This window comes from Triticum aestivum, chromosome 2A (genome assembly GCF_018294505.1).
Source record: "Triticum aestivum cultivar Chinese Spring chromosome 2A, IWGSC CS RefSeq v2.1, whole genome shotgun sequence".
Taxonomy (NCBI): Eukaryota; Viridiplantae; Streptophyta; class Magnoliopsida; order Poales; family Poaceae; genus Triticum; species Triticum aestivum.
The window spans coordinates 698,683,468-698,825,886 of NC_057797.1; the positions used below are offsets into that span (position 1 = coordinate 698,683,468).

The window sequence follows — 142,419 nt, forward strand, 5'->3', positions numbered from 1 at the left end:
CTGCGATTTGAGGTAGCGGCTCGGAGCCCTGAGGTGACAATTTCTTCCTGGATGCAATGCAACAAGCGTTATTTGCCGGACACACGGCCACGTCTCCGGTCAAATTTGGGTGGATGGATAATGCATGCAGGAAAGTGAAGTTCAAATGCAACCCGGCCTCCAGCTCCAGCCTCCAGTAAACATCCCATTCCTGGGCCTGGTAGAAACCTAAATCAGCCAACAGTAAACATCACGTGTGCTTAATTACGTGGATCAGCTCAAGCAGCACTCCCCAAATCGCAGCAATTTTACAAGTAGTTCTATATATGCATGCTTTGAGAACACATAACAAATTTACCATTTGAACGGCTACTAGTTACCACCACATATATATTATCCCATATCCGTACTTAACTGTGGACATTGAAAACTTCGGCGCTGAGGCCGTTTAATCAAATCATACCATACCCGTACTCGATCGGGGACGACGTTTTTCCCTTTGAAACGAATTATTAAAAAGGAGCAGCAAAAACATGCGGTCCAATTATGATTATTCATTCGCTTTTGATCGCGAGCTCGACTGTTTGTTGCGGGGTTGCGATCCGCCACCGTCCTGCAGCTGCAGTTCCCCCGCGGGTTATAATTGGGGAAGAAAAATAAAAACGGGACGAATTAGGCAGCGAGTCTAATGAATCGTAGGGTGCATGCTAACGCTGCGCTGATTCGCCTATCGGAGCCTCCCAACAGTGCTGCGCGTACTGTTCCCCAATCCCGGCGATAAATTTGGTTCCAAGCAAAGCCGCTTTATTTGCTAACTGTTCCCCGCCATTAAGAAACTGATCTGGACGAATCATGCAAAGGAGGAGAGATCCGTTCCGTTCCGCGGCCCGTCCCTGTCCCGGTTAACCTACTTTTTCTTGTGGGTGTGTGTGTTTTCGCCATTGCCAGATCATGAGCCATGGACTGTCTGGGTGCCGCCGTGTCGCCGTGACGCGGATCGCCGGGGCGGGGGCACACGTCCGGTCGTGGGGGCGACCACGCGATCCCGCCGGTCCCAGCCGGACATCGTACGAGGCACGAAAGGAGAGAAGAGAACCCCACCAAGACCGCGGCGGCGCAACGTCGGCAGGCCCGCCCGCGGCCGAGGAAATCAGGCGACCGGGAAATAAACTAGCCCGACAGAATCACAGACACACGCAAGGCGATCCGCCACCTTCTCGTCGGGGACGGATGGATCGATCGGGACGGACGGGCTCAGGTGTATAGTGTAGCGCAGCCCAGGTGTAGTGGTGACAGGCGGGGCCGGGTTTGGTGAGCGGTGGGGACGGGGGCAGCGGCAGACACATGAGCACACGGACCAGGCCGTGGCTGGCTGGGTGTCAGCTGTCGCAGGGTCAGGGGACGGGACGCGCAGCAGCCAAAGTTTCACCCCGCGCGCGTGTATATATACCGGCGGCCCGGCCAGTGTCCCGGTTGCATCTCGCACACCTCCGGCACAAGAGAGCGCAACAGCAACAGCTAGCGCGGAGACAGGCCATCGGCCGGCCGGCGACCATTCGGGCTAGCTAGCTGTTTGAAGCGGTGGGAGGGAAGGAGGGGCCGATGGGGAAAGGCCGGGCACCGTGCTGCGCCAAGGTGGGGCTCAACAGGGGCTCCTGGACGCCGGAGGAGGACATGCGCCTCATCGCCTACATTCAGAAGTTCGGCCACGCCAACTGGCGCGCCCTGCCCAAGCAAGCAGGTAATGCCTCGCCGTCGATCGAACAGTAGCATGAGTTCATGCCAATTTTTGCTTAAGGGAGAACTCGACTGATGCATGTGATGTGTTTTGGTTCGACAGGTTTGCTCCGGTGCGGCAAGAGCTGCCGCCTCCGGTGGATCAACTACCTCCGGCCCGACCTCAAGCGCGGCAACTTCACCGTCGAGGAGGAGGAGACCCTCATCAAGCTGCACAACATGCTCGGCAACAAGTGCGTTCATCGCTTTCCTTTTGCAGCACCCTGAAGAAAGCTCCATACATGTGTAATCAACTGCAGTGGGCTAACAATTGCTGTCCAGGTGGTCCAAGATCGCGGCGTGCCTGCCGGGGAGGACCGACAACGAGATCAAGAACGTCTGGAACACGCACCTCAAGAAGCGGGTGGCGGCCAGCGCCGGGGAGCAGAAGAAGGGCGGGGCCAAGGGCAAGAAGAAAACCACCTGCGCCGACGTGCCGGCGCCGTCTCCGTCTCCATCCTCTTCCACAACCACCACGACCACCACCACGACCAACTGCTCCAGCGGCGAGTCCGGCGAGCAGAGCAACACCAGCAAGGAACTAGAACTAGAATTGGAGCTGGAGAAGATCGAGATCCCCATGCTGGACCTCGGCTTCGACCTCGACATGCTGCTGGACACCGTCACCAACACGCACTGCCCGGCCATCTCTTCGGCGCCGACCTCGCGCTGCTCGTCCGCGTCCCCGACGTGCGTGGTGGACGACGGCGCGCTGCTCGACCTGCCGGAGATCGACATCGTGCCGGAGCTGTGGAGCATCATGGACGGCGAAGGCGGCGCCGGCGCCTGCGCCGAAACGGCGCAGGTCCCGTGGAGCAATGCGGCGCCGTGCGACGGCAAGGGACCAGAGGCGAGCGCCGCAACGGCCGACGACGAGGACGGAAAGGAGTGGTGGTTGGAAGATTTGGAAAAGGAGCTGGGCCTGTGGGGGCCCATCGACGACTACCAGTACCAACAACCGGACCCGCAAGGCCTGTCGGGTCGCGCGGACCCGCTCTCCGCCAGCGTGGACGACCCCGTGTCGTCCTACTTCCAAGCCGGCCCCGCCAGCGCCACGTCAACCATCCATGGGCCCGAAGCCTCTGCAGTTCTCACAGACATCCCCATGGGTCTATGAGATCACTCGGTATATATAAACCGTCCGATCTCTTAGTATAGAAACAAGCACCGCGATCGGACGGCCACGACTGATGCTAGTACACAACATATACATGTACAAACTGTACAACTGTACGCCTGCAGCAGGAGTACGTACGTACCCAGCACGAAGACTATACGAAAAAAAGGGATATAGTTAGGCTAGGAAGCACACACAAGCTCGAGGAGATGCTTAAAATAACTTTTCCACACATGCGACCACGTTGCGCCGAAGCAGCAAAGTGGTGCGACGCAAACAAGTCAGAAACGGGTCAAGGTTTCCGGTGCTAATGAACCCGGGATGTAACTCAACTTCAACTGTCAAATGCCGCACACAACAGCGACCAAGTACGGATGCGCGTGCCGTCACGGTGACGCCAGCGCTTTATCATCCAAGAAATTCCTGCTACGGTTTTGGCCGGGCCAATCGGCTCCGACACCTTTGTGCTTTTTTGACAAAAAATGATCTTGGTGAAGCCTGTCTCCTTCCACCTTTCCCATTCGCTGCTCATGTTTTCTACTTCCTGTAACCACTTTGGCTCTAGTTTACATTTGCTGTCGTGTCCTTGAGTGAGCAGGCTGCATGATTGATTCATTTGTCAGTAGGGCGTTGTCGCGGATCATGACATGGAGGTAGGTTACCTAACACGGGATCCGGACAAGCTACGGCCGGGTCGTATTGGGCGAGTAAAGTTTTATTTGTAGTGTAGGATAAAAAAGGTGACTCTTGGACTCGAAGTGCTCTGGGAAGAAACTAGAGTACCACCACTGCCTACTTGTCTATCTATATGATAAAACCTATGTAAGCTGCTTCGTTGTCGATGGACCATGGCTCCAAATCTCACGTGGTGGAGATGAATGGTACGCCTCGTTGAATATTCCGCGTCCCTCACCTAAGCTCAAGTACATCATCATCAAGCATAGCGCAACAGCAACCCTTGTTTCGTCATCCACTGGTACCGGAGCAAGAAAATGGGCTTAGGCCTTTTACAATGCTAGATGCTTAGAAAGATGTTTTAAAAAATAAATCCGATTTTTCTGAAGCATCAGTGACTATTTATATAAAAAAACGCCTAACTAAGCATCTATCCTGTAAAAATAAGTACCGATGCTTAGAGAAAGTTTAGCTTATTTCTCTAAGCACCTTGCATTGTACAAGGCCTGTCTAATTTAGGTCCACGATAATATATATTTTATGTGTTCCGAAAAAAAATATTTTATGTGACGTGGTTTCTTATTTTTCCCGGAACAAGAGACTGGCAAGTACAATAAAATTCATCTACACTGGATTTATCAAGAAAATAAAGTCATCTACACTGGGCTAATCTTATTTCCTTGATGGGCTGGAAGGATTTAACTCATCTAACCACTGGGCCAACGGACAAATATGAACAACAGAATTGTATTCCGACTTTAGGTCCACCAAGGTCAATTGTTTCTTTTCCTGCAAGGCAATATATTTCGCAATTTTGTCACTAAAATAAAATAAAATTTGGCAGCTCTTCTCCCCCCTACAACAGCAACAAACCCCCGACCCCCAACCCCCGGAGGAGCAAAAGCGAAGCGAGCTCCACCCCGCTCCACGATTCCGCCACCGGCGACAACTCCGATCGAGCTCCGGCCATGGCGGTTGCGTCCGCCGTCTCCTCCTCTTCGAGGGCGCTGGGATCTCACCGCGACGTCCCCGCCCATAGCTTCTCGGCCGAGGCATTCTCCTCGTCCTGGTCGCGCCCCGTCGAAGCGAGGCCGGTGTCGTGTGGCGGCGGCGGCGGCGGCGGCGAGGATGACGTGCTCGACCTGGACTCCCCGTGGGTGGCGGAGGGCGAGGCGGAATCGAGGTTGGAGGCGGCCGCGGCGGCGGGACTTCACCTCCGCGCCGAGGAGGAGGGGGACGAGGATGAGATACGAGACAACCGGCAGCGACATGAGGACGAGGTCTGGTAACTAATCAAATTGGGGAAACTTCGCTAATCTCGTAGCATTGGTCCGTGGTGTGAGAATTGCAATGCAATTTCTCTGTTCGTACGACTATGGTGCTGACCTGCAGCGTTGGGAGTATTTGGAATTACCAGGATTTGGGCGAGGGTTTTGCCAGAGAATAACTATGAGAACTACGAAATTCTATTAAGAAATATATTGCTGGTCCTTTGCACTATTTCAATTTGGCGCTTGTAGCATTTTAATTTGAGTTACTCCTGTCCCGCAAATTGATTTTGAATTACTTCTGGATCCTGGTAAATTGCATACAAGGGAAAGAAGCTTTGTTTTACGCGTGTACTGAATTTAGGCTGTGTTGATTCTGAATTTATGAGTGTCTCCGCTTCATCCAGCATTGTTACTTTGCACTATCGTATAACAGGTCATTTGTTTGCTCACTTGATCTCATCATTTACTGCAGTTGATGGCATTGGAAGCGATATATGGGGATGACCTGGTTGAATTTGAGAGCAAAGAAGGGCTCCATTATTTCCAGGTTTCCTGTGCTGGCCATATGTGGTTTTTCAAATTGCCATCAGTGATATTTCCTCTTCTTCCCAGGAAGTGAAAATATGGGTTTAATGGTTTTTCTTCTTTTTATTTAATTACAGATTTACATACATTATGATCTGCATGATGGCGCTGAAGTGTGTGCTAAATTGTCTTCAGCTAGTGGAAATCGAAAAGATGGATGTCCTAATGATTGTACAGAGGAACATGATGATGAACCAGATGAATTCTCTTACACGTGCAACTTTGAGCACCTGCCTCCTTTGATACTGACATGCTTGCTTCCGAAGTCCTACCCAAGCAAAGACCCCCCATATTTTAATGTCACTGCTAAATGGATGGATGGGCATAATGTTTCTCAACTCTGTGAGATGCTTGACACCATTTGGGCAGAGCTACCAGGGCAAGAAGTGGTATACCAGTGGGTTGAGTGGATACGTAACTCTTCTTTGTCATATCTCCTGTTTGATGGTAAAATCACATTGGGTTCAGATTGTCCAACCCACAAAGGAGATAACCGTGCAATCTCAAGAAATCTCTCACTGGAGTCTGTGATCCCTTCAATGCTTAATTACAGCAGTAAGAAGCAGTACGAAGCTTTTCTCGAGAATCTCCATACATGCAGGATATGCCTTAACCAGAGCAAAGGTAGGCCTTTTCTCTTTTTGCTTGTTCGTGCAGCCATACCAATGATTATTCCGTTTTAATGGATTGGCCTGGGCTTTCTTTTGAAGAATACCACTTATTCTATGGCGATCAGTCCACACTGTACTTTGTAATCTTGTTTAACTGTGCCCTTGTGGTAACCAATACCTGGCTGATATGTTGATGCTTCATAGTGGTGATTAAGAACCAATGAACCTGTTATTTATTTCTAGTCGAGTTTCTTAAGAAACTGAATGAGGCTCATTAAATTCATTTCCTTAGTAAACTAACTTCCATTCTGAAACAACCAGGTTCAAACTTCGTCAGGCTTCCATGCCAGCACTTATTTTGTGTGAAATGCATGGAGACCTTATGCAGGATGCATGTGAAGGAAGGTACCGTGTTTCATTTGGTGTGCCCTGAGACGAAATGCAATGCTTCTATTCCACCATATCTGTTGAAGAGGCTTCTGAGGGAAGAAGAGTTCCAACGTTGGGATAGGCTTGCTCTTGAGAAAGCATTGGACTCGATGTCAGATGTGGTTTACTGTCCCAAGTGTGCGATCGGTTGCTTGGAAGATGAGGATAACAATGCACAATGTCCAAAATGTTCCTTTATCTTCTGCTCGTTTTGCAAGGACCCACGCCATCCAGGGAAACAGTGTCTAACTGCAGAACAAAAGCTCCAGCGCAAACAGGTAAAATATCAGCATTGGTGGAAACTTAGAAAGTTAGAATCTAGGGTATTTTGTTTCAAACTTGCATTCATATTTAACTGTGCAGTTCATATGCATCTTGGTAGAGTGTAGCTCAATAAAAGTCTTGTGGTTTAAATCCTTCAATGATACAATTAAGATCTTTGGACAGTACCATACACCTTTGGACCTCTTTGCTGCGGAGTTACTTATCAACTGTTGACATGTTACTAAACATTTTCTATCCGTTGTCTGCAATTTTATGTTTGCAGGCGTCAGGCAGGATGACTGAGTGGGAGATGGTAAAAGAAATGCTGAGTATAAAAAAGCTGTACAGAGATGCTATATTATGTCCAAAATGCAAGATGCCCATCAGCAGAACTGAAGGGTGCAACAAAATAGAGTGCGGCAACTGTGGTCAGTTCTTGTGCTTCCGCTGTGGCAAGGCCATAACTGGATATGATCATTTCAGGTAGACTGTTCAAAATTCAAAGTTACTAGGTTCTTTAAAAGCAAGGGAATCCAGTCAGGATCATGGGCTTAAGTATCTTTATCCATGTGTGATTTGATAAACTATAGCGTAAATCCATCCACTGTAGGAGTAAAGGCTGTCAGCTCTTTGCGCCTGTTGACAATGACACGACGGTGTGGCAGAGGCAAATGGAAGTGCTGAAAAATGAAAGAGGCATGCGAGCTCAGAGGCGCCAGGTAGCTGGAAGCGATACCGTGAAGTGTCCAAAATGCCGTCAAGAAGTACTCAAGGTAACTAAACCTGTCTTTCGAATCTGGAATATGACAGAAGTGGCATCCATTCTGGTCAGTTTCGCAAGGGTGGTTACTGATGACTAATTTAAACATCGTCAGTTTATCTCTCTATGCATGATCTAACCAATGACCATATGCATCCAGGATGATGATAAATACATTTACTGCTGGACGTGCCGAGCTAGCTATTCCACACAGTCCAAGCAGCACGGGCAGGGCAGCAGCAGGTCGAGGATGCGAGGCAAAGGGGCCATCAAGGATGATCAGGGGGATGCATGAAGCTGAAAAGTTTGTAGAGTTGTTCCTGTGCTACCGTTGTCACAGTTTCGCAGGATTTTGCCGTTGGCGTCAAACGCTGGATCTGACGTTATGTGTAGCTGAATACGACGTTACGCGTATGGATAAATGACCATACCTGACAAGCTAGGGTAACTGGGTTGGAGAAACCAGAATGAGAAATTGCCGATCGGTGTTTCTACTTTTCTCAACAAAAGCTCGTGTATCTCAGCGTGCCCAGGGCCTTTTGTGCACACAGTTAACGTACAGTATATATGCAATAATTCTGTAAAGTTACGGCTCGGCATGCAGAATTGCTATGTTCTGTCCTGATTCTGTCGCTCAACTCGACTTGTAAATTCAGTTTGTTGGACATAAACACAAGCAAGTAGTATAATATAGTACAACCAAGTACTCCCTCCGTAAACTAATATAAGAGCATTTAGATCATTACTTTAGTGATCTAAACGCTCTTATATTAGTTTACAGAGGGAGTACTACATTACTAATGCTTCTCTAAATAAACTTCGTCATAAGGAATCTTTCATAATACATGATTCTTTTGAAGAAAAGGCAGGCACTCTGCCATTCAGTTTGATGAAAAAAAAACATATTTTCAATAATAATGCCTCAAAGAGGCATTGTTTTCAATAGAACCGGCACTATTGGAGTCTCCTGGGTCGTGTGAGAAAGCGTACTGTGATAAATCTCACGCATTAAACGACCATTTTGCATGCTCATGAATTTTAAAAAGTGTTCACAAATTTGAAATTTGTTCTTGATTTTTTTCCATGAGATATTTTTTAAATGTTCATGAATTAATAAACAAATCATGAATTTTAAAAACTTCACAAATTTGTAAAAAATTTGTGACTTAATAAAATGTTCGCAAAAATAAAAACTACTCCCTCTGTCCCATAATGTAAGACATTTTTGGAAGCTAAGATAGCTTGCAAAACTGTCTTATATTATGGGATGGAGGGACTATTCCTGAATTTTACTAATGTTCAAGAATTAGGAAATGTTCCTGAATTTGAAAGAATGTTTGTAAATTTGGAAATGTTCAAAAATTTGAAAAAATGTTCATGAATTAGGAGAATTTTCACGAAAATGAGAAAATGTTTGCAAATATTTAAAATGATCCTGAATTTTAATAAGTTCACAAATTGAGAAAAATATTCATGAAACCGGAAAATATTCATGGGTTTTAAACATGTTCACGAATTTGAAGGAATGTCCATGAATTTAATAAAGTTCACAAATTTTAAAAAATGCTCATGAATTAAAAAAAGTGTTCACAGAATTTCAAAATGCTCATGAATTCAAGAAAATAATCAAAAAAAATTAAAATCTTACAAATTTGAAAAATAGATTCCTGAATTTTAAAAATGTTCTTGAACTGGAAAATATTCCCGTGTTTAGAAAATGTTAGCGAATTTGGAAAATGTGAACTTTATGGTCACCCGCTCTTGTCATTCCGATATGCTCTGTCGCAACTACCCGGGATGAGTGCAATAGTGCAGGCGGCGGCTATTTACGAGTTCATGGGTTGTGGCTTAGGTAACCCGGCGTGAGAAGCCGCGGACTGCCCTGACTCGAATTGAGCAACGTCGGCTCACCCAACCCACACGGCGCATCTTCGTCCGACTCCGACAAGGACTCGGTGGTCTGCATGCTCAAGTCTCGATCTTTAAGCACCAAATAATTGGTCGCCTGCCACCGCCGCAAGAACACTTGGATGCTCATTGAGGCTTCATTGGGATGTAGGATGACTCGACGGCCCTGGCAATGACCACTACACCCCCTTCAACCTCTAGTTCCATTTTGGAGGAAGAAAGGGATCTCGCCGGTGATTCTTTTAAAATTTTATATGTTAGTATTTCCTAATATTTCATTTCCTTAGTTGAAATATGTTGTCCTGTCCTAAGTTTTATTTTGTCGTATGTTGAGCTATCGAATGTCTTATGTTGATATACTGAATATTGAATGTTGATCTATCAAATGTTGTAGGACAAATGGTGCTTGACGTCCTGCTGCCGGAGACAGATGGGGGGGGGGGGGGGGGGGGGGGAGACAAATTTGCCCATTGCCCTTGAAGATGCTCTAAGTCGGTTCATAAGGTCCATGGACTTACGTTTTCAATAGGCTAACTTGATTTGACTATTTACTTTCCAAGTTCGGACCAAGTTAGTACTTCATAGGGGGAGGGGGCATGTAAGGATGATAAACTACCTAGCTCTTCAAGAGGTAGTTGATGGATAACACACTTTTGAAAGTGCTCACGAGCTCATATGCTCCCCAGAGAACAGTAAAATTTGAAAAATAGTAAAAAAATCATAAAATTCTGAATCCTTTTTGTGATAAACACTGTTGAATGTTTCAGTTGCATACAAAAATTTGGGATGAAATGACATTCATGGAGGTATGAGCAAAAAAAAAAGATGCCCCAAAATGCTCCCAACAATATTTTCTCCGGAGCATCGACATGAATGTCATTCCATCATCGAATTTTGTACATGGGTGAAGAATTCATTAATGGTTATCTAAAAAAGATTTATTTTATTTTATTTTATACTGTTCATCATGATGCATGTGAGCTCGGGATAAAAAAACTCCATGTCTGACACACTTTTCCTTTTAGCCTGCCCCATAAGCACATCTTCTTTTATCTATGATATATTTAGTACAGAATGACCCATTTTGAGATTTTCTCTTTTTTGCGTTTTGGACCCGCCCATCTTTTTTTGGGATCAAAAAATCATCTTCCTTTTTTCTTGAAAAAATAGTACTTTCCAATCTCCCGCGGGCGGCGCTCAATCGAATGACAAAAAATGATAGTATGATTTCTCTTGTAATTTTAACTTTGGTGATCGTCTGCGTCCAATTGCCAGTCTATTATACCATGCTTTTGTTTTTTCCTTGATAATTACATATGTAATATGCTCTTTGGGTGTTTTTCTTTAAAAAAAATTACGGCTACTAATTCAAGGCTATTTTTTTACGGAAAGGCCTTCATGCCTTACTTTATTAATCTCAAATAATGCTTACATCGTCTGCAAATTTTAGCAATAGTACCCATAGGTGCATCCTCCCACAAAGAAGGGGTGTTTGCACGCCCACACTCAGCTAGCTCATGAGCAACTATATTTAATTCTCTATTAGAGTGCCCAATAGTAATCTTTCCAAAGTCTCGTAATAACGCTCTGCAATCATCTAAAATTGAAGCCGCCGCCATAGAATGTCCCTCATGCAGATGTATAACATCGACCACAAAATATTATCCATCTTCACCATAACATTATTGCACCCCATACTTTGAAGTAACTTTAAACCTTCAAGTAATGTCGCCGCTTTCGCAGAGACGACATCCGCCACATGCTTAAGGAGAGAAGTAGAAGCAGCAATGAAATTACCTCTGTGGTCTCTAACTAGTGGTGGAGCTTGACGGGAATCTCGGTGGGGGGGGGGGGGGGGGGGGCAAAGCAAAAATATGAACAATTATGAGGGCAAAGAATTGATCTTTCCCAAATCTAAGCCATGCATAGTAAATTTCTTCATACTTTTGCCTAGGGCTAGGGGCCATGGCCCCCTCAGACTTCTACTAAGCTCCGCCATTGCCTCTAACTATCGCCCCACATAACCCCGAATGCAGATCCTCAATAAAAGACGCATCAACGTTTAGAATTCGTTGCGTTGTCAAAACAATGGACCATGTGTTCCGCCTAGGTGCGGTAGTTTGTTTCGCTGCCGCTCATGTGAAGTTAAGAGCCAATGCATGAATGGCTAGCGCCGATCGCAACAGCGTCTGTACTTGCTCCCCTCTGACCTGTTGTCTACACTGCTGCCATACGAACCAGCTCGCCGTAGCTATCAACTTTGGAAGCTCTATCGAGTTGTCATAATTGTGCTGCGTCGATTGATCACACGAGAGAAATTCCAGCACACCAGAATCCAAGCGATCAACAAGCGACGCATCATGTATGACTCTCTCAATCCCAAGCGTAGCCAATCCATTATTGTGAGGCTATGCCATGGCCAATCTTTTTTCATACCAAAATCCACCAATGACGTGGCATAATCGGTCGACCGTAGGGTAGGAATCTTTACCGTAATTAAACTACACAAACCCCAAACTCAACGGAGAACAAGCACGGTCCCAACTCAATTACAACTCCAAGGGTCCAAGCTCCGAGCTTCCCGCCATGGCTGCAGATTCCGTCGGCACCGCGTCATCGCCACCGCCGCTACCCCACCGCGACCCTTCCCGTGACTTCTCACACGAGGCGTCCTCCTCATCCTCCTCGCGCGCCGCGGGGGCACAGCCGGTGTCGTGTGATGGCCGCGCTGAGGAGGACGTGCTGGACATTGACTCTCCGTGGGTCGCGGCGGCCGCGGCTGATTCGAGGCTGGAGGAAGCCGCGGCTTGCCTTCAGCCTGAGAGCGAGGCGGACGAAGACGAGATACGAAACAATCAGGAGCGACAAGAGGACGAGGTCCAGTATACTAACTAACCTACTGGGGTCAAGCTGGGAAAATTTCAGTAATCTTGTGATCTTGAACTTTTCTGTGACGATCGGATAAGAGGCATAGCCTTGTTCGAGAAAGAAACATTGTTGGACTGTCGATTTCGAGTTCATTCAAACATTGATGCTTATCCGGAGCACAGTTTGTAGCATGGCTCATTCGTTTGCTCGTTTTATCTCCACTGCAGCTGATGGCATTGGAAGCAATATATGGGGATGACCTCGTCGAATTCAGAAGCAAAGCAGGGCTCCGCTATTTCCAGGTTTCTTGTGTTGTTCATTGGTGCTATTTCGTCTCTTCTTTGGATGGTGGAAATTTGTGTTTAACGCTGTTTCATTTGTACCGCTTCGATTACAGATCTGCATACGTTACGATCTTCATGATGACGCTCAAGTGTGTGCCAGGCTTTCTTCAGCTACTGAAAAAGCAAAATATGGAGGATGTCCTGATGATGATCATGACACAAAAGAACATGATGCTGGGCCTGATGAATTCTCTTACACCTGCAACTTTGAGTACTTGCCTCCTTTGATATTGACATGCCTACTTCCAAAATCGTATCCTAGCAAAGAGCCCCCGTATTTTACTGTAACCGCTAAATGGATGGATGGGCCTGATGTTTCTCAACTCTGTGAGATGCTTGATACTATCTGGGCAGAGCTGCCAGGGCAGGAAGTGATATATCAATGGGTCGAGTGGATACGAAGTTCTTCCTTGTTAAATCTCTGGTTTGATGGCAAAATATTGTTAGGTCAAGACATTCAGAGCAGGAGACACAACGGAGATCGGCGTGCAATCTCAAGAAGTATCTCACTGGAGTCTGTGATCCCTTCCATGCTCAGCTACAGTAGTAAGAAACGTTACCAAGCTTTTCTTGAGGACCTCCATATGTGCAAGATATGCCTTAACCAGTGGAAAGGTAAAACTATTTCCCTTTTTCCCACTTGTTGTTTATTCATTAATAATATGGCTGCATGCATCATTGTGATGCAGAGGCCAGGGGCAATCCTCCTTTTCAAAAAAAAAGAACTTGTTGTTTATTCAGCAATAATATCAGTAAGGAACCGATTTATTATATGGTTGTTAAGAAATTTCTATGACTTCTTTTCTTTTCAATCAAGTTTCTTTGGATGCTGAATTGTACTGGTCTAAGTTTTTTTTCCCTGTATAAACTAACTTTAGCTCTGAACCATTTAGGTTCAAACTTCATCAAGCTTCCATGCCAGCACTTGTATTGTGTGAAGTGCATGGAGACGTTATGCAAGATGCATGTGAAGGAAGGCACTTTGTTTCAGTTAGTTTGCCCTGACACCAAGTGCAATACTTCCATTCCACACCATCTGCTAAAGAGGCTTCTTAGCAAAGAAGAGTTTGAACGCTGGGATAGGCTTGCTCTGGAGAAAGCGTTGGACTCAATGGCAGACGTGGTTTACTGCCAAAAATGTGTGGTTGGTTGCGTGGAAGATGAGGATAACAATGCAGAATGTCCGAAATGTTCGTATACCTTCTGCGGTTTTCGCAAGGAATTATGGCATCCAGGGAAACAATGTCTAACTCCAGAACAAAAGCTCCAACGTCGGAGGGTAAAGATGCAACTAATAAAATCTCTTGGGTGTGTTTGAGCGTGTTAGAATTGGAGGGAGACTGTGAATGCTACTTCCTCTGTAACACGTTTTTTTAACACTATCATGGTGTCAAAAAACGTTTTATATTATAGGACAGAGGTAGTACTATTTTACTGAGCATATGATGCTTATTTAGTTTTTGTTTTACGGTTGCAGGGGTCAGGCAGAATGACTGAGAGGGAGGTAGCGCAAGAACTATCGAACATCAGAGAGTTATACAAAGATGTTCGGGTATGTCCGAAATGCCGAATTGCCATCGCCAAAAGTGAAGGCTGCAACAAAATGGTGTGTGGAAACTGTGGTCAGTTCTTTTGCTTCCGCTGCGGCAAGGCGATCCGTGGCTACAGTCATTTCACGTAGGCCCTTCATACTTCTTTTCCATATATTTCATGAAATAAGGGGAGACGAGGATCGTTTTTTTCACTTAACCCAATGCACTGTAATTTGTAGGAACTGTCGCCTCTTTGAGTCTCATGACATGACAGACTTGGATAGACAAATAGATGAACTGCAATTTGGAAACCAGATGCGGAATCAGTTGAAACCAGTAGGCGCTATGGTGAGATGTCCAAGGTGTCGTGAAATGACTTTCAAGGTAGCCATGCCTAACTTTTGATGATTTGCCTATCCAAGTATTCCCTCCGTCCCAAAATTCTTGTCTTACATTTGTTTAGATACGGATGTATCTAACACTAAAATGTAATTAGATACATCCGTATTTAGACAAATTTAAGACAAAAATTTTGGGACGGAGGGAGTAGTACATAGCACTGGTTTGTCTCTCTATGCATCTAATAAGGTTAACTAATGGCCATATAAACGTATGCATCCAGGACGATGAGAAATATATCTTCTGTATGGTGTGCGCAGCAAGCTCTTGCACAATGTGCAAACGGATAATCACGGATAGGAGGATGAAGAGCGGGCACTGGGGGTCGTCAGAATGCTACTCCTTGTAGTACCGCTGAGTCACGGGTCTCTACCTGTCAACTTTCTTGCATCTAGGACTTATTGGCTAAGTTTACAGTTATTGAATTACATTGTGTTTTGAACTCACTTTGTAAATACTGCGGAAAATTAACCAAGAAAATATAAAAAATGTTATGCACAAGCATATACTTGTTTGCAGACACCCGGTCTCACATCATGTATAGCCGATTAACGGTCGATCGCCATATATGTCACAAAGGAAGGTTACATGGCTGCCAAAGGACGAACTCTTCCATTATTATTTATTATAAAAATAGTACAAGACACAGTACGTATGGAAGGTAGGTCTGTACATGTAGGAGCAACCAGAATGAAAATTTGCAATTGCTAGCTCTTGCTATTTTTGCCCCTAAAGCTTCATAGATTTGTGTTTTTAAACCCAGAACCATAGAATAATAGTTCTATGGTATTTTTTTCTATATTAAAATGAATCTGTACATATGATACAAGAAAAAGCAGGAAAAAATAGAAAAATTATCCTATGCCAGTTTTTGAAAACATCATGAACAAAAGATGGTAATCTGAGCTAAGACAACATCATCCTAGATGAGTGTCAAACTGTCAGTCCAGCTTTGCAAGGAATCCAAATTGTAGAGTACTCACTCTATGTGTTGAAGAATAGTAAGAGCAACTCCAACGGGGCGACCCAAACGGACGGCGCTTTTGTCCGCCTCCATTTGGGTCGGCCGCCCGCCCGGCGTCCGCCTTGTTTTAGATTTGGATCGGCAGTGCGTCAAACGCGCCGGCCCATTTCATGTCCGCACACAATTTTTAAAAAAGGCCCGCGGCCATAGATCATGCCGGCGGCCATGTCGTCACCCGAAGCTCATGCCGGCATTATGCCAGCGCCGGCATACAATGCCAGCTTCAAAAAACACCACACAGTTCATGCTGGCACACTCACCAGCGGCCGACATACATGTGAAAGGATCAAGATGGACCTAGAGGGGGGGGGTGAATAGGTACAATTACAAATTTCATTTATTACTTAGCAATTTTAGGAACTAATGCGGAATATGAAGGTGAGCCTAACAATTTGGATCGGGCGGGAGCAGCAGGAGGAGATGCACTATCTTTAGCCCCAACATCTTCCTTAGGATGGCAGTCAAACATGTTCTCACGTCCCAAAACAACAACCGTTGTCTTCTTGACCCTAGCTTTGGATTTCTGTTCATACACCTTGGATGAGTGAGCACGCGAACCAGACCCTCCTGCTGACAAAGAGAGAGAGAGAGAGAGAGAGAGAGAGAGAGAGAGAGAGAGAGAGAGAGAGAGAGAGTAGCATGGGGGCAGAATAAGTACACAAGCCTAAAAAAATCAAAGAATCTCACTAGTTGAAAATTTGACAGAACTCTGCTTAGACCGGAAGTTCCGGGAGAGGGCGGAAGTTCCGGGAGCCAAAAGTTCCGGGGTGCCCGGAAGTTCCGGCCAACGGAAGTGCCGGCCCAGCCCGAACATGGAAACCCTAGCGAGGCCGGAAGGTCCGGCCTGCCCGGAAGTTCCGGGCACCAGCATAGTCGCAGGGCTCCTTCCGAATCTAAGCAGGGGACAGACATGGATCGACCAACGAGAGGTGAAAGTCATGGAGTACTGCAGATCTAAAGTGGATGCAGGACTCGAGATGTGAAGTTTGTGTTTATCCTAGAACCATAAGCATAGCCTACAATCCCTAGGAATCTAGAGAGAGCAGAGAGAAGCTTAGGTTACCTTCCTCCATGGAGATGGTAGAGAGGACAGATCCCCTCCAAGCACGATGAAAGGGAAGAAGGAGCCGGAGGTTCCGGGGGCTGGCAGCTCACCCTGAAGTCGTCGAAGGGTGAGGGGCGCCACAGGGAAAGAGATCAGTGGAACAGAGGAGAAAGGGAAAAAGGCCCCTTTGTTATCCCATGCTCGTAATAAGTGCCCATGACCCGCGACGCCCGGAAGTTCCGGGCAAGGCCGGAAGTTCCGGGAACCACCCCGGAAGTTCCGGGATATCCAGAGAGATTACAACCTCTTTGAACTCCTGAGAACTTGAGGGAGGGAGTCCGAAAGCTCCCAAGACCACCACACACCACATCAACATTTATGTGGTTATGATTTGAAGCTTGTGCACTATACAAATATCAGATGGTTTCGAGATGAGAGAGGCTTGGGTAGAACGTGAGCTGGGGGCAAAACACAAAAACAACAACGAGAACACTCAAATAGAGAGAAAAACACCGGACAAACACATAGAAAACAAAATTAAGAAAAAGTCCAGCCTCTCTAAGAGTGGGCGGTGGACAAGTCCACCATGTTTGAGTATACGTGACTTGGTACTGCGAAGATTTTAATCTTGAGCCCAACATCACAACTCCATCATTTAAAGTACTAAGTCACAAAGTGGTAACATAGTAACTTTGAGAGTGTTTTGTTTATTTATGCATCATATCGGGTGAGAAAACTCATGAGTTGAATGTCTCCCCCTAAATACATGCCTACATCTAGACAAGACATGAAGTAAATGCATGGATGAGTGCTAGATTTCACATAATGTTGTCAAGCTCCAAGATACCAAGTTCACGCCTAAGTTGACAAAACCTTGCTTCATCCAATGGCTTGGTGAAAATGTCTGCAAGTTGTATATCAGTACTAACATGAGCAATATCAATGTCACCCTTTTCCACATGATCCCTCAAGAAATGATATCTAATATCAATGTGCTTGGTGCGGGTATGATCTTTGGGATTCTCAACAATATTGATGGCACTTTCATTATCACATAGAAGAGGCACATGTCTATAGGTGATACCGTAATCCTTTAAAGTTTGCATCATCCATAGTAATTGAGTTGCACAACTGGCGGTTGCAATGTACTGCTTCGGTGGTGGAGAGGGCAATACCATTTTGTTTCTTCGAGGACCAACTTACTAATGAGCGTCCAAGAAATTGACATGCACCGGAGGTGGACTTACGATCCACTTTGTCTCCGGCCCAATCCGCATCCGTGTACCCAATGAGATCAAACTTAGCATCCTTGGGGTACCATAGACCCAACTTTGGGGTGTGAACAAGGTATCTAAGAATATGCTTAACTGTCTTATGATGACTTTCCCTAGGGGAAGCTTGAAATCTAGCACACATGCATACACTAAATATGATGTCTGGTCTAGATGCACAAAGATAAAGCAATGAACCAATCATAGAGCGGTATTTAGATGGGTCGAAAGGGATACCGTTTGTGTCTTCAGTGAGTACAATTTTGGTTGGCATGGGTGTCTTACATGGACTAGCATCGAACATACCAAACTTCTCTAGGATATCCTTGAGGTATTTTGCTTGAGACAAGAAAATTCCTTCTTGAAATTGTTGAATTTGAAATCCAAGGAAGAACTTCAAATCCGCATTGAGTGACATTTCAAAATTCTTGGTCATGGAAGCCGCAAACTTCTTGCACAAATGAATGTTAGGAGAACCAAAAATGATATCACCAACATAGATTTGGCATAAGTTCAAATCACCCTTGGCCCTCTTAGTAAAAAGGGTGGGATCGATCACCCCTCTCACAAAACCATCATCGAGTAAAAACTTCTTAAGATGATCATACCAAGCACGAGGTGCTTGTTTGAGGCCATACAAAGCCTTATGAAGTTTATACACATAGTCTTTGTGATAGGGATCAACGAACCCGGGTGATTGTGATACATATACTTCTTCTTGTAGAGGACCGTTAAGGAAAGCACTCTTCACATCCATTTGATGTAAAGTAAACCCATTGAAAGCAGCATAAGCAAGTAAGATGCGAATGGATTCAAGACGGGCAACAGGAGCAAAGGTCTCACCAAAGTCCAAACCTTCAACTTGTGAGTACCCTTGTGCCACTAACCTTGCCTTGTTACAAATGATTACACCATTCTCATCTTGCTTGTTCTTGAAAACCCATTTTGTTCCAATGATGTTGTGCTCGGTAGTAGGCCTCTTGACTAATGACCACACTTGGTTGCGTTCAAAACTGTTCAACTCTTCTTGCATAGCAACGAGCCAATCGTTGTCCATTAATGCCTCTTGTACCTTGAGAGGCTCAACACTAGACACAAACGAGAAGTGAGCACAAAAGTTTGTCAATTGTTTACGAGTGACTCTACCTTCCGATATTTCGGTGAGAATTTTGTCAACATCAACATGACCGGCCACTCGAGGCATGATGGAGGTTAAGGTTTCGCGAGGTTCAACTTCATTTCCATCATCTACATCCTCAACATAAGGATCATTGATGTGTGATGGAAGGTCTTCTTCTTCATCTTCCATTTGTTGAGGTTCATTGTCAATGATTGCACTTTCTTGTTCTTGCCCTTGGTGATGATCTTGTTCTTGATGATTATCATGAAGAGGAACTTGATCATCATCTTGTACTTGATCTACGGGTATTGGTTGAGCAATAGTAGCTTGAGGTGGTATGGGTGTTGAAGTAGTTTGATGATGCGTGAAGCTTCCATCTTCTTCTTCATCATCATGAGGTTCTTGTTCCATTGGAAGAAGTGCACCAACACCCATGGTCAAGATATCTTGAGAAGAATCTTCTTCACCTACATCACTTAGATCAACTTGCTCCCCATGGGAGCCATTAAATTCATCAAACACCACGTCACAAGTTTCTACAACACATCCATTGGCTTTGTTGTAGACTCTATAGGCGTGAGAGTTTAACCCATAGCCAACAAATATGCCCTCAATGGTTTTGGATTGAAATTTTCCTAACCGTTCTCTTTTGTTGAGAATGAAACATTTGCACCCAAATACCCGAAAGTACTTGACATTTGGCTTGTTCCCAGTTAGGAGCTCATATGGAGTCTTTTCCAATATAGTGCGGAGAAAGAGACGGTTTGATGCATGGCATGCGGTGTTGACAGCCTCGGCCCAAAAACTATGTGGAGACTTGTATTCATCCAACATGGACCTTGCCATCTCCACAAGTGTGCGGTTCTTACTCTCTGCTACACCATTTTGTTGGGGAGTGTATGGAGCTGAATATTGATGCTCAATCCCTTCATCACTAAGAAATTCTTCCAAGGTGTAGTTCTTGAACTCAGAGCCATTATCACTTCTTATTGCCAAGATTTCTTTGTCAAACTTGCGTTGTGCTTGCTTGGCAAAATCAATGAAGGTGATCTTTGCCTCGTCCTTGGACTTGAGGAAGAAGACCCATGTATATCTTGAGTAATCATCAACAATAACAAGTCCATACTTTTTCCCACCAAGACTACCCCATGAAGGATGCCCAAAAAGGTCCACATGAAGGAGCTCCAAAGGCCTTGAAGTAGACACAATATTCTTGGGTGGGTGCTTTGATTGATGTTGCTTCCTGGCTATGCATGCACTACACACACGATCTTTCTCAAAAGAGACATTGGTTAGTCCAAGGATGTGATTACCCTTTAAGAGATCTTGAAGATTTCTCATGCCGACATGGGCTAGCCGGCGATGCCATAGCCACCCCTTGTCGGCCTTGGCCATTAGACAAGTTGCATGGAAAGTGCTCTCTTTCGAGAAATCAACCGTGTAAAGGTTGACATCCAACTGTCCAACAAAGGCCACTTCGAGAGTATCTCTTTTAAAGACTTTCACATCTGTTAGTCCAAAGAGTGTACCATAACCAACAGAAGCCAATTGGCGAACAGAAAGCAAAGGTATTTAAGGGATTGGACAAGCATGACATTTGCAAGAGACATGTCATTTGTGATAGCCACCTTGCGCAATCCGAGTACCTGTCCTTTTGATCCTCCACCAAACATAATGCTCATAAATGGTTGAATAGCTTCAATGAAATCGTAGAGCAATTTTCTATCTCCGGTCATATGATTGGTACATCCACTGTCGATCACCCATTTTACTCCACCGGAGAAGCAACCTACACAATTATGACTTGGTTAGAGGCACCCATTTTGCAATGGGACCTCTCAGGCTAGTCACAAGGATCTTAGGGACCCAAATAGCATAAAACCGAAATGCATTTCGAGGACCAACAAACTTTGCATAAACCTCTCCATCCTTAGTCTTACGAAGTACATATGATGGAGGCATGAACACTTTTGGCTTGTTGAGAGTGGGCGTGCCCCTTGTGGCCTTCCCACTAACAACCTTACCTTTCTTCTTGTGCCCTTCTCGTACAAAAGTTTCTTTTAGAGGGGTGGTGCACTTTTGAGAGGAAGTCTTCTTCTTGCTTGTACTTGGGTCAAACCCGAGTCCCTCTTTGGAAAACACTTCAGTGTGTTGGCTCAACACCTCATTAAGGTTCTTTTGCCCTTGAGCACATGTCATGAGCCCTTTCTCTATTTGAGCCTTGAGAAAGCGATTCTCCTCAAGAATAGATGCTAGATCACTACTTGAGTTAGTAGTACAAGCATCAACATTGATAATAGGATAAGAATAAGCCTTGGCTAGAGTTTCAAGATAAGTAAGCTTGAGTGTCTCAAAACTCTTTGTAAGAAGGGCGGGCTCTTCTTCCTTAGTCTTGAGGGACACAGATAGGAGCTCACAATCCTTAGAGAGAGAAGCATTAGACTTCTCAAGCTTACTTTTATCATTCATCAACTCTTCGCAAGAGTCAATAGCCTTTTTCAAGGAGGCAAGATCTTTAGTATGAACATCAATGTTTGCACCAATTTTTAAGCATAGTTCATCATTTCGTGCTTCCTCATATTGGACTTTCCGCTCAAGGATTTCACATTTTCCCGTTTCCTCAGTGACGAGGGTTTCGAGTTCCTTAATGGAAATGGTGTGCGTTACTCACCATCTCCATAAGCATACGAAACATAGTGAGCTTCTTTCCTTTAAGGGAGCACATGAACTTATTTAGTTTAGCAAGCATAGGATCATTTATATCATCATTCTCATAAATATCCTCCGCATCAAGATTCTCATCACTAGGAGTAGAAGTAGTGAAAAGAGGAGGGTTTGATCATGGGGTTACCTTGACCTTGTCAGGAGAGTGCTGGTCCTCTCCATCTTCTACCACGGCCTTTGCCACGAGGCACTTGTGAGCGTTGATCTTGTAGTCCTTCATGTAGTTGTAGGTGACAACATCACCACTCTTGTTGACTAGGCTCAATGTGTTTTGAGAATCTTGAGCAACTCCGGCAACACCACTAACATCATCTGGATCGGATTCTTTTTGAGCAACCATTGCTTTCCATCTCTCTTCTTGAGCTTGGAGTTCAAAGGATTTGGCAACTTCTTCTTGGGAAAGGTCTTGGGAAACCTTGGTTTATCCTCTCTCTTCTCATAAGGGCACTCGTTGGAGAAGTGGTTGGTTTCTTCACAGTTGTAGCATTTTCTTACTTTCTTCTTTTGAAATCTTCCCTTGAATTTTCCCGCGCTAAACTTCTTGACAAAGAGAGCCATGTATTCATATGAAGGGCCCTCATCGGATTCAACCTCATCACCATCTTCATCATCATCATCTTCTTCTTCTTCACTTTGCTCATCTTCACATACATGCTTGGCCTTCAATGCAAGATTGATCTTTGATGTTGGAGTACCATGCATGGCAAGATGTTTTGTAGCATTTGCCTTCGACTCTTCAAATAGTTGGAAAGTGGATATGATGTCATATGTAGTCATTTGCTTGAAGGCATGGTGTTGTCTTATGTCCCACACCATTTGATGGCGATATGGGGCAAGAGCATGAAGCAACTTGTCCACAAGGAACCGCTTAGTCATGTTGAATCCATCTTGTGTCTTGTCACACTCACACGACTCAATGTCAGCGGTGAGAGTCATGAGACTCTCAAGGAGTTGATTGGGAGTTTCACCTTTCTCCATACAAAATTTTTGCAATTGCCCCTTGGCAATTTCATATTGAGCACTCCGGAGGGTGGAGGTACCAGTCTGGATCTTATAATACTTTCCCATAGTTCCTTTGCACTTGTGATGTGTATGAAAGGTCTCCTTTGCTTTTCAACCATACCTCTCCTTATACACATGATTGCAGTGTCATTGAGATTCTTGTCATAACTTTCTCTTGGTGTAGGATTCTTTGGATCAACCACATGGTAACCATACTCCAAGATCTCCAACATCTCATTGTTTCCATATCAAAGATGATCCTGCATAGCAACTCTCCACAAGGCAAAATCGGAAGTGGCATCAAGTAAAGGAGGTTTGCCTTGAGGGTTATATTTTGGTTTCTCAACTTGGGGTCTTTCATAAAGCCAAGGAACACTAGAGTGATCATTGTTAGGAGATTGTTGATCAAGTGACGGAGCAGGCACAGTTGGCCTCGAAGCCGCACCACCAGAAAGTGGTGCCAGCACCATGGACAACGTGGCTAGTCTCATTTGGACCAAGGCCTCAAGAGAAGCATCATGCTCCTCTTTTTGCTTAGCAAGGGCCCGTTCTAGATCCTCAGAAGTAAAGGACTTGACTTCTGAAGAAGCCTCACCTTTATCCTTTGGATCTGTAACAAGGGGAGTCCCATCAGGGTTCATCTCGCTCTAGGGCGGTTAAGCCACAAGAACAGAGCACGAGGCTCTGATACCAATTGAAAGGATCGAGATGAACTTAGAGGGGGGGGTGAATAGGTACAATTCCAAATTTTATTTATTACTTAGCGATTTTAGGCACTAATGCGGAATATGAAGGTGAGCCTAACAATTGCAAGTGTAGTACTAAGTGCTAAGCAAGATAAGCAAGTAACACAAGTATGTAAGTAAGAAAGCACAATATGATATAAGAAAGTGCTAAGAGACAAGTAACCACAAGTAGAGAGTTAGGGTTAGGAATAACCACAACTCCGGGAGACGAGGATGTATGCCGATGTTCACTTCCTTGGAGGGAAGCTACATCACCGTTAGAGAGGTGGATGTTACCACGAAGGCACACCAACGCCACGAAGGCTCACCCTATTCTCCCTTTGGGGCAACACCACGGAGGCGTTTCTCAACCACTAGTGGTAGACCTTGGGGTGGTCTCCAAACACTCACAAACTTTTCTAGGGAGTAATCACAATGGTCGATTCCTCGCCGGAGCACTCCTACCGCCTAGGAGTCTCCAACCTCCAAGAGTAACAAGATGCACCACAAAAACAAGGGGGGAATCAACTTTCGCTTTGGTGAATGTGTAGATCGAGCACTTCTCCTTCCCTTCTCAAAAGATCAAGAGCTTGGTTGGCTAAGGAGGAGGATCTCCAAGAAATCGAGGTCTGAAAATGGAGGTGAGAGAAATGGAGTCGTCAACCTCTTCGTGAGGAAGAAGAAGACTATTTATAGGTGGGGATGGAATATGGCCGTTGGAGGCAGATCTCTGCGTAGCCCAGAAGTTCCGGTGACGGACGAAAGTTCCGGGCCCCGGAAGTTCCGGCCAGGTTCCGGGTTACACAGAGAGTTTGCACCACTCAGTAGTACCCCGGAAGCTGCAGAAATAGGGGACGGAAGTTCTGGTGCCCGGAAGTTCTGGCCGCCCCGGAAGTTCCGGGGGACGGAAGTTCCGGAGACGTTCCGAGCTATACAAAGAGATTGCATGAAAAGTGCAGTTCCTCTGGGTACCCCGGAAGCTTCCCGGACCTTCCGGTTCCCGGAAGTTCCAGCCGTCCTGGAAGTTCCGGCATGAACAGAAACATGACACTAAGATTTTCAGATCAATGCGAGAAGGTAAGTTAATTCCCTGGATGTTTTTATGATGCACCCCCTCTTAATAGTGCGGCTTCCCTAAGGAATCAAGATATACGAAACTTTATGGAACTTCTTCTTTTCTTGAGCACACCTCTTTTCCTTTTTCCAATAAGAGAGGGAATAACCATCCATGATTCATTTTGACTTAATCAGGGTTGTTAACACTTAGAGCATGTGGATAGAAACAAAAATGACGTTGTTATAGATGTCAAAAATAATTTAGTGCAATATTGCACTTTTAACATGCCAACAAACAAAAAGGGGTGGGACTTGAGTTCTACCATGCCATCGCGGCCCCGTGGTCAATGTCATCACACCTGCCGGCATACAAAAAAAGGATGGCGCTCGCCACCATAGATGACTCGTCGTCGAACTTGAGCATGTCGGCCTGCATCTTCTCGAACAACGACCTCTTCCTTGGCGACACGATGTTGAGATCCACCTTCACGATCTCCACCCCGGTCATCATGCTCGCGAGAGCCACTTCTTTCACCTTGATCTTGGCGTTGGCAGCCTCGATCTCTAGCATCTTGGGTTGCTTCTCCACCTCCATCTCAAGCATCTTGGCTTGCTTCTCCGCATCCATATCAAGTCTCCTCCTTTGGATCTCCATGAAGGTGTTCATTTGTTCTTCTTTGTATCGCCGACGCTCCTCCTCCCTTGAGTCATTCTTGCTCATCATGCCCTCCACGCTTGCGATCAAGGCGTTGGACGCAGCATCCCGCTTGTCCTCCTTCTTGGAGTTGGTCTTCCCCCGCGGCCGTGCCTTCTCGCTGTCCCCAACCTCCTCCATGGCTAGCTTCCCCCCACGCGACTTGAGGGCGGCATATTGTGCCTTGAACTTCTCCTCGTCTTTGATGACCCTAAAGCAATGGGAGAGGTTGAAACACTTGCCATTGTGTTGGACCTTGAATGTCTCCAAAGCTTGAAATTCTTACAGATGTATTTCATGCAAGCATATTGGCAAATGGTATGCAAATGAACACGCAAGCATAAACGACATGACACAAAAGAGGGCGGCTTGCTAGCATACCATGTCTTGCATGCCGATGCCGCTCGCGGGGCGGGCCTTGACGCTCTAAAGAGTGGCACAAAACTTGTTGCACTCTTGTTGGGTCACTCTCCATCGCTTCAAAATGGACACCCACCCGCGCGTGCTTACTATTTGGTATGGCGGAAACTTCTTGCGCTCATGGAGCTCCAAAAGCTTGATGCCTTTTGTTCGGCGCCTATTTTGGTGTCTTGCCCAATGTCTCTCCAACACTCACAAAGAAGCTTGTCCTCGGCCGCTGTGTATGCCTTGGTCCGCTTGCTCTTGCGCTTCGGCTTCGCCTCAGCGGCTTGGTTGGCAAGCTCGTCCTCGAACAAAGGCTCCCCTTCAATGTCGCACTCGTCCTCTTCCTCTTATCCGTAGTCCTCCGGAAACTCGTGGTCGAGTGGGAAGCCGTCCAGGTCCAGGACGACCTGATCATGCATGAAGGCCGCTGATCTTGATCAAAGGTGGACGGCGTGAACGCCCCTCGGCCGTCTTGGCTTTGTGTCTCGTCGGGATCATAGCCAGCCCCAGCGGCCGGCGCACCACCCTCGAAGATGATGTTCTGCATGTAGTCATCGTCGCCGGAGGCCAGCATTCAGTCGAACAGGTTGTGTGCGCCCGACATCACATCGGCTGGCATGTGCCGCACGCGTTTCCTCATGCCTCCGGATGACGAGCCACCGGCCACCGGTGTGGCGTTGAGGTCAATGGGCGCGGGTGCGGGCGTGGAAGGCGCCACCACACTCACCTCGGGCGAGCACTCCCCGGAGAGGCGGGAGGCCTGCGGGTAGACATGGAAGCCGGGCATCAGGGTGCAAGCCGACGTGCGGGGCGAGTCAGGCAGCACCAGCCGAGGGAACGCAGATGAGCCGGTGCTGGACACGGCCACGGCGACATTGACAAGGCCATGCTGGCTAGGGTTTAACCCTAGCATATAGAGCGCCTCCCTCGTTGCCGCCGCAACGCATGCGTTGGTGACCTCCTGTTGCGTGGCGGCGGCGATGGCGGCCGCCGCGATGGCTTCGTCCCTCGCGACCGTCATGTGCCTCCGACCCTTCCTCTTGGCCGACTCCCTTACCCACTGTTCAGGCGTGAGCGTCTTCTTCGGCTTGGGCGCGGTGGCGGTCTTGCGGGGGGAGCAAGGCTTGCCTTTGCTGGAGGGGGCGGTCATCATGCCGGACGAGGCGAGGGAGACGAAGCCGGCGGCGGCGCCGAGGTCATCGTCCATGGCAGGGGGCGGGCCCGAAGGGAGGATAAGGCAAGCACGCACGTCCGTCTTGTGTCAGCGCTGACGCAAATCCGGCTCAAAAATGGGCCGGGAATGGGTCGACAGGCGGACGAAAAACGGACGCGCATCTGTTTGGGTCGACGCGGACACGGACGCACGCAGACGAAATGGATCGCCCCGTTGTAGTTGCTCTAAGATCCTCCTTTAAAAGATACTTCCTAGTAGTGAGAGCAGGAGCTTCCATCTTGAAAATCTTGTCATTTCTTTGGTCTCAAATATTCCAACATCATACGATAATGATGCCCAAGGAAACACCTTTCGGGAGTTCTTTAATAGCCAGTAGGGTTTCATCCAAAATAGAAATACCCCTTGGTTTATAGGGAAGAATGGACTGCCAGAAACTTTGTGCAAAAGTACAATCCCAGAATAGGTGCAAGGCAGTTTCTTCAGTTTTCTCACAGCAAAGAACACAATGATTTTCTCCTAAGTAAATTTCTACTGTTGATAGCTGAAGCAAAAAAAGGATATTGACAAAAAACTACCACATTTGGGGTATGTGTCCCACAGATTTACCGCATTCTTAAAAGTTCCAGGAAACAACCATTTTTTCTTAATTTTGTGGCCAAAAATTACCACTTTCAGTTGATGATTGTTTTAGATGGTTTAAACACATTTATGACAACTGGGACCTGTCTGTCAGGTCTGTCATGGCAGGAAAGTCAACTCCATTCATTTATACCATTAAGTTGACCATTATGACAAGTGGGGCTCACACTTCATTCTTCTTCCTCCTCCTCCTCCTCTCTCTCTCTCTCACTCTCACATTTTAATTAACAAACACCTCATGTGCATCATCCGACAAGAGGAGCGCTATCGTCATCGCCGCCTCCATCATGGAGCTCGAGCTCATCCAGGGGTCCAAGGGAAAGCAGGATCGCCGCGGGGTTGCCGGTGGCTGGTGGTGTCGTTAGAGCGTCGTTGCTCCTCCCCAATACTCCCCGTCGTGGTGCGTTGATATATAGCCAGCCTGCACGTGCCATTGGGGCTACTAAGCGCGGGGTTGACATCACTGGCGGTGCTGCCACGAGCACGCGTTTCAGGTGCGGCCATAGGCGCGGCCATGAGCGCCATGATGGCCATAGGAATGGTTTTGCTTTCACTGGAGGCACGGCCGTGCCTCTCGGAAACAAAAAAACGTGTTTTTTGTTTTTTCCACTTTCGTGAGAGACACGGTTTTGCTTCCGCGAGAGGCAGAGTTGTGCCTCTCGGAAACAAAAAAAACACATTCTCTCATCTTCTTTTTCTTCTGCGAGATGCATGGCCGTGCCTCTTGGAAACAAAAAAATCATGTTTTCTCTTCTTCTTCACTACAAGAAATATGTCAACTAGTGACCTTCTCTTAGTGACCCTAGCTGAATTGGTCGTAAATCCATGGCCATTTCGCTTGGAAGGGCTCAAACCCTAAATTGCCTTACACCAAATGGTCATAAAGCAGACAAGAGTGGTCCATGACCTTATTTCTACCTGATTACGACCAATATAAATGGTCATGAGGTTGTGAACATGGATGCATTAGTACTTATTGCTATGACTAGGCGCCACCTCATCAGTTTTGCCTATGTGTCATGTCCATGTGTCAATTTTTGCCCTAGGTTGTGAAGCAACCTATATTTCTGTCATTCCCAAAATTCCCAAAAAATTGGGCATTCTTTACTATCCAAATCATTGCCTCATGACAATATTCAACTCCATTTGCCTGGTAAATCTTCCTCGACAAATTTCCAAAGTTTTTGTTCAACTCGAACTATTGTGAAGGAAGTACTAGCTAGGCATATCCTAATGAGCTGAATTTTTGCCACATCTTCTATATTCCCAAATCATAGCTCTCCACAAAATTTGAGCCTCATCTAACAGTACAGTGAGTGTGGCTTCAACATTCATATTTCTGTCTAGTGTGGTACGTTGCAAAGAAAGTGACACCTAGGCTCCTCCATTTGAGCTGCAAATTTTCCAAGATAGTATCCTTAGTAGATTGTCATCCTCGGCCAAAACTCAGGCCCATTGGCCATGTGCATTTCCCGTACGACTAATCAAACACTTGGCTGCTAATTCATGTTTGAGCATTGTTCGGTCTCCTCGTGAGATTCTTCTGTTGTTATTTTCTTCCAAGCATCTACCTGGGGAGTGCCAAACCTACTAGACATGCCTAGGCTTCCCAGAATGCATGGCAACACCACGATCACACGGTGACCACGCGGCGGGCATGCGAGTCTACGCGCTTTGGAGTTGGGGCCCTGGGCCACAATAGAAACCTCAACGTATCACCACCAAACCATGTATTTATGCTTAAATAGATACTTATGTACTTAGAAATGATTTTTTTTAAAAATAAAGAGCAAACTATAAGGCAGCTGCAGTTCAAATTTGACCCGCTTCATACTAAATCGCCGAAAATTTGTCTTTTTCACCAGAGGTGGATAAAAACTTTTTACACCCAATTTTTTTGTCAATTGTGCATTAAACATGGCCTAGTATTTTATAAAATTGATTTGGTCCATTTTTGCAACAATTATTTGGTAGTTCCTTCACAAAAAAACCTCATTTCGGGCACTCGGAAAATGGAAAATGAATTTTCCATGCAAAGTAAATGAAAACTCCCTTGGGAAACATTGTTTGGAATTCCAATATGCACCCTTGTGCACAATATGAGATCATTTAAACAAACTATGCTATGAATGTGGCCATAAGATTGATCATTTGGCTTGAAAGCCATGAATCTTCACGCATGATAGCTCATTTCTAAGAACACTTTTTAAAAATAATTGTCGTATTACAAGTTTATTTTTTTCCTAGAAACTTGGTCACATATGATGACACAATGCGAAGGTTTTCCAATTTTTAAATTTTTTCTGAATTTTTTATGCCCGTTTCAAAATGCGGTCAAAACGGCGAGCTTGACCGTTCCTAGCTACTTGTTGAATCTTGGAAACCTTTTGATGTTTCTCTGATTAAATAGATATTTATGTACCTAGAAATGATTTTTTAAAAATAAAGAGCAAACTATGAGGCAGCTATAGTTCAAATTTGACCCGCTTCCTACTAAATCGCCGGAAATTTGTCTTTTTCACCAGAGGTGGATCAAGGCTTTTGACACCCAACCATTGTGTCAATTTTGCATTAAACACGACCTAGTATTTTATAAAATTGATTTGGTCCATTTTTACAAATTTTATTTGGTAGTTCCTTCACAAAAACCCTCATTTTGGGGCACTCGAAAAATGGAAAATGAATTTTCCGTGCAAAGAAAATGAAAACTCCCTTAGGCAACATTGTTTGGAATTCCAAGATGCACCCTTGTGCACAATATGAGATCATTTGAACAAACTATGCCATGAATGTGGCCATAAGATTGATCATTTGGCTTGAAAGCCATGAATCTTCACGCATGATAGGTCATTTCTGAGAACACTTTTTTGAAATAATTGTCGTATTACAAGTTTATTATTTTTTCTGGAAACTTGATCACATATAATGACACACTGCGAGGGTTTTCCAATTTTTTAGATTTTTTTGAATTTTTTATGCCAGTTTCAAAATGCGATCAAAACGACGGGCTTGACCGTTCCTAGGTAGTGGTTGAATCTTGGAATTTTTTTATGTTTCTCTGATTAAATAGATACCTATGTACCTAGAAATGATTTTTGAAAAAAATAAAGAGCAAACTATGAGGCAGCCATAGTTCAAATTTGACCCGCTTCCTACTGAATCGGCGGGAATTTGTCTTTTTCACCAGAGGTGGATCAAGGCTTTTGACACCCAACCATTTGGTAAATTGTGAATTAAATATGGCCGAGTATTTTATAAAATTGATTTGGTCCAATTTTGCAACAAATATATGGTAGGTCCTTCACAAAAAAAACTCATTTTGGGCACTCAAAAAATGGAAAATGAATTTTCTGTGCAAAGAAAATGAAAACTCCCTTAGGCAACATTGTTTGGAATTCCAAGATGCACCCTTGTGCACAATATGAGATCATTTGAACAAACTATGCCATGAATGTGGCCATAAGATTGATCATTTGGCTTGAAAGCCATGAATCTTCACGCATGATAGCTCATTTCTGAGAACACTTTTTTGAAATAATTGCCGTATTACAAGTTTATTATTTTTTTGGAAATTTGGTCACATATAATGACACAATGCGAAGGTTTCCCAATTTTTTTTGAATTTTTTATGCCCGTTCAAAATGCGGTCAAAACGACGGGCATGACCGTTCATAGCTAGTGGTTGAATCTTGAAAACCTTTTGATGTTTCTCTGATTAAATAGATACTTTTGTACCTAAAAATAATTTTTTGGAAAAAATAAATAGCAAACTATGCGGCAACCACAGTTCAAGTTTGACCCGCTTCCAGCTGAATCAACAGAAATTTGTCTTTTTCACGAGAGGTGGATAAAAGCTTTTGACACCCAACCATTTGGTCAATTGTGAATTAAATATGGCCCAGTATTTTATAAAGTTGATTTGGTCCAATTTTGCAACAATTATTTGGTAGGTTCTTCACAAAAAAACTGCATTTTGGGCATTCGAAAAATGGAAAATGATTTTTCATGCAAAGAAAATAAAAAATTCCTTAGTCAACATTGTTTGTCATTCAAGATACAAACTTGTGCACAATGTGAGACCATTTTTTTTAATTTTTCATGTGTAAAATTAGAAGAAAAACAAAAGAAATAACACAAATCACATATACTCTATTCCCATCGGTGGAGTTGGCTTGACACGGATTGATGACATGGCGCCCATCCATCCATCCATCATCCCACATCCATCCATCCATTTATCTATAGAGAATAAAAAAGAAAAAAAGAAAATGAAAAGGGGAAACCCCACAGACCCACCCACCCCGATCCCATCCCTCCCACACCCCCTCTCATCTCCCACCCACCCCGATCCCATCCCTCCCACACCATCGCCGCCTCATCCCTCCCAAACCCTAACCCGCACCCGCACTCCTCCACAGCGACGACGGCGGCCTCATCGTCCCCGGAGGCCGCAGTCGGTCGTCTTCCTATCCGCCTCTCTCCCTAACGCCAGACCAGAGAGATCTGCCTCCCTCCCGAACGACCGCGGTCGGTTCCTCGCCACTGCCGCCGACCCGCTGCCCCTCCCCGCGGCGTGACCAGCAGGCCGAGGCCCCCCCCCCCCACCGCCCGCACCGGAGCCCAGCAGCGAGATGTCCTTCTTCCACGCAGCGTCGTGGCCGCGTTCGTCGCAGCAGGACCTCATGCGCTCCATGAAGGACTCCCTCCTCGCGCTCGACACCATGATAGGCGCCAAGGTGTTGCTCCCCTCTCTCGCGTCTTTACCCTCTGACCATCAAGAGCTCAGCCACGACACCTTCCCATGGCTAGGGTTTCGAGGATGGCGTCCCCTCAAACTCCAGCGCGGTGCCGACACTTCTTCTCCGCCCTAATGTACAACGCAGTGCACAACACAGTGCTCTTCGACCAGACCACCTACGCAGATCACGCCCTCCATCCTCTCCAAGCGCCTCAGGGTAACGCACTCGCTCCCTCCCTCCGCCGGATCTATTCTTCTTGCTTGCTTGCTTCCTTCCCGTGAGAACCGAGATCTCGGGATGGTAGGTCATGTCTGTGATGCATCATGGCTCCTGGTGAAGTGTTTTACTGTGATGATGCTCTGTTTTGGGGTCAGTCAATAGTACTCTGTACAAGTGCAAGAACACACCCGTGCGCTCTAAGCCTCTCTAGATAGGGCGTATATGATTGTGTTCTGAATTGATTGGATGCTGGATTCGGCTGCTGCATCTTTGTTGATAGTTTCTGTGCAGATTTTTCTTGGTGTGCCTGATAGTTATAGCTAGGTTGCAGTTGATTTGATATGACCATGCGGTGATCATTTGTCTATTGTCAAAGATATTTCATAGTCTGATTTGGACATTTATTGTACGTGATTCAACATCACCATTGATTTGTATTGTTTCACAGAGTTAATGTGGCTTGACGATGATGCTGAACACTAAATTAACCTGTCCCTACATCTTATTGTCAACAATTTGTGCATGACTTGCCTTGGTGATGTAGTTTTACTTGCTGTGTATGTTTGCTTAGTTGTTCACCGGGCCGCTCTCTTGTATCGTTTGAGTGCGCCAATTAGTTTGGCCAGCCTCTATGATTTATTCTGATAGCTTCTGGTTGTTATAGGTTTTGGTTATACATGCACATTTGGGTCTTAATTCCTGCCTATTTTCTCTGAAAAAACCAAGACATGTTTGAGCTGACAATGACTGAGATAATATTTCACATGTAGGGTAAATATGTCACAGTAAATCTGTAAAATATCTTCTTTATAGTTTTTCCTCGCATGTTCAGTATTCTGTCTGGCATATTCATAGGGCCACTTGTGGAGTGAGATGAGAATAACAATTATACTTCTGTAATGTTTGATCGTATATACATATGCAAAAGTTGCTTGTGCATTATCACTAGTTTCGATTGCTGCTTTACTAATAGTTGTGAATGCAATAGTGTGTTTGTGGTCTTATTGTCTTGTAAGTTTACTATTTCCAGAACCATCATCTTATTTTCTTTAACATAGTAGTTTGCTATTGACGTTTACTATTGAGGAATAAGAGGAGATATGAAGTTTATATTGACGTTTCATGCAGGTTGGGTTACCTAATGTTGGCAAATCAACTTTATTTAACATAGTAACAAAGGTGGGCTCCCGCGCCGGCGACTCCAGGTCAGTGCCCCAACCCCTCACTCCCTCGTCTCCCCATCTCTTTTTCGTTTCCCGTGGTGGCTGCTGCTGTTTAGTGTTGAGTTCTAACTCGGTTTGGTTTGTTGTTGTTGTTGTTGTTGCTGCTGCTGCTGTGGTGGCGCAGGCTTGCGATGAAGAAGAGCAAGGCTGAGAAGGACCCCAACAAGCCCAAGCACCCCCAGTGCCTTCTTCATCTTCATGTGAGTCCCAGTCTTGGTTCCTGGTTCTATTCATGTTGCTTCTGTGGTGTGGAGTCGCGTCCTGACCGAGGATTTGGTGCGTGTTTCTTCTTCGCAGTAACAACTTCAGGAAGGAGTACAAGGAGAAGCACCCTGACGTCAGGCAGGTCTCCGTGGTAAGTGCCTTGGTCCCGTTCCGCCACCTATCCGCCTCTGTCTTGTGTTGTTCGTTTGAATTGTTGTTGCGATGAGTTTCCTTGTGAATTCCGTGTCTTGATCTGGTTTGGGTTTAGTTCTCTGGCTCGTTCAAACCGAGAGGACTGTGTTCTCAGATTGTTGCTAGAATTGCAACTGCTCATTTTGTATTAAGTTAGGATAAACATCTTTTTTAGAACATGGGTTGAAGCAGACTGTACTTGCTTATTGAGAATATGAAAATGAGATATTCTGTTTGCTAATATGAAGATAGCATTGTGTTTAACTCAGTACTGATGATTGTCTTCATTCCCATATAAACTTGTTAATGATGGTGATTTTGTACTAGCATATAAACTTGTTTTTGTTGTCACTTGATACATACTTAGCTTGTACTTGAAGTTGTGGGTTAATGCTGGTAATTTTATTCTACTTGTATGCATTGGTACCCCCATCATCGAGTGCACAGATGCAATAGTGGCAAGAAGATCATGGTCATGTGCATCATCAAGCACACCATGGCGAGCACCCACCTCCTCATAGTGACAAGAAGAGCAGGTGCCTAGTTTGTAATCGCTGTCGAAGGAGCTCCATGCTGAAGAACATAACACTTGTAGAGCTTGTAAAGTACCATGTTATTGAACGTGTGGAGCATGTAACTGTGACTTCCACTATTGTATGTTAGAGTTATTTGTACAGCTTGCTACACTTGCTGAAGAACATAACACTTGTAGAGCTTGCAAAGTGTATGTTAGAGTTATTTGTACAACAACAACTCTGTATTGACTCTGGCTGATAATATTTGAACAGTGTATTGACTCTGTTTTGTGTGTTTTCTGTGTGCCAATTTAAATATTGTGTATTTATTTACGTTAAATTGGAAAATGAAGAATGTGACCTTGAAAAAAAAAGAAAAAATGAAATTGTTGAGACAAAAAGGCCATGGGCCAAAAATAAAAAGGCTGCAATGTTGGGCTTGGTCCATGAAGCTGACAAAAAAATTCATAGGGAAAAAAATATAAATGGGCTGAATTAATGGGATCGGCCCATATAAACACCGAATTGGACCGGGCAGATTCTTGTGCCACATCAACTTGCCACGCTGGATGCCTACGTGGCCTGGGGAAGTTGCTAGTGACAAAAAATTTGGTCGTGGAACCAACGACCTTTTACATATCACAAAGAAGGTCACTAATTTCAGTTTACGACCGCCGGCTTTTGACCTTGTGTTTTTGGTCACAAAAAGGTCGCAAATGAAAAACTATGACCTTTCAGCGACCAATAGTGATGGTCGCAAGTTGACATATTTCTTGTAGTGCTTTTTCCTTCCATGAGAGGCACAATATTTCTTCCGTGAGCCATGCCTCTCAGAAACAGGAAATAAAATACCCTGTGAGAATCATGGTTTTTTGCTTTATGCTTCCGTGAGAGGCACGGCTATGCCTCTCGGAAAGGAAAAAAGTGCTCCCTGTTGGTTTTTGTCTGGTTTTTTAAGAAAAAAAGTTCATCAAAGCCTATCAACACGGGATCTAGTTTTGAAGACCTTGACGCGAGGAATCCAATGGTAAAAACGATTCGATATTTGTACCATGGTTTAAGAGATAAAATGTTTAGAATAAACGGATCTACGGAAGAAGGGAAACTCACATGTTGCAACAAGTAGCGCACATGCAGTGCGTCACTTGTCATAACTCCGGGAGATGGGAGTGATCTTTTGAAGAAGTACTCCTCGATTAGTTGTTTCGAAACCTGTCTCTTAGAGCATCTTCATCCAGGCATCCCAAACCCTCCTCAAACGCCTGGACGGGCTGCCTAGTCACTATCAGTCATGAAATTTTGACCCAGCCGGGCGCCTCAAACGGGTCTCAAACGCCCGGACTGACTGACACTCGTATCCAGCCCAAATATGGGGCGGATATGGGGGCGTCCAAACGTGCACGCTACTTTGGACTGGCGATTGGGTCCCACGGGGAATCGCCCGTAAACCCACAAGACCGACGAACGCCTCCCCCGTCGCCGCGGTGTGAACGCCGCGTGGCGCCACTCCAGCTTGCCGCCCGAGGCCTAATCCAGCTATTTAAGCCAGACGATGTCCCCCAACCCTAGCTCATCCACCTCCTCCCTTTCTGCACTGCCACTCAAGCCCGTCCGCCTCCTTCCCTTTCTCTCTGGCACCGCTATGGTCCGACGGAAGATAATCACGTACGATATGCTCATGCTGGAGTGCCGGAGGCAAATCACGGAGGAAATCTAGGCAAGGCGCGTTGCCCGCATCGTTAGGGGCTGCCTCCGGACACCCCAGAGCCGGAGGAGGAGGGAGAGCGGCTGTCGGAGCCGATGGAGGTGGCAGATCCGGAGGAGGACGAGGTGGAGCAGCCTGCTTCGGGGTTCAACATGACAAAGGCGGAGGTGGAGTTCGCTGTCGCCCAAGCCACGGAGATGGCAGAGCAGCAGGCCATCCTGGAGTCCATCCAGGATGAGGCCTATGTGGATGCCAACTGGTTGTTCCTTCGGAAGGAGCAGGCGGCGTCCAACATGCTCTTCACCAAACTCGACGCGGAGATAGAGGGGGAGAAGGCCGGAGCGGAGTAGCTAGAGGAGCCGGAGCTGCAGCTACCTCCCATGCTGTCGGAGCCGGGCACGGAGATAGTCGACATCTCCGATAAGTAGTTAGATCATCTACGTAGTACGTAGGTTATTTCGTTTATATGCTTTTGTATGGATTTGAGAATTTAGTATGAGAGTCTCGATACAGTTGTGCTAATTTGAGGAGTGCCCGGTCTGCCAGCGAACGCGCCTGGATGCATCCGCAGGCATTTGAAGAGTCATATTTGTCATATGTGGGTATAGATGCTCTTAGACCTTACCTAAACTATGCAAACCCAACGGTCCGAGGGTAGGACTAAGAGCATCTACATCCGGGCGCCTCAAATCAGCCTCATACACCCTGGCAGGCCCCCTAGTCGTTGTCTGGTCGCAAAATTTTGATCCGTACGGGTGCCTCAAACGGCCCTCAAATGCCCGGGCTAACCCGCACCCCTCATCCAGCCCAAATATGGGGCGGATATGGGGCGCCCGGGCATGCCCGCCACGTCGAACCCGACCCATGCTGGCCCACCTGACCCCACATATATTCCTTGCGATCCGCTAGCTGGACCAAACCCTAGCCACTTCACTCCACTTTCCTTCACTCTCCTCCGCCACCCAAGCTCGTCTCCGGCGCCTGATGGAGCTTAAGTGCGTGCTAAGCTTTCTTCAGCTAATGAAAATCCAAATTATGGAGGATGGGATGATAGCGCTTGTGGAGAACACAACAAACAAGACAAATTCTCTTACACTAGCAACTTTGAGTACTTACCTCCTTTGGTACTGACATGCTTACTTCCAAAATCCTATCCTAGCAAAGACCCACCATATTTTACAGTCGTCGCTAAATGGATGGATGAACATAATGTTTCTCTACTCTGTGAGATGCTTGACACCATCTGGGCAGAGTTGCCGGGGCAGGAAGTGGTTTATCAATGGGTTGAGTGGATACGGAATGCTTCATTGTCACATCTCTGGCTTGATGGCAAAATAATGTTAGTCCATGACATTCCAACGCACAAAGGAGATATGCGGGCAATCTCAAGAGATGTCTCATTGGATGTTGTGATCCCTTCAATGCTCAGTTACAATAGTAAGAAGCATTACCAAGCATTTCTTGAGGATCTTCATATGTGCATGATATGCATTAACCAGAGCAAAGGTAAAAACATTTGCTTTTTGCCTTCTTTGTTCAGTAGTACCATATAGCAAGAAATCGAGCTGTCATGTTTCACATGCATTTTGTAAGGGCATTCCCAGAAAGAATAGCATTCATTCAATTGTGGCCGTCCACTTTGTACTCTCGTTGACCCTTGCCATGTACTCCCTCCGTTCCTAAATATAAGTCTTTCTAGAGATTTCAATATGGACTGCATACGGATGTATATGGACTTAGAGTGTAGATTCACTCATTTTTCTCTGTATGTAGTCCATATTGGAATCTTTAGAAAGACTTATATTTAGGAACGGAGGGAGTATATGGTGGTAACAAATATCTGGAAGAAGTTTTCATGCTTCGTGGTGAAGATCAATTCAGAAACGCATGAACAAATTCTTTCTATATATTAGGCTTAATATTATCATGTTATATCTTGTTTTCTATTCCCAAAAAAGGAACAAAATGTGTGAAGTTGTTATTATTCTATAAATTCAATATGACAAGCATTTGGGTACATGTTTGAGGAAAAACATGTTACTCCTTTCCTATCATGTTTCTTCTTATTCTGACTTGCACAGGTTCGACTTTGTTCCCTTGTATAATAAACTGACTTTAATTATGAATCAAATAGGTTCAAACTTCATCAAACTCCCATGCCAACACTTGTTCTGTGTGAAATGCATGGAGACCTTATGCAAGATGCATGTGAAGGAAGGTAGTTTGTTTCAGTTGGTATGCCCGAACACCAAGTGTAATGCTTCGATCCCACACTATTTATTAAAGAGGCTTCTTAGCAAAGAAGAATTTGAACGTTGGGATAGGCTTGCTCTTGAGAAAGCGTTGGACTCAATGGCATACATGGTTTACTGTCCAAAGTGTGCCATAGGCTGCATGGAGTGTTTGACAAAAAACTACCAGTTTAGGGGTTCGCGTCCCACAGAACTACCACTTTTTTTAAAAGTGGTCGAACTACCAAAAAAACGTAAAAACATGACTAAAAACTACCAGGTTGACTGAATGGTGGTTTTGACCATTTTAACCGTGATTCTGACGTGAGTGGCCCACTTGCCAGGTGGGCGGCCCGGCTAACAGCTAACGGCGCGCACATGGGGTCGTTAGAGCCGCTCGTCGGTCGCACCTGGTCGGGACCAGGTCATAACCTGGCCGACCGGGCCGCTCGTCCCCACCAGCTCTCCCGCTCTCCCCCGAGCTCACTCCTCTCTACTCTCCTCTGCTTCTGTTTCTTCTTCTCGCGCTCCGGCGATGCCACGACCATGCCGTCGTGGCCGAACAGCAACGAGACGTCGGACGATGATGACGAGTACATGAGCGAGTTCAGCAGCATGCAGATGGAGTACTTTGTAAGTCAGCTCAGTCTATCCTCTCCCTCTCCTGTCTGTTCTGTTCTAGGGTTAGGGTTTGAAGATATTTGAGATTTTTCCATTTAAGTTGATATATGTGAGTTTTTGTTGATATAGATATGCTTTTGCTTTTGCAGCAAACTCCTGACAATGTGATAGACCCTAGTTTCTGTTTGCTTGTGACTGAATCTGACAGAAGGTGCATCCTGCACAGGCAGAGGGCGGGCAAGTTTGTGGCATTTGAAGGCACTGACACTGCTAGGAGATTCATAGGATGTGCTACTAAGGTAATGGACCAAGTTGTTGTGGATTTGATTATCTTGAATTTCTGCTATGTAGTGGAAACAGAGTGTTTAGTTGTTGTTTTTCTGAATTTTCCTTAAGTCTGAAAACATTGGTATGTCTGAATACTGTACTTGTAGTAAAGAGCACTGGAAACATATGAAACGTATTGATGTATTGTATTTGTATTATATAACTAACTAGCTACTGTAGCTATTTTTATAATTATTATTTATGATTTGTTATTCTGAATTTGCTTGTTCACTATAAATTTAAATTGATTTTCAGGATGGTGTGAATTGTGGTGTTATGGAGTGGGTAGATGCCCCCTGGCCTGTAATTCTACAAAGGTGCTTAAGCAAGCTCTGGGATATGTATCATGAGCAGAACCTTGGTAGAGCCCAGGATAATGAGGCTCATGGGATAGAGGTTGCAAAACTGCAGAAGGGGCTTGATTCTCTGGCAAATCAGTATGGCCAGCTGGTGGATGATGTGTCCAAGTTGTTTGATTATGAGGATGGAATCAAATCTCATGACATGGATTGCACAAGCCAGGCAATCAATGAATTGAAGGAGAAGAAGAAGCAACTTGAGGAGCAGGGAAAGATTGAGCTTCAAATGGAGAAGCTTAAGCTCAAGAAAGAACAAAGGTGCATCCTTCAGAGTCAAGCTGATATAATCCAAAACACAAGGAAGGCCATGAAGGAACTAGAGGTGGAGAAAGATCTCCTTAAAGATCAGAATAAGAAGATAGAGAATGTCGTTGCTGAGATCCTTAAGGTTGGTCATGGGTGCAAGGAAAAGCTGGACAAGATAAAGAAAGTTGTGATGGAGGAGTGAAGTGGTAGCTGTGGATGGTAAGTATATATGAGGCCTATATATATAATTGGCCTAGGAATGATCAGTCTGATGCAAATATGCTCTGATCTACCTATGAACTACCTTTGAACTACCTAAGAATTGTAATGGGTTCAATTATCTAAGTCTGATGCAGTTTATTTATGTGTGTTGTATCATAAGTTCTTGCTGAGATTTGTTTACTTTATAAATTGCTTCATCACAGGTTCAGACAAATTCAGAGAAGTTTGGAGACATTTAGTCTCCCAAGATAGCATTTAGTCTTACATAGATAGCACATGGACACTGAAATTGTTCAAAGACACTTAAACTGACAGAACTGAATCTCACTGAGATTGCAAACACCCTGATAAACAGACAGAACTGAATCTCACATAGATCTGGCGATAACTGTTGTAACCGAATCTGAAACTTACAGTTTCAGATTGTTAGGCCCCTGCCCTGCTATGTGACCTGACCATCGCACCTCTTGCTTGACTTGAGTGGTAGGTGGCAGCTCTGGCACCTCCTCTTCGTCTCCATCGATGACGATGATGGGAGGAGGACGTCGGCGAGCCAACAGTGCTGGTGGGGCGATGATCTGCAGGTCCTCGTCGTCGTTGCCCATAGTAGTTCGAGCTGTAGCTTGTGTTGGAGGGACATAGCGGTGGGCTGCCCACCGTTCCCTCTGCCCAGCATTGCTGGAGTCCGCCTCCTTCATTGCCCACACCAACTTGTTGATGGGCATTATACCCTTACCTGGGGTTGCATAGCGCTGTTCCATGCGCTGCTTCTCCTCAGTCGTCGCCTTCTTCCTCACCTCTTCTGATGCATCCACGAGCCCTTGTGCGTTGCTGTATCTCATGGCAATCTTCATGTAGTCGAGGAAGAGGTCTTCGTCGCTGCGAGCTGACCCAAAAAGCATGGCAACTGATGTCTACTACACAACCTTCTTCTTGTAGATGTTGTTGGGCCTCCAAATGCAGAGGTTTGTAGGACAGTAGCAAATTTCCATCAAGTGGATTTTGACCTAAGGTTTATTAATCCATAGGAGGCGTAGGATGAAGATGGTCTCTCTCAATCAACTCTGCAACCAAATAACAAAGAGTCTCTTGTGTCCCCAACACACCCAATACAATGGTAAATTGTATAGGTGCACTAGTTCGGCGAAGAGATGGTGATACAAGTGGTATATGGATAGTAGGTAAAGGTATTTGTAATCTGAAATTATAAAAACAGCAAGGTAACTAATGATAAAAGTGAGCGTAAACAGTATTGCAATGTGTTGAAACAAGGCCTAGGGTTCATACTTTTGCTAGTGTAAGTTCCCTCAACAATACTAACATAATTCGATCACATAACTATCCCTCAACATGCAACAAAGACTCACTCCAAAGTCACTAATAGCGGAGAACAAACGAAGAGATTATGGTAGGGTACGAAACCACCTCAAAGTTATTCTTTCCAATCAATCCGTTGGGCTATTCCTATAAGTGTCACAAACAACCCTAGAGTTCGTACTAGAATAACACCTTAAGACACAAATCAACCAAAACCCTAATGTCACCTAGATACTCCAATGTCACCTCAAGTATCCGTGGGTATGATTATACGATATGCATCACACAATCTCAGATTCATCTATTCAACCAACACAAAGGACCTCAAAGAGTGCCCCAAAGTTCTACCGGAGAATCACGACGAAAACGTGTGCCAACCCCTATGCATAGGTTCATGGGCGGAACCCACAAGTTGATCACCAAAACATACATCAAGTGAATCACGTGGTATCCCATTGTCACCATAGGTATGCACGGCAAGACATACATCAAGTGTTCTCAAATCTATAAAGACTCAATCTGATAAGATAACTTCAAAGGGGAAACTCAATTCATTACAAGAGAGAAGAGGGGGGGAGAAAACATCATAGGATCCAACTATAATAGCAAAGCTCGCGATACATCAAGATTGTATCACCTCAAGAACACAAGAGAGAGAGAGATCAAAGAAAATAGCTAGTGGTACATACCCTTAGCCCCGAGGGAGAACTACTCCCTCCTCGTCATGGAGAGCACCGGGATGATGAAGATGGCCACCGGAGAAGGATTGCCCCCTCCGGCAGGGTGCCGGAATGGGTCTAGATTGGCTTTCGGTGGCTATGGAGGCTTCTGGCGGTGTAACTCCCGATCTATTGTGCTCATGGATGTTTTTAGGGTATATGGAGATATATAGGCGGAAGAAGTACGTTAGGGGGGCCACGAGGGGCTCACGAGGGTGGAGGGCGCGCCCAGGGGGGTGGGCGCGCCCCCTACCTCGTGACCTCCTCGCAAATCCCCCGACGTGCGCTCCAAGTCTTCTAGGCTTTTTTCCTTCCAAAAATGAGTTCCGTGAAGTTTCAGGTCAATTGGACTCCGTTTGATTTTCCTTTTCTTCGAAACCCTAAAACAGGGTAAAAACAGAAACTGGCACTAGGCTCCGGGTTAATAGGTTAGTCCCAAAAATGATATAAAAGTGTATAATAAAGCCCATAAACATTCAAAATAGTAGATAATATAGCATGGAGCAATCAAAAATTATAGATACGTTGGAGACGTATCAGCATCCCCAAGCTTAATTCCTGCTCGTCCTCGAGTAGGTAAATGATAAAAACAGATTTTTTGATACGAGTGCTACTTGGCATAATTTCAATGTGATTCTTCTTAATTGTGGCATGAATATTCAGATCTGAAAGATTCAAGACAAAAGTTCATATTGACATAAAAATTTTAATACTTCAAGCATACTAACTAAGCAATTATGTCTTCTTGAAATAGCATGGCCAAAGAAAGTTCATCCCTACAAAATCATATAGTTTAGTCATGCTCCATTTTCGTCACACAAGAATGCTCTCATCATGCACAACCCCGATGACAAGCCAAGCAATTGTTTCATACTTTAGTAATCTCAAACCTATAAACTTTCACGCAATACATGAGCGCGAGCCATGGATATAGCACTATGGGTGGAATAGAATAATGAGGGGGTTATGTGGAGAAGACAAAAAAGGAGAAAGTCTCACATCAACGAGGCTAATCAATGGGCTATGGAGATGCCCATCGATTCATGTTAATGCGAGGAGTAGGGATTGCCATGCAACGGATGCACTTAGAGCTATAAATGTATGAAAGCTCAACAAAAGAAACTAGTGGGTGTGCATCCAACTTGCTTGCTCACGAAGACCTAGGGCACTTGAGGAGGCCCATTGTTGGAATATACAAGCTAAGTTCTATAATGAAAATTCCCACTAGTATATGAAAGTGATAAGATGAGAGACTCTCTACTATGAAGATCATGGTGCTACTTTGAAGCACAAGTGTGGTAAAAGGATAGTAACATTGTCCCTTCTCTCTTTTTCTCTCATTTTTTGGGCCTTTTCTTTTTTTATGGCCTTTCTATTTTTTTGGGCCTTCTCTCTTTTTTTATGGCCTTTCTTTTTTTATTCCTCACTTGGGACAATGCTCTAATAATGACGATCATCACACTTCTATTTATTTACAACTCAATGATTACAACTCGATACTAGAACAAAGATGACTCTATATGAATGCCTCCGGCGGTGTACCGGGATATGCAATGGACCAAGAGTGACATGTATGAAAGAATTATGAACGGTGGCTTTGCCACAAACTATGTCAACTACATGACCATGCTAAGCAATATGACAATGATGAATGTGTCATGATGAACGGAATGATGGAAAGTTGCATGGCAATATATCTCGGAATGGCTATGGAAATGCCATAATAGGTAGGTATGGTGGCTGTTTTGAGGAAGATATAAGGAGGTTTATGTGTGAAAGAGCGTATCATATCACGGGGTTTGGATGCACCGGCGAAGTTTGCGCCAACTCTCAATGTGAGAAAGGGCAATGCACGGTACCGAAGAGGCTAGCAATGATGGAAGGGTAAGAGTGCGTATAATCCATGGACTCAACATTAGTCATAAAGAACTCACATACTTATTGCAAAAATCTACAAGTCATCAAAAACCTCGGCACTACGCGCATGCTCCTAGGGAGATAGATTGGTAGGAAAAGACCATCGCTCGTCCCCGACCGCCACTCATAAGGAGGACAATCAAACAACACCTCATGTTTCAAATTTGTTACATAACGTTTACCATACGTGCATGCTACGGGACTTGCAAACTTCAACACAAGTATTCCTCAAATTCACAACTACTCAACTAGCATGACTTTGATATTATTACCTCCATATCTCAAAACAACCATCAAGCATCAAACTTCTCTTAGTATTCAATACACTCATAAGAAAGTTTTATTATTAATCTTGTATACCCAGCATATTAGGATTTTAAGCAAATTACCATGCTATTTAAGACTCTCAAAATAATATAAGTGAAGCATGAGAGTTCATCTATTTATTCAAAATAAAACTACCACCATGCTCTAAAAGGTATAAGTGAAGCACTAGAGCAAATGACAAACTACTCCGAAAGATATAAGTGAAGATCAATGAGTAGTCGAATAATTATGCAACTATGTGAAGACTATCTAACATTTAATAATTTCAGATCTTGGTATTTTATTCAAACATCAAGCAAAGCAAAATAAAATTTCATTCTAATAATGGCAAACATCATGTGAAGAAGCAAAAACTTAGGATCAACCGAAACTAACCGATAATTGTTGAAGAAGAAAGGTGGGATGCCAACCGGGGCATCCCCAAGCTTAGAAGCTTGAGACTTCTTGAAATATTATCTTGGGGTGCCTTGGGAACCCCCAAGCTTGAGCTTTTGTGTCTCCTTAATTCCTCTCATATCACGGTCTCCCTAAATCTCAAAAGCTTCATCCACACAAAACTCAACAAGGACTCGTGAGATACATTAGTATAAACCATTGCCAAAACCTTATCATACTCTACTGTAGAAAATCACTAAAATTATTATTCAACATTGCATACTAAATGTCTCTGCATATTTAATAGTCCTATCCTCAAATAGAATCATTAAAGAAGAAACATATGCAAACAATGCAAACATAACAGCAATCTGCCTAAACAGGATAGTCTGTAAAGAATGTAGCAACATCCGTACTTCCCTAGCTCCAAAAATTATGAAAGAAAATTCCCACTGTATTAAATTTATCAGAGCTTAATATGCAAAAGGTTTCAACATTTTATCACATTCTGACTTTTCTAGGGAATTATTGCAACAGCGGTAAACTTTCTGTTTTCAAACAGCAACATGAAGACTTGTAACATAGGCATAGTAAAGGCTATCAATGCCACTTCTATTGAAATAAAAGATTCAAAACAATGTTCTAAATAACAGCAAAAAAATCTTAACAAAATAAATCGACGCTCCAAGCAAAACACATATCATGTGGTGAATAAAAATATAGCTCCAAGTAAAGTTGCCGATGAATGAAGACGAAAGAGGGGATGCCTTCCGGGGCATCCCCAAGCTTAGGCTTTTGGTTGTCCTTGAATATTACCTTGGGGTGCCTTGGGCATCCCCAAGCTTAGGCTCTTGCCACTCCTTATTCCATAGTCCATCGAATCCTTACCCAAAACTTGAAAACTTCACAACACAAAACTTAACAGAAAACTCGTAAGCTCCGTTAGTATAAGAAAGCAAATCACCATCATAAGGTACTGTAATGGAATCATTATTTATTTATCTTGGTGTAATATCTACTGTATTCCAACTTCTCTATGGTTCATACCCTCCGATACTACTCATAGATTCATCAAAATAAGCAAACAACACATAGAAAACAGAATCTGTCAAAAACAGAACAGTCTGTAGTAATCTGGATCAAACATATACTTCTGGAACTCATAAAATTCTCAAATAAATTTCTGTACCTGAGGAATTTATCTATTAATCATCTTCAAAAATAATTAACTAAATATCACTCTCCAAATAAAAATGACAGCAGTTCTCGTGAGCGCTAAAGTTTCTGTTTTTTATAGCAAGATCAACAAGACTTTCCCCAAGTCTTCCCAAAGGTTCTACCTGGCACAAACATTAATTAAAAGCATAAAACCACATCTAAACATAGGCTAGATGAATTATTTATTATTAAACAGGAACAAAAATTAGGTAACAAAAATAAAGTTGGGTTGCCTCCCAACAAGCGCTATCGTTTAACGCCCCTAGCTAGGCACGATGATTTCAATGATGCTCACATAACAGATAAGCATTGTAACATAAACAGAGCATCATGAAGAATATGACTAGCACATTTAAGTCTAACCCTCTTCCTATGCATAGGGATTTTTTGAGCAAACAACTTGTGGGAACAATAATCAACTAGCATAGGAGGGCAAAATAAGCATAACTTCGAAACTTTAAGCACATAGAGAGGAAACTTGATATTATTGCAATTCCTACAAGCATATATTCCTCCCTCATAATAATTTTCAGTATCATCATGAATGATTTCAACAATATAACAAGCACTTAAACCATTCTTTTCATGATCTACAAGCATAGAAAATTTACTACTCTCCACATAAGCAAAATTCTTCTCATGAATAATAGGGAGCAAACTCAACAAAATAACTATCATGTGATTGAAAATTAAGATCAAGATGACAAGGTTCATTGTTATTATTATTGTTTAAAGCATACGTGTCATCACAATAATCATCATAGATAGGAGGCATGCTTTCATCATAATAAATTTGCTCATCAAAACTTGGGGGACAAAAAATATCGTCTTTATCAAACATAGCTTCCCCAAGCTTGTGGCTTTGCATATCATTAGCATCATAGATATTCAAAGAATTCATACTAACAACATTGCAATCATGCCCATCATTCAAATATTTAGTACCAAACATTTTATAAATTTGTTCTTCTAGCACTTGAGCACAATTATCCTTTCCATCATACTTACGAAAGATATTAAAAAGGTGAAGTGTATGAGACAAACTCAATTCCATTTTTCTATAGTTTTCTTTTATAAACTAAACTAGTGATAAAACAAGAAACTAAAAGACTCGATTGCAAGATCTAAAGATATACCTTCAAGCGCTAACCTCCCCGGCAACGGCGCCAGAAAAGAGCTTGATGTCTACTACACAACGTTCTTCTTGTAGACGTTGTTGGGCCTCCAAGTGCAGAGGTTTGTAGGACAGTAGCAAATTTCCCTCAAGTGGATGACCTAAGGTTTATCAATCCGTAGGAGGTGTAGGATGAAGATGGTCTCTCTCAAGCAACCCTGCAACCAAATAACAAAGAGTTTCTTGTGTCCCCGACACACCCAATACAATGGTAAATTGTATAGGTGCACTAGTTCGGTGAAGAGATGGTGATACAAGTGGTATATGGATAGTAGATAAAGGTATTTGTAATCTGAAATTATAAAAACAGCAAGGTAACTAATGATAAAAGTGAGCGTAAACGGTATTGCAATGTGTTGAAACAAGACCTAGGGTTCATACTTTTGCTAGTGTAAGTTCCCTCAACAATACTAACATAATTGGATCACATAACTATCCCTCAACATGCAACAAAGAGTCACTCCAAAGTCACTAATAGCGGAGAACAAACGAAGAGATTATGGTAGGGTACGAAACCACCTCAAAGTAATTCTTTCCAATCAATCCGTTGGGCTATTCTTATAAGTGTCACAAACAACCCTAGAGTTCGTACTAGCACTACAAAAAAAAAATACACTTCCGTGATGATACGTGTTTGTCACAGTAGGTTGCTTTTTTGTCATGCATGTACATCCATGAAAAATTTATGACAGAATCAAGATAGTCATACCTGTGCTGTCGTAGAAGTGTTCCATGACATTACCAAAATTATCATCATGGAAGTGTCCACTTCCATGATGATAAATCACGTGTCACAGAAGTGCTTTCGTCAAGGGTGACCGACATGTGGCATCCACCATAACAGAACGTCGTTAAGCTATCGAGTCGGGTTTTGGATCCGATAACCCGTTAACAGCCCCGGCCAATGGGGATTTTCCACGTGTAAAATCATCATTGGCTGGAGGAAACACGTGTCGGCTCATCGTTGGGACAGATGTCAACCACTCATTGGACGGAAGGCGCCTATGATACGTCGACACGTGGCATGGCCCAACAGAGGCCCATTCCTGTGAAAAGGCCAGCCCGTTTGACTTGGTTAAAAGCTGGCGGGCCGGCCCATGGAAAGCCTGTTAACGGCCTGTTCGAATATAGCCCATTTACAGCCCGCTAACCCAAGGCCCGTTACACCCTATCCGAATTAGGCCCAGTAGCGTCATCTGGGCCATCCAATATGATTCCAGACCGTTTTCACTTCTGGCCCATGTATGGCCCATGACGTCTTTCGGCCCATATGAGGCCCTATGTAACTCTTGGCCAACTAACGGCCCGTGGTAAAACTGGGCCGTAATGAACAGTGTATCACTTTACACCCATTAACGGCCCGTGGTGAAACTGGCCCATAATGAACAGTGTATCACTTTATACCCATTAACGACCCGTTATTCCATTGGGCCGTTTCCAGCCCATGTTATCTTTCGGCCTTCTCAGAGCCCATTTATTCTTGGGCTCATTTCCATCATTCGTTTACTTACGGCCCGTTACTGTCATTTTCTGCTTGTGGGCCAAATTCAGCCCGTGGTTACAGTTGGCCCGTTTGTGGTCCATTAATATGTTGGGCCGATTTCATAGTGTCATCAAATACGGCCTATTAACGATGGCCCGTTATGGTCAGCCCATGAACAGACGATTCCAACTCTAGCCCGTTTACGTCCATAATGCGGTCTGTTTGGCCCATGTTTGGCCAATCGATTATACGGCCCGTATAAGGCCCATTGATAATACGGCCCGCAGAAGGCCCATTGTTTCTACGGCCCATAGAAGGCCCATTGTTTCTACGGCCCGTAGAAGGCCCACTATTTCTACGGCCAGTAGGAGGCCCAGTGTCACTACAGTAAATATTAGCCCATGGTTATTGTGGCCTAGTTTTAAAAAATAGGTTATTGCAGCCACTGGCTAACCACAGAAAAAAACTGTAATGACTACAAGCAAACAAATAAACAAGACAACAAGGAAATAAATAAGTAAGCAACTAACGCTAGGCTATCACGGCTATTACACATATTACATCCACTGGGCATCAAAGTTCACCACCAGTGCAAATATAGGGAACAAAGCAGCATATCATATACACTGGTTGTCAAAGTTGGGGACCAGCGCAAATAAACGCCGCAACAAAACAAATCCAGAACTGAAACCACTTCAGAAGATCTCAGGAAACAATATCCTGGGAACCCATAATGCTGGCAAGATGCTTAGCAAGCTTATTAACTTTCTCTTGTTTGGCGCTTAAATCCTCCAGCGCTTGCTGTTGCACCAGAAAATATGCATCTGAATTCTACAGGGACTTCCTCAGTCCTTCAGCTTCCTGTCACAACACATCTGATCGATGTCTTTCAACTTGAAGTTGAGACTCAAGAAGATGAACTGATTCAGGCAGCGAGTTCGAAGAGCTTGTGCTAGCAGTAGTGGCCAATAACTCGAACACTACATCAAGACATGACTTTTGGGTTCCCTCACTGTCGTCAAGATAGTTTTTATCAGCTTTCTTGGAGATCAACAGGGATGTCTCACTATCTTGAACCTTATCTGCATTACTTCCTTTACCATTGGATAACGCGGTACTGTTCTCCAATATTTTGTCCGCATTCTAAAAGAGAAACAAGCAGACACATCACATGTTTACCATGTTGTATATGAAACTCATTTTGGTAAATGAGTTCAGTAGTAAAGTGGACAGGATAACAGCATGACACAAACATATATCTATGTACCATGGTCACTTTATGGTGTATACCATTCTAGTTTTTGTTGCCAAATCAAGATAGAGACACAGTTCAAATAATATTTGTTCAAGACAAAGCAGAATAGACATAATATAAGTGTGGGTAACTATAGAGCAATAACAACACTTGTAATGTGCATGACATGAGAACATAACTGTTTATTCAATTGAAACTGAAATCAACATAGAGCAGGTTACAACAGCAAACTAGTTAAAGAAACAGGTTTAAAACATACCTATTGCGCCATTGGAGTTTCAATTCCATCCTTCAAATTTGAAAATAGTTGGTATGAGTAAATACAGTCATGCAAGAGAAAAGGAGTATGAACTATAGCTACAGAACCTGACATGAGAACAAATCTTCTTCTCCTTTAAGCGTTGAGTTGGGATTCGGAGTGGTGGTCCTCGTGCTTTGGGCACTGCAGTTCCCTCACTAACTGCTCGTGTTTGGGTGCTCTGTGGTGGAGACGGTGTTGTGTCAACTGGAACTGGGTTACTATCTGCCGGGGTTGGGGTTAGAAGGGGTGCTAGTTCTCTGTCCAACTGGGTAGGGGTACAATCTGCGAGAGTCTGGGTTATGTGTGGTGGATTTGGTCCTTGGGCAAGTACAACCTTGGTTCTATCTGCATCAACTGCTAGCATTATCTTTTCTGAAGACCGTGTTGTTACTCCCTTAGATACTGCCATCACGCTCTCCAATTCAAATGGCTGATAAACAAGAAAAGTAATTGAAAGTATAGACATTGTATGATAGACATGTGCAATGGATAGTGGGGAATAAAAGAGGGCATGAAATAATTCATATTTATGTTGCCTAACCAAACAGGATAGCATGACACAATTTCACATATATGATGGCTAACTAAACAGGATAGCATGACACAATTTCACATTATGATGGCTAACTAAAAAAGATGGAAATACATAGTTCAAAATATGAGACTATGTAAACAGGATGACATGACATAACTATATAATGTGTTTATTAAATAGGTTGGCATGCCATAATTCACATACATTCACGGATAGAATGCCATAATTCAAAATATGATGACTGTAAACACTAAACATGGTGAGATGATATAACTATATGATGTCTTTATTAAATGGGTTGCCATGCCATAATTCAGATAGATGATGTGTATGTACTATGTAAACATGATGGCATGATATAATTCAAATATATGATTTATATAGTAAGCAAGTAAGCAGATGGCAATCCATATATGATGTAAAAACTAAGCAATGCAGGACAACATGCATGACATGGGTAATATAACCCTGCCAAGTTTGAGCATAGACCTCAGGGGGAAAATAGGACTGGTCATCAGTCTCTGAATCCTCCTCTGAGGAGCTCTCTATAACCAGCAAGATGTCTGCTTCAGCAGGTAGCATTGTCTGCTCTGAATACCTTGTTTTCACTCCAGATACTTCCATCACCTCTTCAAATGGCTGATACACAGGAAGAGTAGTTGAATATACAAATGTTGTCGCCAAATGGAACACGTAATACAAAAAATGATAGCATGATATAATTCACATACATGATGATTGGCTAAACAACATGGCATTGCATAATTCACATATATAATGCCTTTGCAACAAGATAGCATTGTATAATTCACATATATAATGTCTTGCAACAAGATGGCAATGCATAATTCACATATATGGTAATTAGACACTGAACATGTGGCATTCACACAAAGCATGGTCTACGAGGGTACGTGGACAACACTCTCCCCTCTCGTTGCTATGCATCACCATGATCTTGCGTGTGCGTAGGAAATTTTTGAAATTACTACGTTCCCCAACAGTGGCATCCGAGCCTAGGTTTTATGCGTTGATGTTGTGCACGAGTAGAACACAAGTGAATTGTGGGCCATATAAGTCATACTGCTTACCAGCATGTCATACTTTGGTTCGGCGGTATTGTTGGATGAAGCGGCCCGAACCGACATTACGCGTACGCTTACGCGAGACTGGTTCTACCGACGTGCTTTGCACATAGGTGGCTGGCGGGTGTCAGTTTCTCCAACTTCAGTTGAACCAAGTGTGGCTACGCCCGGTCCTTGCGAAGGTTAAAACATCACCAACTTGACAAACTATTGTTGTGGTTTTGATGCATAGGTAAGAACAGTTCTTGCTAAACCCGTAGCAGCCACGTAAAACTTGCAACAACAAAGTAGAGGACGTCTAACTTGTTTTTGCAGGGCATGTTGTGATATGATATGGTCAAGACATGATGCTAAATTTTATTGTATGAGATGATCATGTTTTGTAACTGAGTTATCGGCAACTGGCTGGAGCCATATGGTTGTCGCTTTATTGTATACAATGCAATTGCGCTGTAATGCTTTACTTTATCACTAAGCGGTAGCGATAGTCATGGAAGCATAAGATTGGCGAGACGACAACGATGCTACGATGGTGATCAAGGTGTCGTGCCGGTGACGATGGTGATCATGAAGGTGCTTCGGAGATGGAGATCACAAGCACAAGATGATGATGGCCATATCATATCACTTATATTGATTGCATGTGATGTTTATCTTTTATGCATCTTATCTTGCTTTGATTGACGGTAGCATTATAAGATGATTCCCGACTAAATTATCAAAGTATAAGTGTTCTCCCTGAGTATGCACCATTGCGAAAGTTCTTCGTGCTGAGACACCACGTGATGATCGGGTGTGATAGGCTCTATGTTCAAATACAACGGGTGCAAAACAGTTGCACACGTGGAATACTCAGGTTTAACTTGACGAGCCTAGCATATAACAGATATGGCCTCAGAACACGGAGACCGAAAGGTCGAGCGTGAATCATATAGTAGATATGATCAACATAGTGATGTTCACCATTGAAACTACTCCATCTCACGTGATGATCGGACATGGTTTAGTTGATTTGGATCACGTGATCACTTAGAGGATTGGAGGGATGTCTATCTAAGTGGGAGTTCTTAAGTAATATGATTAATTGAACTTTAATTTATCATGAACTTAGTCCTGGTAGTATTAGCATATCTATGTTGTAGATCAATAGCTCGCGTTGTTGCTTCCCTATGTTATATATATGTTCCTAGAGAAACTAAGTTGAAAAATGTTAGTAGCAATGATACGGATTGGATCCGTGATCTGAGGTTTATCCTCATTGCTGCACAGAAGAATTATGTCCTTGATGCACCGCTAGGTGACAGACCTATTGTAGGAGCAGATGCAAACGTTATGAACGTTTGGCTAGCTCAATATGATGACTACTTGACAGTTTAGTGCACCATGCTTAACAGCTTAGAATCGGGACTTCAAAGACGTTTTGAATGTCATGGACCATATGAGATGTTCTAGGAGTTGAAGTTAATATTTCAAGCAAATACCCGAGTTGAGAGATATGAAGTCTCCAACAAGTTCTATAGCTAAAAAGATGGAGGAGAATAGCTCAAGCAGTGAGCATGTGCTCAGATTGTCTGGGTACTACAATCGCTTGAATCAAGTGGGAGTTAATCTTCCAGATAAAATAGTGATTGACAGAATTCTCTAGTCACCATCACCAAGTTATTAGAACTTCGTGATGAACTATAGTATGCAAGGGATGATGAAAACGATTCCTGAGCTTTTCATGATGATGAAATCGATGAAGGTAGAAATCAAGAAAGAGCATCAAGTGTTGATGATTAACAAGACCACTAGTTTCAAGAAAAGGGCAAAGGGAAAGAAAGGGAACTTCAAGAAGAACGGCAGGCAAGTTGCTGCTCAAGTGAAGAAGCCCAAGTCTGGTCCTAAGCCTGAGACTAAGTGCTTCTAGTGCAAAGGGACTGGTCACTGGAAGCGGAACTGCCCCAAGTAATTGGCGGATAAGAAGGATGGCAAAGTGAACATAGGTATATTTGATATACATGTTATTGATGTGTACTTTACTAGTGTTTATAGAAACCCCTCAGTATTTGATACTAGTTCAGTTGCTAAGAGTAGTAACTCGAAACGGGAGTTACAGAATGAACAGAGACTAGTTAAGGGCGAAGTGATGATGTGTGTTGGAAGTGGTTCCAAGATTGATGTAATCATCATCGCACACTCCCTATATTTTCGAGATTAGTGTTGAACCTAAATAAGTGTTATTTGGTGTTTGCGTTGAGCATGAATATGATTTGATCATGTTTATTGCAATACGGTTATTCATTTAAGTAAGAGAATAAATTGTTGTTCTGTTTACATGAATAAAACCTTATATGGTTACACACCCAATGAAAATGGTTCATTGGATCTTGATTGTAGTGTTACACATATTCATAATATTGAAACCAAAAGATGCAAAGTTAATAATGATAGTGCAACTTATTTGTGGCACTGCCGTTTAGGTCATATTGGTGTAAAGGGCATGAAGAAAATCCATACTGATGGGCTTTTGGAATCACTTGATTATGAATCAGTTGATGCTTGCGAACCATGCCTCATGGGCAAGATGACTAAGACTCCATTCTCCGGAACAATGGAGCAAGCAACAGATTTGTTGGAAATCATACATACTGATGTATGTGGTCTGATGAATATTGAGGCTCGCGGCAGGTATCATTATTTTCTGATCTTCACAGATGATTTGAGCATATATGAGTATATCTACTTGATGAAACACAAGTCTGAAACATTTGAAAAGTTTGAAGAATTTCAGAGTGAAGTGGAGAATCATCGTAACAAAAATAAAAGTTTCTACGATATGATCGCAGAAGGAAAATATTTGAGTTACGAGTTTGGTCTTCAATTAAAACAATGTGGAATAGTTTCACAAAATCATGCCACCTGGAACACCACAGCATAATGGTGTGTCCGAACGTCATAACCGTACTATTATTGGATATAGTGCAATCTATGATGTTTCTTACTGATTAATCACTATGGGGTTATGCATTAGAGACAGCTGCATTCATGTTAAAAAGGGCACCATCTAAATCCGTTGAGGCGACACCGTATGAACTGTGGTTTGGCAAGAAACCAAAGATGTCGTTTCTTAAAGTTTGAGGTTGCAATGCTTATGTGGAAAAGTTTCAACCTGATAAGCTCAAACCCAAATCGGAGAAGTGCATCTTCATAGATACCCAAAAGAAAATGTTGGGTACACCTTCTATCACAGATCCAAAGGCAAGTTATTCATTGCTGAGAATAGATCCTTTCTAGAGAAGGAGTTTCTCTCGAAAGAAGTGACTGGGAGGAAAGTAGAACTTGATGAGGTAACTGTACCTGCTCCCTTATTGTAAAGTAGTTCATCACAGAAATCTGTTTCTGTGACTCCTACACCAATTAGTGAGGAAGCTAATGATGATGATCATGTAACTTCAGATCAAGTTACTACCAAACCTCGTAGGTAAACCAGAGTGAGATCCGCACCAGAGTGGTACAGTAATCCTGTTCTGGAGGTCATGTTACTTGACCATAACGAACCTACAAACTATGAGGAAGCGATGATGAGCCCAGATTCCGCAAAATGGCTTGAGGCCATGAAATCTGAGATGAGATCCATGTATGAGAACAAAGTATGGACTTTGATTGACTTGCCCATTGATCGGCGAGCCATTGAGATTAAATGGATCTTCAAGAGGAAGACAGACGCTGATAGTAGTGTTACTATCTACAAAGCTAGAATTGTCGCAAAAAGGTTTTCGACAAGTTCAAGGTGTTGACTACGGTGAGAGTTTCTCACTTGTATCTATGCTTAAGTCTGTCCGAATCATGTTAGCAATTATCGCATTTTATGAAATCTGGCAAATATAAACAAAACCTCATTCCTTAATGGATTTATTAAAGAAGAGTTGTATATGATGCAACCAGAAGGTTTTGTCAATCCTAAAGGTACTAACGAAATATGCAAGCTCCAACGATCCATCTATGGACTGGTGCAAGCATCTCGGAGTTGGAATATATGCTTTGATAAGTTGATCAAAGCATATAGTTTTATATAGACTTGCGGTGAAGCCTATATTTACAAGAAAGTGAGTGGGAGCACTACAGCATTTCTGATAAGTATATATGAAAGACATATTGTTGATCGGAGATAATGTAGAATTATTCTGCAAAGCATAAAGGAATGTTTGAAAGGAGTTTTTCAAAGAAAGACCTCGGTGAAACTACTTACATATTGAGCATCAAGATCTATAGAGATGGATCAAGACACTTGATAAGTTTTTCAATGAGTACATACCTTGACAAGATTTTGAAGTAGTTCAAAATGGAACAGTCAAAGAAGGAGTTCTTGCCTGTGTTACAAAGGTGTGAAGTTGAGTAAGACTCAAAACCCGACCACGGCAGAAGATAGAGAGAGAATGAAAGTCATTCCCTATGCCTCAGCCATAGGTTCTATAAAGTATGCCATGCTGTGTACCAGACCTATTGTATACCCTGCCCTGAGTTTGGCAAGGGAGTACAATAGTGATCTAGGAGTAGATCACTGGACATTGGTCAAAATTATCCTTAGTGGAATAAGGATATGTTTCTCGATTATGGAGGTGACAAAAGGTTCGTCGTAAAGGGTTACGTCGATGCAAGTTTTGACACTGATCCAAATGACTCTAAGTCTCAATCTGGATACATATTGAAAGTGGGAGCAATTAGCTAGAGTAGCTCCATGCAGAGCATTGTTGACATAGAAATTTGCAAAATACTTACGGATCTGAATGTGGCAGACCCATTGACTAAACTTCTCTCACAAGCAAAACATGATCACACCTCAGTACTCTTTGGGTGTTAATCACATAGCGATGTGAACTAGATTATTGACTCTAGTAAACCCTTTGGGTGTTGGTCACATGTCGATGTGAACTATGTGTGTTAATCACATGGTGATGTGGACTATTGATGTTAAATCACATGGCGGTGTGAACTAGATTATTGACTCTAGTGCAAGTGGGAGACTGAAGGAAATATGCCCTAGAGGCAATAATAAAGTTATTATTTATTTCCTTATATCATGATAAATGTTTATTATTCATGCTAGAATTGTATTAACTGGAAACATAATACATGTGTGAATACATAGACAAACAGAGTGTCACTAGTATGCCTCTACTTGACTAGCTCGTTGATCAAAGATGGTTATGTTTCCTAACCATAGACATGAGTTGTCATTTGATTAACGGGATCACATCATTAGGAGAATGATGTGATTGACTTGACCCATTCCGTTAGCATAGCACTTGATCGTTTAGTTTGTTGCTATTGCTTTCTTCATGACTTATACATGTTCCTATGACTATGAGATTATGCAACTCCTGTTTACCGGAGGAACACTTTGTGTGCCACCAAACGTCACAACATAACTGGGTGATTATAAAGGTGCTCTATAGGTGTCTCCGAAGGTACTTGTTGGGTTGGCGTATTTCGAGATTAGGATTTGTCACTCCGATTGTCGAAGAGGTATCTCTGGGCCCTCTCGGTAATGCACATCACTTAAGCCTTGCAAGCATTGCAACTAATGAGTTAGTTGCAGGATGATGTATTACAAAACGAGTAAAGAGACTTGCCGGTAACGAGATTGAACTAGGTATTGAGATACCGACGATCGAATCTCGGGCAAGTAACATACCGATGACAAAGGGAACAACGTATGTTGTTATGCGGTCTGACCGATAAAGATCTTCGTAGAATATGTGGGAGCCAATATGAGCATCCAAGTTCCGCTATTGGTTATTGACCGGAGACGTGTCTCTGTCATGTCTACATTGTTCTCGAACCCGTAGGGTCCGCACGCTTAAGGTTTCGATGACAGTTATATTATGAGTTTATGAGTTTTGATGTACCGAAGGAGTTCGGAGTCCCGGATGAGATCGGGGACATGACGAGGAGTCTCGAAATGGTCGAGACGTAAAGATCGATATATTGGACGACTATATTCGAACACCGGAAAGGTTCCGAGTGATTCGGGTATTTTTCGGAGTACCAAAGAGTTACGGGAATACGTATTGGGCCTTATTGGGCCATACGGGAAAGAAGGAAAAGGGCCTCAAGGGTGGCCGCACCCCTCCCCTTGGTCTGGTCCGAATTGGACTAGGGAAGGGGGGCGCCCCCTTCCTTCCTTCTCCTTTTCCCTTCCTCTTTTCCTATTCCATATGGGAGGTGGAATCCTACTAGGACTAGGGAGTCCTAGTAGGACTCCACACTTGGCGCGCCCCCTCCTAGGGCCGGCCTCCTCCTCCCTTGCTCCTTTATATACGGGTGCAAGGGGCACCCAAAGACACAAACAATTGATCATTGATCTCTTAACCGTGTGCGGTGCCCCCCTCCACCATAATCCTCGATAATATTGTAGCGGTGCTTAGGCGAAGCCCTGCGACGGTAGAACATCAAGATCGTCACCACGCCGTCGTGCTGACGGAACTCTTCCCCGACATTCTGCTGGACCGGAGTCCGGGGATCGTCATCGAGCTGAACGTGTGCTAGAACTCAGAGGTGCCGTAGTTTCGGTGCTTGATCGGTCGGGCCGTGAAGACGTACGACTACATCAACCGCGTTGTCATAACGCTCCCGCTTTTGGTCTACGAGGGTACGTGGACAACACTCTCCCCTCTTGTTGCTATGCATCACCATGATCTTGCGTGTGTGTAGGAAATTTTTGAAATTACTACGTTCCCCAACAGGATCCTCATCCGGTTCGGTGGATGTGGGACGTCGAGGTGTTGCTGTGGACGACGTCGTCGGGGAAGAGGCTCCGGCTGGGTGGCCGACGGAGCAGGGTGTGGGGTTTCGTCGCGGGTTTTCACGGCCTCAGTGTACGAACGGGTGGGCGGATGGGATGGCAGTGGGGAACCATGGCTTAGAGACGCGCTTGTCCGAAATGTGGGGTAAGTTACGAAAGTACCCCCACCGATTTGAGGCGGTTCTTTCGGTTTAGGGGTACCACGGGTGTCGGTGTCAAAACCGGCGGATCTCGGGTAGGGGGTCCCGAACTGTGCGTCTAGGCCGGATGGTAACAGGAGGTAGGAGACACGATGTTTTACCCAGGTTCGGGCCCTCTTGATGGAGGTAAAACCCTACGTCCTGCTTGATTGATATTGATGATATGGGTAGTAAAAGAGTAGATCTACCACGAGATCAGAGAGGCTAAACCCTAGAAGCTAGCCTATGGTATGATTGTATGTATGTGATCTATCGACTAGCCTGGCCTCGGTTTATATAATGCACCAGAGGCCTAGGATAACAAGAGTCCTAGCCGAATACGCCGGTGGGGAGGAGTCCTTGTCTTGAGCACCAAGTCTTGTAGAATCTTCCATGTATGCGGCAGCTGTCCGAACTGGCCCATGAGTATACGGCCATGGGGGTCCTCCGCCCAATCTAACAGATCGGGAGATGACATGGTGCGTACCCCTAGTCCAGGACACCGTCAGTAGCCCCCTGAACCGGTCTTCAAGTTAGAGACGCTCCTCGATTCTTCCGAACTATTCTTCATCTTCGGTTGTCGGTCTTGGAAACTAGTTCAACAAATCTTCCCATCTTCGATCTTGAGGATCGCCGAAATGCATTCGACGAGTTTACACGTCGGGTATCCGAGGAGCCCCTTTAAGTTTCCGGCCTTTATCAATGCCTTGTTATTTTTATGCCACACCTCGGGTTTGAAGTTGTTCCCGGGAGGCAGTGTCCTCTTGTGTCCGAGCTCTAACGCCGGACTACATTCGAGGTATCTTTTGCAGCCGAGCACCAATGCCGGACTGCTTCCGAGCTCTAACGCCGAAATGTATCCGAGCTCCAACGCCGGACTGTGTCCAAGCTCCAATGCCGGACTATATCCAAGATGTCATAGATCATCTTGGTCCAAAAGAGTTGAAGGAGTTTGGCCGAGCTTAATGCTGGAAATGCCCTCTATGGAGCCAGCCACTAGCGCCCGAGCTTTATGCCGGACTGCTTCCGAGGTGGTGCACCACCCCGACTGTGGGCCAATTTTTTGTCAATATTTTTGATTGGTGCAATTTATTCTCTGCCGAGATATATAACTAGTAGCCCTCAAGGTGTGTATCTGTCTAAAACCCGAGATGCACCTGAAGGATGACATAAGACCGCTGATCCCAATAGCCGCTGAGACTCAGGTTGATTTGCAAAATTGGTCTGAGGATCAACTCCTAGCTCAGCAGATTACTTCAGGACACAAAAAGCAGTGTGCAGAGTCCTCGAGACTCAGGTTGGGTGCGGCCGACCAACCTGAGGATCATAATCTCCTCGAAAACTATATTGCACTTAAATTTTCTGCACTGGATTGCCAATGCAGTAGCCCCTGAGACTCTGGTCGGGTGGCAACACCAGATCAGGGGATCGATACGCCCCTTTAAAATTAGTAAATGATAAGCCTAAAGCCCAATAGCCCCCGAGCCTTAATGCGGGCACGGGTGGCCGAATTAAGGATCGATATCTAGAGTAAAATCACAAATTATGTGGAATGATTCTATGTATCCAAGTACTTTACATCATTAATGATCGGATCCGCATTGTACAAAACTTTGTTGACCGACCATCGGCTTCCACCTCCTCGGCCAGTAGCCGAGGAGTGTTTGTCCTACTTTATAAAGCCTTTATGAGGGCAAAGATTTACGACAAACAAGGCAATCTGGCCATACGGTTTTATAAACAAAGGTAAGCAGAGAGATATGTTATATCACTGTTTAACATAATAAATGTCATCCAAAGAAAATAATCCCGCTATCGGTTCCTTTCTTTGGGTTGTCATGCTGAGCATGATCATGAAACCTCAGCTCTAATGTAAGAGAAAAATAGTGAGGATTTAGTTTGGGAGGCCAGTTACTAGCCCCCGGTAGAGTTCGGCGACAGTCGAGGTCAAGCGGTAAACACTTCGGCCAATGTTATGAATGGCCAGTCATTTAACACCGTCATCGGATTGCTGACCAGTTTACGCTTATTGTGACAGTCAGTTTTCGGCTTTCTCCACTGAGGTGCTCAACCATGTGAGCTGGAAGCACAATCGTAGTGGTTCTCCCTTTGCACACCTAGCCGAACAAAGCGGAACATAGGAGGCAAGCGCAGGAGCCGGGCAACCCAACTATTGACCGAAGACACAATTCGAAACCAATGCATATCTAGTGAGATCCGAGAATGTTTTTGCCGAATCTATAAAGGTGTCCGACATTGCACTGTGAGACTTGTGCTGGAAACACACAAATAGTTTAAAAGTGCCATAAGCTTGGAAAACCAAAAAACCGTCAGTAAAGACTTGACGTCCGAACAAGATCAAGTGTTCGGTGCCAATTCGAAAATTGGGAAAAAATCATGCTTCTGTCGTGCATTAATATTACACATCCGATCTCAAGACTTCAAGCGGGTCAACCTACGGCTGCAGCCTCCTATCCCGAAGGCGGAGTGCTTCTTGTTAGACCAGTTTAGCGAACTAAACTCGAGCGGTCACTACAGAGAAAATGGGTTATCTAGCTATTGACCACACACTCACGTCGAAAGAGGAGCGATAGAAAAAGACTTTGCAATGACCAAGAAGAAAACACATTTACTATAAAATGGCTCATATAAATTTTAAGAGCCCCCAAGTGACTTGGGTAAAAGAATTTTATGTATAATGATTGTATGTACCGAAGTACTTATATCATATCTTTGCTCAACCGAACTTTAAACGCATCTTAACCGACCGTCGGCTTCTCCCTCTTCGGTCAAGGACCGAAAAGTGTTATGTACTCCGCCTGTCAAGAATATCGATAGTGTTTCCGATAACCAGGCAACCGGGCCATAAGGCTGTAACAGACAAAGCGCGCTCAGGGAACTTATGCTATATTACAGACAAAGTGTAAGAAGCATCTTCAAAGAAAATAGTACCCCCACCGATACCTTTCTTCGGTGCTCATTATTGCCATGAGACTTGTGCAATAGATTTTTTGTACTCATGAGCTCCGTTGTGTGCCGACCATGATTGAAAACAATAAGAGCGCTAGCTTTCGGCTTCACCCAGTCTGAGGTCAGAGCTCGGAGGACCCGGTCGTGACAATCGCAGAGGTGCTCCCTTTACTCCCTAGACGAACAATCGGGAATGTAGGGGTAAGCACAGGAGCCAGGCAACCCATCTTGTAAATCGCTTAAGTCAATATGGTGCATATTGTGGCGTAATACACGAACAAGGAACGAAGCCATACAAGTATAATCATATGCAAGAGGAAAAGCTTCATAAAGGAAGCCCCCAAATAAACAGGGTATTTGAATATGTGTGTCACAAACAAAGTTTGGACAAGGAAATTTTTTACAAGCAACTTTTTTCCAAAAAAGTATAATGCTACGTCGAACCAAACACAAGTTAAAAATTAAAACTTTGAGCATGAAAGCGACTTAGCTGGTTAATGTGTTCGGCATTGATGACGCGGTTCGAGCTTGATGCGGGACAAGGTTCCATCCCCCAAGCCGGTCCTAGGGTGGCGGAGCGAAGAGCTCGACACGCCGAAGTGGTGAGATAGCACGGTCAATGCAGACCGGCAGAGTGACGACGAAGTCCCCGGATCATTTTCCTGTGCACAAAAAATAGTGCAAACCGGAGATAATAGTAATAATAATAATTAAAAAAATCGTTGCATAATAAATAATTTATGCAAAGTGAGTAATAAAAGAAATATGGCATGGCGCCGAAGTCAATGTCGATGCAGGGCGTCGGCGTGATGCGGTAAAGGCGTGGCAAAGCCTGAGTTCACACGTTGGTCCGAGTTCCGGATGCGGCGTTCGCCGGACAATGTACGGAAACTGGCCGAACTACCACGCGGCCGTCGTTAATGCGGCCATCATTTGATAGACCTGTGTACAGATGATGGACAAACCAAAGTAATAATTCCTTGGGCCAAAAATACTAGGATTAATAGCACCTGGCTTATTTGTTGTAGCAATCCGAAGAACGGTGATTCCCAAAATTGGGACTCGATCCGCACACACATTGCCTGATAGGAGATAAAGCGATAGTATGGCAATGCTGGCAAAGGTTGGCTGGTCGAGGCAAAGCCCTCGGTCCAGCTAACGTGACAGAGCTGGTCGGCTAGTGAGGCCGAAGTCTCCGGAGTAGGTTCATGAAGAGATGGCGAAGCCCCCGGTCCAGCCGAGATGTCGAAGCATCGATGTCAGCCGATGAGTCGAAGTAGGTCGGCATGATGAACACCAGCTTGAAGAAGTGATAGTGCGGCCCTGCCAATGCAGGTCATGACGTGGTCGATGCCGGCTTGATGAAGTGACCGTGCGGCGATGCCGGTATGCCCGCTCCGTGTAATCCGTGGGGCGGCCATGTTGGTGATAATTTATCCTTCGCGATGCCGGAGTCTTGTTCGGCTTGCCGAGATGATGATCCGAAGAAGTTGAGCTCGGCTCAACAAAGTGAAGACGTGTCTAGCGCAGGTCGGCAGCCTTGGAGCAATATCACCGGACTGGTTTGACACCAGCATGATGATGAAGGTGACCTTAGGGGAGGCTTAAAAATTTACGCGCGCGTGTTTAAAAACAACGCACAATACCCTAGGAGAGAATTCCTCTAAAAAGGTTGTCCAATATCACGTTCATAAAGAAACATGAATTCGGGTCGGATCCATATTCGCGCAGAAAATGGATCCGAAAATTGATCCACTCATCGGAAGGTTCCCGGAGTTTGAACCGTCGGATCGAGCTGAAATTTGGAGGGGTGGTAGATATGGGAATTCCGCAGTAGATGAACGGTTGGATCTTCCAAAGGACCTCCGAGCTAGGCTCTGGAGACCACGCCCTAAACTCGTCCAAATTCCCGTCCATATTTGATAGGGCTCCGGTATATCGTAGATTGTCGGAGATTCCTCCATCGGAACTCGACGAAATTTTCCATGGCTGTTGTAGACTCAATTCTGCACAATTCCACCAAAGGGATCGTCAAAGCGATGCTCTAAGAGGTGGTGGCAGTGGATACAAGTTTGCTGTTCGAAAAAACAGCACGGTCGCCCGAGGGCAATGGTGACGTTGAGCCCCCGAGCTCCATGGATGATTCCTCCATGATCTTGATAGAGAACGGACTTGATGTTGATGAAGGCCCTCTTCCGGACATGACGATCGGAGATGGAGCATGGTCCTCGGTCGTGCCAAGGTGACCAGTCGAGCCGGTGACGAAGATGCCGGCATCGCAGTTGACCTGCAGACGAGCCATCGATCCTTTTGCCGATCACACAGCGGAACTCTCAATGAAAGCACCAATGTCGGTGTCAAAACCGGCGGATCTCGGGTAGGGGATTCCGAACTATGCGTCTAGGCAGGATGGTAACAGGAGGCAGGGGACACGATGTTTTACCCAGGTTCGGGCCCTCTTGATGGAGGTAAAACCCTATGTCCTGCTTGATTGATATTGATGATATGGGTAGTACAAGAGTAGATCTACCACGAGATCTGAGAGGCTAAACCCTAGAAGCTAGCCTATGGTATGATTGTATGTATGTGATCTATCGAGTAGCCTGGCCTCGGTTTATAGAATGCACCGGAGGCCTAGGATAACAAGAGTCCTAGCCGAATACGCAGGTGGGGAGGAGTCCTTGTCTTGATCACCAAGTCTTGTAGAATCGTCCATGTATGCGGCAGCTGTCCGAACTGGCCCATGAGTATACGGCCATGGGGGTCCTCGGCCCAATTTAACAGATCGGGAGATGACGTGGTGAGTACCCCCTAGTCCAGGACACCGTCAACGGGCATTTCGCGTGTCGGGATTTCACAGGAGGTGGGAGTTTTCGCGCGCGTTGTAATTTCGGAATAACGAGGCGCGTGTTGAGATGGAGGGAGTTGTCGGAGCACAACGAGACAAAGATATATCTTAAATATTTCGGGCTAACAAGGCGCGGGTTGAAATTTCCGGACAAGCCTAACGTGTACTGTACCAAATCAATGCGCCCTACAAATGTCATTCAAAACTTTGAATTCATGTTATGTTCAATTAAAATATTTCGCTACGTGTATAATGCATGCAACCTACTACTCAAATGAACGTTTTAGTGCATTCCAAACGTATATACTACCACTTCAATATGAATTAAATTTGAATTCATTTCTCTATTTGAATAAGATCTACAGTAATGATTGTTGTGAAGTCAAAGCATTTGAATTCATTTCTATGTTTTAATAAGATCTACAATCATCATTATTGTCAAGTTAAATCATCGTTTGTGTATTATCTTCATAGCACACCACATGATTAGTCTTGAGTTACATATGAGCTATGTGTACTATATGAACTCGAACTAGATTTTTCGAATCCACTTTATTTTGATTTCAAATCACATTACATTTCTAGCTCTAGCTTGATCTTCATAATCTAAACCATGTCTCATATGTATAATGTGTTTATCACATTATGTATGGTGCCCCGCCCCATACGCCTACAAGTATTTAGATGTGAGTTGCAAACACCACACATTACCACAAATTCAAATAAAATGTGAGAATGTTCGATATATAGTATTGTTTAGATTGTTCGATATTTAGTTGTAAGCTGCAAACACCACACATTATCACAAATTCAAATAAAATGTGAGATTGTTTGATGTATAGTATGGTTTAGATTGTTCGGCATTTAGCTGTGAGTTGCAAACACCATGCATTATCACATCATGGTATAACATGTGCACAGCACGTGTATCACCGCTATATTCATGCATGCAATGTTTAAAACACTATGATCTCCTATTCAAATATATGAATCCGCTTTCATATCAAATTATGATCTTTGTTAGTCTCTTACACGCCCTCCTCGCCCTCCCCCTCCCTCGGCATTCTATCCACCGGGCACATTCATTTTTTTCTTTAGGTCGTTCTCCCAGAGTCTCCACAACTCCTTTCCGACACACACCGATCGATAAACCTCTCCAGCGATGCCTGCCTACAACATACAAACACACCTTCAATCTCCTCCTTTATGTGTCCTTGCCTCGTGTCTCTCATACGGTCAGACACATGTGTAAACTCTCGCCCCTCTTTTCATCGCTCTCTCACAACCGCACACTCCTCCCCCTATCTAGCTAGTAGTTGGGCCTCTCGCACCACCTCCTAGCTCCATTCTCTCTGTCTATCCGTCTCGCCGGGCCTTATTAGCCTCTAACAAATGGACGTACACCGACCAATCTCTCGCTATACATATAGCTAGCTAGGTCCTTATAACTCATTTTTGCCCACACGTCAATCGACCTACCTCATTAGTTGTGTCTCTCCCTTCCTCCGACAAACAACAATTGATCTACCGATCTAGTTAGGTTTGCTTACCAAACACATGGTTCCCCTTCATCATCCATGGATGCGTCCCGACAGATCTATCGCGCACAGGCACACACAGAAACACATCCCCACTCTTATTGATAACATTGCAGTTCCACCCTCAGTTTGTCTAGTAGGCCTCTCCCACCATCTTCGAGAAGCAACTCCATCACCCATCCAGCACTCTACCCTTCTCCCTCACTCTCCCTCCCTCTCTCTCTCCTCTATCTCTCTCCCATCATATTTTCCGTCCTTCAGTTATGTATGGATGTCCACCGATCTCCCTCAAGACATAGCTGGGTCTCTCCTTCTCAACACATATACGAGTCGTTCCACCTCTATAGTTAGGCCTCTGCCTACCCCTCCCACCACCCCTCCCCCCACACACACCGATACATCGAGCGCTCCAGTCATGTCTCCCTGCCACACACAAACTTGATGTGTGCCCTCTAATGTTCCGGTAGGCCAGTCGCCCTATATCTTTGACTTGTACACACACACAATTTCGATGCCTCTCTTCATCGATCTCGCACCCACCCACTTGATCCTCTCTTCGACTCTATCGATAGCTATGACCCCTCCCTCTCTTCTCGTGGATTGCCCGACCCTCTATGTATGATATGGATAGGCCTCCATTTCACACACATTGCATGCAAAATTTTGTTTGAGATGTCATCGACACATATTCCCACAAATAATTCACGAAATCAACCCCCACCTCACCCCCACCCCAAAACAAAACACACTCACGAACGCGGTTTGTATCTCTCACACATACCCACATAGGTGGGGAACATGCACAAAGAGAAGAGGTGCATGCACGGCGCACGTACTCCCGTCTCTTTCCCAACCACACCCGCGCGGGTACACGGTGGAGCTCATTTCTGTATGAAAAAGGCAGCCCACGTGGTAATTTGGCACGTGTACTGGTTGTCCACTTGGTGGAGGGAGGATCGTCTACCACGGGTGAACAAACAAATAGCGACTTGACGTGCTTTGTTAAAAAAAGAGGCAAACCATGTGGGGCCTACCTTAGAGGCAAGGCTCTATACACTGGAGTACTTTTGATGTGTCCCGTCAACTCGCAGAACGAGGAGAAGCTTGCTTAGTACGCCGTCTCCCCCGCCCACAGGCGCGGTGGCTCACAGGATGAGGTGAAGCTTGCTTACTATGCCTTACGCCTGCTCCCTCGCCCATGCGCGCGGTGGCTCGCAGGACGAGGAGAAAAATTTACTACTCCCTCCATTTACTCCTCGTTCCTACTACCTTGGTTATAGAGATTATATCATATTGTTTGGAATATATATGTCCTTTAGTAGATTTCAATATGAAGTACTAGTACATACTCCAAACACTGATGTATATAGACGTATTTTAGAGTGTAGATTCACTCATTTTGCTCTGTATGTAGCACTCCCCCTCGCCCCTCGACCCTCGCCCATGTGGTGGACGTGCAGCAATTCATTCGGTCTCATATAGCCAGAACGATATATACTGCACTACCATTATTGCTCGACTTCCCGAAGAGGCGAGGAGCCAATCGCAAGGTCAATATTTTGGAGATGCCAAGCGCAAGGTTATAGGAGAACGAGTAGTAGGTGCCGCGTTGTCGGAGTAATGGGCCACGGGTAGGCAAACCCGAGGCCTAGAACCTTTCAAGAAATCGGGGCTGACTGCGCCCCTCAAGACATCAGGATGGAGAGCCGCCTTCCAGAGGCCGGCTAAAGGAACAGCCGACTTCCCGCATGCGGCCGAGTCCTGGAGGCGAGGTCAAGACGGGCCGACTCCCGCCTGGCGGCTCCCAGAGAAGCCGGCCACGGGGAGTCGGCCCACGACACCAACAAAGCCCATGCCCACGTAAGGGGGGTTGGGACGGGGAGTGGCAACAGTAAAGCCCACTCCCTCCCCTTTTCATGGGATGGCAAGGCCACAGTGCGCCGTACCAGTGGAGATCTCCGTCCGGCGGGGCACTGTAGCCGTGCCATCCCTGACATCAGCAACAGTAGGCGGAGTCCTGCACCCACGACGGCCTGTCGGTATGGTCTACGGACGATGGGCCCTACCGGTCAGCGAGAGTCCAGAAGACGGCAAGAGCGCCACCAGTTGGACCCGAAGGGAGCCAGCCCCCGGAAGTCGGCCTGCCCCTCCCACGGGTCCCACGTGCCATTAACCAGATGAGACGGGGAGTGGCTACAGTAATCGCCTGCCAGGTAGTAGGGCTGTAGCCACGACCCCATGACCGAGCCTGCGTCATTAGAAGCACGACTACAGTAATCGGCAGCCGGCAAGACCCGCAAGTGGCGGGTACGGCCTGTCGGCTCCGTACCAGACCAGTCGACGGGGCCCACCAGCCGGGGGGCCCCAGCAGTCGGCAGAAAAGACGGCAGGCGAAGAGACTGACGGCTGGGCCCTGCGCCCAGTCGGTTTACCATTGTACCCCTGGGGGTAGGCCTATATAAACCCCCTAGGGCACCCATGCAAAGGGTTCCGGCCCATTAGAACTAGACTAGACCTTAGAGAAGGAAGAGAGCTGGCCTAGCCTCCTCCTGTCCACAGATACAACTCAAGGAGCACCATTGTACTCACTTTTGCCTTAGTGATCATGCGGAGACCCCGCAGAGCAGGACTAGGGGTGTTATCTCCTAGGAGAGCCCCGAACCTGGGTAAAGTTCGCCGGCGTACCTGTCTACGCCTCATCCCGTTTCCAGGCACCGGCGACGTTCTACTCGCCCCCACCATGATAAGCCATACGTTGGCATATGTCGCACCCAACCCTCGACATTTGGCGCCCACCGTGGAGCCAGGTGCACCGCCGTCCGGAGACCTGTTCTGTACGGGAACCCTTTTCCTCCCTGGCGAGTGCAGCCATCCCGGCACGCCAGACGGAGTCTACACCGACGCACTGCATGGCACTAAAATCGCATGTGCGGCCAGTTGCCTCGCCAATCTTGTAGGCGAGGTCCGCCTCTCCGACGAGCCCGCATCCGACGCAGGCACAGGCGGCCCCGAGGGCCTCCTCGATCAACTTCACGTCGCCAGCGAGCCAGCCGGGGACTTGGATTCCGTATCCTCCACTGATCTGATGTTGGTCGACTCTGATACCGTGTCGCTTGACACGTTCCCCACCAACGTGGTGGTCTACGACGAGCCGCTTCTTTGCGCGGAGGGCGGCAGAAGCACCGTCACGGAAGTGCTTGTCATCGATCATGGCGAGCACTCCGGCGGGGGTGATTACGACCCGCTCCATGCGGTGCTGCAAGACCTGGCAGCGCCCATCCCTGAAAATGCCGACGCCGAGACGCTGGAGGCACGCCGCCTTCAGCTAGTCAAAGGCGACAAAAAGTTGGCCAGCATGAGACGTCTGTCAGAAGCCTACCAGCGGGAGATGGACCACGCGTTGGGCGGCACGCTGGCTCCAGCTGGGCCTAGCCGCCTTGGGACGGTCCAGCAGCGCGGTGGGGCTATCGCCGATCTGTTCGGGGCGAATCACCCTGTCTACGCCACACCTGCGGAGAATATTTGAGCCGTCCAGGCAGCGGCGGACGAGCTGGACAAGTTCGAGGGCGAAGAGCGTCGCCTGATGACAGAGCGCGTGCAGCGACTCCTTGACGCGGCTGCTGAGCAGAACGAGGCCGGCCGCCACTCTGATGCGCCGCGCCGATGGAATGACAACCCGCTTCCGCGCCGAGACCAAGGCGCGGAGCCTCGGACAACGACTGGTGGCGTCCGCGGAAGAAAAGACAAGGAGCCGGCTGCCAGCCGCAGTCGGACTCGCATCACCATAGAGCGCGAGGACGGCCGCCCAAGAACAATGGAACGATGGGACGACTGTCCGCCTCCTCCCCCTCGGAGGGAAAGACGAGTCTCCCCGCCGCCTGTTGATCACCCGACGCTCGGCGACCGCCTTGGCCGCCGAGAGGGAGTCGGTGAGAACGACGCCCGCCATTGGATCGACCGTCTCCACCGATCCCTCGCGCTTGAGGAAGAAGATGAGTTGGGTCCACCGTGTTTTGGCCCCTGCATCCGAGAAGAGCCCTTCCCCAAAGGGTTCACGCTCCCCAGAGACACACCCAAGTACACCGGATCCGTGAAGCTGGAGGACTGGCTGGTCGACTACTCCACGGCCGTCAGCATAGCAAATGACAACAAGCGTGTTGCTGTGAAGTACGTTCCACTCATGCTCTAGGGCACGTCCCGGACATGGCTAAATAGCTTAAGGCCCCGCAGCATCAACAGTTGGGTCGACTTCACCGACGCCTTCGTCCGCAACTTCACCAGCACGTACAAGCGACCTCCCAAACCCCGCCAGCTCTCCTTGTGCGTGCAAGGCCCCAGCGAGTCAACTCGCGACTACCTCATGCGTTGGGCCGAGCTCCACAACTCTTGCGAGGGCGTGCATGAGGTGCAGGCTATTGAGTACTTCACTGCAGGATGCCGAGAGGGCACCCTCCTCAAGCACAAGCTTCTCTGCGATGAGCCAGAAACCCTTGACGAGTTGCTGATCATAGCAGACAAATACGCCACGGCCGATTCCTCCATGAAGACGGAGATTCAAGTCAGCGCAACCGGCAAAGTGGCTCCTCAGGCTCCCCGAACCCCAGCCGGAGACACCAGTCGGCGTCAACAGCAGAACGACCACAAGCGTAAAGCCCCCCCACCGACTTCCACTAGTCGGCAGGTGGCAACAGTTGAAGACCAACAGCCAAGGGCAGCCTCCGCTCAGACGTTAGAAGGGTGGCAAGTCCAACTGGCAGCCGGCTTTATCATATGAGCAGACTCTGGATGGACCCTGCAAGTTCCACAGTGGCGCGAAGCCGTCCAACCACACCACTCGGAAATGCCACTGGCTCACCAGGATCGCCAAGGGAGACGGCCTTCTGCCTCCCCCACCTGCTGGGCAGCCGCCTCCCCCTCCACCCAAGTAGCCGGCAGTCAGACCAGCCGGCGGAGTGCAAGACGAGTACCCGGAAGAGCAGGGAGAATACATCGTGTTCACCAGTGTGGCCGACGATCGACGCAGCGGACGGATGCAGCAGCAGGAGGTGAATGTAGTAGCTTCTACACACCTGAGTTCATGCACTGGTCTGAGAAGCCCATCAGCTGGAGTCGGGCTGACCACCCCGAAGTAATGCCCAGACCCGGCTCCCATACCTTGGTTTTGGACGCCACCTTTGCCACCAACATCGAGTTGCTCGTTTTTTCCAGAGTCCTGGTAGACAGCGGCAGCAGCATCAACATCTTGTACAAAGACACCATGGAGAAGTTGGGAATCAGGCAAAGACAACTGCAGTCCAGTCGGACGGTGTTCCACGGCATAGTCCCTAGCCTTTCCTGCTCGCCAATCGGCAAGATCTTGATCGACGTCCTCTTCGGAGACAAAGATCATTTCCGCCGTGAGTCAATATGGTTCGAGGTGGTGGACCTAGAGAGCCCATACCATGCACTGCTCGGCCGGCCAGCCCTGGCCAAGTTCATGGCCGTCCCCCACTATGCCTACCGCAAGATGAAGATGCTGAGTTCCAAAGGGATTCGGACCATAACTGGCGACTACAAGAAGTCGTCCGCCTGCGCATCAGAGAGCAGTCGGCTGGCTGAGTCCCTCGTGATCGCAGCTGAGAAGCGGCTGCTAGATCGAGTTGTGGCGATGGCAGGCAAGCAGGCAGAGATGTTGCCTGATCCCAAAGAGTCGGAAGCTGAGGGCTCGTTCAAGCCGGCCAAGGAAAAAAAGAAGATACCTTTCGACATGGAGCACCCCGAGAGGTACGCTGTCATAGGCGCCAACCTCGACAGCAAATAGGAAGGTGAGCTCATCGATTTCCTCTGTGAGAATCGAGACATCTTCGCTTGGTCCCCCAAGGACATGCCAGGTGTCCCGACAAAATTCGCCGAGCACAAATTACACGTCCGATCTGATGCCAAACCAGTCAGACAACCTTTACGCCGCTTGTTAGAAGAGAAGAGGAGAGTTGTTGGAGAAGAGATTGCCCGGCTGCTCGCAGCCGGCTTCATCATGGAAGTATTCTTCCCAGAATGGCTGGCCAACCCGGTCTTGGTACTGAAGAAGAACAAGCAGTGGCAAATGTGTATTGACTACACCATCCTCAACAAAGCATGCCCCAAGGACCCATTCGCCTTGCCAAGGATCGACCAAGTGATAGACTCCACAGCCGGATGCGAGCTGTTGAGTTTCTTGGATGCATATTCAGGGTATCACCAGATCAAGTTAAACCCAGCCGACAGGCTGAAGACTGCCTTCATCACGCCGTTTGGAGCTTTCTGCTACCTAACCATGACGTTCGGCTTGAGGAACGCCGGCGCCACCTTCCAACAATGCATGCAGAAGTGTCTCCTCAAGCAGCTCGGGAGAAATGCTCACATCTACATGGATGATGTGGTGATAAAGACGGAGAAGCGTGGAACACTACTGGAAGACCTCAAGGAGACCTTCGACAACTTGCACCGATTCCAGATCAAGCTCAACCCGGAGAAATGCGTCTTTGGAGTACCAGCCGGCCAGCTCCTTGGTTTCCTGGTCTCCGAACGCGGCATAGAATGCAACCCTGTGAAGATCAAGGCGATTGAAAGGATGGAGGTACCCAGCCGACTACTGGACGTACAAAAATTCACCAGGTGTTTGGCGTCCGTCAGTCGGTTCATCAGTCGGCTGGGCGAGAAGGCCCTTCCCCTGTACCAACTCATGAAGAAGACCACTTTTTTCGAGTGGAACCACAAGGCGGACGAAGCATTTGTCCAACTAAAGAAGATGCTGGCGACTCCACCTGTTCTGGCGGCTCCGACTCCTAAGGAGCCCATGCTCCTCTACATCGCCGCCACCAGCCGAGTGGTCAGCACGGTCATTGTAGTAGAGCGCAAGGAGGAAGGCAAAGCACTACCAGTTCAGAGACCGGTATATTATTTGAGTGAAGTACTGTCGACCTCCAAGCAAAACTACCCCCACTACCAGAAGATGTGCTATGGTGTGCATTTTGCCGCCAAGAAATTGAAGCCTTACTTCCAAGAGCATCCAATCACTGTGGTCTGCACGGCTCCTCTAGCCGAGATCATCGGCAGCCGAGACGCTTCGGGACGAGTGGCTAAGTGGGCCATAGATTTGGCCCCCTACACCATCTACTACCAACCTCGCACTGCCATCAAGTCACAAGCGCTGGCCGACTTCTTCGTCGACTGGGCCGAAACCCAGTATCTACCACCAGCGCTCGACTCCACCCATTGGCGAATGCACTTCGACGGCTCCAAGATGCGCACCGGCTTGGGAGCCGACATTGTCCTCACCTCTCCCAAGGGCGACAAGCTCAAGTATGTGCTGCAAATCCATTTTGCCGCCTCCAATAATGTCGCCCAGTACAAGGCACTCATTCACGGGCTCCGGCTAGCCAAAGAGCTCGGCATTCGCCGGATCCTGTGTTATGGTGACTCTGACTTGGTGGTCCAGCAGTCGTCAGGCGATTGGGACGCCAAGGACGCAAACATGGCAAGCTACCGCTTCCTCGTACAGCAACTCAGTGGGTATTTCGAGGGATGTGAGTTTCTCCATGTACCAAGAAACGACAACGACCAAGCAGACGCCCTGGCACGAATCGGCTCCACCCGTCAGGCGATACCGTCTGGCGTCGCCCTTCAGCACCTCCTCAAGCCGTCCGTCAAGCCATCACCGGAGTCAGACTCCATATTCGTACCGGCTCCTCATGAAGTAGTCAGATCCGACTCAAGAGCCCCTGCAGACGGCGCGAGTATTCCGGCAGGTGGCGCGGAGATCGTGGCAGTCGCACCCGGCTCGGGGACTGCGCCAATCTTCCCGGGGACTTCATCGACACAGCAAGAGGCTGTCGACTCCAGCCCGCCACCTCCCGGCCCAGCCACCCTCGTCCAAGTCGCAGTCTTGGCGGTTGCAGAAATTGCAGCACCTTCATGGGCCCAACCCACCCTCAAATTCTTGGTGAACAAAGAGCTGCCAGCCGATGAGATCTCGGCTCAGCAAGTGCAACGCTGGGCGGCAGCATACGCCATCATCAATAGAGAGCTCGTAAGGCGCAATGTCACTTGTATTCACCAGCGGTGTGTGGAGCCAGAGCAAGGCCAGGCCATCCTCAAAGACATCCATCAAGGCGAATGTGGCCATCACACGGCTTCAAGAGCACTCGTCGCCAAAGCTTTCCGCCATGGCTTCTTCTGGCCGACTGCTCTTGAGGACGCCAAGTCTCTAGTCCAAAAATGCAAGGGGTGCCAGAAGTTCCGCTCTAAGCCTCATCAGCCGGCTTCGGTGCTCAAAACTATTCCCATTGCCTGGCCCTTTGCTGTTTGGGGCCTGGACATGGTCGGACCATTCAAGACGGCGCGAGGTGGTTTGACTCATTTATTTGTTGCAGTGGACAAGTTCACCAAGTGGATAGAAGCAAAGCCAATCAAGAGTTTGAATGGTCCGACTGCTGTGACCTTGATCTCCGACATCACAATTCAGTACGGCATACCACACAGCATCATCACCGACAATGGCACAAACTTTGCCAAGGGTGCCTTGGCCCGTTTCTGCGCGACGCAGGGCATCCGACTGGACTTAGCGTCTATTGCCCATCCGCAGTCCAACGGCCAAGTAGAGCGAGCAAATGGCCTAATCCTGTCCGGCATCAAGCCCCGACTGGTCGAGCCTCTGGAGCGCTCGGCAGGCTGCTGGCTTGATGAGTTGCCAGCCGTCCTCTGGAGCCTGTGCACGACTCCAAACAAGTCAACCGGCTTCACGCCCTTCTTCCTCGTCTACGGTGCCGAAGCCGTCATCCCAATGGACATAGAGTTCGACTCCCCTCGAGTCACCATGTATACCGAGGAGGAAGCACGTCAAGACGGTGTCGATCTACTGGAAGAGGGCCGGCTGTTGGCACTCAGCCGGTCTAGCATCTACCAGCAGAGCCTACGTTGATATTACAATCGGAAGGTCAAGCCGCGATCTTTCCAAGAAGGAGACCTTGTGCTTCGGCTGATTCAGCGGACAGCTGGCCAGCACAAGCTCTCAGCACCTTGGGAAGGCCCCTTCATCATCAGCAAGGTGTTGGGCAATGACTCCTACTACTTGATCGACGCTCAGAAGCCCCGAGCACGCAAAAGAGACGACTCTGGCAAGGAGACAGAGCGACCATGGAATGCAAATCTCCTCCGAAGATTTTACAGTTAATGAAGTATGTATCACGATACCCTTTGTATTAAAGTATGAAGACTTCGGGCCCCTCGAGACGATCTCGGGGACTGCCTTCTTTTATCTATATGATAATGAGTTATGCCTATGAGTATGTTATTCTTTATCGCTTGGCACCGGGTTCGACTAGTCGGCCCGGGGACTTGCCGTCTTGAGCTATGAAATGACTTCCTGCAGCCAGACAAGTAGTGTGTGGCACTCAAGCCGTCTCCTGTTAGAAGCCGCAGATCACGGAGCGACTGACTAGCAAGCAGGAGTAAGGTAGAATGGGTGTCCATATGAAAAATGGCTAAGGATTCAAAGCATGCATGTAGCTTAAGCCGGTTTCCAGCCTTTTGCAACCGACTCTCGAGCAGCTGGCTCGCCGCTTTCTAAAATTAACTTGCTAAAAACTCTAAAAGGCTAAGTACTTGCCTTCCCAAAGAAGCCAAGTATTTGATCTAGCGGCAGTCCGTAGAGCGGCTGTCCGACTAGCAAAACGGCAACTAAGGGAAGGCGGCAAAGAAAAAAGTCAAAGAGCAAAGAGCAAGAAAAGATAGAATACGGATAAATATTTACATAAAAAGGCCCTTGGCCGAATCATCAAATAGGAGTTCAAGATACACCCACATGCAGTGGGTGCAATTGTGCAAAATAACAAGTTCGTTGAGACTACTAAGCATGAAAAACAAAGATAAAGTGGCAGCCTAGGAAGCCACGGACGGACTCGGAGGACCAGAGGGGTCGGCGGTGCTAGTTGGCAGGACAGTCGGCTGGTTGGTCTCCGCCTGATTGCCCCTGGCGATAGCTGGCTCAGTTGTGCGCGGCTCGTTGCTGGAGGCACGGTCGGGCTGGGGCTGGCCGTCTACCTCGACCTCTGGCGCCTCCTCCTCGTCTCCTTCCTCCTCCTCGCCACTGGAGTTGGTCACCTCCGCCGAGTCCTCGCCGTCGTCCGGGTTCAGCCCGAACCACTCTAGCGGCGCCTCCTCGTCGTTCTCAGCCCGCTCTGGGACAAAGACACTGGTGTCGGTGTACTCAGCGATCGATGCAGCGTGCCTGACGAGATCGTCCTCCACCGTTGCCAGATCCGCCTGAGCTTCCAGCCAGAACGTGGCTAACTGGGCTAAACTCAGCCCAGGATACCACGCCTTGGCGAATTCCAAGGCCCGGTAGGCTCCAGCCCGGGCTACAGAACCCTTCCAGGCCTCAAGATGGCTGGCTGCCACCTCCAACCAGTTGGCAGTCCGGCTGGGGGTGCGTGGCGCCTGCATGTCCGGCCACAGGGCGGCAATCGCCTAGGTGCCGACACGTTGAAGCCGGCGCAGCATCCAGTGGGATGGCCGAAGATGGGCCTCGATGCTCAGAATCTGCTCGTTAAGAGTTCGGGGGGCGTCGGCGGCGACCTGTGCGCCGTCTGCCCTCCGTGCTTCATGATCAGCCTCGATGGCCTTATTGGCGGCGTCAGAATGCCTGGGGAAGAAGTCTGCTAAGGAAGAAGAGCAAAGAAACAAAGTTAAAAATTTAAGGCTGACTCGACTAGCAGTCGGCAGCCCGGAAAAGGAAACAAATGGAAGCTCACCATCGAGAAGATCTTCGATTGCCTGGAAGCTGGAGACCAGCGTCGCCTCCTTGTCGGTCCAGGAGGAGCGCTCGGATGCAAATTCAGCGAGAAGGGCGGTCTCCTTGTCCTCCGCCTCCTTCTGGGCCCTCTGGAACAACTCCTTCTGCTCCGCTAGCTACGTAGCCAGCTGGTCGCGCTCCTCCGTCAGTCGGCCGCACTCCCCCTCCCTAATGCGCAGCGCAGTTTTGACTTTGCCCAGCTGCTGCTGAAGGGCGGCGTTGGCCTCTGAAAAAAGAGGGGGAGGGATGTCAGTCGTTCGCAAAGAGGAAAGTTCGACGGGGAGATCCGGCCCGACTGCTCAGCAGTCGGACCAAATCTCGGGGACTACAACTCGCGGGTGCGCCAGCACGCCCCCGCAGAGAAAGAAGAAAACTCACCTCGGCTGTCCAACAAGTCGGCGGTCCACCTTGCCAGCTCCTCAACATTGGCGTTGAAGGAGGTCACGCGAAGATTGTGGTAATCCTGCATCAAAATTTCAAGAAAAAAGCGTTGGTACTTGGAACTCGCCGATTAGAGTTCCGAGCGGCCTGCTCAGCAGCCGACCCCAAACTCGGGGGCTACACCCAGTGGGTGCGCTGGCGCGGCCCCACAAAGAAAAAACAAGGAAGCAAAGCAAAGAAAGGAAGCACACCCGGATGGCCGTTCGTGATGCCAGGTATGCCTTGGTGCACTCCTTGATGGCGTCGCCCTCGGCCCAGAGCTTGGCTTGGACGTCCAAGAGCGCCCGGTTCAACGGGCCCGTCCCGCCTCCCCGCACCCACCCGGTGGGCGTGGCGCTCGACACCTCGGTGTCCGGGATCGAGGAGCTCGCAGCGCCGGTATCCAGAGGACGCGGCGCTGAGGCCGCCTTCGCGAGACGGCGGTGCGTCGGCGTACTGACCTCGAGGGCCAGGCCCATCGCCGCCGCGCCTCCGGTTGGCGGCACTGGCGGATCCGCCGGTTGTCCGCCCGGCGCGATTTCGGAGGGTGGCGGTGGCGGCACAATGACCTCCGATGTAGCGGTGACGTCGGCATCCCTCTCCATGACCGGGTTCTCGTCGCCAGCTTCCCCAGTCTGCGCCGAGAACTCCGATGACGGCGGGGCGGAGTTCAAGGGGACGACAAACACCACCGACTGGTGGCGTGCAGCTTCCTCTGCACGCTTCTTCTCCGCATCGGCGGCCTCGGCCTCTGCCAGCTTCTTCAGGGCGGCAGCCTCCGCCTTGTCGGCTTTCGCCTTCTTCAGGCGAGCGGCTTCCCGCTCCTCACGCGCCTCCCGCGCATTCCGCTCCGTCGCCTCCTGGAGGTCGGCGGCGGGGTCAACCCGCCGGGTGGTGGAGGAGGTCTCCGCCGACTTCACAACGGAGCCAGCGGCTGACTTCTCAAGAGAGAGAGGGGCCCTAAAGCCGGAAAACAAAGTAAAGAAATTTCAGACAGACTCAATAAAGAAATACGAAGATACGAGGGGAGGTGGTTCTTACGCTGAAATAAGCTGCGGCGTCTTCACCACCTTGTGGAAGCGGTTGGCCTTTGCGGCCGCCTCGTCCCGCTTGGTCGCCGCGGCTGAGCCCTTGGGCTTCTTTGGCCGACTGCCAAACAGGCTCGCCCCGGCCCTGCGCTTCTTGCCGCCGCCTTGTGCGTCCGGCGGAGCTGACGAGCCCGCGCCCGACTGGCCGGCTCTTGGCTGGTGGCGTGGGACGATGTCCTCGTCATCATCGGGCCAGTCCTCGAGACTGGCCCCAAGTCTCGGGCCGCCCGTTGCACCGCCTCCTCCCTCGGCGTCGTCCTCCAGGGCCGCCGCCCCCAGGTCGGGGTCATCAAAATCACTCTCCGCCCGGTTAGGGAGGAATTCGCGGTTCGGCCCCGCGGTGCCGGCTGCTGGCTGGAGAGGGGGTTCTGACCAAAGCCGGCTGGTCAGATCAAACAAAACGGACTTGGCAACTAAGAAGTCAGAGAGAAAGACAAAAAGAAAACGACTCACCGGAGGCGGAGGGGCGGCACGGGAATACGACTCCTTGCCGAACTGCCACTCTTCGTTGAGCTCGCAGCTCGCAAGGTAGTTCACCATGTAGGCTACCTCCTCGTGAGGCATCTCCTTGGCGCACATTCGGCTCGGGTCTCGGTGCCCGCTCATTTGGCAGATCATGTGGGGGCGACTTTGGAGGGGCAGCACGCGGCGTGCCACGAAGGCGGCCAACATGTCCAGCCCGGTCAGGCCCTCCGACTGCGCTAGTAATCGAAGCCGCGCAATGGCACCGGCTCCCACAGGCGTCAACGTCCGGGCCCAGTGCGACCAGTTGGGTTGCCTCCCAGCCGACAGGCCAGCTACGAAGGACGGCAGGTTGATCCAGTCGCCCTCTGTGGAGACGTTCTTCACGTAGAAGTACGACCGCTGCCACATCTTCACCGATTTGATCAGCCTGATGGAGGGAAACGGGTTGTCGGCCCCCGACCTCCGCACGGCGATGAACGCGCTGCACTGAGCCGGAACGCCCGCGGCCTGGGTGCCGAGCTTGGAGAAGAAGAACTCCCCCCAGAGCTCCATGGTGGGGAGAACGCCGATGAAGCCCTCCCATAGGGTGACGAAGGCGGACAACAACACCACCGTGTTGGGGGTGAGGTAGTGAGGTTGGAGTCCGTAGAACTCAAGGAAGGAGCGGAAGAAGTTGCTCGCCGGCAGGCCCAGGCCGCGCAGGCAGTGCGAGCGGAAGATGACCCGCTCGCCCTCCTGCGGCGCCGGCGAGATCTCTCCCCTCCGCGCGAGGCGGACCCTCACGAGGTCCTCTCCAGGCAGTCGACGCATCTTGCGGAGGAAGTCGATGTGATCCTCGTGGACCTCCGAACCATCCCAGGTGCCGGAGTGCGCCGTCGGGGGCGTAACGGCGGAGGAAGAGCTCATCGTGAGCGGACCGTTGCGACGTTCGACAAGGCTCGAGGAGCGGAGAGGGAGAAGAAGGAGAAGAAGCAGTGGGGAGGTGGGATGCGCGTGCTCCACCGCTTCCCCTCCCCCCTACTTATAGCCCAGTGGGCTGCGAAGCCGAGGGGGCAATAGTGGGATTTACTGCACCCACTACTCCACGCCCCCCACGTTTGTCACACAAAGTTACTGCGCGCAGTAATTCTGTGGGAACCTCAACCGCCCCCCACGGCCGCAGCAGATCCGCTTGCGCGCCGAGGCGTGGTAGTGGCAGGCCTTGCCTGCGGACATGTCCCATCTCGCGGAGGGGTAGGCGGGATGGCCCAGCCATTGGTTGCCACATGGCGGGCACGGAGTGGGTGGCGGTCAGGAAGCTTAGCTCATACGCTACCGAGTTCCCGCTGGGGGATTCGAAAGCATTTTTTGGACTAGTCAAAGTCAGGCGACTCCGACTCCTACCAGTCGGCCCAGCAGAAGTCAAACGAGGTCTCACCTCAAGCACTCGGAGAAAGAAACTGTTGAGGCTCCTCGGCTGATTGTCCGCGGCGCCTTACCAGCTTCGGGGACTACTATCGGAGTAATGGGCCACGTGTAGGCTAACCTGAGGCCTAGAACCTTTCAAGACATCGGGGCTGGCTGCACCCCTCAAGACATCAGGATGGAGAGCCACCTTCTAGAGGCCGGCTAAAGGAACAGCCGACTGCCCGCATGCGGCCAGTCCTGGAGGCGAGGTCAAGACGGGCCGACTCCCGCTTGGCGGCTCCCAGGGAAGCCAGCCACGGGGAGTCGGCCCACGACACCAACAAAGCCCATGCCCACGTAAGGGGGATGGGACGGGGAGTGGCAACAGTAAAGCCCACTCCCTCCCCTTTTCATGGGATGGCAAGGCCACAGTGCGCTATACGAGTGGAGATCTCCATCCGGCATGGCACTGTGGTCGTGCCATCCCTGACATCAGCAATAGTAGGCGGAGTCCTGCACCCACGACGGCCTTTCGATACGGTCTATGGACGATGGGCCCTACCGGTCAGCGAGAGTCCAGAAGACGGCAAGAGTGCCACCAGTCGGACCCGAAGGGAGCCGGCCCTCCGAAGTCGGCCTGCCCCTCCCACGGGTCCCATGCGCCATTAACCAGACGAGACGGGGATTGGCTACAGTAATCGCCCGCCAGGTAGCAGGGCTGTAGCCACGACCCCATGACCAAGCCTGCATCATTAGAAGCATGGCTACAGTAATCGGCAGTCGGCAAGACCCGCAAGCGGCGGGTATGGCCTGTCGGCTCCGTACCAGACCAGTCGGCGGGGCCCACCAGCCAGCGAGCCCTAGCAGTCGGCAGAGAAGCCGGCAGGCGAAGAGACCGACGGCTGGGCACTGCGCCCAGTCGGTTTACCATTGTACCCCTAGGGGGTAGGCCTTTATAAACCCCCAGGGCACCCATGCAAAGGGTTCCGACCCATTAGAACTAGACCAGACCGTAGAGAAGGAAGAGAGCTGGCCTAGCCTCCTCCTGTCCACAGATACAGCTGAAGGAGCACCATTGTACTCACTTTTACCTTAGTGATCATGCGGAGACCCCGCAGAGCAGGACTAGGGGTGTTATCTCCTAGGAGAGCCCCGAACCTGGGTAAAGTTCACTGGCGTACGTGTCTACACCTCATCCCGTTTCCAAGCACCGGCGACGTTCTACTCGCCCCCACCATGATAAGCCATCCATTGGCATATGTCGCACCCAACCCCTGACACGCGTCATTTATAAATAAAGTTTTTTTTTCTTCAGTGGCACGTACGCAATATGATAGGTTCATATGGAGAGAAAAGGAGTACATAGTCAGGACGGGCCAGCCTACACGGTTGCTTGCTGAGGTTGCTCTCTTCACACTCTCTCGCACAAAATGACTGTGGCCACATCTCTAACATCCCAGCAGATCATGTCCGCTTGGGGAAGGGGTGGATGCTTAGTGTAGATGCGGTGGCCGTCGCCGACGGCGAAAACCCACTGTCGGCACGTCCCGATCAAGGGTCCCTGCTGTTCTCTCTCACAAAGCCGGTGAGGTTGCCTTCGTCCCTTGCTTACTGCCGCGACGTGGGCAGTTGCCGCCTCCTGCCGCCCTCCTCAAGGTTGAGCTACGTCCCTCAGGTACAACTCCCTTTACAGCCGGCTTGCACCACTGCTCCAGCTGCCCACATCACTCCTTGTGGATATGTCTCTACTTCTTTGCCCCGCACATACCTCTACTGGCTTCTACGTACTGTATTTGTGATGAGTTTATGTCTCATCAACTAGTCCCAGTAATCTTATTCTAATCACGCTTGTTTAATTTCTTTGCCACAGGGATGCTCATCTCGATTTTGGTGAAACTGCACAAAATGATCCGATGGTTAAAAGGTTGCAAACTTCATTTATTAGGAAGCTCGAACTTTGCCAGCCAATTGAAGCCTGGTCAGGGTTCACGGTTCAAGGGCTAGGGACTACATGTATCGTTTTTTTCTTTAGCTGCCTCTGTTCCAAAATAAGTGTCAACTTTAGTGGTAGTACAACTTTGTACTAAAGTTTGCACAAAGTTGAGAAACTTATTTTGGAACGGAGGGAGTACATATTTGCTATGATCTGTCAATCATTGAGATGCAATAGCATGCATGTTAGTCTCCCTTGTATTTGATGAAATGTTGCAACGGGCAACCTTGGACGCAAGATACATGTAACTGAAGCTGGAAGCTTCATAGCATTGTACAAATTTATCTCGCTGATAAATTATAGTACGTACTATACTAGTACTTCCTCCGTTCCTAAATATAAGTATTTGTAGAGATTTCACCATGAACCACATGCAGATGTATATAGATGCATTTTAAGTGTAGATTCATTCATTTTGTTCCGTATGTAGTGGAATCTCTACAAAGACTTATATCTACTAGTAATAGCTAGCCCCCACTACTAGGAATTCTCTATCCTCTCCTTGAGCCACGTCATCAAAATTGATGTAGCCGTTAGATGAAGTAAATCAGTCCATAATAGCAGTCTGATCTTGACGTTGAGAGGCTCCGCACTAAGCCACATGCAAGCATGCAGAAATACCATGCCACATGCATGTGAGTGGGTTTTAAATCACATCAACATGTCTGCATGCAAGCATGCACCGGTAGCATGCATATAAGTGAGCTTTTAAGTCCCATTAACATGTCAAAAAGAAAAATATAATCCCATTATGAAGTAGGAGTTCAGGAGTTGGGTGATCTTTTTTCCTTACGTGGGATGATCTAAATGATGATGGGATTTTATTTAGTTTGGCTAACACATTTGTCATGCGGTTATAGAGTTTTTTTTGTTCTATGTAATCGATAATTTTGCGCAGAGAGATATACCGCTGTTCCGCGACAACGCGCGGGGACTCATCTAGTAATATTTAGGAACGGAGGGAGTACTATGTAAAGAGTTAGGTGTCGCACGGTTATAGTAGTGTGAGGTGGGCCATGTAATCACTGAGCCTGCGTGTTTTCACTGCTCTTGCACGCCTCCACTGTAAGAATGGAGAAAATTGTAATCTACTAGTAGTAGTATACCTCCTTTCGCCGAAAGCGTGGGACATCCAGCAGTCCTACCACCTCAGTAATAAAGACCAATGAGTCGTCAAATCACATAGACCCAGCAGTAAGTTGGACGGACGAAGCAACCATCACTCTTGCGCCAGTGAGAGGTTTCATCCGCTCTGCCCAGGCATGAATGCGACACCGATTCTTTGGAGTGGCGCTGACTGTTTCGGGCGGGAAGCGTGCGCGGGCGATGGAGGGGCTTTGGGTGGGCCAGACTAGTCAGGAGCGGGTGTGGCAGCTGTCCGCATGTCCCTACCGGACACGCCCGGAAACGAGAGGATGCACCGACTCTCGCGGCTAAAATCGTACACTACACAACATCTCTCTGTAGGAGTAGGTGGATATGTCGCTCTCTCTAACACACACATGGTGTTAAACACACACACACACACACACACACACACACACACACGCACCTTGGTCGCGTTGCACCTTCTAACATGCCTTATTACACCTAGACGGAGAGAGTAGTAAGTATACGAGATACGGTGGCACACTGACTTAAGTCGAATACAAGTGGCCAAAATTTGTGTGCATGTTATAATAAGGATTCACTTAAAATAGTACGTGAGTGAACAGAGGGATCAATTGGACAGTGTTCCCGAGCAGTAGCGAGATGTGTGAGGTAAGATACACCGCTGGCGCTTTTAATTTTTCTTATTAATTTGTTTGTTTCACCCTCTGACTGGTGGGACCCAACGTACTACGTGGAGAGAGGTAAGGTGACTAAGGCTGCATTATTCCTGCACCACTTTGGATAGTCTTACCACCAAAGCCACATGACACGATTATGATTGAAATCCCAATGACTCCCACACACACAAAAAAACACGGCATGCTTGTCACACGAATGCAGGAATGTATAAAAGGTTATTTCCCTCTCGTTCAACATAACGGGAGGGTTGTGTAGCTGGTTAGCCTGTTCGCTCACTCTCTCGCCCTCTCCCGCTGGAGCCTCAGCGCTTGTAGTTGCTCTCTTCACATGCTCTCGCCGTCTCCAGATCTAAACAAGACTTCGTTGGCCTCTCTCTCCCTTCACTTCTTCTCAAAGATCGGGCGGGATCCGTCCGCCGGGAAGGGAAGGAGGCCTAACATTGTCACCGAGGGACTACTAGCGCAGCTGTTCACTTTCCACCCAGCGGCGGTGCGGGAGGGCCTCCGACCCCTTCCTCTTCGCCGCTGTCCCGTCGCCCACTGAACCACGCCCCAAGAACCTTAAGGTATAATTTACTTACTCCACATGCATTGCTCTAGCTGCATGTATACCATGAATCTAGGACGTGGTTCAAAGAGGAAAGGAGTGGGGAAAAGTAGTGGGAAAAGTTGTATATAGCATGAATCTAGGACGTGGTTCAAAGAGGAAATGAAGGGGGAAAGTTGTATAGCATTAATCTAGGACGTGGTTCAAAGAGGAAAGGAATGGGGGAAAGTAGTGGGGAAAGTTGTATCGCATAAATCTAGGACGTGGTTCAAAGAGGAAAGGAAGGGACAAGGCTGTAGAGTTTGAGCAGGACTAGATTTGCTGTGCTCACATAGGGAAAGGCGTCTAAAGATAACAAAACTGGGACCAACACAAATATGCTCCTTGGTTGCTTGTTCTTTGTTGTAACATACTGTGCATGACCACAGTACATCAGGAGATGCACATGGTGCTGGTGCGTCCACTATCCCGTGCAACTCATTAGCTGTTGTTAATCTAAGGCCATGTTTGGTTAAAAACTCCCTAGTCCCTACCTGCTGGGTTCCAAGGACTAAACATGTACTAGAGGTTATTAAATGACATGCTAAAAGACCATGTTACCCCTAGTAATGAACTAATAGAGACAAGGTGCGATGCGTGGCAGGGGCAACTGTTGGAAAAAGTCCCAAAAAGACTCCCTCGGGGTCTTCTTTCTTTAGTCCCAAATGCCCACTTTTAGTCCCTAAAAGTCCCCCCTCTTTGGTTTAGATGGGACCGACACGGAGTTTTTTTAGTCCCTAAACCAAAATGTCCCTGTAAACAAACACCCTCTAATAATGCTGCTGGAAAATTGATGCAATTCCATAGTTAAAAGCAAATTACATGTTTAACAAATTTTATTGTTAATATAATCTCTATGTTAATATTAGTCAATGCCACCATTTGAGAAATGCTACTCTCTTGCTTTCTTTCCCATTTAGATAAGGTAGATGCTTCTTTTTGTTGGCTTCTGTGTCATCCACCGTTATTGACCACTAATTGTTTCCTTTGCACCTCTGTGTAAACAGGGTTATCTGCTTCACCTCGTTGCCATTGTGACCTTTTGTTGCACTGCACAAAACACTTTTGTTTTAAGAGTGTTTTGTGCAGTTCAACCAAAATGTCACACTGACAACGTTGCTTGATTGCTTGATCTTAGTGGAACTGCACAAGAGGAGATCTTACTTCCTATCCGTTAAGGCGAATTTGGTTCAGATCTTTGTCTTGTGAGTTGTTTGAATTCCGCATCATGAGAGGTCAGTACTAGCTTTCTTTCACATGATTCTGCGGTGTGCATTCATATGTTGTGCTACTTGTACGATAATGTTGCTTGATTTTAGTGAACTGCACAAATGGAGACAAGACTTCCAATCTATATGTGCACCGTAATATCCCATTGAGGTAAGATAAGGATATTTCACAACTGCTGGCCTATATTTTGCCACTTTCATCAGAAAATTAAGTTTAGTACTATACTTGTGCTCCCTAATTGACATGCCAAATCTTACATTGAAGGCGAACCTTGTTTGTTATTGAACCAAGTGATGAAGGGGAAGAACAAGGAGAAGAAAAACAAAAATCAACTCCCAGTGCTGTCATGAAAAGGTGGTATTGTCCTTGAGAAGTGCTTCATCTGTGTTGTTTTAAATATTTCCTTCCCTTTTTTTCGAGCAAACAATGATGCTAGCATTTAGTAGTCATCTTGTCTTTGCACAACAGGATCATCTTCCTCTGAAGAAGAATATGGAGTACGTGAAGTGACTAGTTCTGATTATGCCAGGATGAAGAAGCCCTGTCTATCTTATCATCAGAAGGAGCAGTTGAAGGATGGTTACATTACTCCCCACCAGACCAAACTAACTTCAGCTCAGAAGGACTGACAAAATATCCATTTTTTTGCTGTGATGCGTGAGTACAATGTTGTTCTAGGATTCTTTCTGGTGAGTTCCATTTTTCTAAAAGTGTGCTCTACATGGACCATGTATGTGCCTGTTGAAATTGTCAGTTCATAGTACAGTTTGCTCTATACTAATCACTTTTTTGTATTTGTGCAAACGGGGGTGCTCAGCTTGATTTCAACGGGAACTGCACAAAATGTTCATGAATACATCGAATCATTCATTTCCACCACAAGAAAGGAGGTGCCGATAAGTTCAAGGCGTTGCAACATATAAGGGCGAAATCATACAAGCTACGCATGAATTTGGTTGATTTTGGTGGAACTGCACAAAAAGAACAACTGGTTTATTTAGCACGAGGTGCCATGTCAATGTCCAAACTGATGGCAAACCCTGCCCATTCCACAATCATAGGCATTTGATATTTTGGAATGGGATAACCTTGTCAAATTTTGCTCATTGATTTTAGCAAGACATGCGTTTGACATTTTCGAATGGGACGCCCTTGCTGTCAACAGTGTCGATCAATTTTTTATTTATTCTTTAGCTGTGAAGTAAATATTGCCTCTGACATGTGAGTCGCTGAGATGCATAATCATCGATTTTTTTTTGAATGTTCTCTATGAATTGCCAGGCTTGTGTGTTTGATTGCAATGTACAGAAACGCTAAAAACCTACTCAAACTCTTTGTACTCCTTTTGTTCCTTTTTACTTCGCACATTGTGAAAGTGCATACTTTTTTGTATAAGATTGGTCAAATAGAGATACTTTGACTGCAGACAAAACTTGTATGCGGACTAGAAAGGACCGGAGGGAGTACATGTGAAACTGCTGCAAACGAGGTGATCACCCTGGGAATAATGCTAGTACATATTGTTTTGCATGTTCATCCAATGCCAGTGATACAGGAATTCGAACTAATCGAAATAAATTCATTCATACACGGTCGGACTTCATATAAACATGCCAGATTTCATTACATTTCATACATTCTTAAACTAAAAAGGGGTGCGCTGGAGGTATAATTAATTAACCGAAGCTACCATCTGTGTCTCGCTGAGCTTAACAGAAGCTTCAGTGACTTAACTGTAGGTGCAATTGCGTAACTGACATGTGGCCTGTTGGGCCCACGTGTCAGTTAGCCAACTGCACCAACAGTTAAGTAGAAGTAGCGTTATTCTCCAGCAGAACTCCCAGACTCCACGTCGCCGCCAAGAAGCTAATCGGTCGTCAATGGTCAACCCGCCTAGCTTGGCTTCAACAGGAGGGTAGCAGTGGTGGCTTACTTGGACCCGAGCGGCGGCGACCTACCATGTTCTACTCTTCCTCGCTTTTTGTGTGGCATGGCCTCGTTGGCAGCGAGGCGGGGCCTCGGCGGAGCCGGTGATGTCCTCTGTCTCCTTGCCGGCGGGCGGCGCCTCAGTGGAGCGGTGGAAATCCTCCCCCGCGTTGCCAGCAGGGTGGGGCCTCGGCTGAGCCGGCGATGTCCTCTGCCTCGTTGTTGGCGGGGCGGGGCCTCGGCAGAGCCGACGGTGTCCTCTACCTCGTTGTTGGCACCGCGGGGCCTCGGCGGAGCAGGGCCTCGTCGACGCCAGCGGAGCGGGGACTCGTCGGAGCCGACATTGTCCTCTGCCTCGTCATCGGTCTCGCCAAACAGCGCCTCGCCCGCTTCATCGCTCTCTTTACTAGCCTCTTTGTAGGCGGCCGTAGCCTCCGCCACCCGCCAGCGCTCCCGCCAGCGCTCGAGGCGGCCCTTGCGGGCGGAGCGGTACGAGTCAAGCAGCGCCTCCTGCTCCGCCCGCTCCGCGGCGATCTGCTTCTCCGCCTGCAGATGCTCCTGGATGAGATGGTGGTTGTAGGTGACGTCGGCCTGCGCCTCCCGGAATTGCTCCTGACGCATCTGCCTCACACTGTCCATATATTGGGCATGGACCTCACTGATTGTCATGGTGCAATGCACCGACGAGGATGGCGTGGAGGAGGGGGTTGGCGCCGGATCGTCGACTACCATGTTCTCCATTGGGACGTCATCATCCTCTGACTGCCTGCCAGCCAGCCGGTCGGCAGCAATGGCTGCCATCTCCTTGTAGTCCGTCGTCCGCCCGTCCCGAAGAGCGCTGGAGCGCGAGGAAGCCATGGTGGGCAGTAGTGGTGTGGACAGGATAAAGGGAACGGATGCAGATGACTGCGGCTATGGCCGGCGCAGTAGTTTATATAGCAATGGTGGGCGGGTGGAGGGACGGACGTGTGGCGCCGGAGTAGCCGCCTCGGCAACCGCGTATCATTAATGTGGGTGGCAGATGGACGGACGGACGGCACTTGTGTCGTTTGAAGGCGGAGCAATCGCCTGCACCGGGAAGCGGGGCGGGCGGTGCTGACTGTTTCGGCGAAAAGCGCGCGCGGGCGAGGAGATGACTTCACTTGGAGAGGATGACAATGGGGACCCACCAGGTCCATAGCCTACGTATGCAAGTGCCTCCTTATTATATATATATATATATATATATATATATATATATATATATATATATATATATATATATATATATATATACGGTCACGCTATTGTGAGCGAGAGCGCAGAATTGCTTAGCCTACGCTCCGGTCTTTTTTTTTTGAGATGTACGCTCCGGTCTTAATTAGGTGGGATGGTCGCGCATGCAGAAGTAAGCCGTTGAGGGTAAAAGGGTTTGAAGGAAATAGTAACGGGATTTAATTTGATTACCTTCGGTTCTCACGTGGTCCACCACGTCCTGCAGGCCTCTCCACCGCTACTAATTTGGTTTTTTAGGAACCGCTACTAATTAGTTGAGGGTAAAAGTGTGTGAAGAGAATAGTAATAAGATTTAATTTGGATACCATCTATACTAGCATGGTCCACGAAGTCCGGCTTCCAAGATTACTAATCGTTGGCAGTAATATAGAGATATAAGAGATGGTAATGCGCCAAAATACTTTACCAAGCAATAAACTACGATCCCTCGGCTATTAAACCTAGTAAGACCATGTTGATATGTAGTAATGATTTACTACATGTGCCTTGCTATATGTAAAAAGGATGGGGTGGATGGTAATGAAATTAGATTTCGAGGGTGGTAATGAAATTGTTGGCAGTAAAATGGATGGATTGAATGGTAATGAAAGACATATTTTACCAACCAATTAGTTAGAGATGATCCAGTCCTGCCTCGTAAACCTGGTACAACCATACTGATCTGAAGTAACGAATTACTACATCTGCTCTTTTCATTGGGAAATACAGTACAATTGAAGCGTAGGAAAATAAGTAAAAATGGGATGCTCTTGATCCCACAAGCCACATGCAGTAACGGCAAGCATAGAAAAATGAAAAAGGAACGGCTCTTGATCACACAGGTATGCAGTAACGCGTTACTACTGATTTTCCAGGGAGGAGCACGGACCAGGCGAAGTGCGTGGACCTGGTCGTAAGCCGTTACTTTTGATTTTTTAGCGCGTGGTTCGGGCTAATTAGTGCGAACTGTCCGGTTGGGTCGATCGGCCGGAGCGTACGCTAAGACATAATACGCTCGGGCTTAGTTTAGCACACCTATATATATATATATATATATATGTATGTATAAAACTATACTCCCTCCGTCTAGGTGAATAAGTCGTATTAGAAGGTGCATCACGACCTAGGTGCAAGCAGATTGGTGGAAAGGAAGAATATTTCTCTCTTCTAAACACAACATTTAATCACAGTAGTTAAGAGGATGCCTTATTAGCTACCCATGCAGGCCATCATAATTCATAGCATGCAAAGCGCTTTTATTTCTTGCTTAATAATCGCATGGACGTGCTGCATGCATTGGTCCTTGCCCAAGCAAAAAAAGGGAGGAAAGGGGTTTCCACGGGAGACAACGAGGCAGAGGTGGAAGCGCTCGCTGGAGTTATTTATTTTGCTTCCCCCTGGTTTCCTGACATCACGGTCCCACACCATTGTCAACCTATGTAGTACCAGTCAATAAACGAGAGAATTGCACAAGAAGCGGCCGACAGTTGGGACCAAGCAGCTCGAGCAGTATTTGTGTTTTTGAGGTGTGAGCACCGTAGAGTTTTTCGATGTTTAGCCCAGATATTAATTTTTCTCCTCTGAACAACAACGAAAACATCGCTGCAGTATTAACTGGGGGGCTGTGGCCCGTGTAGCCCAGGCCAGATATCCAGCCCAGATATTAATTTTTTCAAGCTAAAAATGGCTAGCCCAGCTATACTTTTTTTTAGGAATACCCAGGCAAGGTCAAGTTGTTATTCTCCGCCCCACTGGGCTGCAAATCTTTCCTAGGAGGGATGCATTAGGCTTAACAAGAAAATGGGCTTTAAGAAACAATAAATGGGATGTAATTACAAAAACTGGGCAGTAACTATAAAAAAATGCACCAAACACATGATTACTTTATAAAATATTATTTTTGGATATTGGAAATTTTAATTTCATTAATTGTTGCAAGCGCAATGTTTCGTTGGATTTTTATGTAAAATAAATTTATATTGAAATTGTATTTAATCTGACTAGAAATTTCGGGATAAAAATATTTCAGATCCCATCAAAATGTGGGAAATTTAATTGAATTTTGTTTTGAACGGTTGGTTGAAATGGGCTGTACTTTTAACAAACTGTAAATGGGCTATAGTAAATTCCATTAGAATTCAAAAATGGGCTACACATTCTTACAAATCTCAAATGGGCTATAAGTTCTCTGCCACACACTTTTGGCCTTACTAAGTTGACGCGTCCCCTAAAAAACAGAGTTGACGCATATGCAAGGCTTTGTCAACTTATAGTCAACACACGGTTCTAGCAGCAGTGGCCGTTGGATGTCCATCCAACGGATGCCGTGCTTCTTCTTCAATCCCGAATATTCTAGCTTCACCCGCCCAAAAAATGATTCCTCCCCCTGACATCTGGGGCACACCGTTTCGGAAGCTGGCCTGTGGGCCTACTAAGTTGACGTACCAAGGGCTTTGTCAACTTAGTCAATATAAACGATTCTAGCTGCAGTGACCGTACGATGTCCATCCAACGGCCATAGTGCTTCTTCAACCTCTCGTCTTCTTGCTCCAGCCGCCCAAAGCAGCGCCAGTCGTGCCGCCTGCTCTTGCCTCCCATGGCCGGCTGTGCTGCCGTGGAGGCCTCACCGCCTCCTACTGTTCCCACCGCTGGCCAGGCCCTGCGGCGACGGCAGCCTCACACCTGTCGGGACCCCGATCCCAAGTCACATTGATCTAGCCAGTAACACCTCATATCACTTTGCGGCCTCACGCACGGTATTCCCACGGGTGTCGCCTTACCCTGCCTTGGGACCGTTTGCGCCTTTTGGCTCACGTATATGATTGTGTCGCTAGCACCCATATGACAGAGAACCCGGGCCGACATGGCTAGTCGTGAACCCAAAGCGGCACTAACCTATGGGGACAGGCATACATGATTTACATCGAGCATGTCGGTCAGCAGCGTGTGAATCCAGGCTGTAGCACTGGGCTAACAGGACTCCGGATGTCACCGCATGACATTTCCCCGAAGGGACAGACACAGAAACGAAGTGAAACACATGCCGGCCAGTCAAGTGTCCTGAGCAGTAGTGCTGGGCTAGCAGGACTCCGGTGAACCGGGCTGTAGCGGACTACTATGGCTCAAGGAAGCACTAGACTACATTTCCCCATATGAGAGGCTGCCAAGGATAAACAACTAGATTGTCGGATCCCACACATAGCAATACACGTCACACGTATGCATAACATGCAAGTATGTGTTGTACAACATGGCATCACAACATAACGCAACTCATATAGATAAAGGCCCAGAAGAGCTACATAGCATTAAATACAAACAGGGGTCACATGACCTATCATTCAGAGCATACAAGCAACGGAAGCATTACATGTCTGAGTATAGACAACTACAAAAGAAAAAGGCTAAGAAGCCTGACTATCTACAAGTCCCTCCCAAGGGTACAAGATCGTAGCTGAGGTGCAAGCTACTCGTCGAAGTCCAAGTAAACTAATAAGACCAAAGTCTCCGCTGCAAGAACATAAATAAAGCAACGTGAGTACAAAGGTACTCAGCAAGACTTACATCAGATCCTATCATACATGCATTTGCATCAAGAAGGTAATGTGGGGTTTAGTTGCAGCAAGCCAGCTTTGACTCAGTGGCTATCCTGTTCTATGACAACGAGAAACTTCTTTGAGGTGAGGCAGTGCACCGAGTCCACTAAACACCACATCAAATACACTACTATGGATTCATCCTCGTCTCCTTACGAGAAGGCCGTCCACAGCACTCACACTTGTCTTGAGCATTTTAGAGTATCCACTTTAAGTTGTCTATGTACCACGTAAGCATCCAAGAAGTCCATAACCGAGGACACGGCTATTCGAATAGATCATGATAACCCTGCAGGGGTGTACTTCTTAACACATGCTCTCACCACTTATCACCATGTACACATCATGTATCTCGGCAACCTTCAAACGGAAGCCTGGCGAGGGTGTCGGCCACGACCTGACTAACCACACAAGACTCTAGTCCAGGTTTATCGCCTATTCGGGTTCCATCCGCAAGGAGATCCGGCCGGGGTGTCGCTCACGGCCCCAAACGATATGTGCAGGGTTCCCAAGCCCACCTCGCCGGATGGATCTACGCTTGGTACACCATGCCACTTGTGCCTAGTCTGTCCCAAGCCCACCTGGCCGGGTGCCACTTGGTAGACTACTAACACTACCTACAAACACCAGAAACTATTTGCGACTCCTGGACAGAGATCAAGTTGGCTAATAAGTCGAGAGGGGCACTTAAGCATTCCAATGTGTGGTAGTAGCTAGTCATTGGACAACATACACGGAACTCAGTGCTTAAGGACGATTCCAATGAGACAACCCACCATGTACTCCTACATGGCCTCTCACCGCTACCTTTACCAATTCGTGTTCACACGCTTAACTCTCAGCACCAGAACATATCGTACCACTCCAATTCATTCCCGATGAATCAGACCTGACACAACTCTAAGCAATAGCAGGCATGGCATGGCAAGAACACAACATGGCTCAATCAACTCCTACACATGCTAGTGGGTTTTAACTATTTACTATGGCAATGACAGGTCATGCAGAGGAATGGGTTCAACTACCGCAGCATAAAGTAGCAGTTGAATCGTTGTTGTCCTAATGCAATAAATGAGAGCAGGAGCGAGAGAGTAGGATTGTATCGGAATGAACAAGGGGGTTTGCTTGCCTGGTAGATCAACAAGGAAGGCACTGCTCCTCAGATAGGTACTCTGGAAGGGCCTCCGGAGCAGGACCTATCGAGAAGGAACGGTGTCGATAATCAAACACAAGCATATGCAACAATATGATGCATGATCATGGCATGAGTATGTGATGTGCTTTGAGCTAATGCATTTAGCATTCTATTTGGAAGAGGTCCATTTGAACCCAAGGTTCAAATGCAACTCTAAATTAAATCTTTATAAATGCCATTTATATGTTTTCACCTATACAGCAAGTATAAGTTGGTTAGACATGCATGAAACAGGTACAGATGAATAGATTGAATTTTTCTGATAATTTTCCATATATAAATTATTTTAATCTGAGCTACAGTTGAATTTCTATGAATTTTTGAAGTTTTGAAAATATTCTGGAATTTCCTGATTTAATTTTAAACCAGAAAATGAATAACTGCGTCAGCATTGCGTCATGCCTGCGTCAGCAGGTCAACGGAGCTGACCAGGTCAAACCTGACATGTGGGGTCCACACATCAGTGACCGGTTAGTTAACAGGGGGTTATTAAACTAATCTAATTAAAGTATTAGGGCGCCTGGGCCCACTGTCAGCATCAGGGATTAGTTAAACAGTGATTAGCCTTAAGCTAATCACCTGTCAGGCCGGGCCCGCATGTCAGGCCGGCTAGGGTCATCGGCGGCGACCTCTGGACGCGGCGGCGTCCACGCTGCAGGGCACGGGGGCGGCGGCTGGGAGCACCGGGGCGTAGCCCGTGCTCTCCCGCATCTAGTGGGGTAGGTAGGAGGAGGAGGGGTGGTCGGAGACGACCACGGCGAGGTCATCCACGGCGGCTGGAGCTACGGGAACGGTGGGTTCGGCGCTATGGGGCACTAGGGGGGTTGTGGTTGGGTGCAAACGACACGCGGGAGGGCACTGAGAACGGCGGTGAGCTCGGTTGTGAGCTGTGGCAGCTGTGGCCACGGCGGCGACATGAACGGCGGAGCCGAGCTCTCGGCCAAGGTGGCCGACAGGGCTAGGGTGGCGCTCGAGCTACGGGGCTAGGGGAGGGGGAAGGGGAGCTCACAGCGAACTCGAAGGCGTCGTCGGTGAGCTCGGGGAGGACCAGTCGGCGACAAATTTAGCGGCGGTGATCCGCGGCTCCAACGAAGGGGATGATGGCGGTGGCGACGCTGCAGTGCTCCTGGCGTCGTCCAGCTCGATGAGGAGGCGTAGTCGAGGGCGGCGGTGCTCCTAGACAGCAGCAAGGGACGGGGCAGTGGTGATGGTCGCGGTGGCTCACGGCGACGTGCTGCGGTGGCGTTCGGGCGCGGGAGAGAAGACGAGCAGAGGAGAGAAGAGAGCTCGGGAGAGAGTGAGGAGAGGCCAGGGGGCTCGATGGAGCTCTCTGGGGTGGACATCACCGAGGGGAAGGGGGGCAGGCAGGCAGGAGCTTGGCGTGCATGCGCGCGCTCGTCGTGCCCTCCTTCGCCTCCTCCTGGCAAGGAGGAGGATGACTGGCTTGGCCAGTTGGGCCGGGCCAGGCCGCACAGTGCTGGGCCAGCACAGGAGCTGGCCGTGGGTAAGGTCCAGGTAGGTTTTTCCATTTTTGTTTTTCTTTTCTATTTTTCTGACATTTGTTTGGTTTAATAAAAATACTAAACCATTTTATTTTCTTATGCCAATTTTTGCAGGGGCTAGTGGTATTATTCCAGAGCTCCTCAACTACTGGCATAAATTTTGGACATATATACTATATATATATCATATATATATCCAAGCAATTAATTATTGCATTAATTTCAAATGGCCAAAATAAATATTTATGAGTTCCTAAAAATATTGGTTTGATTTTTACCTCTAACCAATATTTTCAGAGAGCAACATGAACATTTTCTTGGACCTTTTTGGAGCAATTTTTATCTGGGTTATTTCCATAAATGATTTCTGAGGGTTTCACAATCCCCATTTCAAATTTAAATGGAATTTGAACATGATGCACTGTCACATCCCTAGCTTCTGGTGTTGCCTGGTGTTTGCATCATGTTTAAATTTTAAAACTTGAACTGAGGGAAATTGGAAGCCTCAAAACCCTAAATAAAGAAGGGCAAAAATCCTAAAAATCTCATTCATTGTTCCAAAATGCTCTTCTTAAATGTTTGATAATTTTTGGCAAGGGTTCTGGTCCCAACCAAAATATTGAACATTTTTAAGGATTTATTTTTGGGACTTTGAATTTAATTCATTAGCTATTTGAATTTGAATTATATTCATATAATTAGAATATAATTTCAAATATCCCTGAAATATTTTATGAGCTTTTGGAAAAGTCCATCTAGCAAAATAAAAATATTCAGAGGAGCTTTTGGCATTGTTTGAATTATTTTTAAATTCAAAACAGTGGCAAAACGAAATTAAATAAAAAAACAGAAGAAAAAAGTAAAAGACAGAGCAGAGAAAACTTACCTGACGCTTACCTGAGGCCCACCCACCTGGTGGCCAGCAGAATCGGCCCAGCCCGCCACCGCTACCCCCCCCTGTCGCCTTCCTCCTCTGCCAGGAGGACGGGCACGCGCCCGGCGCGCGCGGCCACGCGCCCCGGCCACCTCCTCCCTGCCTGGCTGCCTCCTCCTCCCCCTGGACGTCTCCCGAGCGCCACATACTCGCCCTCGACCGCTATCCTTCCTCCCTGCTCGCTCTAGCTCTCTCCCTCCCTCGATTTGGAGCACCACCGAGAGCCACCGGAGGGCGCCGCCGTCGCATCCATAGCCACCGGCCACCCCTCGCCCCTCCATTGAGCTCAGGAGCTCCGCCTCGACCCCCTCTTCCTCCCCACCAAGCCAAGCCCCTCGGGAAGCTCTGCATCGCCTCCATGCCATCGTCTTCGTCCTCGACCGCCGCCGATGGTCGCCGTCGATTCGCCGCCGTTCGTGCTTCCCCGAGCTCGCTGACCCTCCCTGCATGATCCTCGTGAGCCCCTGCTTCGTTTCCCCCTAATCCCATGTCTGATTTCGAGCTCTAGCCGCCTCTCTACCGGAGCCGAGACGCTCCGCCGCACGGGCTCGTCGCCGGCGAAGCCCCGGTGACCATTTGGTCACGGGCGTGCACCCGTTGTGCTTGCCGCGACCCGTAGAGCCCCTCCAGCGCCTCAGCTCCCTCGCTTGCGAGCAGCAGCGCCGAACCCGACCGCACCCGAACTCCGGCCGCCGCTCACGAGCTCGCCGCCGTCGGTACCGGCCACCACAGGCACGGCCACCACCACCGTTCGACACGCGGGAGCAAGGGCTCTCCAACGAGCCCAAGCACGGCCTCGCCCGTGCCCTGTAGCGTGTTTCCGACGGCCGCCACCGTCCCGGGCCTCGCCGGCGTCGAGACGCCGGCGGGATTGACCCTACTGACCCGGGGTTTGACCTCCCCTGGGTCCATGACAGGTGGACCCCGCCATCAGGTGATTAGCTTAAGCTAATCACCACCTAATCTAACCCCCTGACACTGACATGTGGGCCCTAGTGCCCCTAATCTTTAATTAAACTAAACTAAACCCCCTGTTTAACCCGTGTCACTGACGTGTGGACCCCACACGTCAGGTTTGACCCTAGCCAGCCCCTGTTGACCTGCTGACGTCATGCCAACGTCATGCTGACGCAATAATTCCTTTCTGGAATTAAAATAAATTAGGAAATGATTTATAAATTCCAGAAAATTGTATAAACTTCTAAAATTCATAGAAATTCAACCGTAACTCCAAATTAAATAATTTATATATGAAAAATTATCAGAAAAATTCAAGGAATCCATCTGTACCATTTTCATGCATGTTAGAACAACTTATAGCTGCTGTTTAGCACAAATCAATTAAAGGGCATTTAAATAATCATATATGGAGTTGGAATTTGAATCATGTATTCAAACCAACTTCATTTAAATCATAGCTAGGTGCATTAGCCCAAAACACATTCATATTGCCATGTCATAGCATGCATCATATTGTCGCATTGCATTGATTGTGTTTCTCCTTGTTTGCCGGTAATTGTCCCCTCTCGATAGACGTGTACCGGCGATGTGATCGATGACACTGATGAAGACTCAATGTTATCTTCAGAAGTGCCAGGCAAGCAAAACCCCCTTGTTCATTCCGATACAATCCTACCCTCTCGCTCCTGCTCTCTTTTACTGCATTAGGACAACAACGACATATTTGTTACTTGCTACGGTAGCTAAACCCTTTATCCTTTGCATGACCTGTCATTGCCACAGTAAATAGATGAAACCCACTAGCATGAGTAGGAGTTGTTTGAGCCCTGATGTGCCTACTCATTCATGCTTGTTTGTCATGCCTGCTACTGCTTAGAGTTGAGTCAGGTCTGATTCATCGGGGATGAATCAGAGGCGTGTGAACATGTCCTGTTGTGTGTGAGCTAAGTGTGTGAACACGATTTGGTAAAGGTAGCGGTGAGAGGCCATGTAGGAGTACATGGTGGGTTGTCTCATTGCAGCCGTCCTCAGGAACTGAGTTCTGTGTTTGTGATCCATGACCAGTTACTACCACACATTGGGTTCCGGTAACTCGACCCCTCTCGACTTATTAATCAACATGATCTCTGTCCAGGAGTTGCAACTAGTTTCTGGTGTTTGTAGGTAGTGTTAGTAGTCTACCAAGTGGCACCCGGTACAGGTGGGCTTGGGACAGACTAGGCACAGTGGCACGGTGTACCAAGCGTACATCCACCCGTCGAGGTGGGCTTGGGAACCCTGCACACATCGTTTGGGGCCGTAAGCGACACCCTGGCCGGATCTCCTTGCGGATGGAACCCGAATAGGCTGTAAACCTGGACTAGAGACTTGTTCGGTTAGTCAGGTCGTGGCCGACTCCCTCGCCCGGCTTCCGCTTGAAGGTTGCCGAGGTACATGACGTGTACAGGGCAGTAAGTGGCGGGAGCGTGTGTGAAGAAGTACACCCCTGCAGGGTTAACATCATCTATTCGAATAGCCGGATTCCTCGGATATGGAAACTTGGACCCCTTGCATAGTTCATAGACAAGTGAAAGTGGATACTCTAAAATACGCAAGATAAGCGTGAGTGCTATGGATGGCGTTCTCGTAGGGAGACGGGAGCGGATCCATAGTGGTGTATTGATATGGTGAATATGTGGACTCGTGTGCGCCACCTCAAAAGAGTTACTTGCAGTCGTAGTTCAGGTTAGCCACCGAGTCAAAGCTGGCTTGCTGTAGTTAAACTCCACCACCCCTTTGTTGATAATGATGCATATGTAGATAGATCTGATGTAAGTCTTGCTGGGTACATTTGTACTCACGTTGCTTAATTTATGTTTTTGCAGAGAGACTTCAGTCTCACTAGTAGTTCCACGTGGACTTCGACGTTTAGCTTGTTACCTCAGCTACGATCTTGTGCCCTCGGCAGGATCTGGTAGATAGTCAGGCTTCTCAGCCTTTTTCATTTATAGTTGTCTGTACTCAGACATGTTAAGCTTCCGCTTGTGCTTTGACTTGTATGCTCTGAGTGTTGGGTCATGAGACACATGATTGTAATATCTCGCTCCTCAGAGCCTATTGAATAAATACTTGAGTCGTAGAGTCATGTTGTGATGCCATGTTGTATTTGCACATATCGAGCATATTGTGTGTATGTTATTGAAATGCTTGGTATGTGTGGGATCTGACTATCTAGTTGTTTATCTTTAGTAGCCTCTCTTACCGGGAAATGTCTCCTAGTGTTTCCACCGAGCCATGGTAGCTTGCTACTGCTCCGGAACATTTAGGCTGGCCGGCATGTGTCCTTCTTCGTTCCTGTGTCTGTCCCTTCGGGGAAATGTCACGCGATGAATACCGGAGTCCTGTTAGCCCGCTACAGCCCGGTTCACCGGAGTCCTGCTAGCCCAGTGCTACAACCTGGATTCACCCGCTGATGACCGCCACGTTCGATGCTGGGTCATGGATGCCTGTCCCTGTAAGTTTGTGCCACTTTGGATTTACGACTAGCCATGTCAGCCCGGGCTCCTTATCATATGGATGCTAGCAACACTATCATATACGTGTGCCAAAAGGCGCAAACGGTCCCGGGCAAAGGTAAGGCGACACCCGTGGGAATACCGTGCGTGAGGCCGCAAAGTGATATGAGGTGTTACATGCTAGATCGATGTGGCATTGAGTCGGGGTCCTGACAGCGTTGGTATCAGAGCTTGACTGCCTGTAGGATTACCAAGCCAAACTGGTCGAAGTTGAGTCTAGAAATGCTTTAGTTATATAAGGGAATTGATTGTGGGATGGAACGTAAGGCTCTTTTTACTCCTTGTACCTTATGCCTTCTGATCTGAGTCATCTTATCTTTCCTACAGGGTTAAGGAACTAGGTCTTCTCATCTTTCTATCAGGATCACGTGTTACTAATCCGTAGACTTATAAGATTGTTGGACTTAAGCCTCTGTTCAGTTCCTACTACTTCTGTATGTTAGTTGTTGATCTCCAAACCTTGATATTGTGCTTCTGAGTGGTTATGCCACCATTTTTGTGATTGTCTCAAATCTTTTTGAGCATTTACAGCCGTTATGCTGTCCGAGTCATCCCAGGTTTCTAAATAGTCGGATGCATTTGCAAATCCCTTCCTCCTGTTTCCGATGTGCTTTTGGTTAGATTAATCACACAAATCAGTGAGTTGAGGTACTTTATTGCCTTGACATTTATGTTGGAGTTATTATTATGACCCTAGGTGCCTTAGGGGATCATCTAGTGGTCTAGCCATGTTCTGTGTCCTAGTGTGATGATTCTTGCTATCATTCTCGAAGGCATCCCGTGATGCCACATAGTTGGTAGGCATTCTATTCCTGGGTTTTCGAACCAAGATTCACCCTACTTACTTCATGTTGATAGTGTTGCTAGTTCCTTTAGATTATTAGTAACCTTTGCATTAGTCCTCGAGGTCCGTGGTATATCCTTCTTCCAAATACCATGAACCACTTACGACAGAAGTTTGTTGGATCAAAAGATCACAACAGGAGTGCTCTCGATGGGTTCTCCATTCTACATTCTGACTCTGCCAGTTCAACCTTTCTGCATAGGTTATCCGGAAGAAACATGTTGAGCTCTGCTCGACATACTAATCTATGCATCCACAACTCAGAAAAACATATGTTCCTTTGGGTTGTCCCTCTTTAGTTGCATTCTGACCCTCGTCTATCAAATGATAGTCAAGAGTATGCGTGCGTTCGTTTATCGATGCCTATTACTCTTGTGGTCCGTCAAGCCATTTTGTCCTGAATGACTAGGAGAAACAAACTCCAGTACCTCATCCATATCCAGGATCGAGTCAAAGAAGTTGTGCTTCGCAGATCAAATTGCTAATTTAGCTTTTGTTCTGCTCTACCTTGGAGTATTACCATCTTTTTATCGGGAATGTTATAAGAATTGCACACCACCCTATGAACTCTTGGTACAGTGATACTTCTTGCCATCATTGTTCATTCCTCGGTTCCTGTGTTATTGTAACCGGAAAGTCGACAAGTGAATCGTGATGTGTGAAATCAATACTCCTAGCAACCTTGTTGCTTGGTAGTTAAAGGATAATAATTTCATTCTTAGCGTGTTGGTTTTTGAATCATCCTTCTAAGACTGATCGTGCTACCGAGTCCATTTTCCTGGTGCACTCCTTGATTGATGAGATAGGATTTTGTTAAGTCCTCGCTCATTTGATCATATCGTCTTGCCCTGAAAAGCAAGATTGTTCTCGAGCTTAGTAACATATCGGTGGTTCGTGATATTCCGAATTTCTTCTCGGAAGTATCACCAGGTTGTCGCCTGACCGCTATGTTGATCTCGTGATCAAGTTGGTTTATTCCTGTAAACCACCATTTCTCCAAGAATCCGTGTTGGATACCTCTGAGCTAGTTGGTTAAGCTAAACAACAACTTGGAGAGTTGGAAGATAAAAGCTTGTCCGACTTAGTTCATGTTAAGGGATATCTTTTTGTGTGTGTGTGTGTGTGTTCAAGAAAGATGATATCTTCATCAATTGGTCCTTGTGTTCAATTGTTGGATCTATTATCTTACCCAAACCTTTGATTGAGTATGGGCTATCGTCAAATCAAATCAGAAGCAACGATGTTCGTAATGTTGTCTTACTCGTGGCTATCCCTCGAGCATACACCACTATATCTTTTGGTCTGACCAATACTATCACCTTGTTCTCATAATTATGGAATTCCATTTTTATGGAAACCTGGATGAATTGTTGTCGAGCCCATCGACAACATCCTTATCTCCTCCATGATTTTGTTGAACATTAAGCTCGTGTTAGAAACTTGTGTAAGCATTTTCTTCATGCCCCGTTCATGAAGTATATGTTGGATGAAAGAAGTGACTTCCTTTGATTCACGTGCATTTGATGTAAGTTGCCGCCGTGAATTCGAGAAAGTTTGTTTTGCTCCTCCGGAATCATCCCAAGTCAATCATGCATGTGCGAAGTATTCTATGGTCTGATAGACTGATCATCTTCATTCCATATGTATACCCTAGCACACCAAACCACTGATTGATTTGTTCAAGGAAAGGAAGTTCCTTCTTAAGAGCATGCCTTATGCAAGGACTTCAATATCCTCGATTATGGTTCCACACCTGAACTCGGTAGTGTTTTATTATAAGACTACCATGTGATCATGTTTGTCTGAGGCAGCGTGTTCACACATGTGTAGCAGAACCAGCTCATGTTTTGGAGCTTGCTATCGTAGTTCATTCCCCGAGAATCTCGCAACGTCATCTCGTTGATTTGTGTTGCAAACTTTCATTTTTCTTCCTAGACTCGATGAGTCTGGAATATCCTGACACCAACCAGATCTGAATCTCAGGCAGATGTGATGGTTGGAACATTTCCCAAGAACTATAATATTGGTCCCTCGATAACCGGTAAAGCGGATGTCGTGGCCAACACACCCAGCCGGAAGACCTATTATTGTAGTATCTTGTTTGAGGAAGTTGGCCACCTCCCCATAAGGGTTTCGTAGGATTTACCTCCGTAATTGTTCCTTATGGATTCTATTGCTTCTGAAGTCCGACCTTTACTTGATGTTCTAGATACCAGACCATTTCTATGAATGGGTTACACTAGCACATCAAGGAGAACATTAGAAGCGGAGTGCTAAATGTCTCTCGGTCGATCGTCCAGATTTTGTCTCCTTGGCCTCGCTAAGGTGAAATCTGAGAAGGTGTTATCTTCCTTTGCATCTGCATCATCCATCATTAGCCATCATGGTAGTATGTTGTGTTGTCAGCACCCTTGACACGGATGTTGGTAAAACTTTAATGATTGTGGAAATGCTCAAGTTCTTGAGAGCACGCACAAGCGCTACGTATTATCGTCGACACTAATTGGGATGCTCTCGGTTTCCTCGGCAATGCTATGACCTTTTCAAACAGTGAATTCACTCTCTATTGTTGGGTTCTTCCCCAGTTACCAGAATCATTCCCAGCATTTGCATTTTGTTCCCAGCTTGCACCGCCAATGTGCCATTCTACCTTGGGTCTCTTCCATTTCCGGTGGTAAGCAAATTCATCCATTACATTGTCTTCAACAAGGTAATCCACATCATCCAAGTCCGAGTATGCCATTCTACCGACCCCCTCCAAACGATCGCTCGAGAGTTGCCTTAGGCTGGTTTAAAGAGTTTCAATGATCTCTGAATCAAAGGTAATTCTTTTTGCCACTTAAGGGGATATTTCTACGAGTCACCTTCCCTAAGGTGCATCGTTGTGGTATCATGGCAATTCAACTCCTCGCTACGTTGACAACCGATCACCACATTCTTCAGTCTGGATTTTTTGTCTACCTAGTGAACCTCGTCATCTGCTCCACTCCATCCCTCTAGAGGTATGCTTCGTCTCTCAGCTCGAGAGATGTTGCTATGCCACATTCCGGGAGTTAATCTTGAGTTGTTCGATCTTCGAGAAGATCGACCCTTCTAGAGTCTCCTTCTTCTCTCCATGTCATGTTGGCAGGATTTCTCAGAGCAAGACTTCGAGACAATGATGGTGATCGAATCAACGTTCATTTGAAGTGCAACCTGGATCGTGAAGATTATACTAGTTTGCGTTTCCCCTTCATCTTACCCTACGCTTGAATCTCGAGACGAGATTCTTGTTTAGTGGGGGTGAGTTGTCACATCCCTAGCTTCTGGTGCTGCCTGGTGTTTGCATCATGTTTAATTTTGAAACTTGAACTGAGGGAAATTGGAAGCCTCAAAACCCTAAATAAAGAAGGGCAAAAACCCTAAAAATCTCATTCATTGTTCCAAAATGCTCTTCTTAAATGTTTGATAATTTTTGGCAAGGGTTCTGGTCCCAACCAAAATATTGAACATTTTTAAGGATTTATTTTTGGGACTTTGAATTTAATTCATTAGCTATTTGAATTTGAATTATATTCATATAATTAGAATATAATTTCAAATATCCCTGAAATATTTTATGAGCTTTTGGAAAAGTCCATCTAGCAAAATAAAAATATTCAGAGGAGCTTTTGGCATTGTTTGAATTATTTTTAAATTCAAAACGGTGGCAAAACGAAATTAAATAAAAAAACAGAAGAAAAAAGTAAAAGACAGAGCAGAGAAAACTTACCTGACGCTTACCTGAGGCCCACCCACCTGGTGGCCAGCAGAATCGGCCCAGCCCGCCACCGCTACCCCCCCCCTGTCGCCTTCCTCCTCTGCCAGGAGGACGGGCACGCACCCGGCGCGCGCGGCCATGCGCCCCGGCCACCTCCTCCCTGCCTGGCTGCCTCCTCCTCCCCCTGGACGTCTCCCGAGCGCCACGCACTCGCCCTCGACCGCTATCCTTCCTCCCTGCTCGCTCTAGCTCTCTCCCTCCCTCGATTTGGAGCACCACCGAGAGCCACCGGAGGGCGCCGCCGTCGCATCCATAGCCACCGGCCACCCCTCGCCCCTCCGCTGAGCTCAGGAGCTCCGCCTCGACCCCCTCTTCCTCCCCACCAAGCCAAGCCCCTCGGGAAGCTCTGCATCGCCTCCACGCCATCGTCTTCGTCCTCGATCGCCGCCGATGGTTGCCGTCGATTCGCCGCCGTTCGTGCTTCCCCGAGCTCGCTGACCCTCCCTGCATGATCCCCGTGAGCCCCTGCTTCGTTTCCCCCTAACCCCATGTCCGATTTCGAGCTCTAGCCGCCCCTCTACCGGAGCCGAGACGCTCCGCCGCACGGGCTCGTCGCCGGCGAAGCCCCGGTGACCATTTGGTCACGGGCGTGCACCCGTTGTGCTTGCCGCGACCCGTAGAGCCCCTCCAGCGCCTCAGCTCCCTCGCTTGCGAGCAGCAGCGCCGAACCCGACCGCACCCGAACTCCGGCCGCCGCTCACGAGCTCGCCGCCGTCGGTACCGGCCACCACAGGCACGGCCACCACCACCGTTCGACACGCGGGAGCAAGGGCTCTCCAACGAGCCCAAGCACGGCCTCGCCCGTGCCCTGTAGCGTGTTTCCGACGGCCGCCACCGTCCCGGGCCTCGCCGGCGTCGAGACGCCGGCGGGATTGACCCTACTGACCCGGGGTTTGACCTCCCCTGGGTCCATGACAGGTGGACCCCGCCATCAGGTGATTAGCTTAAGCTAATCACCACCTAATCTAACCCCCTGACACTGACATGTGGGCCCTAGTGCCCCTAATCTTTAATTAAACTAAACTAAACCCCCTGTTTAACCCGTGTCACTGACGTGTGGACCCCACACGTCAGGTTTGACCCTAGCCAGCCCCTGTTGACCTGCCGACGTCATGCCAACGTCATGCTGACGCAATAATTCCTTTCTGGAATTAAAATAAATTAGGAAATGATTTATAAATTCCAGAAAATTGTATAAACTTCTAAAATTCATAGAAATTCAACCGTAACTCCAAATTAAATAATTTATATATGAAAAATTATCAGAAAAATTCAAGGAATCCATCTGTACCATTTTCATGCATGTTAGAACAACTTATAGCTGCTGTTTAGCACAAATCAATTAAAGGGCATTTAAATAATCATATATGGAGTTGGAATTTGAATCATGTATTCAAACCAACTTCATTTAAATCATAGCTAGGTGCATTAGCCCAAAACACATTCATATTGCCATGTCATAGCATGCATCATATTTTCGCATTGCATTGATTGTGTTTCTCCTTGTTTGCCGGTAATTGTCCCCTCTCGATAGACGTGTACCGGCGATGTGATCGATGACACTGATGAAGACTCAATGTTATCTTCAGAAGTGCCAGGCAAGCAAAACCCCCTTGTTCATTCCGATACAATCCTACCCTCTCGCTCCTGCTCTCTTTTACTGCATTAGGACAACAACGACATATTTGTTACTTGCTACGGTAGCTGAACCCTTTATCCTTTGCATGACCTGTCATTGCCATAGTAAATAGATGAAACCCACTAGCATGAGTAGGAGTTGTTTGAGCCCTGATGTGCCTACTCATTCATGCTTGTTTGTCATGCCTGCTACTGCTTAGAGTTGAGTCAGGTCTGATTCATCGGGGATGAATCAGAGGCGTGTGAACATGTCCTGTTGTGTGTGAGCTAAGTGTGTGAACATGATTTGGTAAAGGTAGCGGTGAGAGGCCATGTAGGAGTACATGGTGGGTTGTCTCATTGCAGCCGTCTTCAGGAACTGAGTTCTGTGTTTGTGATCCATGACCAGTTACTACCACACATTGGGTTCCGGTAACTCGACCCCTCTCGACTTATTAATCAACATGATCTCTGTCCAGGAGTTGCAACTAGTTTCTGGTGTTTGTAGGTAGTGTTAGTAGTCTACCAAGTGGCACCCGGTACAGGTGGGCTTGGGACAGACTAGGCACAGTGGCACGGTGTACCAAGCGTACATCCACCCGTCGAGGTGGGCTTGGGAACCCTGCACACATCGTTTGGGGCCGTAAGCGACACCCCGGCCGGATCTCCTTGCGGATGGAACCCGAATAGGCGATAAACCTGGACTAGAGACTTGTTCGGTTAGTCAGGTCGTGGCCAACTCCCTCGCCCGGCTTCCGCTTGAAGGTTGCCGAGGTACATGACGTGTACAGGGCGGTAAGTGGCGGGAGCGTGTGTGAAGAAGTACACCCCTGCAGGGTTAACATCATCTATTCGAATAGCCGGATTCCTCGGATATGGAAACTTGGACCCCTTGCATAGTTCATAGACAAGTGAAAGTGGATACTCTAAAATACGCAAGATAAGCGTGAGTGCTATGGATGGCGTTCTCGTAGGGAGACGGGAGCGGATCCATAGTGGTGTATTGATATGGTGAATATGTGGACTCGTGTGCGCCACCTCAAAAGAGTTACTTGCAGTCGTAGTTCAGGTTAGCCACCGAGTCAAAGCTGGCTTGCTGTAGTTAAACTCCACCACCCCTTTGTTGATAATGATGCATATGTAGATAGATCTGATGTAAGTCTTGCTGGGTACATTTGTACTCACGTTGCTTAATTTATGTTTTTGCAGAGAGACTTCAGTCTCACTAGTAGTTCCACGTGGACTTCGACGTTTAGCTTGTTACCTCAGCTACGATCTTGTGCCCTCGGCAGGATCTGGTAGATAGTCAGGCTTCTCAGCCTTTTTCATTTATAGTTGTCTGTACTCAGACATGTTAAGCTTCCGCTTGTGCTTTGACTTGTATGCTCTGAGTGTTGGGTCATGAGACCCATGATTGTAATATCTCGCTCCTCGGAGCCTATTGAATAAATACTTGAGTCGTAGAGTCATGTTGTGATGCCATGTTGTATTTGCACATATCGAGCATATTGTGTGTATGTTATTGAAATGCTTGGTATGTGTGGGATCTGACTATCTAGTTGTTTATCTTTAGTAGCCTCTCTTACCGGGAAATGTCTCCTAGTGTTTCCACCGAGCCATGGTAGCTTGCTACTGCTCCGGAACATTTAGGCTGGCCGGCATGTGTCCTTCTTCGTTCCTGTGTCTGTCCCTTCGGGGAAATGTCACGCGATGAATACCGGAGTCCTGTTAGCCCGCTACAGCCCGGTTCACCGGAGTCCTGCTTGCCCAGTGCTACAGCCTGGATTCACCCGCTGATGACCGAGACGTTCGATGCTGGGTCATGGATGCCTGTCCCTGTAAGTTTGTGCCACTTTGGGTTTACGACTAGCCATGTCAGCCCGGGCTCCTTATCATATGGATGCTAGCGACACTATCATATACGTGTGCCAAAAGGCGCAAACGGTCCCGGGCAAAGGTAAGGCGACACCCGTGGGAATACCGTGCGTGAGGCCGCAAAGTGATATGAGGTGTTACATGCTAGATCGATGTGGCATTGAGTCGGGGTCCTGACATGCACAACTGACTAGTAGGGATGTGACAACACCGCAGCCGAACGAGTGAACCCTCATACTCCTCTCCGCGTGGGCATCCACTGCCGCGTCTTCACCGGCTCCGCGTCGTCCCCTTCCTAGGCCTCGCCGTCGTCCACCGCCCTGGTGCTCTCGGCGTGGCGTGGTCAACATGGAAGGAACGACTTCCATCAGACGTGGACTGTACGTGGAGAGGCTGACAGCTGGGTCCACGGCGGCAGCAAGGAAGTGCCTCCTTATTACGCGGAAAATAATGATTCTTCCACCAGACAGCAAGGACCCACCGGAGGGGCCACCAGTATTTTGCGAAAAAAATCGTTTCCCCTGACAGCTGGGACCCACCGGATGGGCCACCATATTTCACGAAAAAACGTTCCCCCCGCTGTCAACTTGGACCCACCGGAAGTGCCTCCTTATTACGCATAAAAAATGAATACTCCCCCGGCTAGCTGGGACCCACCTTGTTGGGAGGCTGACTTGTGGCCTACTATGTTGATGGGGACGAAGGGCTTTGTCAACTTAGTCAATATGAACGATTCTAGCTCCAGTGACCATACGATGTCCATCCAACGCCGTAGTGCTTCTTCAACCTCTGGTCTTCTTGCTCCAGCCGCCCAAAGCAGCGCCGGTCGTGCCGCATGCTCCTGCCTCCTGTGGCCGGCTGTGCTGCCGCAGAGGCCTCACTGCCCCCTACTATTCCCACCGCTGGCCCGGCCCTACGGCGACGGCAGCCTCACACCGCAGCCGAACCAGTGAACCCTCTTAGTCCTCTCTGTGCGGGCTTCCACTGCCGCGTCGTCCCCTTCCTAGGCCTCGTCGTCGTCCACCGCCGTGGTGCTCTCCACGCGACGTGGTCAACGTGGTCAAGGAACGACTTCCATCGGAAGAGTATTGTATGTGGAGAGGCTGACAGCTGGGTCCACGGCCACAACACAGTTTTTTTGTGATTTGCGAAGTAAGTCGCTTTGTCAGGCCTGTTGGGCTGCAAATCTTTCAAGACGAGGATAGCTTTCATTCGGCTGGCCGAGAAAATGGCCCATCAGTAATGAGAAATGGGCTGTACATTTTTAAAACACATCAAACCGGCAATTAGTTTTAAATATCTTTTTTTCATTTCAAGATTTTAAATTACATTAATTTTTATGCATGGAGAATTTGTTGGATTTTATATTGATATACATTTATTTTTAAAATCAGTTTGAATGTGAGTCGAAATTTCGGGATTAAAAATAGTTCGGACCGCACCGAAATATGCAAAATTTCGTATAATTTTTTAACCGTTGCCACAATATTGGCTGTAATGCTAACAAAAATAATATGGGCTCCAAAAAACCTTAAGAATTAGCAAATGGGATGTAAATTATTAGAAATAATGGTAGATGGGTTGTATGCTGTTTTCCATAGATTTGAGGCTTTCCTAAAAAAGGTCGACGCACAAGCACTGACTGTTGGATGCCCATTCAACGGCCGTCGTGCTTCTTCAATCTCTGTTCTTCCTGCTCCAGCCGCTCAAACAAGGGCCGGCGGGACTGCCTGCTCCCTCCTCCTCGCGGCCGGCTGTGCTGCCGCGCAGGCCTCACCGCCCGACCGTACTCCCATCGCTGGCCTAGCCATCCCTCTACTCACCCACACCTGCTGTTATTCTCTGGCGACAGCAGATGAACCAGTAAACCCTCGTACAATCATACTCCCCTCCGCGTGGGAAACAACTGCCGAGTCTTCCCTGCCTCCGTGTCGTCCCCTTCCTAGGCCTCGCCATCGTCCATCGCCCTGGTGCTCTCGGTGCGGCGTGGTCAACATGGTCAAGGAACGACTTCCATGGGACGCGGACTATACGTGGAGAGGCTGACAGCTGGGTCCATAGCTGCAGCAAGGAAGTGCCTCCTTATTACGCGGAAAATAATGATTCCTCCACCTCACAGCTGGGACCCACCGGACGGGCCACTGTATTTCGTGAAAAAAACGTTTCCCCCTGACTGCTGGGACCCACCAGCTACATCTTCGCACGCAAGGAAGTGCGTCCGGGCAAAAAAAACCCTGACTGCTGGGACCCACCAGCTACATCTTCGCAGTCAAGGAAGTGCCTGACAGTCGGGACCCACTTGGTCGAAGCGTACGTAGCGTTGTCATTCTGGTCGCGAATGTGTACGTACATACTGGTCGATGTAGAGGCGCGCACGTGTCGTAGTAGAGGCGCGCACGTGTCGTAGTAGAGGCGCGCACGTAGCATGTACACGTACGTACAGCGGCCAGGGTGCAAGAAAGAAAATACGACCACGTATGTGTACATACAGGCGGGGTCTCGAACGCCTACTCACGCATATGTATGGCCAGGGCTTGTGTACATTGCTGGGTCGGAACGGAGAAACAGCATCGTCGTCGTGTTCATGGGGAGGCAACGGAATGCGTCGTGTTCATCGGGGGGGGGGCTTGGATGGAACAGGCGATGGAAACGAGGCCTGGCGTAACACAGAACGGAGGAAACGGCCTTGTGTTCGACCGACCATGTTTGAAACAGGATCCTGTTCATCGGGAGGGGTCTGGCGTACCGCAAAACGGAGGAAACGGACCTCCTACGGTCGAAACTGGGGTCCTGTTGATCGGGAGGGGTGTGGCGTATCGTAAAACGGACGAAACGGACTTGTGTTGGAGCTCTACGGTCGAAACGAGGGTCATGTTCATCGGGAGGGGTGTGGCGTATCGCAAAATAGGACTCCACGGGATACTGTTCATCTCCACTGTCGACCCCCTCCAACCTCCACGAGCTACTGTTCATCCACCGTCGACCTCCTCCAGCCTCCACCTACGACTGTTCATCCACGGGCTCCTGTTCATCCAGCCTCCACCGTGCGCTACTCCACCGGCTACTGTTCAACCAACCCTCTCCACGGGCTCCTATTCAACCACCCCTCCATGGGCTACTGTTCATCCTGCCCTCCACCGTCTACTGTTCATCCTGCCCTCCACGGGGTGGTCCTGTTCATCCAGCCCTCCATGGGGTCCTGTTCATCCAGCCCCAACCGGCTCGATCGATCGGGGTCCTGTTCATCTAGAGGCAACACCACGGGGTCATGTTCATCCACCCCACCGGGAACTGTTCATCCAACCCCCCCCCCCCCACAACGCTCACTGTTCATCCAGAGGCAGCATCGATCGGCTTTAGTTAGCAGCAGTAGCGAAGGAATCGCTCGATCGGGTTCAGTTAACAGCCATCGATCAATCGCTCGGGTTCAGTAACGCGTAGCCTGCAGTGCAATCGCTTGGGTTCAGTTAGAGCCCAACGCCTCGCTCGGGTTCAGTTAGAGCCAACGCCTCGCACACACGCGCGTACGTGTACGAGAGAAACGTGCATCACTCGGCCCCCGACCTCCCACTGTAACCGGGAACTCCCCGAAATTTTCCTCCCCCTCGCTTCTACCATGGTTTTTTCCGTCATGGACGGCCCAAAGAATGTCATGCAGCTGCGTCTCCGGCCCGCCCAGGACGAAAAGCCCATTTTCTGTCATGATTTTTTGTCATAGAAGTAGGAGCCCACCACATCTATGATGATACAGGGTTTTGTCACAATTATCGTCATAGAAGTGTCATATGTATGACAGAAATTTTTTTTGTTCGGCCCAAAATGTCACGGATGTGTCTTTTTTTTGTAGTGTAGAATAACACCTTAAGACACAAATCGACCAAAACCCTAATGTCACCTAGATACTCCAATGTCACCTCAAGTATCCGTGGGTATGATTATACGATATGCATCACACAATCTCAGATTCATCTATTCAACCAACACAAAGGACCTCAAAGAGTGCCCCAAAGTTCTACCGGAGAATCACGACGAAAACGTGTGCCAACCCCTATGCATAGGTTCATGGGCGGAATCCGCAAGTTGATCACCAAAACACACATCAAGTGAATCACGTGGTATTCCATTATCACCACAGATACGCACGGCAAGACATACATCAAGTGTTCTCAAATCTAGAAAGACTCAATCTGATAAGATAACTTCAAAGGGGAAACTCAATTCATTACAAGAGAGAAGAGGGGGGAGAAAACATCATAGGATCCAACTATAATAGCAAAGCTCGCGATACATCAAGATCGTATCACCTCAAGAACACGAGAGAGAGAGAGAGAGAGATCAAACACATAGCTACTGGTACATACCCTCAGCCCCGAGGGAGAACTACTCCCTCCTCGTCATGGAGAGCACCGGGATGATGAAGATGGCCATCGGAGAAGGATTGCCTCCTCCGGTAGGGTGCCGGAACGGGTCTAGATTGGCTTTCGGTGGCTACGAAGGCTTCTGGCGGCGGAACTCCCCATCTATTCTGCTCACGAATGTTTTTAGGGTATATGGAGATATATAGGCGGAAGAAGTATGTTAGGGGGGCCACGAGGGGCTCACGAGGGTGGAGGGCGCGCCCAGGGGGGTGGGCGCGCCCCCCTGCCTCGTGACCTCCTCGCAGATCCCCCAACATGCACTCCAAGTCTTCTGGGCTTCTTTCCTTCCAAACATGAGTTCCATGAAGTTTCAGGTCAATTGGACTCCGTTTGATTTTCCTTTTCTTCGAAACCCTAAAACAGGGTAAAAACAGAAACTGGCACTGGGCTCTGGGTTAATAGGTTAGTCCCAAAAATGATATAAAAGTGTATAATAAAGCCCATAAACATTCAAAATAGTAGATAATATAGCATGGAGCAATCAAAAATTATAGATACGTTGGAGACATATCAGCAACCCAGCCCTTGCCGGTGGGGAAGGGGTTCAGCCATGGGTCTGGCATAGAGGAAGAACCAGCCATGGATGTAGGTGGAGTGAGGTTTTCGAGAGAGAGAGAGAGAGAGAGAGAGAGAGAGAGAGAGAGAGAGAGAGAGAGAGAGATAGAGAGTGAGTTGTTGGGCTACTTAAATGTTGGAGTGGAGGAAGTGTGGTGGAGTGTGACAGTGGGGAAGTGGTAGATTGAGTGATGAGAAATGGTGGTAGTTGTGCTACAATTAAAGTCTTTGTTGAAACCCAGCAGCTTGGAACTTGTGTGCTCAAATAGTGGAGTAGTTGATGGTCAAAGTATTTCAAAAATTAGAGTGCCAAAAAATCACATTTCAGCAAAGCCCAAGTATAGAAACATTCAGATAAATGCAGATAGATGGATTCAGACATAAGTTCAGACTTAAAAATATTGTGCCATGGATACAGGCATAAGTTCAGGCATAAGTTCTTAGAAAATAAGCATAGTCTTTATCATAGATTTTTCAACAACCGAAACATAGATAGTTCAGAAAATAAGCATAGTCTTTAACATAGATTCAGGCAGCCACATTGCATCGTCTTCATTACGGTTGGTGCATCTCCTGAACTGCATCCTTCACTACAATCATAAAGTTCAGAACAAGACAAGATTCAAAGCAATACTAAGAACAAGATTCAGGGCAATATTGAGCACAAGACAAGCAGATTCAGAACACCACAATTTAGTCAGAAACTACCGCGTTGAACTAATCCCAATCCTGTCTTCCTTCTGCTGCAGCCAGGATCTGAGTCAATCTCTTCCTTGTTGCTTGGAATCGACAGAAAGATGCCCTGTCTCTAGCCCACCAGATGATTAGTTCATCTGTGATGTTGGTTCCTTCTGGGAACACCTCCTTGAACTGCTTCACGTCATTCTGATTGCGTTCCGCCATAATCATGGCAGCAATCCGCTGGCGTCGCTCCTGTGCCTTTGGTCGATGGTTGGCCCCTCCTTTCAGCCCTAGCAACCTTGTCTTGTTCATCAACTACCTCTCCTAACTGTGGATCCATCAGTGGCAGCTAGGTTTTGGTCAAGGGGAATGAGGCGCAAGGATCCAATGGTTTCTGGTGGCCTCTCTTATGTAGACAGTGTGGCAGGCTTGGTGGGTTAGTTAGGTCCAACACGGAAGCCCACCATCAGGCCCATGTTACACCACAAATTTGATAGAAGTACAGTCAGGTTCAGTCAGGTTCACACAAATTCAGACAGACTCATGCAGAAAAGTACAGACAGGTTCAAAACAAAGTGAAACAGGTTCTAAACTTATTCAAACAGGTTCAAAGAGAGAAGTTCTACCTTTTTATAGTGTCAGTTACCACTTGCATAGAAATAACCCCTCAATCTGCTGCTTGCAAACCTCTTCCTTTTGTTACCAGCCAAAACATCTGAAGTTGCAGCAACAGATATTGGTGCACTGAATCCCTTGCCTCTCCCTCCACCTGCAGGCCTACCCCTTTTAGCTATTGTAGTAGGAGCTGGTGCAGATGCAGCAGGAGCTGGTGCTCTTGCATGTGGTGCTGGTGCTGATGCAGCAGGAGCTGGTGCTCTTGCACTAGGGGCTGGTGCTCTTGGAGTTTGTACTGGAGCACATGGAGCAGGTGCATAGACTGCCCTGTTTTTCTACATTAAAGGTCCAACTTAACTTAGATTAGACTATGTAAAAGGAAACATTGCTCTAATGCTTGATAATTACCTAGTGTTTGTTTTTCCTCATTTGCAGTTTAGGCCTAAGAGTCTTATTGCAACTTGTATACTTATGTCCTTTCAACCCATAATTTCCACAGGTAATTGTTCCCATCCTACTGGTGTCTCTTGGGGCAGGAACTTCAAACTCTCCTTTCCTCCTTGTAGTCTGTTTTCTGCCTGCTTTTTCTTTGAACACAGGAGGTTGAATGTCTGGAGTGTTTGTGTGAGGCCAGAAATCTGGACCAGGAATAGGGTATATAATTTCTTTGTATGTCTCCAAATAAAGTGGCTTATTGAAAAAGTCATTGACATAGTCCTCGAGATGCAGCTTTTGCTTTGTCAGTACAGATATGCCATGACTGCAAGGTACACCAGTCATGTTCCATCTCTTGCAGTCACATGTATACCCTTCCATGTCCACACAATATAGTTTTTCTTTGCTAGTAACTTGCCAAATTGTTGGACCAGCTCTGTCAGCCTGGCAATACTTGGTATACTGCTTGTTCTCTTCTAAAATCTCTGAGTAGGTTGGTGTGATTGTCCACCTGTTAATCTGTAACTTCTCCCTAGTTTGTTGCCTCTTGATCATTTGCTTAGTCCTAATCCCTTCAAACATTGTCCTTATTGGTTTGGCCCTAACATCCAGTATCATCTTGTTGAAGACTTCACTTATATTGTTCACAACTAAATCTGTTTTGCAATTATGATCCATAGCAAACCTAGCCCAAGTAGCGACCTCAATTTTCTTGAGCCATTTCCAAGCATCCTCAGACTGTGCTTTCAGCTCTACCATGCCTAGTTCATGCCCATGTTTAGTGTAGGAGTAGCTAGCCTTGTCAATACACTTCTTTAGTTCCTGGCCTCTAAATCCAGCAGATTGAAAATTTGCATATATGTGCCTAAGACAATACCTTTGAGGTGAATCAGGGAATACCTCATTTATTGCCTTAAGCAAGCCCTGTACATTCACGAATTATTAATACAATTGAACAAAATGAAATAATTAAAAAAGTAATAACATAAATTGCTCAATGAAATTCTTCCCAACCTTTTGCCTGTCAGACATGATAGTGTATGTTCCAAATTTGTTGCCACTGCCAATGCAACATCTCAATTGAGTTAAAACCCAATTCCAACTTTCACCATCTTCCTTATCAACCACACCAAAAGCTATAGGATAAATATTGTTGTTTCCATCCCTTCCTGTGGCTGCAAGAATTTGCTGTCCAGTGGTTAACTTGATGAAGCATCCATCAAGACCTATAAATGGTCTGCAACCATTAAGGAAACCTTCCTTTGAAGCTGCTAAACAATAGAACATATACTTGAATCTAGGAGTAGGTGCTGGGTTCTCTGGATCTTCAAATGTTGTTACTATACACCTGCTACCTGGGTTTGTGTCAAGAACTGCTTGAAGATAATCCCTGAGCCTCAAGTACTGCTGCTTGTGGTCACCTTGAACTACATCAAGAGCCTTCCTCCTTGCCCTATATGCCACACTTCTCGATACATCCACTGAAAACTTAGTCCTGGTCTTCTTAATTAATGCATCCACAGGAGATCTAATGTCTTCTCTCAATGCTGCCTCTACTGACCTTGACATCCACTTAGTAGTAACCTTTGTGGACTCTGCACATGCTCCACAAGTGTGCAACATATCACACTTCTTGATGCAGAATGTTTTTTCATGAGCTAACTTAGAGGCACATATATAAAAATCACATCCCTGGGCGGCTCTCTCTGAGCACCAAACAATAATCCTATCTGGGGCATTTCTGTGGTACTGAAAATTTCTCAAAGTCCTAATGTGAAAATCCCTAAGTGCATCTCTGAACTCATACAAAGTGGTGAAGCACAAGCCCTTATAGAACTGTTCTACTAGTGCTTGAAGTTTGTGATCATACCATATCCTGTCTTTCAACTTCTTATTCATTCTCTTCCTATCACTTGGTAGTTTATAGGATCCTTCAGGCTCATCTTCTTCAGCACTGATGCCATAATCACGAGGGAAACATTTTTCATCTGCTTCAGGGAACCAATCTGCTTTCTCCATTTTCTCAACCTCATGGTGGGATCTACTGGTTGGACCAGGTTTTCTCACTACCTTTAGTTTCTGTACCACTATTGTATCTTGTTTTGCAACTTCATCTTCAGATGAATACTCTGAACGAAAATCCACATTGTTCCCATCTGAACCTAAATTTGCAGCTTCATCATCCGAAACAAATTCTGACACATCAGTGTCACCTTCAAAATAGTTAAAGTCAGCCTCTCTCTGCACCATGCTTTTCTTCAGCTCTTCCTTTCTGTCCATGCTTATATCCACCAAATTAGTGCAACTTTGTTGAGTGTTAATGCAATGTTCAGCAAAATAACTATCTCTGTTTTCATGATTTTCATCTGCATTACATTCCTCAAGAACTCCCACTACTCTTATGTTCAGAAACTTTTCATTATGAGAGTGTGCCAACATCTGCTGCACATCATCTTCACAACATATTTTATCTAAACCTTCTAATCCTTTCTCCTCATCAAATACATAGTACATATAATCATCAGCCACAAAGCTCTCACTCTCAATAAGAGAAAGCATTGTCAAATATGATATGTCTGACTGGTATATATTTCGAACCACAGATTCTATGGCATTGAAATGGAACCAAATTGACCACTTTGGGTCATCAATTCTGAAGATTATAAAATGAAATACCTTTATTAACTGAAAACAGGATAACTGAACCTAACTAGGCACAATATTGAGTTTCTATCAAACTGCTTTTTTCAGTTTCTTACACAACAAAGTATGCACAATACTAACAAAATTTGCAAGGTCACCATAACTGAATCTAACCATGCAAAAAACTAGCCTAATTTACTCATTCTCTGAATCTCTGAATCTCACAACCATGCAAAAAACTATGCCATACCTGCCGCCGCCCGCAGAACGAGGAAGCTTCTGCCGACCTTGAGCTCTGCTTCTTGTCGTCGACGGTGGTCGCACCGGCACCGACCAATCCAACCTCTGCTGCGCGCCGCCCGCGGAAGGATAAGATTCGGACCGAGAAGGCTGTTGCGTCGCGCTGCCGCCCGGAGGTATGCCTGAATCGCCGCCGGAGTTTGCATGCACCGCCGCCATGGCTGGCGACGGCTAGGGCTAGGGAGGAGCTCGGGGGAGAGTGAGAGAGGGTGGGGAATGGGGAGCCGGCCGGCCAGGTCTGACCTGGTCCGACCATGTGCGACCGACGAGCGGCTCTAACGGCCCCGCGCGCGCGCCGTTAGCCGGGCCGCCCGCCTGGCAAGTGGGCCACTCACGTCAGAATCGCGATTAAAACGGTCAAAACCATCATTCAGTCAACCTGGTAGTTTTTAGTCATGTTTTTATGTTTTTTGGTAGTTTTCGGCCACTTTTAAAAATGTGGTAGTTCTGTGGGACGCGAACCCCTAAACTGGTAGTTTTTTGTCGAACACTCGGCTGCATGGAAGATGAGGATAACAACGCACAATGTCCGAAATGTTCATTTACCTTCTGCGGTTCTTGCAAGGAAGTACGGCATCCAGGGAAGCAGTGTCTAACTCCAAAACAAAAGCTCCAGCGCCGGAAGGTAAAGATGCAACTAAAATATTTTCCATAGTAATGTAATGCCATTATTTTACTGGGCATATTGTTGTTTATAATTTTACGATTGAAGGCGTCAGGCAAGTTGAATGAAAGGGGGATGTCACAGGAAATGCTGAACATCAGAGAACTGTACAAAGATGTTCGGGTATGTCCAAATTGTCGAATGGCCATCAACAAAAGTGCAAGCTGCAATAAAGTGATGTGCACTAGTTGTGGTCAGCTATTTTTCTTTCGTTGCTGCAAGACAATCAATGGCTATGATCACTTCAAGTAGGTCGTCTTATCTCCTACAACATCAAATATTCCTACCCCTATGAGGGAATCCATCCATGATATTTGTCTTACTTACCTATGTGCATGTGCGATTGAAAACCCTCAAATCTGTTTGATTCAGGAACTGTCGGCTCTTCGAGGCTACAGATATGACCGACTGGGACAAGCAAATGATTGAACTACAGAATGGAATTCAGATGCGAGCTCAAAAACAACCATTGGGCGGCACCATAAGATGCCCCAAATGTCGCGAAACAAATTTCAAGGTAACAAGACATATCTTCTGAATTTAATGGAGCAGGGCATCAGTAGAGCAGAATTCTATCCATTTCCAATTGCTGGTGCCCCGTGACCAATCTAAACACCACTGATTTGCCTCTCTATGCATCTAACTAATTTATTGATGTCATGCAGGATGATGAGAAGTATGTCTTCTGTTGGGCGTGCCGAACCAGCTACTGCACACTATGCAAACGGATAATCCAGGATAAGATACTAAAGAGGGGGCACTGGGGGTCGCCGGAATGCGTAGGGTTTGATCATTTATAGCACCGACTCCCATTGCCATGATTTTACAGCTCCTGACTTTTACATTATCTTATTCAGAAATTTGCATGCCCAGTCCATTAATGACCAAATATCGCATGAGGTTGAACTTCTCAAAATACTAGATGATAACCCGCTGCGTTGCTGCGGGAACACTTGGTGAATGCACATGATATGATACATAAATCGAATAAATATGTTCGCATAGTAGATACATAATTTTGAGATGATTTTTGTTGCCAAACACTACTTGGAGAATGATTTTACGACAGATATCGGCTTGCACTCTGTGCTCAACAAAGAAGAATACATTGTCCAAGTGATTCTGCAGGTGTGCTCCCAGAAGTTTGCACCTTGCACAAGCGATCAAAATTAAGTATTGAACAATGTGAAATGAATGGAAGCTAGTGCAAATAGTAGCAATATAAGTCTATCTTTTTCCCATAGTTTATTGAGCATGGTTAGTCATGAAAGCAAATGTAAATTATTATGGAAAACGGAACTGCTATGACAGGCTTCTCGTTATATATCACAGGGAATATTTGAAAAATGCTAAGTACCCTTTGTAGCTTCTCTTCTTTATAGATCCATGATTTTCTCAGAAATAAAGAGAGGCTTATGATCATGTCGAATGTATGACAGCGAAAAGTTTGGAACTATGTTTGTACCCTCTGTAGCTTCTCCCTATTTCTTCTTGCACAAAAAAAGAAGACAATGCTATGATACCCCGCGTGTTGCTGCGAAACATGATGCATAGATACAAATTATAAAAATTACAGACAAAAAATTATAAAATATCAATAGGCATGGAAAAAATCTAAAGAAAAACATCACGTACATAAGAAGTCTCAAATACAATGGAAATGACACTAAGCATCCTAATATAGAAGTTGTTTTAATATATGTAAATTGTAAATTGTGGCTAATTGTTACAGTTTGTTTTGGTCCCTAAAACTCCACGTGAAAAATTATTCTCGTCAATGTGAGAGTTTGTCCTGGTTCCTAGAACTTCATACGAAAAGTTATCCTTACAATGTGAAATTTCTGTTATCTGTAAAAAGAACAAAAAAATGGCAGTTAGGAAACTTCAAGTTAATACAAATAACCACCACAATTAATTTGAAACTGCATCAACCACCAAATAACCATCTTTGGATTTGCAACTACATATTACATGAAGATGTGGAATGGACTTGATAAAAAACAATCATGTATAATAACTGTCGGTGCTTCTAATCAATGGCATGAAATTCAACTGTTATGTAATGAACTATTGGGAGGAGCACTTGAACAGTAGTAACATATTGAATTGAACAAATTGCAAACTTTCATGCTAAGCTATCGGAAACAGCTAGCATACATTCAAATTTAAGGAAAAGGAACTGCACCTTGGTAGTTTTTGACGCGTACTGCACCTTGGTAGTGAGTATAATACAGCAGAACCTGCAACAAAGATGGTAAAATGAAAGGTTTAATTGGGCAGGAACAAATTCAGGCTACCACCAAGTAAAACATATCCATGTGGAAGAAAAAAAAGGAGCATTATGAATACATATGTAAGAAGTAAGATGGTCTGATTGATATATTTTGGCAACCCCTTGGTAGGCATCATGCCAATAAGAATAAACACTATATTGCTGAAAAAAGAGAGACATATACTCCATTAGCACTCAACACTTGACTCAGACAAATGGAGAAAATAAAAATCGCAGTGTATACTCCAAATTGATATCTGCTACCTTATGTCCAAGTTAAAGAGCATCTCCCTGAAGTACACTGAGAGTTGATATCCTAACCTAGAGGGGATCGGAGGCGTGAGTGGGGACTGGGAAGCGGTCACCAAGCCAGAATCCGAACAACCCAACCACATAGAAGCATGTGGTACTCCTGTCTCATGATAAGCTGATGCTCAAGCCCCAAAGGTGGAGTCCCTTTGGAAGTCATCTTTGCTTATGTAGTCAGACTCCTCGCCGTCGAGGGCGACGGAGGTCATTGAGGATCTGGTATTGTCGGTGGCTGGCAACAGAACGACGGCTCGGCCCATGTCCCACACTAAGGAAGAAGTTGGAGGCGAGGCAGACAGGCGGGCGTGTCGGATCTGGATGAGAGCAACCACGCTCATAGATTTATTCATCTATTTCTTCCTCAATGATCTGGGTGTCCGGGAACGGAACGACGGCCTAACCAGCATCCAAACGCCCAGAGTGGTGTTGGAGGATAGGTAGATCGATGGTCGTGCGGGAGAATAACAGTCTAGCACTTATCCTGGTAATGGAGGGCAAGATAATTATGAGTGATGAATGCTACGGTTTCATGTGCATCTGTAGCTGCGGAAGAGATAAAGGCGATGGCATGGGAAGAGATAGCGACAGTGATGAGGATGAGAGTCGCAGTGGAGAAGATGGTCGTGACTCGTGAGCGACCTAGTCGAACAGACTACATGGGCAGCTAACAGACATGGGCTACAGCCCACGTATCAAAAGGATTGCTTAGACGTTCATGTGCAAAAAAATAAAATAAAATCGTAGAACCCACCTGGAAGAAACATACGCGGGTTACGCATCAAGCCAGCACAAAAGAAAAAAAACAAATCCAGCCAGCGACTCGATGGAGGGAGCGGCGTTGGTAGGAAAACTGAAACGATATCACTAAAAAAAAGGAAAACTGAAACAATGACGTGGCTTCGCCAGAATGCAGGAAAATGAGGTAGTGGTGGATGTGGCTGGATGTAATTGGATGCTGAGGTGTCTATGCTGCATGTTGAGATAAATCAAGTAGTGGGGTTGAACTTCTTAAGTATATAGGATTTGTTTTAAAAATCTTTCTATTTTATAAAATGGATTTGGCGACCGGGCATCACTTTTTGGGTGATAGAGCATCCCTTTTAATTTAGGCCTCTATGGGGGTGTTTGTCTCTTAGAGACTTTTTTACCAAATCGGAGAAACTTTTTAGGAACTAAACTAGTCATTTGGGACTAAATGAAGAAGACTCTCAAGGAGAGTCTTTTTAGGACTTTTTAGAACTTTTCCAACAATGCCCCTTCATGCACCCATTGGCCCGCCACCCCATGGTGTTGTTTGATTGTTATTTTTCTATATACTAGGAGCAACATGGTCATTTAATAACCTCTACGAAGGGACTAGGAACTTTTTAGTCTCTAGAAACAAACAGGGAATGACTTTTTAGGGACTAGGGACTTTTTAGTTGGGACTAGAAAAAGTCATAGGACTAGAGAACCAAACACCATCTATATGGCCTCTTATCCTTTAACTAGTTACACATTTATCCTATAAAAAAACCAGTTACACGCTTATTGATAGCAATAAATCAATGTACTTTTTTTTTCAATACCAAAACTTGCATCCTTTCTACATAAAATTTAAGCAAACAACGAGTTTCAAATTGCTACGGATCCGAAGAACAGTCGTACAAAATTGTACTCACTCCGTCCATTTTACACTTGTAGAAAACACATCTAGGATGTTTGGGCGAGCTCGTGACAAGCCACAATACCAGCCGCCACTAGTTATCACACTTGATTACCGATAGAGACTCGTCGACGAGCTGTTGGGCGAGGGTTGAGCCCGGTCGACCGACGGACATGGTTGTGCTGGCGATCGGTCGATGGGCGAGATTAAAGTGTTGAGAGGATGACATGCCGTGAGGCAGTGTGGAGCGGTCGAGGTGACTGCGTAGTTTGGTCCTCGCCAAATCCAGCAACGTTGGCGATGATATTATATGCGTTTATTTAGGCGTCGACGACAAGAAGCGGCCAAATCAAAATGGGGGACGAGCGCGAGGGGTGCTACAGTGTGACGGTTGTGGCGTGTGGAGGCAGGTAGGACGGTGAAAAGTGGACGAGGTGGTTGCGCAATTCGTTCCTCGTCGAAACGTGATGGTGCTGGGGCCTGGGTGCGTTGAATGCGGTGACAACAATGGCAGGCGTAGATGCGTCGATTTAGGCACCAACAACGAGAAGCGACCGAATCAAAGGAGAGGAGAGTGGTGAGTGCTGCAGGGTGTTGGTGGTGGCAAGTGGTGGCGCGGCCTCCTCCTCCTCGAAACTTCGCTGTTGTTTGCACAACATCGGCCGTGGAAGCCACAGGCCCACCGACGACCCGATGTCGTTCGAGGGCAGTCAAATAGACCTATAAGGACTAGGGCGTTTCCTATTTGACGCCCGCGAGCGTCCAGATACTACTGTGCTTCCGCTGAAGCGCTCGAGAGTGCACCGTGAAACGGGCCGGCCCAATTCCAGCGTCAAAGGAGGCAAAATGGTTCTGGAACCTTCTAGAAGGATACGTCAACCGATTTTTTTCTGTTTTTTTTCTTTTTGCCGGTTTTCTGGTTTTCTCCGTTTTCCTTTTTCTTTTTTGTTGTGTTTGTTTTTTCTGTTTCTGCTTCTATTTCTTTCCTTTTATTTATCCTTTTTCGTTTTTATTTTATCCTTTGTTTTCAAAAACATTTTCATTTTGCTCATGATTTCAAAAATTCTTCACAGTTTCAAATTTGATTCACTTTTTAAAATTTTGTTCACAATTCAAAAAATTGTTCATCGTATTTCACAAAATTATTCAACATGTATTTACATGTTGTTTAGCGTATTTCACAAAAATGTTCAATGTGTAGTTCAAATTGTTCAGCGTATATTACATAAAATGTTCAATGTATATTTAAAAGTTGTCCATCGTATATCACCAAAATGTTCAATGTGTTTTAAATATTGTTCGGTGTTTATAACAAAAATGTTCAATGTGCAGTTAAAAGTTGTTCAACGTATATTAAAAAAAGTTCAATATATAGCTAAAATTTGTTTATCGTACGTAAAAGAATCAATAAATGTTTGAATTCATAATTGTATTCATGTTTTAATAATTTTCACGTTCTTTAAAAAATACGTTTTAAAATTCTAGTTTTGAAATTTGTTCAAAAAAACATTATTCATTTTCTAAGGAAGAAAAATCGATCTGCCGGTGCACATAGCACTTCAAGGGTGGCGCCGTCATTAAAGACATGCCCAGTCCCTTGATGCAGTGGTTGGCAACACTGTTAACCAGAGTTAGGTCGAGAGCTCGACTCCATCATATGATGGTATTTTTTCCATTCTTATTATGTTCCCTCGACTCCTAGGAATGGGCCGGCCCGCTTGCACAAAACCTTCAGCGAAAACTCCCCTGTTTGACGCTAACGAGCGTCGAACAGGAGCTCTCACGAACTAGACCCATGACAACAAGGTGAAGCCCTCGACATTGGGCCGGCCCGTTCAAAGAAAAGGAGGAAAAACTAATAAATACAAAATTTAATGGACTAAAGTACATGAGAAACAAAAGAAGAAGAAAAAGGCAAAAAGGAAATTCTGAAACTGGTATGAACCAATCTATAGAACCTTACCAAAACCACTCTAGAGGTTATAGTGTTGGGCTGCCCAGTTTAGTAGAGCGCCAGAAGTGAAGCGGGGCTCTCACAATAAGCAAGATACCCTACGGAAGAATAGTGCCAACGATCTTTAATAGGATTTACCTCTTAATATCGTTTTAAGTCTCTTTATTTATATGTCTTAATATTTGCATGCCATCGTTGATGACCTTTGAGCTTAGGCCCGCCCGTATTGGGCTTCCATCCCACGCATCTGTGGGTGCGACCTTGGCTTGCCTATTGCGAGACGAAGCAACATCTCGGCTCCGGCGCCTGGTAATTGGACCGGCCAACATACTGTTTTCTGCATTTCTTTTTTATTTTACTATTTTTAATTGTATTTATGAAATGAAAAATATTACATATTCATCAATTTAAAAAATCTTTAGAAAACCCAAAATGTCAATATATTCCAAAAAAATGCGAAAAATGTTTAATACTCCCTTCGTTTGTTTTTATAAGACATTTCAGACAGCTTGCTTTGTACTGTTTTGGAGTGAGTATACATATTCCAAAACTTAAATTTGATTGATTTTTGCAACATTGTGATTTCCTAACGGGCGGTACACATAATGTTAGAAAATGCGTGCATGTAGAGTTTCCACCAAAAAGGAAGGGTACCAATAAAAGAAATCCAAAAAGGGAACCTGAGAAATGTTACCTATTCAAACACAAGCCCAACGGGCCGAGGGCTGGACCAGAAAAAATTCCCAACGGGGGTGCGACAAAAGCGAGCAACGCCTACGACTACGATCCCGACGCAAGACCAACTCCAAGCTCTCGCCATCCATGGCAGCAGCTTCCGTCGGCGCCACGACATCGCGATTGGTGCGACCACACCACGATCACTCATTCACTCCCCGGAATCCTCACCCGGGGGCTCTTCCTCGTCTTCCTCACGCGCCGTGGAGGCGCGGCCGGTGTCGTCCTGTGATGGCGGCGCCGAGGAGGACGTGCCCGACCTGGACTCCCCGTGGGTCGCGGCGGCCGAGGCGGAGTCGAGACTGGAGGAGGCCGCGATCGCCTCGGCTGCGGCAGGACTCACCCTCTGCGCCGAGGACGAGGCAGAGGCGGAGGAGATACGTGACAACCTGCAGCGGCAGGACGATGAGGTGCAGTATTACTAGTCCACCGATATCAAATTGCAGGATCTCACTTGTCCTATATATCCAACATATTGATCTATGGTGTGAACTGTGGTTGTTAAGGTTTTGGGCGGGGTTCGACTTTGGTTCTTCTGAAAACAGGGAAGCATTGTGATCAATTTGTATAGCTTGAACAGACTGATACTAAACCTTGATGAATTGTCTCGTCTGAAATTTAATTTACCGCACTAGCTACTAATTTACCAGATCGGATAAAAGGCGATTCACGGTTGCAATGGTGGAGTAGCAGTTAGAACGAGATTGATGCAGTGGAGACTTGTTTCTGTTCTCAAGAACCTGATGCCAAACTGGAGTGTTTGCACTTACATGCAGTTCCCCGGACTCGTTTATTTTGATTTTCCGACTCTTGCTGCTTATTTCAAGCTTTGATGCTTACTTTTATTTCCAAATTGTTTGATGCTTACGTTTTTCACCTTCGGTCATTTGTTTGCTCACTGCAGCTGATGGCATTAGAAGCAATATATGGAGATGACCTTGTTGAATTTAAAAGCAGAGGAGGGCTCCGTTATTTCCAGGTTTCTTATGTTGTATTGTTGTTCACTAATATCCAATTTCATTGCTTCCTGGATAGTGTAAATTGGGGCTTAATACTTTGATTTTTTTAAGTACAGATTTACATACGTTACGATCTGCCTGATGGTGCTGACGTGTGCGCTAAGCTTTCTTCCCTTAGTGAAAACTCAAAACATGGAGGATGTCCTGATGGTGGTAGCAAAGACCATGACAATGCATCAGATGAATTCTCTTACACTACCAACTTGAAGTACTTGCCTCCTTTGGTGTTGACATGCTTACTTCCAAAATCATATCCTAGCAAGGACCCACCATATTTCACTCTCACCGCTAAATGGATGGATGAGCATAATGTTTCTCAACTGTGTGAGATGCTTGACACCATCCGTGCAGAGTTGCAGGGGCAAGAAGTGGTTTATCAATGGGTTGAGTGGATACACAACTCTTCATTGTCACATCTCTGGTTTGATGGCAAAATAATGTTAGGCCAAGACATCCCAACACCCAAAGGAGATACGCGTGCAATCTCAAGGAGTGTATCGTTAGAGTCTGTGATCCCCTCAATGCTCAGCTACTGTAGTAAGAAGCATTACCAAGCTTTTCTTGAGGATCTCCATATGTGCATGATATGCCTCAACCAGAGCAAAGGTAAGTTTGTTTCCTTTATTCTTTCTTCTTTATTCAGCACAGATACATAGCAAGAGATCAATCTGGTACATTTAGTATGCTGTCTCTGCATCATTTGTAGGAAGAATGCTATTGGTTCTACTTCTATCGTGCTAGCTAATTCCACGTTGCAGTCTCATTGATATGTGGTGACTAATGCCTATGAAATTTCCGCACTTCATGGTACAGATGTGAACATATTCTGTAAATTTATTATGCTTCATACTATCTTTTTCCCACAAGGAAAGACTAGTGACCCCGTGACTCTTTTTGTAGAAAATAACATAATACGTTTTGATCTGTGTTTGTGAACAAAAAACATGTTATTCCTTTCTAATCATGTTTCTTGGGATGCTGAACTACGCTAGCACCAATCAAAGTTCGTTCGATAGCAAACTAACTTTCAATTTGTATCAATCAGGTTCAAACTTCATCAAGCTTCCATGCCAGCACCTGTTTTGTGTGAAGTGCATGGAGACATTGTGCAGAATGCATGTGAAGGAAGGGAGTGTGTTCCAGTTGGTATGCCCTGACACCAAGTGCAATGCTTCCATTCCACAACATGTCTTAAAGAGGCTTCTTAGCAAAGAAGAATTTGAACGCTGGGATAGGCTTGCTCTTGAGAAAGCGTTGGACTCGATGGCTGACGTGGTTTTCTGCCCAAAGTGTGTAATTGGTTGCGTGGAAGACGAGGATAACACTGCGCAGTGTCCAAAGTGTTCCTTCATCTTCTGCTCGTTTTGTAAGGAGCTCTGGCATCCAGGGAAGCAGTGCCTAACTCCAGAGCAAAAGATCCAGCACAGGAAGGTAAACGTGCTACTGATACCTCTTTATGTTTTAGCATCGGTGAGACCAAACGGGCGCCACACTTTCATGGACGGTTTGTAAGAAACTGATCTAATTTTGTGCATTATTCTGACCCAAAGACCATGATGAAATGACTTTATTTATCTTCTATTATAAAAAAATTGTGTCCTTTATTGATTTTAATGAGTATCTACCATTTTCTTCTGCAATTTTTATGACCACAGGCATCGGGCAGGATGAGTGAGAGGGAGATGGCGCAAGAACTGCTGAACATTAAAGAACTATACAAAGATGTTCGGTTATGTCCCCATTGTCGGATGGCGATCAGCAAAACTGCAGGCTGCAACAAAATGACGTGTGTCAGCTGTGGGAAATACTTTTGCTTCCGCTGTGGCAAGCCAGTCAGTGGCTACGATCATTTCAAGTAGGCAATTCTATGAAATCAGCTCACCCCCCCCCCCTTCCAGGGGGAGGCATCATGAATATCAGTTACTTACCTCTTTGTGCATATATACATTGCAGGGATTGCAAGCTCTTTGAGGCTAGGGATATTGCAGAATGGGAGAGAGAAATGGACCAAGTACAAATAGGTAACCAGATACGAGCCCAGCAGAAGCCATTAGGTGGCATCTTAAGATGCCCAAAATGCGGTGAGAGAAATTTCAAGGTAAACCTACCATTTGAATCTACGTACATCAACGCATGAATGGACCAGAATTCAGTCCATCTCACCGGAATCGCGTTGTGTGACGAATCCAATTTTCCTCTCTATACTCCTAAAACCGATTAATTGATGGTCATATATGTGTTTATGCATCCAGGATGACGAGAAATATCTATTTTGTTGGGCGTGCCGAGCCAGCTATTGTCAACTGTGCAAACGGGTGGTCGATAATAAGAGGATGAATGTTAACGTGACATATCTGTATAAGCTGTGTACGTTTATTTTTCTACCTTATCTCACCGAGCCTGTTCGGTTGGAGATCTTCACGGTAGTTCTTTCTTGGCTCTCAAGACTTTGTACACGAGGCCAATATATATTGAGCTGATCGCCCCTTTGCGTGGCGTGTCTTCCCTCGAACCTTTTCTTTCCCTATACGTTTATATGGTATCAGACAATTTCGATCTACAAACCTAGCTAGCTTCCGCCGCCAGCCTCCCAGCCTCCACCATGACGTCCTCGGCCGCCACCTCCTCCGCGATGGATGCTCTCACCTCCGGAGCCCTGTCCACCACCGTGGTCCAGGCCGCGTCGCCGGCGTCCCTCGCCATCAGCGTCAACGTTAAGACGCACATCCCGGTCGCCCTCGACCTCCAGGCTTCCAACTTCTCCAAGTGGAGTATGCTCATGAGCGTCCTCCTCGGCAAGTACGAGCTCTCCGGCCACATCTCCACCGACACCCCGGCCGCCGATCGCACCGCTGAGTGGTCGCGCCAGGACTACATCGTCCGCTCGTGGCTCTACGGCTCCGTCTCCGACGACATCCTCGACATCATCATGGCGCGGGACCAGACCGCGTTTCAGGCCTACGCGCTCATCCGCAACCTCTTCCTCGACAACCAGCTCACCCGCGCCGTCTACCTCGAGGCGGAATTCCGCGCCATCGTCCAGGGCGATCTCACCATCGCCGCGTACTGCCACAAGCTCAAGACTCTCTCCGACGCCCTCCGCGACGTTGGACAGCCCGTGATCGACACGACCCTGGTGCTCACCTGCCTCCGGGGGCTCAACCCCCGCTTTGCCGACATCATCACCCTTGTCTCTATGCAGGTCCCGACCCCGACGTTCTTGCAGACTCGCTCACTTCTGCTCCTCCGCGAGAATCAGCTCGCACATCCCGCCCTGGGCACGCACCCACCCGCCGCGTCCCAGATCGCGCTGTACGGGAACACCACCGGCTCTAGTCCATCCGGTGGCACCTCTGGAGGCAGCAGCGGCGGCGGTGGCACTGGTGGCGGCGGCAATGGCCGCTGGCAGAAGAAGAAGAACAAGAACACCGGCTTCTCGAACTCACCTGGCCCGTGGATCTGCTTCAACCCCTACACGGGCCAGGCGCAGCAGATGCAGCCCACCTGGAGGCCCGCTGGTGGTCCGCCTCCTCCCTCTGGCGGTCCTGGCGTCCTTGGGCCACGGCCTGTCGCCCCCAGCAGCAGATGCAGCGCTACTCCGGCCCATCCACCTGGGTTCCTCCTGGCCATCAAGCGTATACGACCCAGCTCGCTCCCCTGCATGGGCAGGCGTTCGGCACTGCTCCTCCACCTCCAGCTACGCCGTACGGCCCCGGTTCCGGCACCGGCGCCCCAGCCTGGGACTGCTCCGCCCTCATCGCCGCCCTCAACAACACCGCCAGCAGCTCCAATGTTGGCTCCACCACGCCAAGCCCATGGGTGATGGACTCCGGCGCCACTTCCCACATGGTTTCCGACCCCGGTATACTCTCTTCTCCCTCCCAAAATTCTCCTCCCTTCCAAGTCACCATTGGCAACGGTTCTTCTTTACCCATCTCCACCATTGGTCACACTACTATTTCTACACCCCACCGCACGTTTGATCTTAACAACGTTCTAGTAGTTCCTACCATCATTAAAAATCTCCTTTCTACTCGTCAATTTACTATTGATAATTCTTGTTCCGTGGAGTATGACCCCTTTGGTTTTTCTATCAAGGATCTTCAAACTCGGCGCGAGATCATACGCTTCAGTAGCCCCGGTCCACTCTACGAGTTTCATACAAGCACCAGCTCGCCATCGCCCTATGGACTTGTCGCCTCCACCAACCCCACCGAGCTGTGGCATCGCCGCTTAGGTCATCCAGGTCGTGACGCTATGTCACACTTAGCTAAAGATTTTGCTATTCCATGTAATAAGTCCACTATGGTTTGTCATGCGTGTCAACTAGGCAAGCACGTACGCCTACCATTCTCTAGGTCTCAAACTGTGTGCTTTGTTCCCTTTCAGTTAATCCATTGTGATTTATGGACCTCACCTGTTGCAAGCAATTCTGGTTTTAAATATTACCTTGTCATTGTGGATGATTTTTCTCATTTTATGTGGACTTATCCCCTTCGGCGCAAATCCGACACTTGTGATATCCTCATTAATTTCTTCGCCTACGCACGCACACAATTCAATCTTCCCATAGTCTCTCTACAAACCGACAATGGCACCGAGTTCGTTAACTCTAAACTAGTCGAGTTCTTGGCTCGAAACGGCACCCACCTTCGCATGTCCTGCCCTTATACGTCTCCACAAAACGGTAAAGCTGAGCGTGCCTTGCGCACCCTCAACGATATCACTCGCACCCTCCTCTTCCAAGCACACATGCCACCCTCATACTGGGCAGAGGCCCTTGCCGCGGCAACGTTCCTCATCAATCGCCGTCCATGTCAAGCTGTAGAGTTTCGCATCCCATACACCCTCCTTCACAACAAAACTCCATCCTTCTCCGACCTCCGTGTCTTCGGTTGCTTATGCTACCCTAACCAGTCCGCCACGGCTCCTCATAAACTCGCTGCGCGATCCACTACCTGCGTTTTCCTTGGCTACCCATCTTCGCACCGTGGCTACAGGTGCCTCGACCTCAATTCTCGTCGAGTTCTGACGTCTCGTCACGTTATTTTCGACGAAAATTCGTTTCCGTTCGCGACCACGCAACCAGCCCAGCCTGCTGAGTCCCTAGACTTCTTGCTGGACCCTGAGCCTTTCCCGGTCGTACTAGCACCAGCCCAGCCCATCACGCATGCTTCTCCTGAGACCAGCATGCATGGCTCCTCATCCACGCGCGCGCCTAGCTTCCCGACGTGCGCGACCACACCTGCGCCTAGCTCGCGTACGTCTTCTCTAGCGCACAGCTTGCCGGTCGCCGGTACCTCTCCGTCTTCCGAGTCTCCTGCCTCGGTTTCGGCTTCCACTCCTCCGCCTCCACCCCCGCCACCACCTCCGCCTCGGACCCGCACCCGCGCTCCTTCCGTTCCGGCGGTTAACACACATCCTATGCTTACACGTGCCAAACACGGCATTGTTCAGCCTGTCGATAAACTAAATCTTTCGGCCATCCACTCTTCCGTCTCTCCGATACCCAAAACATACCGGGGTGCTCTTCAGGATCCATTGTGGCGCGCTGCTATGACTGAGGAGTATGATGCTCTAATTCACAACCGCACGTGGTCTCTTGTTCCTTGTCCGGTTGGTGCCAATATTGTTTCAGGGAAGTGGATCTTCAAGCACAAGTTTGGTTCTGATGGTGCTCTCGCTCGCTACAAGGCGCGCTGGGTTGTTCGTGGCTTCTCTCAGCAGCCGGGCGTTGACTTCGACGAGACGTTCAGTCCTGTCGTCAAGCCCGCCACCATCCGTGTCGTCCTCAGCATCGCCGTCTCTCGTGCATGGCCGATACACCAGCTCGACGTCAAGAACGCCTTTCTCCATGGTAATCTTGACGAGGTGGTCTACTGCGAGCAACCACCTGGCTTCATCGACTCTGATCATCCTCAGCATGTCTGTCGGCTCCACAAGTCCCTCTATGGCCTCAAGCAGGCTCCTCGGGCTTGGTACCAGCGCTTTGCTCACTACGCGCACCGTCTCGGCTTCGTCGCCTCTCAGTGCGACGTCTCCCTGTTTGTCCTTCGACGGGGCGACGACCTGGCTTATTTGCTTCTCTATGTGGACGATATTATCCTCACCGCTTCCAGCGCTGGTCTTCTTCAGCACATCACCGGTCTTCTTCATCGCGAGTTCTCCATGACCGATCTCGGGGATCTGTCCTACTTCCTCGGCATCTCGGTCACTCGCTCGCCGTCAGGGATGATGCTGTCCCAGCGCCAGTACGCCATCGACCTCTTGCAGCGCGCCGGTATGCTGGAGTGCAACCCGTGTCCTACTCCCATAGACACCCGTTGCAAACTTGCAGCTGATGACGGTCCTCTCGTCGCGGATCCCACTGAGTACCGCAGCTTTGCAGGCGCCCTTCAGTACCTGACTCTGACGCGCCCCGACATCGCACATGCTGTCCAGCAGGCATGCCTCTACATGCATGCTCCTCGGGAACCGCATCTCAACCTCGTCAAGCGGATTCTCCGATATGTCCGTGGTACACTGGATCTTGGTCTCTGGCTGCGTTCTTCCTCGGCTTCGACACTCACCGCGTACTCCGATGCGGACTGGGCTGGCTGCCCCGACACTCGCCGATCTACCTCCGGCTATTGTGTCTATCTTGGTGATAACCTTGTGTCCTGGTCATCCAAACGCCAGGCCACGGTATCTCGTTCGAGCGCCGAAGCAGAGTACCGCGCCGTGGCTCATGTCGTGGCTGAGTGTTGTTGGCTTCGCCAACTTCTCCAGGAACTCCAGCGTCCCCTTCACTCCGCTACAGTCGTCTTCTGTGATAATGTCAGCGCTGTTTACATGGCTTGCAACCCGGTTCAGCATCGCCGTACGAAGCACATCGAGATTGACATTCACTTTGTTCGGGAAAAGGTGTCTCTCGGTCAGATTCGGGTTCTTCATGTGCCGTCCTCACAGCAGTTTGCAGATATTATGACGAAGGGTCTGCCGTCCCAGCTGTTTTTGGATTTTCGGTACAGTCTATGCGTTCGCTCGCCCGACGCATTGACTGCGGGGGGATGTTAACGTGACATATCTGTATAAGCTGTGTACGTTTATTTTTCTACCTTATCTCACCGAGCCTGTTCGGTTGGAGATCTTCACGGTAGTTCTTTCTTGGCTCTCAAGACTTTGTACACGAGGCCAATATATATTGAGCTGATCGCCCCTTTGCGTGGCGTGTCTTCCCTCGAACCTTTTCTTTCCCTATACGTTTATAATGAAGAGCGAGCATTGGGGATCGATTGAGTGTCTGGGGCTTGATAAATTCTAGTATTACATACGTATTCTCACCGTCACATTTCTTGCAACTCTAGGTCGAGTTTGCGATTACTAAACCAAATCAAACACTACCTTCGCAGTCAAAATATCAACACTCCGTGTGACTCCCGACTCCGCCTCGCGCCGCCTCCCCGGGCGGCGGCCGGGGCGGCTCCTCCGCGCCTTCTCCTCGCCCCCACCCCTCCGTCCTCCCTCCCCCGCCGCCGCCGGACAGCGCCCCCGGATCTGGCCGGGTGGCTCGGCGGCGGCGGGCCTTCTTTTCCCCCGCGCGCAGCGCCCTTCCCGGGGCAGGGCTCGGCGGCGGGTGCAGCTCGGCTGGCGGTGGTCCGGCGTCCTGGTGGCGGGGGCCGGCGGCTGGCGCGGTGGTGGCGCTGCCTCTTGGCGGCGGGGTGGCCTGGTGGCGCTGGTGGCCGGCGACGCGCCCCCGGCCCAGATCTGGGCCCTTAGGGCCCTATCTGGGTCCTAGCGGGCCGGCGCCGGCGTGGCCTTGCTGTCTACGGCTCGGTGTGGAGGAGGAGCGGCTCGGATGTGGGCGGCGGCGCCGTTGGCGTGCCGGCAGCAACGCGAGGGCGGGAGCTTTACGGGCCCACGAGGGCTCGGCCGGGCCTGTGGGCCTACGGGCCTGGTGTGCTCCTGCTATTGCGTCCGGACGGCTAGCGTCGCTGACGGTGGAGGTGGGGCCCTCCCGCGTGCCGACGGTGCTGCTGCCCTAGTCCCGGCTCTGATTCTTCGCCTTGTTGTCCTCATTTCGCGGTGTCGTGGTGAGACGGCGTGGGGGCCTCTTGACCGTGTTGGCGCTGGGTGGTGGTTGGTTTGGTGGCTGGCTCCGGAGCGCCCGAGGTGCGGGTTGGGATCGGGGGAAACCCCTGTCGGCTTGGCCGACACCGGCGCGGTGGCGCCTGTGGGTGCCACCTGACCTTCCGGGAGGGCGTCGGGGGCTACCCTTCCTCTCGCCTCGTCGTGTACCGGGGGAAACCCTTGGCAGCAGCGTCGTCATCGTCGCGATCCTTCTTGGAGGTGTTGATAGGTGCCGGCGCTTCGGAGTCTTGGAGCCTAGTGGAAGATCCCGGTGGGCGCAGCGTTCGCGAGGCTTCTTCGTTTTCGTTGATCCGCCGTTGTCGGCATTTGTTTCTTTTGCTCTTTCTCTGTCGTTTCTTTTGGGCGTGACTGTGCTGCTTCCGCCCCAGCACCTATCCTTGTACGGCTTGGTTGGTTGCTTTGTATACAAAGCGGGGGGAAATTCTTTTTCGATAAAATGTGTGAAATATGGGAGAAATGGTCAGTCAGCAAAATGATTGAAATAGGTGGAATCTACTTACACTAACGAAATTATCACAATCCTTCTGAACATGAGACAGTTCACACTGCATGCGCATCGACCTGGTGATATGGGAGAACTTGCCTCGTGCTAACAAGCCAATGTCCGCTTGTTATAAATTTCATACGAACAATTATTAGTACTCCTTACATTCCCTTATACAAGTCCGCTTCATATTTTTATGTCTATAATTTTTTACCATTAATTTTACCAACAAAAAATGAGTTATATGTCACAAAAAGTATTTCATTGGATGCACATTCAAAGAACTGTCCGGTGATATATTTTTTAGAGTGAATTCCGGTTTTTACTCCCTAGTTTGACATTTTTGACACTAATTACCCTATTTAGCCGGATTTCATCTGTTTTACCCCATTTAGCAAAATTATTGTCAGAATTTACCCTGTTTACAATTTTGTGAGTGTTCTGACCAATGAAAAAAATAGCGCGCTACAGTAAAATAGCGGCGACCTCAAAATGTGCTATTAGCGTGCTATATCATGCTATAGCGTGCTATTAGCGAGATGTTGTACACCGATATATTTAGCGAGACAATTCTCAATACGCTATAGCGTGCTATTAGTGATGCTATAGCGCGCTATTTTTTTCAGTGGTTCTGACCGATGGGTGCCAATTGTAAGGTCCAGGGCATGCCACATAGGAAAAAAACCATCAGGAAAAAAAACCACCTACGGCATGTTCCTATTGAATAAATTAAAGAAGAAATTGTTACTGATATAATCTGAAATTATGTAATCCCTTTGTTTCATAATTTAGTGCGTATAAATTTTTTAGTAAGTCAAATTTCGTCAACTTTAATCAAGTTTATAGAGAAAAAGTATCTATATTTATATTTTCAATTCATCTCACTACAGAAAACACAAGATCAACTTCCATATTATATTTATTTTGTATTTCTATTGTAGATATTTTTCTCAACGATGGTCAAACTTTGTGATCTTTGACTTTAAGAAAAAAACCATGTGCACTACATTGTGAAATGGAGGTAGTATATTTTTCTTCAGTATTATCATATACAACCTCAAGTATGTATGATTCTGTGGATTAGATTAACAATGGTGTAAATATATTGCTTCACTAACTTTGATGCATGTACATATCTGAATACCTAGTCAAGAATGAACTATGTAAATGATGTTTTAGAACTTTGCTTTCCCATATTAGCAAATACTCCCTCCGTCCGCGAATAAGTGTACATCTAGCTTTTGTTCTAAGTCAAAGTTTTAAAATTTTGACCAACTTTATAGAAAATAATAGTAACATATATGACATCAAATTGATAGATTATCAAAGTACATTTCAAAACGAATCTAGTGATACTAATTTGGTGTCATAAATGCTTTTACTTTTTCCTAGAAAGATGGTCAAAGTTTTAAAACTTTGACTTAAAACAAAAGCTAGATATACATTTATTCATGGACGGAGAGAGTATGTTAACCGGTAGAGTGTTAGTATATGTTCCCTGAGGTGTTTGCGATCATATCGAGCCTGGCTGGTCGGTATAAGCTATGGCGATCCAAACCATAAGGAAAAACCCCATCGATTTGGCACTAGCTGGACCTTACAATTGGGACCCATAGGTTAGTAAACTCATAAAATTTTAAACGGGGTAAATGGTGGCAACATTTTTGCTAAATGAGGTAAAACAGATGAAATCCCGCTAAATGGAGTAATTAGTGTCATAATTGTCAAAAGAGGGGGTAAAAACCGGAATTCACTCTATTTTTTATGACATAATAATCCATATTTTGTTCACCAAAATTATAAGTTAAAGTTTGACACGAAGAACGAAGTGGCCTTGTATAAGGGAATAGAGAGAGTATGTAAGTTGTCCAATTCTAGTCATAACTGTGTGTGATGTACGAGCATAAGAGCATCTCCAACAGGCGCCGGTCGCGCCGCGCGCAAAAAACACATATGCCGCGCACGCATCGGCTGGTTTGGCGCGGCGCGCAGCGCTGGCTCCAACGGCTGTGCTAAAATGCAGCGCGCGCGCGTCGCTCCAGCAGCGCGCCAAAATGCAGCGCGCGCGACCCGCCGGTGCATTGCATATGGCATTTTTCAATACAAAATGATGAACATTTTCAAAACAATAAAAATTTCACACAAACAAGTTGATGAAGTTCATGCCCACAAGTTCATCCAACCAAGTTCAAAATGCAAATCAAGTTCAATACACAAAGGAAAGACACATCATTCCTCGTCCTCGTCCTCATCTTCGGAAGACGATTCTTTCGCCTCCGAAGATGAATCTTCCTCCCTCTCGCGCACCGCATCACGTGAAGCTCCGACGGTGTTGGCAAGATCTTCAACGACATCTTCATGGGAATGTGTGCGAGGAGGCTCATCGAAAGACATTCCGCCCATGGCGGCCGGAGGTGCACCCATGCCTCCCATGAGAGAAGCAAAACTCATGCTTCCCATCGTGGCCATAGCGTCGGGGGGTGCTCCAAAGCCAGCCATGCCTCCCATTGTTCCGAAGCCACCCATGGCACCCATGGCGCCGAGGCCACCGCCACCCATGGCGCCGAGGCCACCGCCACCCATGGCACGAACCATGGCTCTTTTTTGGATCAAGACTTCTTGTTGGGCAAGATTGACATACTCCTTTTGCACCGCATTGAGGTTAGTTGTGTCCAAGAAGAACAAGTGCTTCTCCCATTCCAACAACCTAGTTCGCTCCTCATTGCTCACCTTCCTCTCCTCCAAAGCCACCTTTCTCTCCTCGGCCGCCACCCTCCTCTCCTCGGCCGCCAACCTCCTCTCCTCGGCCGCAGCATCTTGGGTCCTTGCCATTTTTCTCACCTCGTTGGCTTCTTTTTTTGTCTTCACAATAGCTTCCATAGCATTTTTGAGCTCATCATCTCCTTTCCTCTTCTTCTTTTGGGTTTGGTCTTTCTTGCACCCATCCGGTCGCTTTGGCTTCGAGTATGAAACCGAGTTGGGTGTAGGGCTTCTCTTGCTGTCATCACTTGATGCATCATCCTCCTCCTCATCATCATCATCCAACTTAATTGTTCGCTTCCATTTGTCGCTCAAATGCAAATCATCCAAATCTTCACGCTTATTCCATTTCTCATCATCCTTCAACACATCATAGCAATGAGGCAAAGTAAAGACCCTTCCTTTCTTGATCTTCCCCTTCTTGGTTTTCCTCTCCTCTTCTTTGAACAAGTTTTGCACAATGTTGAACTACATGAAAAGAAAGCAAGTTAGCACCAACAACAAGCAAAACAAAGCAAGTTTAGCACCAACATGTAAGATGAAATGGCACTTACTCTATCATCCTCATTTGTGCCACTTGGGTTCAACTTGTCAACCGCCTTTTGACAAGCCGCCCACCTTTGACAATTCGAGTTGATTGTCGACCACCGGGACCTAAGTGATCGGTTGGAGCGGTCAATTCCACTCACGTTGCGAGCATCAAAGTGTTCCTTCATCTGGTTCCAATAAGCATCTCTACTTTGATCGCCTCCAACGGATGGATCCCTCGACACTTGCAACCAAGTATTGCATAGTAAGATGTCATCGGTGTTGGTGTAATCGCCCGCTCTTCCTTTCGGTGCGTCGACAATGCCCTCACCCTCCTCGTCCACCTCGAACTCATGGTCTTCAAAATGCATGTCATTGGTTTGAGACCAATGCGAATTGTTGGAGCCAACACCCATCGTTGACATGTATGCATCATCATTGAGACTACAAATTTTTTTGCACAATGCAAATAAGCTATCTATATGTGACGAATGCATTCAAAAAAGAACAAAAAAAATGAAAAGTTAGAATTTTTTTACCTTGGAGGCATTTCGTCGAACATGTTGTGCGCGCCGGCCGCCGGCTCAACGAGTGAGCTTGCCGGCGCTTCGGCAGCCGTCGCGCCCGTCGCACACCCCGCAAGCTTCTTCCTCTTCGCCTTGGAGGTGCCGGAGCCGTTCGCCGCCTTGTTTTTCTTCGCCGTGTCTTGCCCTTCTTTAGCTGCGCCGCATTGGGGAGCTTTGAGGAGGAGGGGGCGGCGGCTCGGGCTGGCGCCGGCGCGACGCCACCCACCGCCGAGGTCATCCGCGGCGGCATGAAGAGGCCGCGCGCGAGGCCGCTCGTCGGAGGAGCTTCGGCGGCGGCGAGGCCAACGCCACCCGGGCTAGGGTTTGCGGCAGCGGCGGCGGCGGGGGCGGGGGCGGGGAGGGGGGCGGGGGTCACGGCTATAGGACAGGGTGAGTGGGGTGCCGGCGCGTGCGTCCATGGTTGCGGGGCGCCGGCGCGCGGGGCTTTGGAGGGGAGAAGAAGAGCGCGCAGCGCGAGCGTCGAGTGTGCCCAACTGCTTATACCGCGCGCGCGGCTATTGCGCGCCCGCTGGAGCCATCCGCCGGGTTGCGCGCGTGCTAAAACGGGCGATTTTGCAGCGCGGCGCCTGTTTAGCGCGCCTGTTGGAGATGCTCTAATAAGAAAAGGACATGCTGCGCATCAGAGCTCATGTTGTTAGATTTGGCGACATTCAGCAGTCCAGCCCCGTTCTCACAATTGTAACAAAGGCACTGTTGCAGAACCTTTTGCAACATAGCTCATGTTGAATAGAACGGAAGTTTTCTTGCAAAACAAAAGAGCTCATGTTGTATAAACATTTGCAACAGAGATTGTGTTGTAGAATTTTTTTCGTCTAAACCTTTTCGCAGCATAGATGATGTACTTTTGCAATAGGGATGATGTTGTAGATTTTTTTTTGCAATGAAAGATGATGTCACATCACCTTCGTTGTTGCCGACGCTGTTTGCAACTCGGTCTTTGTTGAAGAAACTTTTCTCAGCAGCAGCCCGTCCCTAGCCGCGTCTGTCGTCTCTCCTCTTTCCTCCGTTGTGTTGCCTCCGGGATTACTTTCGGCTTGCAATAGTGCATGGCAAGAATGCCCCACCCTCGCAGCTTCGCTCCGGTGCCCTGGTCTTGCAGCAGTAGGTGGCTGCGCGCTCTGTGCAAAGGTCGTCTCCGGCAACTCACAACATAGAGGGTGCTGGTCTAGAGGAGGGGATCTGAGGTTGTGGCGCCATGGCTGGAGCTTGGGTCGTGGAGGATTTGGGACGAAGATTGGAGGGAGGCTGTTCCTGGGCATCCTGGGGGAGAGAGAAGTGAGAGTGAGGGAGAAGATGACAGATCCGTCCAAGGAAGGAGAGGAGGGGAAAGTGGCATGCAAGGGCCCATGACACATGTTACATCCTCAAGGCGACAGATGTCCGAGAGAAAATCCGTCGATTAATGCAGAGCATTTCCCAATAAGAAAAATATTCTACATCATGTCCTTTGCCGATTGACATAGTTTTGAAAGTATGTCATTACCAAACAGCGGAAGCTACGCGTCGGCCGATGATAATCCTAAAAGATCAATCACCCAGGCAGCTATTCTATGCAGCCGCAGTTGATCCCTCCCCATGAGCTGTTAAGCCTTTGCAACAAGCATTGTGTTGCGCTCAATGCTTTGCAACATGAGCCTTGTTGCAATTCCCCGAACAATTATTTTCAATATTTTTCTGCGATTCCTCATACAACAAAACCTTGAAATCAAAAGGTTTTAGACTTAGTAGAAGTAAAATCGAGTACATGAAGTGTGGTTCAGAACTACTAGGCACGAGGAGGACAAGGAGGTTATCTTTGATGGGAAGGTAGTACCTCATAAGGGCACCTTCCGATATTTGGGGTAAATGTTGCAGAAGGATGATTATATCGATGAAGATGTGAGTCATCGAATCAAAGCCGGATGGATGAAATGACGTCAAGCTTCTGGCATTCTCTATGACAACAGAGTGACATAGAAGCTAAAAGGTGTGTTCTGTAGGACACCGATTCGCTCCGCAATGTTGTATGGCGATGAGTATTAGCTGTCTAAAAGACGACATGTTCAACAGTTAGGTGTATCGGAGATATGCGCATGTTGATATGGATGTGCGGCTATGCAAGGAAGGGCCGGGTCCGGAATATGATATACGGGAGAGTTGGCTTAACACTGATTGAAGAGAATTTTTTCCAACATCGTTTGAGATGGTTTGGGAATATTCAATGCAGATCTACGGAAACTCCAGCGCATAGCAGACGGCTAAAGTGTGTTGATAATGTCAAAAGAGGCCGGTTATACCAAACTTACAGAAATATTGTATCTCTCTTTACAGGATTTTCCCATGTCAAGTTTGGTAAGGACTGAAATATCACCAAAGGGAGGGAAATTCCTGACAACAATCGGATTCGCGACCCCCCATCCCCCCTCCTGCGACGCGCCCACGTGCGCCGGGGGTGGGGGTGGGGGGAACCCTAGCCGCCCCTACCCTCCGACCCCACCTCCCTCCCCTCCTCCCTGTCGCTGCTGGCGAGCTCTGTCGAGCAAAGCCCGGTGGGCGTGGTGGCGGCGGGGCCCTTCTCCCCCCTCTGCTAGTGGGCCGTCGGCGGCTTCTTCGAGTGGCGCGCTGGGTGGCCGCGGTGCTCAGCGGCGGGCTCACGGGGTGGCGGGGTGGCTGGCTGATGGCGGCGCACCGGCGTCCTGGATCCGCGCGCGGCGGGGTGGCTGCGGCGCTCCCGTCTCGGGAGGTGGCGCGCGGATGGCCTCCTGCTGGATCCGGTCGGATCTGGTAGTGGGGGTTGGTCGGCGGCGCATGGCTTCGGTGGTGCGTGCCCAGCGGTTCCAGCGCTTGGAGCTCGCCGGGCGACGTGGGTAGGGCAGCGGCCTGGCGTGGTCGTTGCTCCGGCCGTGGGCGGCGGCGTGGGGAGGTGTGGCGCATGGTGGTGGCCTCCCGGTATCGTGGCAGCTTCACGGTGACTCGGCGGATCTGCCTACGACAGCGGCCGACTTCTCCGGCGTCTTCTCGTCTGCATTCGGACCGTTTTGGCCTTCACCCCATCTCCTCGTCGCCCGGGCGCTACTTCCATCGAAGGGCTGGCCCTCTTCCAGCTGTGGTCCATCGCACGTCTTGCCCCCGGTGCAGCAGGACTGAGCTCGTCTCGCGCATGCTGCAGCAGGACTGACCTCGTCCCCCTCTCGGTGATGTAGGACTGAGCTCGTCTCGCGCTCGGGGTTGCAGGATGGGTCGATGCATGCCAGTGCTGGCCGGCCTATTGGGTCTCGACGCTGGGGGTCGCCCAAGGGTGCGAAAGGTGGGACCTTTCCTCACGTCTCTTTGGTTGGGGTAACGACGGGTCTCAGGTGAGGTGATGTCAAGGTCTTGGATGCCGGGCGGCGGCCCTGGTGGCGGTAGCGCGGTGCTCTTGGCCAGAGACGGTGGATTTGGTGCCGCCTGGTGGCCATGGCCGTGTGGGCGGCGTGGTAGCTGGGGTGTGGCATTCGGTGGCGGTGAGTGTTGGTCGGGGTGAAAACTTGTTCTGTCTTCGGACGGACCGACGGCGGCGAAGCTCGTTCCCTTCTTGAAGGCGTCGTCGCGGCTCTCACGGCCGGTCGTGCAGCTTCAGGAGAAACTCTGATCCTCGGATCGGGCGGTGACGG

General features: G+C 47.3%; 5 protein-coding genes and 1 pseudogene across 7 annotated transcripts; 5 read left to right on the forward strand and 1 right to left on the reverse strand.

Annotated features, from left to right (window-relative positions):
• Positions 1-1,458: 1,458 nt before the first annotated feature.
• LOC123186010 (myb-related protein Zm1) lies at positions 1,459-3,240 on the forward strand. Its single transcript, XM_044597808.1, has 3 exons — positions 1,459-1,720; positions 1,820-1,949; positions 2,038-3,240. Exons 1-3 carry the CDS (start codon positions 1,582-1,584, stop codon positions 2,870-2,872), a joined length of 1,104 nt encoding a protein of 367 aa, XP_044453743.1. The 5' UTR covers positions 1,459-1,581; the 3' UTR covers positions 2,873-3,240.
• A 1,157-nt stretch (positions 3,241-4,397) lies between these two features.
• Positions 4,398-7,995, forward strand: LOC123186011 (E3 ubiquitin-protein ligase RNF14). Its single transcript, XM_044597809.1, has 7 exons — positions 4,398-4,827; positions 5,291-5,365; positions 5,481-6,027; positions 6,336-6,721; positions 6,991-7,190; positions 7,318-7,480; positions 7,628-7,995. The coding sequence occupies exons 1-7, from the start codon at positions 4,516-4,518 to the stop codon at positions 7,760-7,762; spliced, it is 1,818 nt and encodes a 605-aa protein (XP_044453744.1). The 5' UTR covers positions 4,398-4,515; the 3' UTR covers positions 7,763-7,995.
• Positions 7,996-11,752: 3,757 nt separating this feature from the next.
• On the forward strand, positions 11,753-14,968 carry LOC123186012 (E3 ubiquitin-protein ligase RNF14-like). Its single transcript, XM_044597810.1, has 7 exons — positions 11,753-12,252; positions 12,471-12,545; positions 12,641-13,202; positions 13,481-13,866; positions 14,065-14,264; positions 14,359-14,503; positions 14,742-14,968. Exons 1-7 carry the CDS (start codon positions 11,962-11,964, stop codon positions 14,865-14,867), a joined length of 1,785 nt encoding a protein of 594 aa, XP_044453745.1. The 5' UTR covers positions 11,753-11,961; the 3' UTR covers positions 14,868-14,968.
• A 10,720-nt stretch (positions 14,969-25,688) lies between these two features.
• On the reverse strand, positions 25,689-26,371 carry LOC123191871 (uncharacterized; annotated as a pseudogene).
• Positions 26,372-37,183: 10,812 nt separating this feature from the next.
• Positions 37,184-119,324, forward strand: LOC123191873 (E3 ubiquitin-protein ligase RNF14-like). Its single transcript, XM_044604440.1, has 7 exons — positions 37,184-37,700; positions 38,329-38,595; positions 118,207-118,325; positions 118,413-118,612; positions 118,737-118,881; positions 119,030-119,148; positions 119,222-119,324. The coding sequence occupies exons 1-7, from the start codon at positions 37,391-37,393 to the stop codon at positions 119,322-119,324; spliced, it is 1,263 nt and encodes a 420-aa protein (XP_044460375.1). The 5' UTR covers positions 37,184-37,390.
• A 5,983-nt stretch (positions 119,325-125,307) lies between these two features.
• On the forward strand, positions 125,308-134,264 carry LOC123186013 (E3 ubiquitin-protein ligase RNF14). 3 transcript variants are annotated; one of them, XM_044597811.1, is made up of 8 exons: positions 125,491-125,689; positions 126,184-126,258; positions 126,355-126,904; positions 127,344-127,729; positions 127,954-128,153; positions 128,252-128,396; positions 128,551-128,637; positions 133,554-134,264. In XM_044597811.1, exons 2-8 carry the CDS (start codon positions 126,187-126,189, stop codon positions 133,599-133,601), a joined length of 1,488 nt encoding a protein of 495 aa, XP_044453746.1. In that variant the 5' UTR covers positions 125,491-125,689; positions 126,184-126,186; the 3' UTR covers positions 133,602-134,264. The 3 variants fall into 3 exon arrangements, with proteins under 3 accessions (XP_044453747.1, XP_044453748.1, XP_044453746.1); XM_044597812.1 differs by lacking the exon at positions 133,554-134,264 and having other exon boundaries at positions 125,308-125,689; positions 128,551-128,806; XM_044597813.1 differs by lacking the exons at positions 126,184-126,258; positions 133,554-134,264 and having other exon boundaries at positions 125,310-125,689; positions 128,551-128,806.
• Positions 134,265-142,419: the final 8,155 nt, after the last annotated feature.

Bases quoted from the DNA above. Each gene is read 5' to 3' on its own strand.
- LOC123186010 (XM_044597808.1), top strand. From the start codon at position 1,582: ATGGGGAAAGGCCGGGCACCGTGCTGCGCCAAGGTGGGGCTCAACAGG. The intron at 1,721-1,819 runs GTAATGCCTCGC...TTGGTTCGACAG, and splicing joins CGCCCTGCCCAAGCAAGCAG to GTTTGCTCCGGTGCGGCAAG. The intron at 1,950-2,037 runs GTGCGTTCATCG...ATTGCTGTCCAG, and splicing joins CACAACATGCTCGGCAACAA to GTGGTCCAAGATCGCGGCGT.
- LOC123186011 (XM_044597809.1), top strand. From the start codon at position 4,516: ATGGCGGTTGCGTCCGCCGTCTCCTCCTCTTCGAGGGCGCTGGGATCT. The intron at 6,722-6,990 runs GTAAAATATCAG...TTATGTTTGCAG, and splicing joins AAAAGCTCCAGCGCAAACAG to GCGTCAGGCAGGATGACTGA. The intron at 7,481-7,627 runs GTAACTAAACCT...ATATGCATCCAG, and splicing joins GCCGTCAAGAAGTACTCAAG to GATGATGATAAATACATTTA.
- LOC123186012 (XM_044597810.1), top strand. From the start codon at position 11,962: ATGGCTGCAGATTCCGTCGGCACCGCGTCATCGCCACCGCCGCTACCC. The intron at 13,203-13,480 runs GTAAAACTATTT...TGAACCATTTAG, and splicing joins ATGCCTTAACCAGTGGAAAG to GTTCAAACTTCATCAAGCTT. The intron at 14,504-14,741 runs GTAGCCATGCCT...GTATGCATCCAG, and splicing joins GTCGTGAAATGACTTTCAAG to GACGATGAGAAATATATCTT.
- LOC123191873 (XM_044604440.1), top strand. From the start codon at position 37,391: ATGGATGAACATAATGTTTCTCTACTCTGTGAGATGCTTGACACCATC. The intron at 37,701-38,328 runs GTAAAAACATTT...TGAATCAAATAG, and splicing joins ATGCATTAACCAGAGCAAAG to GTTCAAACTTCATCAAACTC. The intron at 119,149-119,221 runs GTTTGATCATTT...TATCTTATTCAG, and splicing joins GGGTCGCCGGAATGCGTAGG to AAATTTGCATGCCCAGTCCA.
- LOC123186013 (XM_044597812.1), top strand. From the start codon at position 126,187: ATGGCATTAGAAGCAATATATGGAGATGACCTTGTTGAATTTAAAAGC. The intron at 126,905-127,343 runs GTAAGTTTGTTT...TGTATCAATCAG, and splicing joins ATGCCTCAACCAGAGCAAAG to GTTCAAACTTCATCAAGCTT. The intron at 128,154-128,251 runs GTAGGCAATTCT...TATACATTGCAG, and splicing joins AGTGGCTACGATCATTTCAA to GGATTGCAAGCTCTTTGAGG.